The following is a 123325-nucleotide window of genomic DNA, read 5'->3' on the forward strand; positions in this document are numbered from 1 at the left end:
GTAGTATAAAAATGATTGTAAACAAGTTTAGAGCTTCTATTTCTAAAAAAAAAATCAAAAAAAAAAACAACCGAACAAGTAGAAGAAAAAGAGAAGTGAGAAGGGGGGATTTAGGGGAAGTGGTGGTGGTAGTTGAGGGTTTTTGTGTAATTTCAGTGTAAATTTAAGGTATTTTATAAATATGAAAATTATGTAGTTTCACTTCTCACCTACTAATCGCAAGTTCGTCACACTTCTATATTTTTATTTCGCTGGCATTCAGCTGCGCCAACTTATTTGGGCTTAGCGCACGAAGCCACCATTCGGCATTCGCACACAATTATTTTTTGTTTTCTTCTTTATTTTTGAGGGACATTATTATTATTATTATTATTATTATTATTACTACATCCGGTCTAAATTACTCGCAACTTTGGGGTATTATTTGTGAGACATAAAATATTTTAAAATTGCGAGTAATTTGGGCTGGAGGTAGTATTATTTTTTTATCTATTTGTAAGACAAGAAAAGGGGCTATACTTTGAAGTTTCAAGTGAGTCCTATGAGATTTGATCCTGTATTTCAGAATATAAAATTGAAGGCTAGAAGCAATATGTACATATTTCTAATCCACCTCAATCATTCTATACTTTTTATTTGTATTAAGGGAAAAACAAAGTTTTAATTGCGTTATGTATGTTAGTTATTTGATTAGTGTAATTGTACATTTTTAATTTTATAATCGGATTAATATGGACAAATAAAGTTATGGAGTACACTACTTCCCTCAAGGCCCCAACCCAATCGTATAATATATATACAATCTATTATTATTTTCATAGTTAAATTTTAATATAGTTGACCACAAATTGTTACTCCGTATTATATATATGTATAAAAATTTAAACATAGTTTTGTGAGATATCATATAAATATCAAAAATCGAATACCTTCCTTTAGTCTTAATCACTACATTAATTTTCTATATAAATAAAGAGACAAAATTTTGAAATAAATGGTGTAGTTATATTATACGTAGTATATATATTCAGCATAATAAAATTAGAGTCATGGCAGCTACAGTAGTAGTCAGGTATTATTGTTTCATTCATGAGTTGAGTTTTGAGGGACCAAATTTTATAATAAATACGTTTTTTTTTTTTTTTTTTTTTGAGGAAATATAATATAATAAATACGTATTCAATGTTAGTTTGGTTCAATAGTTGAATACCATAAAGAATTGGTTGCCTTCGACTACTATTTTAAAGATTTTTGACAAGGAGACTAATTGGAAAGGGTCAAACTAATATACGTACGTACATGCACGTTGCAAAACAAATGAAATTGTTTGCATGTACATACTGTATTTTATTTGTCACAATTTGGTGTAGATAGGGTAGGGTTTGATTATTCAATATAAAGAAGGAATGATCCTTAATTTTCATGGAAACTTTTATGGAATAAATCATCACATTTTCTTCTAATACACTGTACAAAAGAAGAAATAATTTGTAATTATTGGGGAAATTTCTTGGAAAAAATCATCACATTTTCTTCTGATATTTTACACAAGATATTTAATCTATTACAAAGAATAGAATTCTATCAGAAACTATACTCGTGTCTTTCCAAAAAAAAAAAAAAAAAAAAGAAACTATACTTGTGGACTTGTGGTATGACTGGGTATCCTTTACATGGAGATCAGAAGTCAATGAGTCATTTATTTGACCCTTATTCATATGAATTTATTGACTCCACTAGAAGTGAACATAAGTTATTAATTGGCCAATTTCTTGCACGTATCAATTGAAGTGTCTTAATTATTGAATAGAAATGATGATGATTTATGAATTTGATGTAGAACAAGCATATATAGCGCATGTCATTTGGTTGACACATATAAGTAAAGTTTTCTAAACAACCTAGCTTAGTTATGACTTAATTACATTGTTGTATGATGGATAAAAAAAAAAAAAAATAATAAGAGAAAGATAATCCTGATCTCGCCGCTTGATTGCCTTAAATTAAATAAATGAATAAATTCGGATGGAAGATGTGCCTAATGGTATTGTAATTAGCTATTTTGATGATTATTGTAATCATCAAATAAGCAAAAAATAATAATACTCTTAAATGCATCATATATGCATCTGGGTGTATAGTAATTTGTATGACGATATGATAGCCACCTTTTCATGACATTTTATAAACAATATTAAAAAAAAAAAAAAAAAAAAAACCCTATGTTTAATTAAAATGTGAGAGATTAACTCACATGTTGGAAAGTATAGTAATATAGTTTTCTATATTATGAATACCCAATATAAGTATAACACCACCCGAATATATATTACTGTATTTTGTACCAGATTGAGCAGACCAAATTTGGCAATTAGGCACACTGCCCACATGCCATATAAGTTGCATAGACTATTTCCTAAATTATATTTAATATTATCTATCTCAGAGATATATACCTACTTGTTTAAATTGTAAGTATGCTTTTCTGATATTGGATGCAATTGACTAAATAGCATAAGCAGCCCAATTATTTAGCCATTTTTAAAATGCAACATATCATAGAATAGAGGGTGTACTATTGGCTTATCTCTTTTATTACTACGTATATGCTCCCATTTTTTTATTGCCTCACATAGGCAAGCCTCATATAAGCAAATCAAATCCTACCTTGAGCTGTTTTTGAAGCAACACAACCAAGTTTGACCAGATTTTAAGTTAAGTCCAATCTAAAATTTGCACAATCAAAAAATAGATAACATGGTAATAATCATATACGATTTGATTGACTCGTCAGACCGATCACTCGATATGACTTGAGCTAATTTGAATGGGTTCAAATAATATAATATACTGTATATGTCTTCTACTTTTATAGATAAATAAATGAAAAACAAATAAGAGGTAAACAATTCATTTAAGTCATGGTACAACGTATAAGCTTGTCGAATGGAAAAAACATGTAGATTAGTGACATTAGAGTAATACTATAATAATGAGATATACATAATAAACAAAGGAAAAAAATTCTACAATATTGTCAATGAGACCAAATACTTGATCTAGTATTCTTAGTACGTGTTAAGCTATATATGCACCCACTTTGTTGCCGATAATTTATTTCATGATGACATAGTTTAATAATAATATATAGCCACTTGTAATTAACTGATTACCTTAATTAATTAAGTAAATGACAATCATTGATAAGACTTTTAGGAGAAAGTCGACTGCCATGCCTCTGAAGTTGGTCAAGTAAATCATCCACCTAACTTCTTCACAAACTCATTTACAAGTTCAAAACTTTCAAATCTTACCAACCCTAATGAAAAGATGAGAGAAATGGAAAAAGGAAGGAAAATTCCACTATTTGTCCTAATCTCATCCTCTAATTACATTCCATATTCCAATTTATCTTAGGAAATAAGTTAGTTGTATAATGGCATATTAATTAGTATATTCCCTTTTTTTTAACTTTTTTTTTTTTTTAAGAAAAAAAGGTGGTAGTATTTTAATTTGGAATTTGTCGAAATGCACATACATAGGGCATCCAACTTATCATAAATAAATAAATAAATAATGAGGACATTTTATGATTATTATTAAGTAACATTGTATCACATCATAGATTCATATAGTAGTGTATCTTATCTTGATCTATCAAAATATGGAAAATTGCTTAGAGGTATCAGGAATATCTATATATTATATTGTCTTCATTATAACACGTATAGAAAAGAATTTCACATGTATACATCTTTATTATCCTTCTATCCCGACTCCTCTTGGTAAAAAAGAAAATTCTCTATGTCTTCTAAAACTCTAGATTACCCATCTAAATTTTAATGCAACGTTCATTTTGGCCTATATGAAAAAGAGTAGAAGAAAGACAATGGAAGAGGCATCTAACTACTAAGCAATTAGCCAATGAAAAAGAGTATTGAAAAAGATGAATGTAGTTTCACTGTAAAATTAACTAGTCGATTTGTAGTGTAATGGACCTAATAGTACTTTATTATATGTGTATAATGAATAATGATACTTCACATGATTACAAAGATACTCCAAATAATTGAATGTTACTTACGTGCCATAACTATTTATCTCTCTTTATATGCGTTTTTCAATTAGTCGTAGGTTTCTAATTCTAATTCACCATTATATTTCTCTAGATATCTTGTTTCCTCTAACATACACGGCTAGTTTTTTTGTTTTAATATAAAGTTGACGTATTCATATCCAATCATTTAAATTTTGATCGTGTTGAATTATTCAAAGACGCATAGCAGCAGTTAGCCAAAAAAGACCTCACTTGTTTGAGCATGTTTAAAACAACTTCCTTTATAGCATAGCGAGACCACAATCTGCCCAATGATGATCCGCATAACAATTTTTACCCAAATTGATCAATTGCTAGAATACAAGCAGGCTATGATTTAAGGGACATCGTTATTGGCTTGTGAGAACGACTCTTTAGTCTTTATGCAAACAAATCAACCCCGTACAAAACTCATCCTATGTAATTGTCGTGGAACTTAAACACAATCAATTTAAGCCCATCCTATGGTCTATTCCTTTTGGAGAGTCTTTATCAATTTTACAATGACTCACTGAAAGATTTGAAAATTGTACCTCTTAGTTAAATTTGATGCTAGAGACAAACTAGGTAATCCCCGAGTCAATTTCATTTTAACAATCAATTAATAACATTTTGGCTCGTGAAGTACTCTAGAAAAACGTGAGTGTGTAGTGTGTGTTTTTTTAATAGTAAAATTGACACTATTAGTCCCAGCTATAATACAATTTTAGAATATCTCAACTATTGATTAACTTAGGACGCTCTCAATTCTCAAGGCTCTTCCCTCATTTTATAATGACAGGGTAAATCCTATTAAGATATGTGGGGATTGCAATAAAATACTCCGCAATTGAATAAGTTGGCGATATTAGACATATGGAACCATGAGGGATCCAAAAAGAGGTTTCCAACAGGATGGTTCCGGTTTAGCCTGATTTGGAACACTCCATTTGGCAAGTAGGATATGTACTTCTATCAAATTTTGAGCCACCACCCTTGTTAACTACTTAACTAGACAAAATTTGAACACAATTAAAATTTAGACCTACTGACCTTTCAGTGATCGGCCCTATTCTGTTTCTTTGTGGGCCAGCTCCAATTTTCTTCATCAAGCACAGCTGCTCTTCACCTAGCCCAGTCATAAAGCCCAGCCCAATATAAACCAGGCCCATCACTAAAGGGGAAGAGGGAATAAAAATTCTAGTAAAATCTAATGCTCACAATTAAATGCACACACAAACAATAGTAGTGTACGCAAGATAGAGGCATAGCTCAAGTGGTTAGAGCTTCTCTCTCAATTTCAGGAGATCTTATGTTATTGTGAGTACAAAAGTTTATACAGGGTACTCATTGTGAGGTATGACTTGAATGTGATAGATAAAGTGGGAGTACGTCTTCGGGTTCTTTGAACATCCACTTACATCAACATATGAGTTATTTTACATAGAAGAAAGAATAAAGAAAAAACTACCTTATAAAGCTGAAGCGTTACTCCTTTTATCATCAACCAACGTCCAATGGGCTTATAAGTGGATCGTCCTTTTTTTGTTGTTGTCATGGTCGTCAATTGTCAATTTGGATTTGATTTATCTAAATTTAACAATTTTTGCCAAATACAGTATTAGTGTTTAAACAATTGACCACAATGTTAATGGTATGATTAACCGTGCATGAACAGCCTTACATGTAACAAATATTTAGCTCAATAAAATGTTGCCTTTATAGCCATATTCATAGCGAAGTACTGTTTCTTGCACGGTATCATAGTGTTGTGCCAAATCGTGTGGCATTAATCGTAATATATATGGAGTACTTATAAGTACGCATAATAATTGTGTTTGAAATACTACGTAGATAACTTGCAATTGTTTGTTCCCATTGCGTGTTTGAAATCCATCAATCCTAAGAAGTGTATTTATTAGATCAAGTAACAAGTTGATCCCTTATACAAGCAATACAAATTGAAATTAATTTCCTTACATCATTCATATTAAAGCATTTGACAATTCATATGAAAGCATCCTTCTAACAAACGCTTGGTTTGAGTACTTGTTCTAAAATGACAAGTCGACAATCCTTAAAACATAAAAAAAGAAAACAAGAATTGAATAATTTCAATTTATTTATTTTTTTAAGGTAAGAAAAAGGACCCTACTGAGTGAGGCTCGAACTCGTGACCTTAAAATTACAAGGTGAGTTTCCCACCAACTCCACCAAATTTTGCTTAGTATAATTTCAATGTAAATGACAAGAATAAAAATTCAATAAACAAGTATGTACAATACAAGTAACAAATAGTTCTAGCCAGCACCTATAATTGAAGCGCGCACAAAGAACATGTCTAATCTCCGCTTATAAAAAAACATAGGACGAGTCTCTACTCTCTAGTACTCTACTAGAGCACCCCGCAAAACTTTACCAGCTAAACAAAAACCTTATCGACTAAATAAAGACCTTATTAAAGGTTAGGTAGCTATGAATTCAATTAGGTTTAACTGGAGAACATGTGCAATAGCAGCAAGAAAAAAAAAAATCAGGGATTGACATAGTATAAAAATACAAACAGACATGAATAGTTTTCCAGTGTTCAAAGCACGCTTGAGTACAAGATCCAAAGTTACAGTCACATGAAATCATGTGGCCGCTGATTTCTTGTCTCTTCCATCTAACTAACCCACAAACTAAACACACTACTTGTATGAACATCCGACATTAATCTTTGGGTTTACAAAATATACACTAATTACAACCAAGATTTTTAAGTGTGTTGTTATTTGAGGTAATCACTTACGTAGTACATACCTTGTTTCGAATGATACATAGTAACCGGTTTTACAAGTTGCGTGGGTGAAGAAACAAACGTTACAAGTAATTTGAAACAGAGGAAGTAAATAATTGCCGACCTTGATCTTATTTATAATTAGTACTTACTATAGCAAAATCTCAAAACATGATTGTAGGGTAAATAGAACAAAAAACAGAATATAAGTGTACTCGGGACATGCAGGCCTACCACTACTTACCACACAGAAGACACAGGGAATCAATTAAATATAGACCCACCAAAATATGGTAAAAAGAAGAGCACATAAATTTGAACATGAATATCAATATCAACATCAACATCCATGCAATAATGTCAGGAATAATATCAAGGTATTTTAATTTTCAAGCCTCATAAATTAAATCTAAATATTTCACCAAATCCTTAAAAATACAGTAAGGCATACGTAGGAGGAGTATTCCTACAAATGAGATGCCGTATTAAGTTGGTAATGTATAAGTAATACGATAAAATCACGCATCATTTAGTGTATTCAATTTCACATGACATCAAAAACAAAACAAATGTCGGTCTGCAACATTTAATATACAAGAATAAAGTAAGTTTTTCAATATACCGATATATGAAGTATATAACAACTTAATTCTTTCCATGGTTTTCTTAGGTGAAACAATCAGAGATACATATACTCTAATATTTGAGATCAGGAAAGAAAAAAGAAACAAAGCATATACAAACTGCAATACTTCATTAACAATAAAGCGTCTATAGATTCACATAACGGGTGCCTATTTCTAGTGCAATGCAGAAGCTAAGCAGGAAAAACTAATACTTAAGGGGTAGACTCTTCACAAATTTCACAAGGAGTGAAATAACACCAAGTTCACAACATTGCAACTATGAACTATTCCGTACTAACTACTCGGGCTAGGGAGATGGAGGCCAGCCAAATTCATACATGTTACCAGGACCTTCATAAATCCTGAGCTCTATGTCTTCATCATCCCACATCCCATCAAAGCTTTCATCGTCGCTATAATCCATGTAATCATAATCCGAGAAGTCGGAGTCTGAGTAATAATCATCAAAATATGCTCTCCTTTCGAAAGCACCCATCACCACTTGAGGTCCAAGAACCTCCAACTTCGGGTGCCGCTTCTCAAGGACCTTTTTGTCTAGATGGACATCCCAACACCCTCGCAAGTCCAAGAATTCAAGGTCGGGGCACCCTGAAAGGATGTCAAGGACACATTCTGTGTTGATTCGAAGGTAAGCAAGCTCAAGTTGTTTAAGCTTAGGCATTGTTTTGGCAATAGCATGAGCTTCATCAACATGTGAAGGCTTGAAAGCCGAGCCTAAAGGGTGCATGTTCCAGCTTAATGAAGAGAGAAGCTTACAGTTTTTTCCAATGGCTTCTAAAGCACGAGTGCTAATCTGACAACAGTAGCTCAGGTCTAATGAAACAATTCTAGAGAACTTCCCAGCCAACTGCTCTACAATGGAATCACTGATATCGCATCTCCGCATTATAAGATTCTGAAGTGAGCCCGCACTGGCAAATGCAAAAGAAATAACACATCCACACCTCAAAATCACGAATTGAACAACCATTTTACATAATCATAATTAATAATTAACATAGCAACTATTAATCTAGTAGGCGGGCTCATCAGGTAACAAATCTATGATGCAAATTCAGGTTATATGCTGAGATCCTCTCTTCCTACAAACCTTCTTTTAAATAAAACTTCAACCCTTTAATCTTTAACTTCACACAAAATTAGCATTGAAGATGAAAACATATATCATGAGCATAATTACAGTGTTCGTTTTGTTTGGTTCATCGGTTGAAGTAGATACATCAAAGATTTGTTTGGGAAAGCAAGCCAACAAATTCACACAATGCCAAAATCATCCCTTGGAATCCACGGGCCTCATCACGAAAATGTGATTTTGAAGACATGGATTTGGCATTGGGTGGATATGAGACATTCCCCCCTATACTTTTTCCTCAAATGAATGCTCCCAGATCCACAAAACACCAAATCCATGAATATAATGCATGGTCCCAAATATTCTTTCCATTGTTTGCATAACAAACCATTATTGATCTTTCACATTAACTCATTGGTCCCCAAATGACACTTAACTCCTCACTAAATTATCTTCATAATCAATATGATAGGGAAGGCAATCCGAAGGACCGAAGGAACACGTTTTCCTCCCCTTCATTTTTGCCTTTCCCATTTGCCTAATGTCATACCAGAAACAAAGAACATTTACATTCAACAATCACAAAAACTAGCTATAAGCTAAAAATTGTAAACATAGGGATAGGATGCTTACTTTTCAGCAATGAAAGCGAAACTCTGATCATCATTGACACAAGAAACATGAAGCTTACGAAGCGAGCCAGCACTACGAGTAATAAGCAATCGGAGCATCCGGTCGAGTTTCTCCGGCTCGCAATGAACACTCCACTCATCAATATCTATCTCTTGCCAACAATAAGGCCCTTGAGCAGCTTTCCCCCATGCCTTGCAAACTCTAGGAATCACTGTTAAAATGTCCTCTAATGACAACTTCTTAAATATTAACCCTAATGCATCTGGAATTAACTCATCCCATTGTCGAAATTCACTTCCTTCTTCCATCTTACTCTCCCCCACCTTCAAATCAATATAATTCCCCACAAATTAGTTTTTTAAACCAAAGTTTAAAATTTTACAAGCTATAAGGTATAATTGATTTAATCATATAAAGCAGATCTTATGACAAATTGAACATAATATACTTCAACAAAAATCAGTATTGTAAGCTAATATGCCTTCAAATCAGTGTTTTTGTTCCAAAGTTTTAATCTTTTTCAAGGGGGTATCAAAAATCAAGCAAGGAAATTGAAATTTTCACACACACAAAGATAAATAATTAAAATTGCAGCTTTAAAACAGGATAAATGAGATAAATAATTCAAGAAACAGAGAAATACCTAAAATGTGAGCTTCAAATCAACATAGTACAAATTAATGGGAAATTTTCACCAATTTCTAAGCTTTAATCTAAAATTTGGAGGAGGATATATCAAGAAATAGGATGAATTTAATATCCCAACTACCCAAAACCCGAAAAAAATAAATGAAAAAGATAGATCAACAACAAGTTTATAGAGCAATAAATGAATTAAAGCAGGAGTTTCATGAAATAAAATAACCAGTAACAGATTCAAACAGAAATTAATATAGAATTAAGTGAGGTTTTTGGATAATATTTTAATAATTACAAGAATAAACATACCTAAATTAAGGAGGGAGAAAGATAAACTTGAAAGCTTCAACCTTTTCGCCCGAACATGAAGAGGGAACTCCGAATCATCCGCTAAAAGAAGAGAGAGAAAGTGAATTTGTGTGTGAGAATTAGAGAGAGAAAGTTGAAATGAATACAAATGTTTATGTTTTATCTCACTAGTGGAGTGGAGCTAACCAACGGATTCAAAACCACCGACAAGAAAAGTTGTAGCTCTAAAAGTTTTTTTATTTTAAGACCCCACAATATCACATTTTTGCTAAATTATAGGGAAGAAATGAACACATAAAAGGACTCTTGTTCACTAATCTAAACTTCAAAAGCACAAATTCTTTATTATCACATGTATTCCACGCTATTAGTTGATGGTGTCACGTGTTTAAATTGTGATAATGGCGTTTGATCGTATTGATAAAGATTGTGTAGAGTTGAGATTACTATGTGTATATGAAGTACTCGTATTTAAGGATAAGTAGGGAGGTTTGTGTTAATGCAAATATGGAGTTGTTGATATAATTTAAGTAGGAATAGTGGTAGTGATTTTGACTAAAGTGCTAAAAATATCTCAAAATCGATTGAGCATGTGTTGCGTGCACATAGAAGACAAATTGAATGTAATTATTTTGTGTGGAACTTGATAGGATTTAAAGATTGTTGTACTTATTTATGCAAATTCTTGTATTAGACAGCTTGTCTATCTCTTTGAATCCAAAACGTTACATGAAAAAAAGGGTTACACAAAAATAGAAATTAATTATAATATGTGATAAGCTACATGTTTTACAAAAAGAAGTGTTTGATCAAGCAATTTGACAAAAGAACTTCTATTGATTTAAAATGAATTAAAAAAACAATTTCATTTTTATTATTCGAGAGTTGCTAAACTACTCTTAACATATAATATTATAACACTTAATCAAATTTACATAAGATAAATGATTAACCAAACTTAATCTCGTATGTATGGTTCCTATTCAATCAATCATGCAATCCAATTTAACCCACTACTAAAAAAAAAAACAGCTATTAATAAAATGGGGTTGCTGGTGTAGCACATAAATTACCTTAAAACACCAATCACGTTCATAAAAAGACAATTATTAAGAGATACTATCACATTTACTACAAAAGATACCCACATTGAAATTATCTCAATTAAGACGATAAAAATAATAGGCGTTTTATTACTTTCACATTAAAAATTTATTTAGTTTATTACAAAGTATTATATTCTAAAAAATTGCACAGTAATGTAAAGAACGAGAAAGAAGAGTCATACCAAGACAGAATATAAATACAGATATAGGTACAATAATGCAATAGATAAATACTTGTAGAAAAATGAGGGAAAATAAATGGAATTTTGGAGTATTGTAGATGTAAAAATAAAAAATAGCGTGTGTGAAAATGAAATTATGCAAAATTACAGCTAAACCAATATATAGTGCAGGGCAACAGGGTTACACGCAAAATGTCAAATAAGTTTAACATTGCACGTCAAAGGTGGGAGAATAATGCCCGAGAATTGAAGTGGTATAAATTTCTGGTAGCTTTGGAATTATGCACTTTTGCTACGATTTTCTGCAGATATTGAACACTTTAGTCAACAAAGGAATATTAATTTTATACATAAAAAAGGTTGCAAAAATCAAGATGGTTGAATTTGGGGTGGTAAATTATTATTTCATCATCTTACGCTTTAGTAACGTAAGCATTGGGGTGGTAACTAAATTTGCATGTGAATATGTGGTTTTTATTTACTTATGCTTTTGGTATCATAGAAATACAAGTATATGCACTATTTATTTGATTATCCTAAGGATCTGTCCTCATTGACTGAACTCAGCTGAATTGAATTGAACTGAATTGAATTGAACTGAACTAAAATGAATATTTTATAAGAGAAGGAAATTAGGAGCTGAACTGAACTGAACTGAACTGAATTGAGCTGAGCTCAGCTGAACTGAACTGAACTGAATTTCAACGTAAGAGAACAGGCTCTAATTCCTTCAAAAAAAAAAAAATGATTATCCTAAGGTTATTCTTATGAACAAAACATATTAAAAAATTATCCTAAGGTTATACAAGTAGATTTTTATAACATAAAGCTTGATCATTTAAAGATAAATAATGTTTGTCCAAATTTGATTTATCCATGTCTTTTTTTTTTTTTTTCTCATGCGATCCAAATAAATAATCTAACCCAATTATCTTATTTTGCTTTGAAGAATTGACAATTTGACAAAGGATTAAAGGTTCATTAATAATCTTCTTTCAAAAAAAAAAAAAAAAAGTTCATTAATAATCAAATTAAAGGTTATCACTCCTTTTTACAAATTATTTTTTCAACTCTTAGCTTTTATTTACATTTCAATGGATGAGAGGTAGGACTATTATTTTCATTGAGATTTTAACTCGAAAAATAGTCAAACTTTCTCATTCTATTGTTGTATAGTCTTAATCTTGAAACCGTACTCTTGTAAATTTTGGCTTCTCTCATAAATTCAAATAATAATACAGAGTTAGAAAAAAAGTTTAGTTACTAATAAAATAATAGGTACTATAAAAAAATTATTTATTCAATTAAAATAGTTTTAATTTAATTTTAATAGTAAATTTTTTAGGAGAAAAATAAGTTGTGTTCAATAAAACTCAGGTAAAATTATATGAAATGATTATAGGCTTTAAAATAACAAGTTATTAGTGCGTACTATATAAATAAAAGTTCTTTTGCATACTTAGGGCCTGTTTTGATTGACTGAGCTGAACTGAACTTATTGGAGCTGAACTGAATTGAACTGAATATTTTATGAGAGAAGGAAATTAAGAACTGAACTGAACTTATTGGAGCTGAACTGAACTGAAATAATATGAAGAGAACAGGCCCTAATAATAAAGATCAAAGGAATGAATATGGCCTTATACTCAAATTGTCGTACATATATTAAACATATTTCATAATTTCAAGATATCCATCTTAAAATTAATGTAGTCAAATTTTTTTTATTTGTGCTAGATTGTGTAAATCCGATAATGGGATTAATGATGCTTTGGTTAGAATTGTTGATCTTATTAGTGGATTTTCCTTGGAAATTCAAAAGAGTAAAGAGCAATACTCTGTCTGAACATAGTCTACCAAATCTTTTGTAGTTCACACCAATCTTCTTAATAAATGACCATGGTTTACCAAACCATGAAAATGGTAAAAAATTAATTGCTACGGATATTTCGTACAATAAGAATATATAGAAGAGGAATAATGAAAATTAAATAAATAATAAAAATAATAAAAGATGAAAGTAACACCACTACCCTACTACTACTAGAGTAATCAGTGAAGCATGATGATCACGCAACAAATCGGGAGAGACATAAAGAGTTGTCTCTAGTACGTTCTTCTACCATCACTTGGTCCACTTCATGCAATTTAAATGGACTAATCATAGAACACAAATTCGATAAATGTTGGTTGATCGTATATCGGATCAACGCGTTTACACGCTTGTCTTTTTCCGGGCTTTTCACTCTTTTGAGGATGTAACAAGTCCTTCTTTCCACTCCGCTAGCAGTCCATGTCTAACAGTCTTCGAAGCCGTATCAGGGCCAATTCCCTTTCTTTGAGATTAAGACTCGGGTGAGAGGGAAGGAATTAGGTTGCAAAATACCAAATTTGGTTTTGGATTTGGTTTTATTTATTAGTGGATTTCATTAATTGCTTCTTGGCCCAATTTTATATATCTTGGGCCCGCCCACAATTAGTACTGTATTTGCTTAGGCTAAGCTATTAGCCCAATCTTATAAGGCTACATTCACTCTATTTATGAGAGGAAATCAAGGCAAATTGGCAATGAAAGTCTACAAGGAGTTTGAATTGGGCTAATTTGTGATATTTAATCCAAATAAAAGCTCTCTAGTATTGTCAACAATAAACGATTATGATAAAATGTGTCACTTATTTCTATATAGGTCTATGTCAAGTGTCTACCGTTATTAATTTTTTTTTTTATCTACAACGTCGTCCATCTCACAAGAATAAACTACCATGTTATCCTTTTCTTTTTTATCTTCAAATTTCATCATTCTGAGAGTTCGTTTATAGTAAGTTTTATGAGTTCATCGACCATCTTAATGTACAAGTATATGACTTTAAGATGTGATTTAGTTGCCGAATCGTCACCATGGACATTTATTTATTAAACAAAAAGTATAAAAGAAAATTAAATAACGTAACAATATCGACTTATTTTTCGACGATTTTACCAACAAAATTCTTCTAGATTGGGCCTTGCCATTCTTGCCATACACAGCTACACATTCTTCATCAAAAGTCAAATTAAATTATGAAAACAATCTTTTCTTCTACGTTGGATATAGTAGAATTAGAAAGCATATAGTAAAATTATTACTTGTAGAAAGCCTATAGTATTCAAAATTTTGGAAAAAGAACATCTTTATTTAAAGGAGAACTTCATATAAGACCATTTTGCATTTTCTTCGTAATCACTTCCATAGCAATAAGTCATGCATAACTCATACACTCTCATTAGTACATATATGTGCATTACTCTATCTCAAATTTTAAAAACAAAATTACGTACTCATGTCATGTAAATTAGTAATTGACATCTTATTATGTGAACCAATAAAATTAACATACATAGTACAATATAGTATAGTCAATAGTGGTACAACATACTGGACTTGCATGGCATAACTAGGAGCATGCATGCATGCATCTACTATATGAACCTATTTCTACTAATTTCATCCATTACACGCATAAAACTGCACCCAAGCTAAGCACACGCTGCTCAGACAACGTATGTAATAATATCTCTGATTATAATGTCAAATGAAAAAAAACAATAATCAATGAGTGAAGTTGAAGAGCATTATCACTTTAGCTCTAATTTAATTAGCTTAAACTAAAGTAACATGACACTACCTTTAACACATTAATCATTTAGATAATACAAAATTCGAATTAATTAAGACAAATTTGTTTCTTCATAATTACTTAAACAATAATCAATGTAATACAAATAGAGACATACAAGTAGATGGTACAACATACAACTCTACATGCTTAAAATCTCTTTAAGAATAAGCGTATATTTACACACTTTTTTTTCATCTTCTTTTTGTTTTTTGCAAAAGATACTAGTGTACCCAAAGTGCTAGGCAAGGCGCCTCACACAAGAGTTTTACAAGCCGAAGTTTTCGGGTCCCACATTGCTGGAACCAAATACTTACGCCCGTGGGCCCCATATGCATTATAACTTGCCCCGGTAGTTTGGTCAATTAGGAGCTTACCCGGATAACCCGAGTATGAACCCGACCCGAATATACCCGTACAAGCCGAAACAGCTTCTAACCCGCCATCAGCCGGACCTTGAAAATACCCGTTATCAAACGGGTTTGTAACCGCTCCGGCTAACACGGTAGCCAAGTTCATGATCATACCATCAACCCCAACATCGTTGTTCGGCGCGACAAGTGGTGGGGTTTGTGGACCGTACATGGGCTGATGGAAGGGCCATGCACACTGACCCGGACATTGTTTTTCCGGGTTACCCACCCATGCATAAGCAAACTTGATTTTCTTATGTTTTCCCGCTAAACCTGACCCATGTGCACCGCACGTGCTCATGCAAAACTCGTAAGGTGTAACATCAGCCGACGTTAAAACAACGTTTATTGAGTTCCTATGAGGGAGTTTAGAGGCTAAAGCGAGGATTTGAGCCGGGGTTAGGACTTTTCCTAGGGAGTGACTTTGGTCGAAGAATTGTTTCCCTAAGGTAAGGGTGGAAGGTCCTCCCCTATACCTCTCGGTTATCTGCCACCATGATGAAACCGACGGTTGTGGTGTACGTGCTGAGGTGGTAGACAGTGATTGTATGAAGTCAACGATTATGGAACGTTGGATAGGAGTGAACTTGCCATACCAAATAAGGTTTACGAATAAATTACCTTTAAGAAGGGGGCCGTTGTGGTATTTGAGTATAAGAGGCTCAGGTTGTACAAGAGCTAGCTTGCGAGGGGCCGTAGCCGAGCAAGGTAGCAAGAAGCAAGAAACTACTAGAAGAGTGGCTATTGTTAAGAAATGAGAATTACTATAAGCCATGTTAACGAAAATATATATTTTTTAATGTTTGAATAATAGAGAGAAAGGTTTAAGTTTGATGAGAGTAATGAAAAGAGGGAAGGAGTATTTATACTAAGGAAAAGTAAGGAATTGTCCAGCTAAGAATTGGGTAATGCAATGATAAAAGATGAAGAGAAAGACAAAGGAAGTAGCTAGCTAACAAAAAAAAAACGTAGAAAATAAGAAAAATAATAATATAAAATACTAAAAATTAAAAAATAATTAAAGGGAAAATAAGAGGATGAAGTTTGAATGAAGATTGGAGGGTTTTGGGTTGTTTTAGAATAGGGAGAAAAAGAGGGGTTGCCCAAGAAATAAGGGGCAGTATTAGCCAAAGGCGCCAGCTGTGGAATTGATCTTGATCTTATAGAGTAGACCCAATTCTTTTTGGACGGCATGGAAAGAGAATAGTGTTTGTTTTAATTAAAGAAAAGACGTTTTCAAGTGATTTAGGGAGGTATGGGCGTATGAATTGAGCCTCCTATTGTTTTGTTTTGTAGTTCTAATTCTTCTCTTATCTAGATTTGTTAATTACTTTGACGGTCTGTCTATGTCTATTTATGTTATTAAAAATCTTCACACGAGAGTTGAAATTGTTCTATAAGACAAAGGATGACGTATGAATTTAACAATTACTCTATAGTTTGTAGGGTGAAATATTGTTAGGCAAATAAGTGGCCAGTCTCTCTACGTACTAATGTTGTTAGATTGTGTATAACTCAATGAAGATTTTGAATTAAAATAGAAAGTGTGTGTTTAGTTGGTTGGAAGATATTTTCTCGAAAATGATTTTTTTTACACGAAATGCTATATGAAAGGAGAAAAATTTAGAAGAAAATTGTTCTTTGGTTGAATGTTTATATTGAAAAACCAATTTCAGCTAAACATGTATTTCCTTCAGAATAAACGACTTAATTAAATATAAAGTACGTTTCATAAATTCCATACAATTATTGTCAAGACTAAGGGTCTGTTCTCTTACGTTGAAATTCAGTTCAGTTCAGCTGAGATCAGTTCAGTTCAATTCAGTTCAGTTCAGTTCAGCTCCTAATTTCCTTCTCTTATAAACTATTCATTTCAGTTCAGTTCAGTTCAGTTCAGCTGAGTTCAGTCAATGAGAACAGGCCCTAACTTGGATCTGTACTTTTTTTAATTACAAATTGGATACATCCCATGTTAATACATGAGTTCACTCCAATTGACCAGTTGTTATGATTAGACAATTCTTTTTGTTCAAAAAAATAAAAAATATAAAATGGATTAATGCATAACGCCTAACGTTTAACCACAAATGACCTAATCGATTGGTTTTAAAATGTGAGAAAAAAAAAACATAGCGCTTTAAAGCTGGGAACAACATGGCACATAGATCAGCTATTTTAATTTATGTAATTGGGCGTATTTTTTTTTAATAATACTAATTTAATTTGGTCACTAAGCTAGTTGTGACAGCTAAGTAACTTTGCTACTCCCGTCATAATCATGGCTTAGAAGTTAATTAATACGAGTATTATCAAAATTAATTAAAATTATGAGTCGGATCCTCTCCTCTTTACATGGATCTTGTAAAGAAAAGATCACTACATGACTTCAAGAGAGTAGCTTTTGAACATTCTCTCATAATTAGTCCTTAAGATAATACAAATAATTAGTAGGTGAGTATATTTGTCATCAAGTGAGATGATCCGGAAACTTTATTGCTAATTGGATAATGACATAATATATATTAAATTATTACATGGACTCGTTGCCTGGAAACCAGGGGAGGAAAACCTAGCTGCTTAATTGGTTCCACTCCGGTTAAAAACGATGCGTCCTCAAAATTAATTTGTGTAAATTTTATTATGTTGAATAAAAAAATCAGACTGTTACGAAATAATTTCCGTAGTTTCATTAGAGTGTAGAGTAGAGTATTTATACAAGAGATTAGGGCTCAAGAAATAGGCCCGTTAACTATACAATATAAACACTAATTATAGGCCCTAACACCCCCCCTCAAGTTGGAGCATATAAATCACAAATGCCCAACTTGCCAAGTAAATACATGAATTGACTTTTACTCAAAGCCTTGGTGAAAATATCCGCTAATTGGTCCGTTGTCTTCACATAAGACGGACTAATGATACCATCCTGAATCGCATCACGAAGATAATAACAATCAACCTCAATGTGTTTGGTACGCTCATGGAAAACCGGATTCTTCGCAATATACAAAGCAGATTGATTATCACAAAACAAACTCATAACACGAGGATGGGAGACACCCAAGCTCAGAAGAAGGGCCTTTAACCATTTCAACTCATCAGTGGTTTTAGACATTGAGCGAAATTCGGCCTCTGAAGAAGACTTGGCCACAGTGTCCTGTTTCTTAGTCTTCCAAGATATAGGAGAAGCACCAAGAAACACCAACCAGCCAGAGATAGAATGGCGCGACAAGGGAGAACCTGCCCAATCAGAATCACACCAACCTGTAATATGTAAATCACAATCTAGACTCAAAAGGATTCCCTGACCCGGACATCCCTTCAAGTACCGCACAGTACGAAGAGTTGCTTCCCAATGGTCCTGTCGCGGTTGTTGCATAAATTGAGACAAAATATGCACCGCGTATGCCAAATCCGGTCTAGTAAAAGACAAATAAATCAAACGGCCCACAAGCCGTCGATACTGCTCTGGATCAGAAAAGAAAGAGGACTCTGATTTCGCTAGAGTATGATTCTGCTCAATAGGAGTACCTGCCGGACGAGCACCTAGCAAACCAGACTCTGCAATAATGTCAAGTGTATATTTCCGTTGACATAAAAATATGCCTTCCGAACTACGAGCAACCTCAACACCAAGAAAATACTTCAAAACACCCAAATCTTTCATATGAAAACAGTCACTCAAGTATGACTTGAATGCTGAAATCGCAGAAGAATCATTACTAGAAATTATCAAATCATCAACATACACCAGAACACTCAGTTGTATAGACCCAGATTGCAGAGTAAAAAGAGAATAGTCAGAGTACGATTGCACAAATCCGTACCTTTTCAGAGAGGCGGCCAATTTAGAATACCAACAACGAGGTGCTTGTCGAAGACCATACAACGACTTCAGAAGACGACACACCATACCAGGTTAAGAGCCATGAAATCCAGGGGGAAGCTTCATATAAACTTCTTCATCAAGATCACCATGTAGAAATGCATTGTGGACATCCATTTGATGCAATTCTGAATTCTTTGCAGCAGCTACAGCAAGAAAAGCACGAACAGTGACCATTTTAGCAACGGGAGCAAAAGTCTCATTGTAATCAATACCCTCAACCTGATGATTACCAAAGATAACCAGATGAGCCTTCAATCTCTCGAGTGTGCCATCAGAATTAAGTTTGACCTTGTAAACCCATCGACACCCAAGAGCTTTCTTACCCGGAGGCAATTTTTCCATTACCCAAGTGCCATTTTTTTTTCTAATACATCAATTTCTGTTTTCATAGCCGCTTTCCACCCCTCATCTTGCATTGCCTCCTTGAAATTACGAGGCTCAACCATTGTATCAACAGCTGCAATAAATACACGGTGTCGCACAGAAAATTTATCACAATTTACAAAATGTGCTAAAGGATAGGGAGCACCTGAGGAGCATGGAGTAGACGGTGAACCAGGAATGATAGATGGACTCGGAACAGAAATAGTATATGCAACATAATCCCGATGCCAACCCGGAGGATGTCTATGTCGTTGTCCACGATCAAGATCAAGAGATGATTCAGAGGAGAGACTCAGATCAGCAGCCTCCGAGGCAGAAGCAGTAGTAGAGGGCACAGAAGGTGCAGTAGTGTGAGGAGCATGGGGGGTAGCACATGTAGTGGTAGCGGCATCACAAGCGGTGGCAGGGGTGCTCGGTGCGTGTGGTGACTCGAGGTCTATAGAGGATTCACCAACCTCCAACACATTTTCCAAATCATCCAAAAAATCATGATCAACTACCACATTGTCATGTGACACACCCTCGGTACCCACATTAGCATCAAGAGAGTCACTAGTAAACACAAAGGGGAATTCATTCTCATAGAACTTGACATCACGTGAGACAAAAATTTCACCAGTTTCCAAATCATACAACTTCCAACCCTTCTTGCCATGAGGATAACCCACAAACACACACTTCCTACTCCTAGGTGCAAATTTGTCACCCTTAGCTTTTTGGTTATGAGCAAAGCAAAGACAACCAAACACCCTCAAAGCATCAAAATCAGGTTCTTTGTCAAAGAGAATTTCATATGGGGTCTTATTGGCTAGCAAAGTAGAAGGAGTACGATTAATCAAATAAACCGCCCCAAGGACACACTCACCCCAAAAAGTGATCGGCAAATTACCTTGAAACATCAAAGCACGACTCACATTCAATATATGTTGGTGTTTACGCTCTACCCGACCATTTTGTTGAGGTGTGCCAACACAAGAGGTTTGGAAAAGAATGCCATTTTCAGTAAAATATGGGATCATGGGTTTAAACTCTGTGCCATTGTCACTCCGCACACACTTAACATTGACATCAAATTGACACTTAACCATAGCAAAGAAAGAGCAAAAAGAAGAATAAACTTCGGTTTTGTCATTCAATAAATAAACCCAAACACCACGTGAAAAATCATCAACAATTGTCAAGAAATAATGAGCACCACAAGTAGAAGTCGTGTTATATGGTCCCCACAAATCACAATGTATCATTTCAAGAATACGACTAGCACGACTATCACTATCAGGAAAACTGGCTCGGGTCTGTTTAGCAAGAGGACAAATTTCACAAGATTTATGTAAACACTTAGTAACAGTAGTACCTCGAATAGCAGGAAGCAATTTGACAATTTTTTCCGACGGGTGCCCCAAACGACGATGCCACAACTCAAATGTAGAAATCTCCGGACCCGGGAGTGCACATACTTTTGGGAGACACCGGAAATAATATAGTCCATCTATCCATTCACCGCCTCCAATTAAGCTCCCCGAGGATTGATCCTGTATAGCACAAAGATAATTAGTGAATCGGACAAAGCAATTAGAATCATCAATCAACTTAGACACCGAAATTAAATTGCAATTTAATTTCGGGACATATAAGACATGTTCAAGAGTAATCCCGTCCGCTAGAAAGACACGGCCCTCCTTTGTAGCGATTGCTTGAGCTCCATCGGGAAGACCAACTGGGCATGGTAGAATAATTTGAACATCAAAAAGAGAGGACTCATCACCCGTCACGTGATGAGAAGCACCCGTGTCAATAATCCAAGAAAAAGAGAAATAATCACCACACCGATTGTTTGACAAACATTCAGTGGTAAGAGTAGTTGCCGCTATCGCATGAGCAAGAATAGCAGGAGGCTTGTTAGAAGCGTGGAGCAGCGAGTGTGTAGAAGAGGAAGTAGCACAAGTGTGCGGCGTAGCCGAAACCTGATGGGCAGCAAGGTCCGCGGCTAGGTCGCGGCTGGAGGCAGTAGCCCGCGGCCTGGTCGCGGACTGTTCTGGTTGCAGCAAAGGAGGCTGCCCAGCAGCAGGAAGAAGAGGCGCAGCATTAGGGAAAGGAAGAGTAGTAGCAGGCAGGGCAATAGGAGGCAGAGAAGCAGCGGAGCGTCCATATGTGTTCAGCCACCATTCGGGTAGGCCATGAACAAGAAAGCAATTATCAAAAACGTGACCCGTTCGATAGCAATGAGTGCAATACAAATTTAATTTGCGTCGTTGCTTGTGTATAGAAGTAGAGGGCAGAGCATCAGTGTATGCGATAGAAGTAGAGGAAGACATCATCTTATTGTCAATTGCCATGATTGAACAAGAAGAAGCAGTAGAACAGCAAAGAGAAATCAAATTGGGGAAAACCCAAAATTTCAGAAATTGATTGGGGAACAATCTGATGGATCGATCAAATTGATTGGAAAATTTTTTTTTCAGAAATTGATTGTAGAGATTATAATAGAAATTAATTTAGGGATTAGAGTTTAGAAAATAGAAATTAATTTTAGGGATTAGAATGATTTTGGCTCCGATACCATGTCACGAAATAATTTCCGTAGTTTCATTAGAGTGTAGAGTAGAGTATTTATACAAGAGATTAGGGCTCAAGAAATAGGCCCGTTAACTATACAATATAAACACTAATTATAGGCCCTAACACAGACATACTCCATATTGTACTAATCGTTAAAATAGTACATTTAAAACTATGAAAAAAAATCAAAATATTGTAGTTTATTTATGGAATCTCATAAGTTATTATAATTGTTAATCAGTAGTAACCACGTATACACAACAATATAAAAGTAGACAAGATAATTATATTTTTCCTTAATTGACTGCATTTATATTAAAACTTAGGTTTACACTTTACATACATCATAAATATATGTGAAGTATGAACCAGCTTGATAAATGCAACCTCTACTAATCACATATTACACAACACTTATGCCATCCCAAAAGTATTAGTGTAAGCCCTTAATTAAATACATACAAACAACACATATTCTCAAAGTAAATATCAATTACTTAGTTTTGATTAAAGATTGATAAATAATTAATTATACATAACACACAAGAATGTAAAGATTAAATTGTGTTTACATTTCTTGCCTTTATAACTCCCTAGTTGTAAGAAACATTCAAACATCTAATCCCCATCACAAGTCATACAAATTCTTAAATGAACCTGATTCACACTAATTTATTGTGGACCACTAACATTAGAGAAACTATAGTTGTTTTATTAAAAAAAAAAAATCACTATAATAAAATGAAGGTTACTATGTTGAAAATCAAAGTCATTTTGGTAATATATAGACTATAAGTGGTTAATTTTTTTAATGAAATATTTTATAAGGTCAATATTAATAATAAAGGTCACTATGTTAAAATTAAGGTCATAACGTCGTACTTCAAGTTCACAATAGTATTAAACGTTATACAACTTTTAATAAAGGTTACTATGTTAAAAATAAGGTCACAATGTTAAAAATAAAGGTCACTATGTTCAATATAATGTCAGTTGCGTGTGTATAAACCTCGGGTCCACAATAATATTATTGTGAACCAGGTCCACGTAAGTATTTCTGTACAAGTCATGCAACTTAAATTGATTGGGACAATATTTAACTGGATAGCGTCGTTGGTACATGTCCGAAAGAATAGCTTTCGGCCAATTATGTCAACAAATTTGACATTTTCTTACACGTGTGACAAGGAACCCTTCGTTCGTATTGGTGAAGATTCGCACGTGCAGGGTTAGGAGGAGGTTCATTTCACCTGAGGAAGGCTCCCATCATCCTATGGTTAGGCTCCAGAATTAATGTGATACAGCTGCATCTAGCTAACTAGCTAGGTTAATTATAGTATTACTTTAATTATAGTACTTTGGTAATTAATTGGAAGCATCTTGATAAGATCGACTGACTCTACAATTCAGCAAAAGCCAAAACTAATGTTAATGATGATTTAACCATATAATTGCGTTACTAATAATGATGGAGGTACCACAATTTGCACAACCAAATTGGACCTTTAAACTACTTTGTTTTTATTGCTTTACCCATGGAAATCATGCATGGACACTATCATTTTTTTATGGGTTGTTTAAATTATGTCAAAGTTTTGCTTTTTATGAGTGTATTGTACGGATTTCAATTTTGTTTCATGGGTGTTTAAGTTTTCTTTCCATGATAATAATATTGAGTTTAAGGTTCCTACAATAGATGATGGTTATGAACAAGTTACATAGTGTTATATGTCATACAAAATATTTTTGGAAAATTTCTTCCTAAAGGACGTATGGTTCCCGTAAAATAAAAAAATGACGCATGGTAGATAGGATTCGATCCTTGACCTTACATCTAAAAGTCAGTTAGAGAAATAGCCAACTGTACTTCCTCTTTTATCTCAAAATAACAATTAATTTGGATAGCTTTATTATAAACTTAACAGAAATAATGCATAAAAGAAGTATAGATCTAGTATTTAAAAGCTTTCCAACATACAAAGTATAAATATACTCTAGTAATGGTAAGTGCTAGCATACAGAGTATGTGATTTTAAAAATTATTTTAACCAAACGTTGTCTAAATTACCAATTAAGTCTAAATTTACTTTTTGATTTTAATATTTTTAAGAATTCGACTTGGAAGATTTGGTTTAATTATAATCTGGGATTGGATAGAAAGTGGAAGCTAATTTTTGGTACTGCCTTGTGGCACCTCTGGTTACATAGAAACAATACTATTTTCGAAAATAAACAAATTGGTCCGATTTCTCTGTTTACTAAATTCTATTTTGATTATAAAATTTCTATCTCTTTGTTACAGGGGAATAACAAAAGGAAGAGCACTGGTTCAAGTTCTTCAGTCACAGTTTGGGAAGCTCCTAGGGATGGATATTTTAAAATCAATACAGATGGTGCTTGGCTTAACTCGGCTGTTTCTTCTGGAGGGGGTGTTATTAGAAGGTCTGATGGTTCTTGGTATGTTGGTTTTTCCTGCAAATATGATGCTATTTCTCCCCTTCTTACCGAGTTGTATGCTTTGAATGATGGTCTTTCGATTGCTGAGGATTTAATGGTTAAGAAAGTGATTGTGGAAACTGATGCCAAGGTGCTTAGAGATATGCTCATGACAGCAGGGCCTAATCCTCATCACGAGTTAGCTGCAGCAATATGTGATGTTGCTACTGTCTTATCCAAGTTTGAAGTGGCTGTGGTGACTCATATTCCAAGGGAGGCAAATGAATTAGCTCATCGACTTGCTGTGTTTGGAAGAGAAATGGCAGTTGGGTACAAGACTCACCACTTGGTTCCTGATTGTGTTTCAGATCTGTATGAGGCAGAAAAGGAGCGTGTTGCAGCAGCAGCTACTCACTAGTCATGTGGATGCTCTTCTCTTAGTGTTGGATGTCTATAACTTTTGGTTTGGGGTAGATTTATGGCTGTATATTGCTGTTAACTTAGCCTCTAGGTGGCAGGAAGCTTTTGTGTTTTTCGCTGTTGTACATATAGCTCAGTGTATGAGCTTTAATTGGGATGTATTTAGTGCCTATTGTTTAGGCTTTTTTTGCAGCAACCTTGGTCTTGATTGTAATCTTTATGGGATGCTCTTTGTAAATATTAAGGCTATGGCCTTTTAATCTATATATCTCCTGTTTATGTTAAAAAAAGTCTAAATTTACTTTCAATATACTCGTAAGTCGTAACAACAAATTTTCATACTGTACCTCAACTCTCACGGTTTTTTTGATCCAGTATTTGCGGGTTAGACACTTTGAGAGTGAAGGATAAGGGTAAAGGATCCCCACTCACAAAGTGTCCCTAGTGGGGATTGAATCCTCAAAGCTAAGGTTGGAAGGTGACAATCTTACCACTAGATCAAGCTTAGCTTGGTAAAATTATTGTTTGGAAAAGTATATACTATGTACTTGCTCCGTAATACGGAGTACAAGTATTTTGTCCATTTTATTTCATACTCCGAGCAGTTTCTTATACCACGGAAATACTTCGTTCCGCATTAAACCATGCTTGAGTGCTTACAGTCAAAACCTTAGATTGTCCTCATTTTATCTGACCTTACTTCTTCCCTCGCAACAAGGTAACTCACTGAGTGAACTCAGCACCACCACATTGCCATCCTGCAATGCAACAGCCATTGCTGCCACGTGGCGGAATTCCATTGGAACATACCACCGTCATGCAATTCCCTAGCAACTCAAGCAAACCATTGACCAGGAATTGTCCGGCTGCCTTTAAAGAGCGGTCAACAAGTCAGCAAAGTCAACATTGTGTTGACTTATTAAGCCATGACACTTTGACAGCTTCTGTAAGAGTTGGGCTTAAATAATCAGCAAAGTCAACAGAGTCACGGGTCATCTTATATTTCCAAAAATACCCCTTTAATAGTCAGAAATTCACCAACAATTATTTAGTTGGGCTGGCAATTTGGACACTAATGGCCCGGGTACTTGCCCCTAACGGCCCTAAGTTTAAAATCATTCCGTTCACGGCTCATAAAGACCACCATTTACTAACTAGGCATGTCGATCACGAGTTAGGTCAAAAGAGTGTCATATTTTATAGGGCTAATACGAGTCTTGGATCAATAAACGAACAAAGAAAAGGAATGGAGAGCTGACTACTTTTTACTGGTGTATAAAAAAAAACACATATTCTTATACAATACTACGTATATTGTTGAATAAGTCAAAATTGTTTACGGGGAAAGAAGGACCCTAATGACCAGACCAGGCTCTTAAAAAAGTGAGGGAATAGTGCCAAAAATCATCACCTCTAACTACCACAATTGAAAAGATTCGATCTTGTAACCACAAGATACAAAAAATCTCCAACCAAATACACCAATCCTTGCTTGCTTGGTACCATTACAAGTCTTATATTGTATAACTCATACCCATTTAACTCAATCACTAAAAACAAATCCTAGCTAGTATATGCTCATTCTAAAATTGAATATTACTGTATTATACAAAATAATATCCAAATAATTAAATAATCCCTAATCATTAAATTCTTCCACCCTTTGAAGATTTTTGTTTTTCTGGAATACAGCATGCCATTTGTTAGATAGGTGCTGCCTACCTAGAAAGGCTAAAATTGTCCAATTCGATTAGTGTCTCAATGATTAGTCTATATTTGTTAAGACTGATCGAACATTATCTTCCATGGGCCACCGAGATCGTTATCTCCATTCTACATACAGAGCATTGGAAGAAATTTCGACTAACTCTACCAGATGACGATGAAGTTGTTCGTCCGTCACTTTTGTTCTACGACCTCAATAGACTTGTCGATTGCATTAAACTGATCATGATATACCCATCAATTCTAACAACTTATATTATATGAAAAATCCGTCAAACTTAATCTCTATTTATCAGGTTGGCGAATTCATAGCCAACCCATTTTAATAAAGAACTATACAGTAATTAATTGATTGATCGATTACTCTCATACACATTATATCTATTACAAAATACTAGTAAGACAATTTTACAAAATACTACTATATATGTTAGGATAAATGGAGTAGAATTATGTAACGAATGACTAAAATGGTGACATAAACAGTGCTCCTCAAAAGTGGTACACAAAGTACAATAGGAATATAAAATTGTGAATAGTTTGGTCATGTTATCGGAAAAGGAACAGTGACGACTTATACCGTGGCATAACAAGTTTGACATTGGTGTTGCACGTGGATCATCTCTTTTGATAATTGAAGTTTCATTCGTGTGGAATTATGGATTTTCATGATTCATGAGAAGCTTCATTAGCCGTGGTCAATGCTTCATTAATTAGATTCTCCAACCAGCTAATAAGCTTTGTGTTAGTTCATGAATAGCCTCTAAGATAATCTATTAAATAAAATGCATATAATTGTCACTTTAAATTGAACTAAACTAATTTAATAGGCTATAATAATGCAATGGTGTATTCTACTTTTATGTCATCAATTTTGTTTTTAGCAAAATGTACGAGTATGTAGTTTGTACTACCAAAAAGAAGGTAGGGTATGTAGTATGAGAAGGGGATTAAGACAAGGTAGCATAATAGATGATTTTGTTCATTTGTGATCTTAATAGGCATCTGTGTGTAAAACTTGTCTAGTGAAAAAACATTAAGTCCAAGGAATATAGCATGCCATGACTTGAGAATACTATCTTTATTGTTAGAACTTAGAACCTTGAGTACCATCTTCCATCCGTATAGTTTGTTGTATTTACTTTAGACTCGATGAATGGAGTAACTTATCAAATCTACCACATACTTGTAATCTTGTATAAATACTAAGCAAAGCTTGGTGCAGTTGGTGGAGAACTCACCTTATGACTTCGAGGTCATGAATTCGAGCCTCACCAACTACATTTGCTTAGAAGTAGGGGATTCCCTTATCTCCCCCCTCTACTCTCAAGCATGAGAGATGCTGGTTCAGTAGAGCCATTCATCTTACCTTATTAAAAAAACAATATAATTGTGTAAGTAAAGCCTTTGGGTGGCAAGTTTCACACCTAATTGAGACAATTTTTTTTTTTTGTTATTCTTTAGACTTAATATTTTTATTTTTAATCATCTTAACAATATCCTCGGAACATTTATTAACTTTTGTCGTACACTAATACTACTGGATAGTAAAAGATCAGAATTGATTCTATAACAAAGAGTCATCGAAATCAAGAATCTGTGGAACAGGTAAGCACAGTACGTAGTAAACCCTTTCGCTAGAAGCATGCACAAACTTATCTCCTTAATTTATGACAGCAAGCACACTGGCAGCTCCATTTTGACCTTTTCTAAGCTACCTGCCTCTTTCAGCTGATCTCATGCTTCATTCTTATCTACTTGAGAGTATCACAGATTCCTTCCTCCCACCATATTAACACCCAATCTTTAATACTTTTATTTATTAGGCTCAATTTAATTCTCCTAACTCCCATCCAAAATCATCATAATAATTACATTTGATTTTATATGGCTACTTTATATAATAAGCTTTGCCATTAGTTAGTCTTTGTTTTTACGTTATATGACACTTATATCTTATTTCAACGCTTAGTTATTCATCATTTGTCCACTTCTTCCTAACACTTTCCTATCCTATAGGCTTTAGTACGTACTTCACTCTCCTATATATATACCCTCTTCTTTTTATTGTTATCTTCATCCAAAACATTTTATTCTCTTTCTTACTAAACAACCTACGTTACTAAACCATGGCATCCCCTACCAAGGTCCTATACCTTGCTCTTTTTCTTTCTCTCTTTAGCTTTTCCCTAGCGGCGAGGCAACTACTTGAGTCGCCTCAGCCGATGACCTTCCAATACCATAAGGGTCCTCTTCTTAATGGGAAGATTACAATCAACCTTATTTGGTACGGTCATTTTAAACCGGCTCAACGTGCTATTATCTCTGACTTTATTACCTCCTTATCATCTACCAATAATCAAGCCAAACCCTCCGTTGCCACGTGGTGGAACTCCATTGGCAAGTATCACCGCCTCGCTAATCCCAAGAAACTCACCACTACCACTGCCACTTCACTCATCACGCTCTCGTTAGGCAAGCAACTCATTGATGAGAAGTATCCTCTTGGGAAGTCACTCACCAACAAGCACCTTGTCCAGCTGGCATCCAAAGGTGGTCAACAAGTCAACGCAGTCAACATTGTGTTGACTTCATCCGACGTGGTAGTTGACGGTTTTTGTAGGAGCCGGTGTGGGACCCACGGTTCATCCCAAGTGTCAAAAAGTACCACTCAAAAGTTCACCTATATTTGGGTAGGTAACTCCGAGACCCAATGTCCGGGTCAATGTGCCTGGCCCTTCCACCAGCCCATTTACGGCCCACAAAGCCCACCATTGGTTGCACCCAACAACGATGTGGGCCTTGATGGTATGGTTATAAATTTGGCTAGCCTATTGGCTGGGACCGTGACGAACCCGTATGGAAATGGGTACTACCAAGGCCCAAAAGAGGCTCCACTTGAGGCTGCAACAGCTTGTCCAGGGATATATGGGAAAGGTGCTTACCCGGGGTATGCTGGTAATTTACTCATGGACTCATCTACTGGTGCAAGTTATAATGCGAATGGTATTAACAAAAGGAAATATTTGGTGCCTGCTCTATATGATCCTAGTACCTCATCTTGCTCAACTTTAGTGTGACAAATTGAGAATTTTGAAAGTTGTACAGAGTATATAATACAAAGTAGTACTGATATGACTTCCGAGCTAAATTTGTTATCTACTAAAAAAATTGTATAATAAGATGTATTAAGTATGTACGTGTGTAATTTGGTTTTTTTTTTTTTAATGAGAAGTGTGAATATAAATAAAATTAATAAATTAAAATCCAAACTTCAGTCTCAATTTCCATAAAGAGTACTAGTACAATTTATGCCCAATCAATTACTCATTCCATGATGAGATCATGTACTCAAAACTTTTATCTTATAAAATTCCCTCAATATATATTATCGCATTTAGCTATATGAAAGCTAGTTTGATTTCTTAATGTGTATTTTAAAAATACTATTTTGATATGTTTGTATAATTTTATTTTATTTCGACCCTATCATGAGTCTTAAGTAATGCCCAATGACTTCCTTGCCTCTTTGGATAATTGGTTAACTGCTTTCTTTCTATAGTGATACATAATTTAAGAATTCATAGTAAAAAAATATACAAAGAAAACAATGAAAAAGCTACTACGTAATCAAGAGAGTATTAATATGTCGCCCGTTGCAAATTGGCACCATCTTCTGAATGAGTCAAAGATAAAATCACAACACGATGGTGAATTTAAAGCAAACCTTAATAATAATATATTAATTTATACGTAGACACTAAATTTTATACGTATTGAGCTCTTTACAAAGCTAACACCAATAATTAATAATGTTTAAGGGCCTGTTCCCTATCAAAAAAAACAAAAAAAAAAAACAAAAAAAAAACAAAGTTTAAGGGCCTGTTCTGTTCAGCTTTATTTCAATCCAGTTTCTAATTTCCTTTTCTCATAAACAAATCATTTCAACTCTATTCAGTTCAGTCCAAATCAGCTCAGTTCAATCGGAACAGACCTAAGTATTACTTGTCGTCAAAGTAGAACTATGTGTAAAACTTTGGGACATATAATGAATTTTCTTTTGTAAATAAACATTCTTATTTTAAGTTGACATAAGATAACTTAGAAAACTGATTTTGACAACTTTATTATTTATATTGGCACACCTTTATATGAGAGGAGCATACAAATTATGCTCTCACAATGTGCGTGCCTAAATCGCTTTTTAAGGTGCCAAAATTATTTTCGTAGCCCTGTACTCCATAACACAAATTAAATAATTAGTTTTATATTTTTAACCAGAGGTTGAACAAATTTTAGCCCTGTACGTTTTTGTTCAAGATCCGATCATAGTGCACTACATTGTGCATTTGTGCATACATGAAAGATGACGCACGTGTCATATGTGCCATATTTAGGTAATTAGTGAGGTGTACACGTGCCATTCAAATACACCTTCAAGTGTAGTGAAGAATTTACACTGGCAACAACAAAAAAAAAGGATGTACGTGGAAGAATGAATATGAGTTGGTGGTCTAGCTGCCGTTGTAATTGCTTAGTGTCACCTTAAAATTATGAATTTGGATAAGTTAAGAAGGGACAACCATTTATCCCGGTGGCACATACAGTTTGACCTAGTTTCCCCACGTGGACCTCTCTATTCATGAACTCAATAACCTGGGAAGGATCAACCACGGGAAGGCTCATTCTCATCCCTATGGTCAACGCCTGCTTACTTAGCTTATCCTACCATTTTTTTATAAAAAAAAAATTAATTTTTTTTTCTTTTTTGAAGACTTGTAATTTTTTTTTTTTTTTTTTTGAAGGATGAAGACTTGTAATTAAGGCTTAGGTTCATATAATAAGCAATTTATCATAGTCATAATTGGAAGAAAAATTAAAACATTAGAAAATCCTCATCAGAAAGAGTTGAATTATGTATTAATAGTGGAATTTTGTTAAGAAATCCTTGTAAAGTTCTTAGGAAGAAGTGGACGTTGGTAAATAAGTACTTTGTATGAGCGTCAATATAAAGTTTTAGAATACCAACTTCTTTATATATTTTACTAATATTTAAGGTCAAAATTAGTACTTTGAGATACATACTACTCTGTAAGTTTAATTGTGTCAAATATTAATGATTAAAGTTGTGTATTATAGTATCATATACTCGTATGTGACAGTCAAAGTATTGTGATTATCATGAATCGAAATAGGGGGAAGTATGAACAAAACAAACACTTAATTTGTAGACGAAAAGTAACCATCAAAGCTGTCATGTAGATATACTCGTATTAAAGTAAGCCATTTATAATGGCATACTGGAATAGCAGGATCCAGACTGCTGCTAACCCATTAACTTGTATGAAACGTTTACCTCACCACCTACTAGCTAACCAGCTAAGCATATTGGCAGCATGAAACCATCCTTAAAAAAACCTTTTACCAGCTGCATTAGAGCTGCTCCAGCTGGCCTTTTTTCTTCAACTGATCTCATCCCTTTTTTTCTTTTTAATTTGGTCCATGTCACTTTCACTACTTCAAAACCATTAAAAAAAACACGGTATTACTTTATTACAGTAGTTATGCCCACTAGTTGGTACTACTACTACTACACTATTAGTAGTATTACGTTATTTCTTCACTTCTTTCTTCCTAGCAACTTCCTTTCCTAATATTCCTATTCTTAACACACCTATATATATACCATCCTCCTTTACCATATTCTTCATCCCTCAACTCTCTCATTCTACCTTACTATCTTACCAAAAACATTTTATTCAAAAAGTGACATTTTGTAGTATTATATCCATGGCATCCTTACACTTCAAAACTTTGTACCTTGCTCTTTTTCTTTCCCTCCTTGGCTTTTCCTTGGCGGCAAGGCGGCTCAGTGACTCGACTGAGCCGATGACCTTCCAATACCATAAGGGTCCCCTCCTTAATGGTAAAATTACGATCAACCTTATATGGTATGGTCAATTTAAACCCGCTCAACGTGCTATAATCTCTGACTTTATCGCCTCCCTATCATCCTCCCAACATGAAGCCCAACCCTCAGTTGCCACGTGGTGGAATTCCATTGGCAAGTATCATCGCCTCGCCGATCCCAAGAAACCTACTTCCACTCTCTCCCTTTCCCTAGGCAAGCAAGTCATAGATGAGGCATACCCCCTAGGCAAGTCCCTAACTAACAAGCACCTTGTAGAGCTTGCCACCAAAGCTGGTCAACAAGTCAACGCAGTCAACATAATATTAACCGCATCCGACGTGGCAGTAGAAGGGTTCTGTAGGAGCCGATGTGGAACCCACGGATCATCCCACATTTCCAAAAATACCTCCCAAAAGTCCACCTACATTTGGGTTGGCAACTCGGAAACCCAATGCCCGGGCCAATGCGCTTGGCCCTTCCACCAGCCCATCTACGGCCCGCAAAGCCCGCCACTGGTTGCACCCAACAACGATGTCGGGCTCGACGGTATGGTGATCAACTTAGCCTCATTATTGGCCGGGACCGTGACGAACCCGTATGGAAACGGGTACTTCCAAGGCCCAAAGGAAGCCCCACTTGAGGCTGCTTCGGCTTGCCCCGGTGTATATGGTAAAGGGGCGTACCCGGGTTATGCCGGGTCCCTTTTGGTGAACCCGACTACTGGTGCTAGCTATAATGCTAATGGAGTCAACAAGAGGCAGTTTTTGCTTCCTGCTTTATATGATCCTTCAACTTCATCTTGCTCTACTTTGGTGTGAGAAGTTAATGTAAAGTATTAGATGAAAGAAAATTATGACAAGTTTTTCATAGTGTAAAGATACTAGACTTAATAGAATATCTTTAGTTCGGTAATGGTGTATATTTTTTATTCAATTTGTAAAAGTTAGTTTTGTTGAGAATTACTTCGTATAAATTTATATAATGCACGAGTTTTGAATATGCCCGATTAATTTTGTAAAGTGTATTTTTTTTTTGTGAAATTGCAAATTATGTAAAGATTCTATGGTAGTCATCCTTATACTAATTTTAAAGGTTCAATTCTTATCACCTATGGAATAAGATATGATGATCATATTCTGTTTCGCCAAAAAAAAAGTTATTGAGTTATGATTCCCTTGTCTCGTCTCACCGCTAGCACTAGGCTAATACATTTCTAAATGCAAAAAAAAAAAAAAAAAAAAAAAAAAATTAAAAATGGAGTAATGTACAACAAATGACCCTACTTTCCCCGTTCTATTTAGGGTAATGCTATATGTAGTCCTAAGGCCTATATATAAGCATTGAATATACTTTTGGAAATTGTATAAATTTAGGAATTTATGACAAAAACACGTGTAAATCAGTGTAATTAGTGTTTATATTTTTATGATTTTTTTAAATTTTTACGATTTTCAAGTGTAAATTTTATACTTATATGTAGCCCTAAGGGCTATATATAGCATTTTCCATTATTTTAATATACTGTCAATATTTACAACATAACAAAATCTTGTTTGGTCTTGTTTGGTTTGTATCAATCAGTGGATTAATATTCAATTTAATCAATCAACACCTTAATCCTATATGTGGGATCGGGTACATGAATCAAAATGATTATTTCATGTAGTCATCGACAACTGTTATGTTTTTTTTTATTTTTTTATTTTATATTATTATTATTATTATTATTATATAGTATTGGGCAAGTGCAACAGTGCAACTAATAATATTTGTAGTCAAAGTAATGTATTGACAAATATGCATGGTCAAAATAGAAAGAACATTTAGTAACAAAGGGAGTATCAAGTATCTCCATCTCACCAAACTTTAAAAAGAGAGAGTAAACATGTGTCAAGGATTCAAAGATTATCTTAGCTACCCATATCCATAAAAAAAAATACTACTGCCGCTAAAATTATGTAACTCACTTATTTCATTATTTGGTCAACACATCTCCAATATCAACATTCTAGATAGTTGCTCAAACAATTCTAGGGAGTAAATTCAGACAAAGAATAAGTGCAATTCCACCCTAGTTCATTAAAATTATACAGGTAGCGTGCACTCTGCACATAAGTTAGTATAAAGAGGTGGAAATATTAGTATAAATCAACATTAATTACATCATAATTTGGTCATAAATTCCATCCTAAATTAATAGATTTAATACTCCATACCAAGTAATCATTTTTAGTTTTTAGGATTGGATATATCATAATCGAAAACTTCTTACGGAAAATGTGTTGTAAAAGAGAATAATATGATTACGTAAATATTAAAATTCCTTCGAAAATAATTAAGCATGAAAACGATACCGCCTTAAAATTAATCATGTCCAATGGTCCATTTATCATTATAATCACCAAACGAGTGATCATTGTGAACACATACAGCCACTTACATATCTCATTATCTATGAACTACTACGCAGAATTCCCACCTTTGGCCACATTTAATTGTGTGCATAAATAGTCTTGAAAACCTATCGTACGATTAGCAAAAATATCAAAGTTCGGTATAAGGTAGGGTAGCAATAGCAAACAATACACAAAATTAAATGGTACAAATAATAATGTATTTGGTACATATTAATTATGGATCCTCTGAATTAACAAGTAAAAGGACATACAACTTCAATAATTATGAGCAACGCAAGTTTGACATTGATTCTTCTAATTCTAGAATATCCAAAGAAACAGCCAAAGAAGATAAGTTCATAATAATACGAGTACTTTAATTTTTTCCCAATCTTTAGGGATATGCTTTAAGTTAGTTAGACCGTGCAATTAGGGTTGTACTTTGTGTCTTTGTTTAGGGTAGGTCTTAGAATAGTACAAGTACAAAGTATAACGCTGGCATGTTTGGGATCTATAAATTTGTATTGCTCGTGAAGAGCCCACGAGTGGATAAGAGATATAGCCGATTGGATTGACTAATTTGCCTCTAATTAATGTCATCAACCAAGTCAAGTCTGCTGCTTGCTTAGTTCATTGGATTTATCCCAAATAATCTCTGATCAGGGAACTGATTCAAATAGAAGCGAAGAAAATAGACATGTTACAAAAGATATTTTAATATTAGACCCGAATTCAAATCCTACATAGAATCACCTGATGAGAGTGAACCAAGTGGTTAAGGCTCTCTCCCGGTTCCAGGAGATCCTAGGATCGATTCTCACCCTTATCCTTGTGGCTCTCTAAACAAAAAAAAAAAAAAAAAAAAAAAAAAAAAAAAAAAAAAAAAAAAAAACATAGAATTACCTGATTAACCAAATTATATTAATCCAGCCTCATACAAAAGAATATAGTTCGCAACTAATATTGATTAATACATCACCATGTAATTTACAATAGCTCTAAAAAGACTTAAAATTCAGAACAATGAATCATCATCTAACTATGATTCAAATGATCTATTTCCCACCTCTAATCGGGACAAATGCATTAATATCTACATCACCTGCTTAGGTGCTACTCTAATACACTATTAGCTGAATAATCAAATGAGTAAACTACTCGTATATTCTATAGACAACAACACGAAGTATCCACATTTTCAAGGTCCAGCTATTATCATGACCATGCATGCGTACTCCTTGTAATATTCTTGAACTATTAAGTTGACCCTTAGCTGCTGCAAGGCTGGCATCCATATAATCCCATAACAAGCCTACATCTTAGATTCTTCCTCAATATTTTTAGGTCCAACAACTTGCTAAAAGCTACCTTTATCACAAAATTCTGTTCCCTACTCAATATACACTCACTCTTTTAAACATCTTACTTCAACTTTCTATTAGTCAAAATATTCATACATTAGCATATTGTTCATTGCATGGGGTTTTCCCACTATTTCCTACCACTTTCCTTATGCTCCCTTCTTATTGTTGGTATATATATGCCACAAACTTCCCTTATTTTTCTCATCCTCAGCTTAACAACTTCCTAAACAAAAAAATACCAATTATCGAGTATAATGGCGATAACATTTGCCTCGAAACACTTCCTCTTGCCTCTCGCTCTCCTTTTTCTTGTAAATGTTAGTGTTGCATCGAGGATGCTCGTAGAGTCCTCGACTCAGACTATGACTTTCCAATACCACAACGGACCCCTTCTTAGTGGCCGGTATTCCATCAACCTCATTTGGTATGGTAACTTCAAGCCTACCCAAAGGGCTATCATCTCTGATTTTGTTACCTCCCTATTACCTTCACGGCCTGAGAGCCAACCATCCGTGTCCATGTGGTGGAGTTCCATTGGCAAATACTACCACCTTGCTAATGCCAAGAAACCAACTTCACTCTCCCTTTCTATGGGCAAGCAAGTCATCGACGACACTTATTCCCTTGGTAAAACCCTCACCTCCAAGCAGGTTGAAGCCTTGGCTGCAAAGGGTCCACAGCAACCCAATGTCATCAACGTAGTGTTGACTGCGGCTGATGTGGTAGTAGAAGGTTTCTGCACAAGCAGGTGCGGGACCCACCGCGTCTCCGAAGAAGCCACTCAGAAGGTCCCATACATCTGGGTGGGTAACTCGGAGACACAGTGCCCTGGTCAATGTGCCTGGCCATTCCACCAGCCCATCTACGGCCCACAAAGCCCACCATTGATTGCACCCAACAACGATGTTGGCTTGGATGGCATGGTCATTAACTTGGCTAGCCTTTTGGCAGGGACTGTGACCAACCCCTATGGAAACGGGTACTTCCAAGGCCCAAAGGATGCACCTCTTGAGGCTGCATCAGCCTGTCCAGGAATCTACGGAAAGGGAGCCTACCCCGGTTATGCCGGCAACCTTTTGGTAGATGCCACAACCGGTGCTAGCTACAACGCTAACGGAATCAACAAGAGGAAGTATCTGCTTCCTGCATTGTATGATCCCAAGACCTCATCTTGCTCAACTCTTGTTTGAGAAGTTCAGAAACCAACCGCAATTCTATAATAATATGTATAGATAGAACTATAGGAGTGTAAAATTGTATGCGGAGTACTACTAGCGTGAAGAAACAAATAGAAATTACATAGTATATTAGCATGTAGTATATTTATTTTTTAACAATAGTCATGTATTTGTTGGTTTACACATACTGCAATAAAAGGTTACTTTGTCTAGCTACATACATGCATTCCTAAAACGATTCACTTGTGAGCTAAGATGAACAAACGACCTTATTCAAGCTCTAATTTGAAAATGAATAAATAGCTATGACCCGCAGTTTAATCCCAGCATTATCTACTCTGTTAATCCTATGCATTTGAAGGGAGGCCATTATCACTGAACAAAATTGTTTTGTTTTTTAGTGACGATGTCTGGACGGATGTCGTTTCATTCTTCTAATTCATACCCTTATACAATTAACAAAAATAGACTATAAAGTCTATAATTGTTTCAGACTCACTAAACCAAAATTTCCCTCATTGCTTTTTAAACTAAAAGCTCAATAATAGTGGTTTGCTACAAAAATTTGCAAAAATAGACTGTAAAGTCGTAAAGCAACTGCTGGTAAAGAGATGGATTGGTGAATCGAAAGATTTTTATTTTCTCATTTATTGGTTTATTTTTGTTCTTGATTGTTTTACTGGACTCTCTGTTTATATTCATAGCAGAGGAATATGTTAAATTTGTATGCATCCAGCATGTAACTAGAGAACTTTAAGTGTCAATAAGACAAAATAAAAGCTTAAATCATGAATATTAAATAGGACATACTCTCGTCATATAGATTAACTTGTATGTAACAAAGAAACAATAAAAACTAATAACTAAGGGTTTGTTTGGCATCATTTTTGGTTTTCAGTTTTCTGTTTTGTTTCAAAACTAAAAACCAAAAACAGGAAACAAGAAAAAGGTGTTTCCACTTTTTTGTTGCCAGTTTTCAAAAATATTATGATTTTAATAAGTTTATTTAATTTTTGATTCATTATGTGGCATATATCATATACTTTCATATAACAAAAAACCAAAAAACAGAAAACCACAGCAATGCCAAACGAACCCTAATTTGTTAGCTTAAAAAAATGAATGTCTAAAACATTCACAAGAAACCAGAGGACATTTCTTTGAGAGATTTTTATGCAATAAATAAAGACTAACATCTATTGATCCTTTGGAAATTGTTTCAATATTACTACAGAGTAGAATGGAGGAAGTAATTTTTAAGAATACTCGATGTCAATATGTTAATTTCCAAAAAGATGGTAGCTAACCCAAATTTTCTCTTTTTCTTCACATAGAATTTTAGTTTTTTACCACTTAAGAGTTTAAGGATGAATAGCCTATCAGGTGACAATAAATGTTGATTTAAAAAAAAAAAGTTTATGGATGAATTGCCTTAATATGATTTATAAATAGTAACATATTACTTGGTTAAATTACACTTAAGATATTTATAACTAGCTATCAAACACCAAAAAATATGCCAAATTAGCATATCACAAATATAAAGTACCCTTAAGATATCATCAATGACGTAAAAAAGGGGATAAACTAGTACTAAAAAAGTTCATTCAAATGATTTAACAATGAAATTACTATTCGGGTTTTGGGTTTATTACAAATTTCGTTCCGGGTTAAATCCGGTGTACTTAGTTTCAAATTACACGTAATGAATCACAGCTTAAACTTGACCTTGGCAACAAGCGTGTTCACAGCAGCATCCTAAAGTTGACCTTTATCTAACTGCATTGAAGCTACCTTTAAACTTAATCTAGAGAACCCATCATTATATATATTGTCCCACAGCTCCAAACATAATAACACGGTATTACTTTATTGAGTTCACTGTTTAGCTTAGCCGCTGTGTTAGTTGGTAGTATTAGCATTATACAATTCTCCAATTCCTAATTTCAACGCTTTACTCGTGTATCCTTCTTCCTAGTAATTTCCTTTACCATACTTCAGCACACTATAAATATCCTACACTCCCATTCTATTTTCTCATCACTCAACATTTTCATCTCATAACACTTCTTAATCAAGTACCTCTTTTCTGAAATACATAATCAAGTCATTCTTTCCTCAATTCTATACTCCTTTTTTTTGTAGTATTAAGACTATTAACAATCCATCAATGGCATCCTCACCTAATATTCTATGCCTTGCCCTTTTTCTCACCCTCTTCGGCTTTTCCATAGCGTCGAGGCCACTCACTGAATCGTCTCAGCCTATGACCTTCCAATACCACAAGGGTCCCCTGCTTAATGGGAAGATTACAATCAACCTTATTTGGTATGGCCACTTCAAGCCTGCCCAACGTGCCATCGTCTCTGACTTTATTACTTCCCTTTCATCCTCCCAACACGAAGCCCAACCATCTGTTTCTACGTGGTGGAATTCCATTGGAAAGTATCACCACCTTGCAAATCCCAAGGCATCCACCACCACTCTTTCCCTTTCTTTAGGCAAGCAAGTCATAGATGAGACATACCCCCTTGGCAAGTCCCTCACCAACAAGCACCTTGTAGAGCTAGCCTCCAAAGCCGGTCAACAAGTCAATGCAGTCAACGTAATATTGACTGCATCCGACGTGGTAGTTGACGGGTTCTGCAGGAGTCGATGTGGAACTCACGGATCATCCTACATTTCCAAAAGTACCTCTCAAAAGTTCACCTACATTTGGGCTGGCAATTCAGAGACCCAGTGTCCAGGTCAATGTGCATGGCCCTTCCACCAGCCCATCTACGGCCCACAAAGCCCACCCTTGGTTGCACCTAACAACGATGTGGGCCTCGACGGAATGGTGATCAGCTTGGCATCCCTTTTGGCCGGAACTGTGACCAACCCCTATGGAAATGGGTACTACCAAGGCCCTAAGGAAGCCCCACTTGAGGCTGCTTCAGCTTGCCCTGGTATCTATGCAAAAGGTGCTTACCCTGGTTATGCAGGGAACCTCTTGGTAAACCCAACCAGCGGTGCCAGCTACAATGCAAATGGAATCAACAAGAGGCAGTATTTGCTCCCAGCTTTATATGATCCTACCACTTCTTCTTGCTCAACTTTAGTCTGAAAAATACTTCATCTAAGATAATTTTTTTTTTTCATGATGTAAAGATACTAGCACTGTTAGAGATCTCCACTCGTTTAAGATGCTGTATAATTAAATTATTCATTGTATAGTGGGTTTTGCTAAGAAAATAAGAAATTCGTGTGTTTGTGCCAGCTTAATTGCTAAGAATTGTTTGCTCACTTTTTGCTGACATAAAACTTTATAGAATAACAAATAAATTTGGGTGCAAAAGGCCAAAAAGTTAGAGGGATTAATGGGATTACAGTAGACCTGGCAAATGGGTCATTTGGGTTGGGTCTGAGTCGGGTCATTTCGGGTCAGCTAACACCCGGGTCGAATATGGGTCAAATATCTCAAAGATCAGGAACTTTTAAATTTTGGGTCAGGCTTGTTGGGGGGTAGATACTGATTAGTTCCTGATCTTTGAGATATTTAAATAACTTCAAGGCTTGTTGGGGGTTTCGAAAATTGTCACAATAAATTGGGAGTAAATTTTTAGTAATAACCAAGTTTCTGTGCAAGATATATTACATAGATTTACAAGGATGGAAATTTTAAAGCATTTGGGAGACCCAAGTAACCAAACTTGACCATCTTATACATTCAATTTATACAATTATACGCAAGTGTATGTTAAATTCAACTTATTTTCACTTATTATTTTTAGAAAAATTTGCTATAACTTCAAAGTTTAGACAAGTTAAAAAAGGGTAGGCAATACATGTTCAAAGTTACTTCAAACAAGTCAAATTCAGATGTATTGAACACATCCCTTAGAAAACAAAATAAAAAGCTTGCAAAACTTAGCCTTCCAGGTTGTTAATAGTATTTACGTAATTAAATTGTAAAATTGGTATAAACCACCTTTTTTGTCCAACTTTTTTGAAAAAACCACCTTTTAAGTTTTTTTTTTTAACTAAACCACCTTTTAAGTACCTAAATTTTTTATTGCACCACCCCTATTTCAAATCTAACATATTGTATCTCAACCATCCACTTCCAAATCATCAACCATAGCAAATCTTTCCCTTCCATCTCAACCATCCACTTCAATTACCTCAATTTAGGTTTTGAGAATAAACAAATACTACAATTTAATTTTTGTAGCAAAATTAAGTTTGGTTTTTTAGAGCTTTACTCAATTTAGTCATGCATATATATAAAGGGGAGGGTCAAATGTTTTTGAAGGTGAAAAAAATACATGATTTAGGAGCGAAAGTCACAAGTTGTGGGCCCCTTTGACGTTTTAGTTAATTTTTTCGTCATAATTTGAAATAGGGGTGGTGCAATTAAAAATTTAGATACTTAGAAGGTGGTTTAATTAAAAAAAAAAAACATAAAAGGTGGTTTTTTCAAAAAAAGTTGAACATAAAAGGTGGTTTTTACCAATTTTACCTAATTAAATTTATAACTTAACCAACCTAATAGGATAATACCTAACCGAGCACAGGTGACACAATTTTAACTCTAACCAATGTGTCCGACTTGAATTGATGGAGCTCAAAATTATATATGGTTAAAGTTAATAGTATTTACGTAATTAAATTTATGATAGAACCAAAGAAGGTCTAATAACCAAATTACTAAACCAATCTTGATCTAAATGTCACCATGTGACACCACTACTTAAGAAGCAAAACATTCATGGAAGAGTCTAAAACTCATAAGTTGCGCAAAAAGATGTGTCCACTACCTTATAAAAACTTACAAAATATTTGGTTCACGTAGAAATTAAATTCCAGTGAGAATTTATATTTAGTGGGATTTACATTCCTAATAAAATTCCTACGAAATGGCTGAGTGTGAAAAAATTCCCAACTCGGCTATTTTGTGAAAAAATTCTGTGATTAGAACTAAAATAAAGTGTCCAAGTGTCATACCCAAGTCTGAGTTTCGAGGGTCCGACACGGATACTTAAGGTAAAATTAAGAGTCCGAGTAACATAGGCTATAACATGTTTGAATAATACCAGTGTTTTGTAATCTGATCTCAAGATGAAACTATTCGATCAGAAATTAATAAACCAGTCAATACAAAAATCTTAAGACTAATCATTGGGAACTCATCCACTTGCCTTAGATGAATTGTTTCTTTTGAATCTTTGGCAGAATAGTCATGTTTATTCATTAAGAGGGACAAACTAGCTACTTCATTAATGACAAGCAAAGAAAGTTTGACATTGATTCATCAAGAAAGCGCCAAAAAGGAGATAAGGTTCATAAATCATAATACTATTTTAAGTCATTTTCCCTGTCTTTAGGGATATGTATTAGGTCAGCTAGACCGTGCAATTTGGTACAAATTTGATCATTATACAATGTTTAAGGGTAGATCTACTTATCATTGGCAAGTTTGGAGGGTCTATATGACTGTTGAAGAGCCCACCAGTGGATGATTATGGCCGATGAGTTTGACTGCTTTTGCCCTAATTAATTCAATGAAGAAAATTTAGTGTAAGTAAATATTCAACAATTGCTCCTAGCTTAGTTCACTTGATTTAATCCAGATCTCAAAGATCGGGAATTAATCAGTATCTACCCCCAACAAGCTTTGAAGTTGCAAAGCATAAAAAGTTCCAATCCCGTCGTTTAAATATTACTCGTATCTCTTTCAAAAAAAATATATATAGCTCAATCAATGTATAACGCGTATTGAGATATCTATTAATAGACACGATGCGACAATCAATCAAGGTTTCCACTATGACTAGAACAAATTCACCTATAAGCCTTTTTCACAACTAATTAATGTAGCAAAAACAGAGGAAGTGCCATCTAATTTTAAAACTATGCTTAACAGTATTAGCTAATCACTAATCAAATTAGCTTTAACCACAAAAGTCATAGAAACCATGCACATTCTAGAGACAATAATAAACTATACAGTACAGAGTCACTCACTAGTGAGTCAAGCATGAAGTTTCCACATACTTAGGTCCAGCTATTATCTTGCCCACGGCCACGGTACGCTTATAATATTGTATTCTTGATGTACTTTGTTGACCCTGCGCTGCTACAAGGCCGGCCTCCAATTTGTCCAAAGCAAGCCGTCTTACCAACATTCTTCACAATTATTTTGGCTTAGCAACTTCCAAAGCTAACTATAGCAGCAAATTTTGTCCCTACTTATTTAACACTCAACAGTATCCTTCACTAAATTATCAGTCAATGTGCCTGGCCATGCCACCAACCCGTCTACGGCCCACAAAGCCAACCATTGACCACACCTAATGACAATATTGGCTTGTTTAGAATGATCAATATATTGGGAAGCCTTTTGGCGGGGACTGTGACCAGCCCATATGGGAATGGGTACTTCTAAGGCACGAAGGATACCCCAGCTGAGGCTGCATCAGTCTCTACAGGAGTCTACGTAAAGGGGGCCTATCCTGGCTATGCCGGAAACCTCTCAGTATACCCACAACCTAGCTACAATGCTAACAGAATCAACAAGAGGAAGTATTTGCTCCCTGCATTGTATGATCCCAGTATCCCACCACCTCATCTTGCTCAACTCTAGTTTGAGAAGTTTCAGAAGCCACCTGCAATATTATGTATAGAGATAACTAGATAAGAGAGCATAAAAATATAAATCAGGGTGAATAAGAAAGTAGAAATTAGTAGTTTATATTTTCTCAATTGTCACGTATTAATCACTGATTACACATGTTGCAATAAAAAGTTACTAATTTCTACAATCAAACATTCATTTTCTAGAAAGTTATTTTTACTCATAGGACTGTTTACAGCTTTAAGTTGGGAATGGATCCATCACTCCGTACTGTAACGCAAATTAACTATCCATTTTTTGGAATCTAAGAAGTACTCCAGGAACAACATAATTAAGTGAGCCTAAACTCTGCTATAGTCAATCCTTTGCAAATGATGAGAAGCTATGACCAGTAAACAAACTTATGCTGCGTTGGCATGAGATAGAATGCTTAGGCCTTAGGACCAACATACCCATATGTATTGGATTATTAAAATAAGGATTCGGACTCAAAGAAAATAATCTTTACATCCCTTCAGAGTATTTCTGTATGTTATTGCTGTTCATATGGTAATGGTATAGCTTACTGCCCACAAAATTAGCAATTCTAAACACAGATTTGTAGTACGAATTACCATTTTACCAACGTAAGGAATTAAGTTGGGTTGGGTAAGATATTAGCAGATAAATGTTGAGGCGAGTCTTTAAAATTATAACTAGTATTTTGATCTTATCTAAAAAAAATTAGCTGAAATGAGGGACAGGAAAGAACAAGGAGAATGTACATCAACGAGCTTTATTGTGTTCCAATTCAAAGAAAATCCTCTTTTCCCTGCATTGTTCTATTAAGATACCAATATTCTCAATAGTTAACTGCTTCATAGAACATAATCCTCTGTTCATATATGGTTGAAAGCCTCATCTATAGCTGAAGAACTTAGTTTCTTTACAACTACACAAGTCACAGACCATCTATTTAGATTACATGTAACTGTTGCCCAAAGATTATACTCCTATGGCCAAATAACTTCGTTAAGAACGGCATGTACATCACTACTTCATTAATAACGAAAAATTAAGCAAAGCAAGTTTGACATAGTTCTAAAAATCTGCTGAAGCAACAACCGAAGAAGCAAGGTTCGTGTATATTTTTCATTACTTTCATACTCGTACAGTCGTACTACTACTATATGTCCTTTTCATATGATTAAGTATTGGATTTATAATGATCTAGGTGGCTTCTACCAAAAGTTTGGAGCTTATACACTGATTTCAACCGGACAAGTGCATTTACCCCTCCTAAAATGAATGGTGAAAATTGCATACTTTAGCATTTCCTTTCCCCTCCCTATCACGTTAATTTTCACATGTCATTAGAGACACTTTAAAGGTAGAGGTTCTCCTAACCCTTCCTGTCTACCCCTCTCACTTCTAAAGGTCCTAACTTATTTAGGCTGGATTACTTATGTGAGGTTCCAGTCCGATATGACACTTCTCTTTACCATAATACATAAAAATGGTAAAACAGAAATTATGCACAAGTCAATAAAAAATTGTTTGTTATAATAATCGTATTTGATAAACAATACCTTGAAATTGTAGAATATAAAAATCCGCTTTGCAAGCAAACTTAAGCCAAACGTGAACTTTCCACATAATCATGGTTCAGCTTTTCTAGAAGTTCAATGTTGACTTGAGCTGCTGCAAGGCTGGTCTTCCTTTTGTCCAAACAATATATATCTTACTTAGATTTCTCTTCAATTATTGTTCACTGTCCAGCCACTTGCAAAGCCATGAGTAGCAACGGAATTTGTTCTCTACTTAATCAACAATCTAACATCAGACTTGACACTTTTCTCAGTCAAAGATTTAACACTGAACGCTCACTACAGAGCTTTTTTTTGGCTTTTCACATGACTTCCTACAACTTTCCTTCTGCGCCCTTCTTCACCAGGGTATAAAAACCCACATTCTGTCCTTACTATCTCATCCTCAGTTTTCCATCTTCCCTTCCATAACATCCTAACATACAAATTCACTAGTTATAATCAAATTGAGTTTCTAACCCTTGCAAAAAGAGAGTAATGGCATCAATATACATATACTCGCTCGTATCTCTTACTCTCCTTTCTCTTATGATCAATTCAACCCAAGCAACAAGGACGCTCACGGAGTCCTCCACTCAGCCTATGGCTTTCCAATATCATAATGGTCCCCTTCTACATGGCCGATTCTCCATCAACCTTGTTTGGTATGGCAAGTTCAAGCCAACCCAAAGGGCTATTATCTCTGATTTTGTTACCTCCCTGACGCCTTCACAGATTGAAAGCCAACCATCTGTTGGCATGTGGTGGAACTCCATTGGCAAGTACTACCACCTAGCCAATCCCAAACAGCAAACTTTGCTCACACTCTCCATGGGCAAGCAAGTCATCGATGAGACTTACTCCCTAGGCAAAAGTCTCACCACCAAGCAGGTTACAGCCTTGGCTGTAAAGGGCCCACAAGAGCCTAACTCCATCAACGTAGTTTTGACTGCAGCTGATGTGGCAGTAGAAGGTTTCTGCATGAGCAGGTGTGGTACCCATGGGTCCATCACCATTTCCAAACAAGGCCTACAGAAGTTCACCTACATCTGGGTTGGTAACTCGGAGACACAGTGCCCAGGTCAATGTGCATGGCCATTCCACCAGCCTATCTACGGCCCACAAAGCCAACCATTGACAGCACCCAACAATGATGTTGGCTTAGATGGCATGGTCATTAACTTAGCTAGCCTTCTGGCAGGGACTGTGACCAACCCATACGGAAATGGGTACTTCCAAGGCCCAAAGGAGGCCCCACTTGAAGCTGCTTCAGCCTGCCCAGGAGTCTACGGAAAGGGGGCCTATCCTGGTTATGCCGGAGACCTCTTGGTGGATCCCACAACTGGTGCTAGCTACAATGCTAACGGAATCAACAAGAGGAAGTATCTACTTCCTGCATTGTACGATCCCACAACCTCATCCTGCTCAACTCTAGTTTGAGAACTTACAAAAGCTACCTACAAGATTCTGTATTTATGTATAGATGGGACTATGGGAGAGTATAAACATGTATAGGGTGAAGAAGCAAAGTAGCAAATAAAGATTATATGTTTTTCTCAGTCATGTATCCATTAAGTTATAACATGTTGCAATAAATTTTGCCATTGTCTACCTTGAATCATCACTCCATCCAAAACTTTGTAACTTCATCTACTTGTCTATTCAAATTTACACAGTACTCCAGGTAATGGTACATAGTTATTTGGTGAGCCTAAACTCTTGTTTATCTACTCAATTAATCCTTCGTGTATGATGACTGATGAGATAGTACAATTACTAAAGTTCTAGTTTCTCAACGTCAACAATTTACTTCTAGTTAGGAGACACGGTGGAAAAATAAAATGCTTTTGTATTATCAAATTCAATCATTGCTTCCCTAAAGCCTGTATTCATATTCATGTATGCTTCAAAGCGTCCTCTTCGGTAAATACTTTCTCCCAAAGTCCCACTGTTTTAACATTCATTATCCATTCACATATACTTTGTATTAATACCAAATTTAGGATACAAAGGACACTACCCCCTGCAAGTCAGACAAATCAAATAGCTAGACAAAAGCAGCCCAATTTTAAACTTGGAACAGAGTCATGTTTTTCGGCACATCACTCATTGTAATGACTACCCACTTTTTCATTGCAGCTTTCTTCTAATCATATAATCCTACTCTCAAAAGTGTTTTTCATGGCATTCGACCATTCGTTTTGAATTTCAAGTGTACAATCCATTCACTAACTTTCACTAACTCAAGGAATATCCATTTCACTTGATAGTATAAAAAATGATTTTATCCACAAATTAAAATGTAAATACCTTCTGTGTCTTTTTTAGTCTTCAATGTAACTAGAGCAAAATCCTAGCCACAAAACTAATCTTTTCCTCCTCCGAGCCATATCTCCTCTTCTTCTCCAACTCACATCTACTCACTACCATCCACTCCACCATGTTCATACTCTCAAATTCTCCATTTATTTTTCACCCTTACCATCTATCTCCAATATTAAAAATTAAGTTCCTATTGATCACCTTGCTTAACCTTTATCACATACTCACATGGACTAATGGACTCTTCATTGTCAAGTATAACCCCAATGTTGTTCCAATATTTTATATTATCAGCAACTTTTTCTTTAAGTAATTTAATGCTCCAAAGGAAAGTTATATCTATAGCTTCGGAGATAACATCAAACTTAAACTAGTGATCTTAAAAAAATATATGCAAATCACAATTATCTGGAGTTGTGTTTAAATTGACTACATAACTATTTTTTCTACAAACAATATGGTTCAATTTGACAATTCTATTTGTCATTGCCCTCCAAATACTACACGTGTGAGCATGATGTGTATCATGCTTTAAATAAACATACATTTCAAAATAAAGGAACAAATTATTACAAGTACAAATAAAAATTAAAAATAAAAACAAAATCCATATTCAACTTTCATGTTCTTTAAATCTTTAGTCACATGTCATGTTCTTTTACACACTTCCATGTTTTATTATTTTTCCTTATTTTGAATTGTAAAAACTATGTTATTTTAGGTGTATGATACGCATCATGTTCTCGAGTGTATGATCCGAGCATTATTGAATACGTGAATTACAATTTCACAAATGAATTCCGCCATTTGGGAAAAAAAAAAACAAGTTCCCAAGCATACTCTTGATCAATTACAAATTACAATTATCATAAGTTCATAAGTCTCATAAAATTAACCATATTTCGAATTTCGAGGCCTTTATATTGAATAGTTTTACACTTTACTCCAAACCATTGCTCCCTACTCCCATCTAATCCCTTTTAATCTAAAACTCTTCCATTCCGCAAAAATTAAAAAAAAAAAAATTAAATTAAATTTAAAAAAAAAAAAAAAAAATTAACCAATTTCTCATAAATGTGGTAGTGTAATTTACTGTTGCAACTTCAAAATTCTACTTAAAACTTGTCCCCGAAAATCAAACAGTGTCAATTACTTGAAATTAAATCAAATTTAGTGAAACAGGCATCAAATTGCTATAATGCTATGCAATAACCAAAATCATTACTTCATACTTGTATTATTTCAGAGTCAGAATAACCAAAATTATGCAGTAAAGAATTTTAGATAGCATAATTCTACAGTTTTTTCACTGTTGTATCAACAATTAGGGTTTATATTCGTAAAATCTGCAACCTTCATCCCAGAGACAGATTAAGGAAAATCAAAGATTAAAATCATGGTGTAATCAGCAAAAGATGATAATGGAGTTACCTGAAAAAGGTGAATTGAGGTCATGAAGATGAATCAAAACGAGGAATTGTTTGTGCGAAAAACTACGCATAACCCACTCTTCCGGCATTCCAGGATAGTCATCTTCTTCTGTTTCAACGCTTCGGAGATAAACACCTTTGGGCTCGTCATTATTCTCATAAACCTCTCACAACATATTATGGACTTTTTTTTTTTTTTTTTTTTTTTTTTTTTGGGTGAAAAGTTCAAAACACTCCCCAAAATCGGTCATTTTCTTTTACCAATTTGATTTATTGGCACTTTCTTTTTGGGATAGTTTTACTTACTAGAGCTAGGCTGGCTAAATATTTTATGGGGAGTCAAAATTTCAATAAATTTCATTTTCACCCTCTTATTTGGATGACACAAAAAAGTGAAATGAGTGCAATGAAAAATTCATGGGAATTTTGACTTCCCACAAAACATGGGAATTCACTTACCTTACCTCCCCTTAGTAAGTTGAAATTCACATGGGAATTTACTTCCTCCATTCTTAACCAAACAAATTTGTTGAATTCCCATTATATTGATGATGGAATTTATTTCCCACAAATTGAAATTTCATGGGAATTTACACTTCCCTAATGAACCAAACGACCCCCTAGACATGTCTCATGTCTTAGAATCTATTTCAAGTTAGTTAGTTAGTTTTTTTTTTTTTTTTTTTTTTTTTTTTTTTTTTTTTTTGCTGCTGAAGAGGAGCAATTCCCAATTTCACGTTAGTTTTATGTTGCAACTTAATTTTTGGTAGCATAAATGAGGGAAAATAGGTAAATAAATTAAATTTAGAGTGTAAATATCCGCACATATTTTTAAGAATTCAATAAATTGGTCAACTAACATTAAATAAGTATGTGTATAATCATTGTTCGTAAAATAATCTCAAGCTTCGAAGAAAAGGGAAAAAAAAACACTACACCACACATGTGGTAAAACAGTAAAAAAAATAAAAAAATAAATAATAGGAAAAATAAAAAGAAAAAAATGTCACACATGTAATTTGCATGCGTAAATGGGGTATACAAGTATATATGTAAATAGATATTTGTAGGGATATAACTGATATAATACTATTCATAAATCATAATGTTTGGTTAAACTTTTAATAAGGTAGGGATTCCAGTACTCTATCTCTTTTTTTATTTTTTCTCTTTGCAATATAGTTTTTAGGGTCGAATTTTAAAAACTTGGGACTACTTATCCTTACTAATATGAAATAATATATTCAAGAGGGATTATGTTAAACTCATTACAAACTTACAATGTCTACTTTGAAAATATCAAATTTCATATTTTTACACGTACACAAATTAGAGATGTTGTTTAAGGCGTATATTAGGGGTGCAAATACTCAAACAGGGCAAAAATAAGTATAATCATTTTGGTAAAACAGATGTACTTAAAGAGTGCTTGCTTAAGCCAACTATCTATGAGTTTCACTTTCTGCCCTCAATAATCCTATCTTTATTTTTTTACTTGATTAGTATAAATACTAGTACATCGAAAATGTTTATGGCTATACATAAGATGTTAAAAATGAAAAGAAAAAAAAATAATGAAAGTATAACATTAATTACACTAATTTGCGCGTGATTTTGTCATGTATTACTAAATTATTACCAATTAAGAAAAGTTATTAAATGTTAATTCGTTGCCCTAAGGGGCTAAGGGTTACATATATCATTACTGTAAATACATTTAGTAAAATCAATCCATTTTATAATGACTAGTTTATATTGGCTAATATACTAATAATCTAATATACTATCCATTTAATTTCCATAAGGCTTTCAAACTTTCTTTTTAAAGTTAGTTAAATAAAAGCAGTGTGTGGTTCCTACAGGCGTGGGTACCTTGCATGGTACAGACATTTCAAGAAAAGAACATATTATATAAATGTAGAGAACATATAGTTATAGTGAAAAGAACATACTATTAAAATGTACTGAACATATACCTAAGGTAAAAGAACATATTTGCACCAAAAAAAAGTGAAAAGAACATATGTCCATGTTCTTTAATTATCAGTATAATGTACTTTTATTTATGATATAATATTCATTACTTATTGTGAATTGTTCTTTAAATTTTGTCTTAAAATTATGATGGGTATATACAAGTAATGTTCATTAAATAGTAATATCATGTTCTTAATTAATATTACAGATGTTCTTTAGATATAAAAAAAACATAAAATTGAATGTTCTTTAACAAAACTGTTATATGTTCTTTACAAAAAAAAACTGCATGTTCTTTACAAAACAGCTACATGTTCTTTCCGCATTTATTTGTCTGTACCTAGCAAGGTACAGGCTGCTGACCTAAAAATTTTCATACTACTTAAGTCTTTTCGACAACAGTACTAACTCTATACGTACTAACTCAAGCGGAGCCTCTTTCGGACCTTGGTAATACTTTATCAGTAAGGGCGTGGGTGTTTGACTGTTTGGGGATGTGAAATGAAGAATGTAGTAAAATTAGGTGGAGGAGTAAGTGATGAGTAAAAAAAAAAGGAGGATGGGGTTTATATAGGGGTGTAATTTTGAGGGAGTAATAAAGGAGGTAGCATGGAATATGGTAGTGACGCGTTTGGTGATGAATGTAGTATGCTGGAATATTTGCTTCAAATTGTTAGTGGTAGTTAACTCCTAATGTTAGTGGAGTCATAATAGTAGTGGGTTAGTTTAGTGGGGGTTAATGCCAGCATGATCAATGATCATGAGATTATGTTCTTTATTTTTAGTTATATTTTGCACTATATATATGTTGCAATGTAGTACAATTTTAAATGGATTGAATACAACTTTTATTATTCTTTCCCTTCTCTCATCTCTATTTTATTATTTCAACATGGTATCAAGAGCTTCAGGTTAGATACGGGATAAGAGGAAGAAAAAAAAAGGGGGGGGGGGGGGGGGGAAGGAAAAGAGATGAAGAAAAAGAAGAAAAAAGAGAGAGAGAGATAAAGAGTATTAAAAAAAAATATCGAGTAAGGAGACAAGCAACGCAGCTTGATCTCATTGTTTGAGAGCAATATTTTTTTCGAGTGAAATATTTTTGTGAGTATTTTTTTGTGTGTTTAACCATGGAAGTAATGGTTAGTGTGGTGTGTTGATGGGTTCCCTTTTAGCCCATAAGGCGTGGAGGTCGTAATCAATGCAGAGATGGTTTCCAAGATAATACCAAAGATGTTTGGTATGATGCAAGGTGACATGGTCAATTGGAGGACAATGTCAAAGAGAATTAATGGAGAGATGTGCTCCATTGAATGTAAGTTGATGATAATGTGCATCAACAAGATCAGGTAATTGATGAGAAGTGCATCAATAAAAAAATGTCGAGGATTAGTTGTGTGGAGAGAAGTGCTCCGAGAATATCATGTTGGTGATAATGTGCACCATCAAAATCGTGTGGGTGATGAGATGTGCATCACAAAATACTGTAAAAGCAAAAGAAAATTTCGTCGAGATCAAGCATGAAAATCGAATAGTCATTGTAATCCAATTTGAAGTAAGGGGGTGTGTTGGAATATTTGCTTCAAATTGTTAGTGGTTAGTTAACTCCTAATGTTAGTGGAGTCATAATAGTAGTGGGTTAGTTTAGTGGGGGTTAATGTTAGCATGATCAATGTTCATGGGATTATGTTCCTTATTTTTAGTTATATTTTGCACTATATATATGTTGCAATGTAGTACAATTTTAAATGGATTGAATACAACTTTTATTATTCTTTCCCTTCTCTCATCTCTATTTTATTATTTCAACATAGTAGAGTTGGTCACAGTTGGAAAAAAAATGTTTTTTTGAATTGAATAACGACATAGCGTGATAGCATAGTAAGGAGAAGATACAGCGGCGGAACAACTAAGGGAGGTAACTAGAGGAGACAAATGAAATGCGGCAGATAACGGACCCTGAGATGGGGACAATTTCTGGAGTCCACATCAGTTTTTTGGTGGCTTTTTGAAGTTTTTAAGTTTTGCATAATCTCTCCATTTTTCAGGTTAATGAAAATAATACTTTGTAATACGAAATTGATTTAAGCACACCCTTAATTGATTTTGGCACACCCCTATGTGAGAGCACAGTTTTGCCTTTGTAATACCATAATTTTTTTTGACGGGAAATTTGTGATACCATAACTTAGAACACTAATATTTTCAATTATGTATGGTACTTTGCAGCGGCGGACTTACATACAACTAAGTGGGGGTCAAGGGACCCCACTTGAGCATAGAAGAATGAAATTTTTTCCTCTAAAATTAAGCATTTTTCCTAAAAAATAAAGTGTTTTTCAATAAAAAATTATTCACTTGACCCCATTAAAATTTGTGAAATATTATTTGACCCCGTTAAATATTTTTTCTGGATCCGCCACTGGTACTCTGTATGTATATTGATTGTTCATATTCGACCATACTTTTCTTTCTAGCTAAGGAGTAATATTTTACTTACTCGTAGTATTTAAAATGTAGAGATCTTTCAAAAAAAAAAAAAAAAAAAATTAATAATTTAAGGACAAATAGAACAATTTACATGGATACAAAAGTGACTTGGCAAGATTGCCAACATTCCAAAATCCAAATAGATCCATGCTAAAAAAATTTAACATATATAAAAACATTCCAAATAATTGATTAGCCGTTGCATGTCTTGATGTCTATAACAGTGTGGAGAATCTTAAGGAAGAAGGAGCGTTAGGGAATAGTAATACTTTCGGTGGATGCATGAACATAATGGCCACAAAACGGGATGTATGTTGGAGCTTATTAATATCTCTAGATGTCACTACCTAATCTAACCACATGACCAAATTGACCATTGTATTGTCCAAGCTCATCTTTCTTGAGGAAAATAAGAAATGCTCATGTATAGGAGGTGAATTTATGTATGTTTGGTTTCATGCCTTTGCAAAGAGTTGATTGCTTATTGTATCCATGATATTGAAATTTTGAAATATGTATTTCCAAAGAAGGACGTGTTCTCTTCACCTGAAACAAGTAAACCTGGTCTGGTTTTGATAAGGTCTGATCAGAATTTTTATTATCTGATCTGGTCTGATTTGATTTAATAAATTGATTAAATTTTGACCATATTTTAATACTAATCTATAACAAAAAAAACATTATCAAAATGGATCTTTTTAGATTCGTCTTATTATGAACTTTTCAAATGTGTAATTTTCATAATTTTTTGCAATATGTAATTAACAAAATTTAGCAATAAGTAAATGATAATTAAAAGTTCTGATCTGGTCTGATCTGAATGTTTCTTGTCTAATCTGATATGAATTTATTAAGGAGGAGTAAGTAATAAGTACCTGAAATAAGTTAAAGAGAACATGTCTGAAGTCTTTTAGTTATACTTCGTACCTAATACTACCTCCGGTCCAATTTACTCGCAACAAAGAGTATTATTTGTGAGACATAAAATATTCCTCTGTTGCGAGTAAATTGGACCGGAGGTAGTACTATAGTAAATAAAACTCCCACTACAAGGAAACAGGCAAATAGCGACGAAATCGTTCCGACGGAACTGAAAATCCGTCGCAAAACTCGATATTTCCGACGGATTTTTATTCCGTCGGAATAATTGGACATTCCGACGGAAATTTCCGTCGCAACATGTAATTTATAAAAAAAAGGAAATGCAAAATATATATTTAATTCTAACCTTAAACACACAACTCCTTTCCGCCCCCTTTTTTCCCCTTACTTCTGTTTCCTCTTCTTTCTCTCTCCTCAACCTTCCTCCTTTCCTTTCTTCTCTTTCTCTCTGTCATCCCCTCCGTCCTCCCCTTCTCTCGTCTTCTCTTTCCTCTCTTTCTCTCTCCTCCTCCCTCCTTTCCTCTTTCACCCCCTACCACCATCAATAACAACAACACCATAATCACCGTCGCAACTCCTCTTTCACCCCCTACCATCATCAACAACAACACCATAACCACCGTCACAACATACAACGACGACTACAACAACACCAGCGACCAGCCGACCACAACAACAACGGCGACCAAAAGAAGGACTACCACATGCGCATAGATCTAGTTAATTTTCTATGTAATTGTAATTTTAATTTATAAATTTTATTAGATGATTGTATAATTATATATTTCCTTTAATTTTTGTGGTTTAATTATCGTTTTTTTTAATTTTCTTTATGAAATTCGTGCTAAATTTGTAGATCTATTGGTTTTGATTTATTTGTGTGGTGTTTTTCGATTTTATTGTCTCAATTTTCGTATTTTTGGGTTGATTTTCGATTATGGGTTATTTTCGGTTTTTTTTTTGCTAAATTTTGTGTTTTTTGGGGTTTATTTTTGGAGTGGTGGTGTTTGAAGGTGGGAAGGGGCTAGGGTGGGTGTCGGCGGTGGTGTTTGAAGGTGGATTGGTGGCTGGTGTGGGTGTCGGTGGTGGTGTTTGAAGGTGGGAAAACGGTTGCTGTGGGTGTTGGTGGTGATGTTTGAAGGTGGGAAAATGGTGTGCAGTGGGGTCTGGCCGTCTGGTGGTGCAGGGTGGTTGCTGGTGATGTGGGCTGGTGGTGGGGTGGTGCGAGGCGTTTTTTTTTTGTTTTTTTAAAATAATTTTCCGACGGAAATTCCGTCGCAACATACCGACAGAACTCAGTCCGTCGGAAACTTGCGACGGACTTTCTCGGGCCTGGAATATTTTCCGGCGGACTGAATTCCGTCGGAAAACGCGTTTCCGACGGAAATTCCGTCGGAAAAAGCCCATTTTCCTACGAACAGTTTTCCGACAACTATTTCCGACGGAATTCCGTCGGAAACGCGTTTTCCGACGGAAAACAGGGTGTTTCCGACGGAAAATTTCCGTCGTTATTTAGCTGTTTTCTAGCAGTGTCCGTAAGTCCATAATATATAAAATAATTACTTTGTTCTGAAATATCATTAGCATAAGCATTAACATAAGCTCAAACTTCTATTCAGTAGCCGATTATACAAATTGGAATGAAGAAGCATAACTTTACACCACTTTTTGAGCTAATTGGTGAACATTTCTATTTTGAGGTATAACTTTCTGTGTTTAAACACACATTATACATGAGATATGTGCGATCTTTACCAAAATTCAAATGACCTTTATGTTACCAATTAAGGGCATGTTCTCTTACGTTGAAATTCAGTTCAGTTCAGTTCAGTTCAGCTGAGTTCAGTTCAGTTCAGTTCATCTCCTAATTTCCTACTCTTATAAAATATTCATTTCGATTTAGTTTAGTTCTGTTCAATTTAACTGAGTTCAGTCAATAAAACAGGCCCTAAATAATCATATCCATTCATTTCACCTCCACTTGAAAAATTTACACTTACAAATACACATTTTTGTTACTTTTGTTTTTAATCATGACTTGATCAATTCAATGTCCATACTTTTATCATTCATTCCAAACTCCAAAGTAAAGCTGGCAAACCAGTGGCGTTTTTACCGACTTCTCAGTCCTCACAATTAATTAAGTACCAACAACTAAAAAAAAAAAAAAAAAAAAATACCAGGACAAAATAAAACGGACAAATTTCTTTCGTGTAACAGCAAATTAAACCATTTGCTAGTAAAATATTATTAATTTAATCGCAAATGCGAAACAAATTAACAAAATGAATCAATGAATTAATAATTCTACTACCTCACTACTCTCAATATTACATTTTTCTTTTTCTTTTTTTTTTTTTTTCTACCTTAATTATTTCTACACCAAAGTAGAGCAAGTAGAAGTAGCAGGATCATACAAGGCAGGCAACAAATACTTCCTTCCATTAACCCCATTTGCATTATAACTCGCACCACTTGTTTTATCCACTAGTAAATTACCAGCATACCCCGGGTAAGCTCCCTTTCCATAAACCCCAGGACAAGCTGATGCAACCTCAAGTGGAGCTTCTTTCGGGCCTTGGTAAAACCCGTTTCCAAACGGGTTAGTCACGGTTGCAGCCATCAACGAGGCGAGGTTGATTATCATTCCATCTAGACCCACATCGTTGTTGGGCGCAACCAATGGGCTACTTTGTGGGCCGTAAATGGGCTGGTGGAATGGCCAAGCGCAGTGACCCGGGCATTGGGTCTCTGAGTTTCCGACCCAGATGTAGGCAAATTTGGTGTGGGTTCGGCCCATTTTGGAGCTGGCTGAGCCGTGGGTCCCGCACCTGCTTGAGCAGAACCCGGCGACTGCCACGTCGGATGAAGTCAACACTACGTTGACTGCGTTGGATTGCGCGCCTTTTGAAGCGAGTTCGGTTAGGTGTTTGTTGGTTAGGGATTTTCCTAGTGAGTAGGATTCGTCGTTGATTTGTTTGCCTAAAGTGAGGGAAAGTGATGAGGTTTTTTTGTTGGCTAAGTGGTAGTATTTGCCAATGGAGTTCCACCACGTGGCAACGGATGGGTTGGTGCTGGTTTTATGGTTTTTGGTGGAAGATAAGGAAGTGATGAAATCGGCTACAATGGCTTTTTGAGAAGGGGTGAATTTACCGTACCAGATTAGGTTGACGGAGATTTTACCGGATAGGAGTGGGCCGCGGTGGTATTGGAGGAGCATCGTGTTTGACGGGTCATCAACTATTGATTGTTGCTCGTGAATGGTGTTTCTTGCGGCGGAGATGATGTGGAGGAGTGAGAAAATGACGATGATTGGAAGGAATTTTTGAGTAGTTGAGGCCATTTCTTTAAATTTATGAAATTGTTTGTTAAGTTTGGTTGTTTCTTTTTTTTTAAAGTGTTTGAAAATGGGAAGTGAGAAGTGGGATGAGTGGGATGAGTGAAATGAGAAAGGAGTGAAGGGGGTTTATATAGGTCGATTATGGATGAGATAAAAGAAGGGAGGTGAGAAAAAGACACAAAAAAAAAGGAGGGTTTAATAAATTAAAAGCGTTGGAGTATGGAAAAGGACGAAATTACATAAGGTTACAGCTTCATAGATACGCGTCGTGGGTCCCCATGGTTGTATTGGCTGGCAACGGAAATCTCCATGCTGCCCTTGGAAAAGGGGAAGTGTGTAGAACAAGAGAGTGTGAGAGAATTTTTAAATTTAAATGATAAAAGTATGTATTGCCAATAAACATAAAAAGGCTAGAAGTAAAAGTAATGGTGGAAATTTGGAAAATGTGAAATAAGTAGATATGATAAAATTTATGCTGTATACTTTCTTGTGTTCTTCAAATTGCAATTTGTGACTTTTATATTTTCTTGTGGATAAGTACTACTTCTTCCGTTCCTAAATTACACCTCTTTCTAGCATTTATTCCTCACATAATAGAGAGAAAGAGGAATATAATTTAGGGACGGAGGGAGTATTTTTATTATGAATTACGGAGTATTATCGTAGATATACTACGGAGTACTAATATACTTTTAATCGTACTCTTTGAAATTTTACATTTTTACAATCCTCTTTGATTTATCTTTTATAATTTATATGTAACGAAAAAATACTCGTGTGAGATTATTAATTGATAGAAAATCAGGCAGAGTCGGACATTAACAAGAAACGTCATAAGTAACCTTTTTCATGCCGTGAATTTTTTAGGCTTGTTCAAACTCTCATAATTTTAGTATTTTACTCTCTGATTAGACCATTGTTGATCACCTCGAAGCTGTAGAAGAGTTTTAGGAATAACGCATTTAATAAAGTCACGTTTTAGGAATTACAACTGAGGTCACGAAGGGAACACACCGAGAAAAAAAAAAAAAAAAACTGAGGTCACGAAAAATACAAAATTCAAAGTAAACCAATAAGAACGAAAGGGCAAAAAAGGAAAAAAAAAAAAAAAGATACGTTGAGAAAGAAAGAGAGAAAGAAGAGTATGGTAATAGACAGGCTGTTAAGGGAAGGTAACCGTAAGTAAATGGAGTTTTATATGGGGAAGAGCGAGTAGTCCAACTGGCAAATACCAAGCAAAGAAAAGAAATACTGGCTTGGCTAGGCTTTGAATAGGATAATGACGTGTATGGGCTTTATGGATGAGATGGATTATTGGTGGGTCCCACTATTCACAATACATGTCAAGAATTGGAGCCTCACATACACACACCTCACCTGGCCCTTCACTTCACCGGCCTTCACCTTCACGGCAATTTTGTGAACTTGAGGAGTACGTTACACTTTCTGTCTTTTTGCTCTTTGTTCTACAACTTGACCATGCATCCTCCATTTTTTTCAGGAGTTTTGGATTTTTTTTCATTTTTTTATTTTAGATTTATTTATCATCACTATTATTTCATTTTTTATTTGATAGCCAGATGGACAAAGGATGTTGATTGTATAAAAATACTCGTGATATGGAGTACTTCTTTCGTTTAATAATATAGTTTAGTGTTGATTTTAAACGTATATTTTACTTTGATATTTTTAATTATCCATTAGTATGAAATTTAAAAAATTCTAATTAGCTATATTTAGTACATATAAGAATGAGAATTTACGGTCAAAACTAAGTTTTTAAATATTAAATAATATAATGAAAATAAAAATAAACATTATCTTATGAGATGGAGGTAGTACAACTATAAGTTACTCAATTGTATGTAAGATTACTTATTATCTCATCTTTACTTGTTATTTTTTGATTAGCATGAGATCCATAACCTCTCAGTTTATCTACTATACATGATGAATTGAAAAACAAAGTTATCTATTCATATAATACAACACTTAGAGCCTGTTCTCATACGGCAATTTTCAGTTCTTATCTTAATTTCATTCTCTCATAAATATTCAGTTCAATTCAGCTCTAATAAGTTCAGTTCAGTTCAGTTTAGCTCAATTCAGTCAATGAGAACAGACCCTTAATAAGGTGTAAGTTCTAAGGGTCTGTTCCGATTTACTGAACTGAACTGAATAGAGATGAAATGAATTGTTTATGAGAGAAGGATATTAAGAATTGAACTGAACAACTGAACTGATTGGAGCTGAACTGAATAGAGCTGAAATGAATTGTTTATGAAATAAAGAAATTAACAACTGAATTGAAATTAAGTTGAACAGAACAGACCCTCAGAGTGAGACCCTATTTAAGGGACATAAGGATCAATATGTTATTTTTAAATCATTTTTAGAAAGAGGATATCATTTAGGATTACTAACAAATGACGAAGTATAATCTTAACATTATTTAATAAGGAAAGAATAATAAAAGTTACAGATTACTCAAGTCTACAAACTAAGCAAAGTTTAGACAATGTATCAGTGTTCAGTGATGACATTGAAACACACATTAGCGACTTGTTTTAATTAAATATGTTAACGACTAGCGTGGATGAAGGGTGTTAGCAATTTAGTTTAAGAATATAAAGATAGATTGCAGTATTATACAAGTATTATACGGAGTATTTATTTAATTAATTACACAATATTCTCCTAGGGTACTTAAATATGGTCTTCATAAGTTGCACGGAGATATCACGCACTCTGCAAAAACCCAACTACTAATTTGTCATCGATTATATGAAGGGATCTTATTAGTGTGTAGCTGGTCCTAGCAACTCATTAGCTGTACATGCTATTTGTTTTATATATTCGGTACAAGTATGATATTTGTAGCACTAATCACCAATTATAATAAGAATTAATCATAAAAGTAGTACTCTTATTTATATACTATGAAATTGTGACACAATTATATGTGTGGGTTTATGCTACTTCGTATTATGTTTGATTATTGTTTAATATTTCTAATATTTAATTTATGATTCTTTTGACATATTTATGTTTAATTGGTTTGTAAGTACTCCATAGTATTCAATATATTAAGATGAAGTTATTTAAAGGTAATCCCTTATTTCTTTTTACTTATTCTATTTTCTTTCTTAGAATGTCTTATTGAAAACAAATGCCTTTACTTTACTGATACGAGTCTTACATACACCAATTTACTTACCTATACAAATGACTACTCGTAAAGAAACAAAAACGAAACAGATAGAATACTATGTACAATGAGGTATTGTTAATATGTTATCACAGCCCAAACACTAATCAAGTGTAATTTTGGTCTAAAAGGTGATGCCAACTGCCAAATAATTAACCGTACTTCATTCTTTAAGATGCAGGCCAAATATGAAAGTGCTTCCTTCTTAAATAAGTGTTGACTTGTGCCACACTCCCACTACGCACTAGTTTTGACTTACACGAATTTTCTTGGTTTACAGCTTACTATAGCTAGGAACAGGATGTAGCCCCTTAACAAGTCAACTTCACAACTCACTTTCATTTAAAACAGGATAGGAACAGGATATAGCTAGTTTTGACTTTCATGTTGTAAAAAATCTCTATTATTTCTAATAATAGTATATGTTTTCTTATTGTGAGTTTTTCTTTCAAATTTGCTTACTAGTGATGCACTTAATCTTCTTTTAGTTTCTTTTTTAAGGAGCTTCATTGATACCAAACATGAAACTATACATTAATCTTGCTCAAGTATTTGGATTAGTTTTGGGAGGTCATTGCTTAATGTTGTTGAATTAGGTATTTAGGTATATATATATATAAAGGTCTACATTAATTGACTATAAACAAATTAAAGGTGTATGCCCCTTTTTCAGCGGTCAACACACATAAATAATTTAGAGACTAATTTTCGAGTAATATTAATTCATAATAAATACCATAACTATTGCTCTAAGCCTAAAGTTTTACACTTCAACTATACCATTGTACAATTTTTCCTAATCTCTCTTAGTTATGACCGGTTCAATAGTACCGTGTCGAGGATAACATAACTAAGAAAATACTAAACTTAACTAGCTTAAGCCGATTATCATTAACGATAATGGAATGCTTTAATCTCAATATAAAATCACTACCACTAGGAATTGAAATATCTCAAAAATGGTTGAGTAATAAGGCACATTCATGTACCCTAGGATCTACAAAGAAGCAGACAAGCATGGTACGGGTATGTGAATTTAGTACATAGACTACTAACAATGGGGGACCTAACTAGGTCTGCTATTCTGGGTATACCCATCATCATGCTCCAAATACATTGCATATGCCCATTTCACTCAAATGGGGCTAAACAAGTATGGATCATATACTCTATACCATATATAGCTCTTTATGTGGTCCCTTTTTTGTTCCTAATACATTAACAAATGCATAAATAATTCTTATTAATCTAATTAATTAAGGTCTGAAAATATTATAATCTTACATTATGATGAAATTTTCTTGAAATTTAGCATTTTTACCTAGGAAAACTCTAATGACACATGCTAAGCGTAGCTCCTATTCTTACTCATGATATCTTTTTTCCCAACAACTCTAAACCTTTATCAAGTTAATCTCTAAGTTCTCAAAACCTTCCTCTGTTTTCCCACTTTGTAGCTTGAAAACCAATGCATTAACGTCATCACTTCCCTAACCTTACTTATCAAATCCTTTAAAGAAAAAAGTTTTATTCTCAATCTTATCAGCCGAAAATAATAGTCACATATACGAGTGCAATTTTCAGATGTATCAAAGTTCATATTGTAACATTTTATACAAAAGACTCTATGCTCGGTCTATTCATCCACAAATAATAATTACATATACAATTTTTAGATGTATAAAAGATCATAGTGTCGCATTTTATATACTAAACTTTCCTGCGGTGAGTTTTCAGTTACTATAAGGGCTTGTTCTCTTCAGCTTAAGCTCAGATGAGTTCAGTTCTTAATCTCCTGCTCTAATAAAATATTCAGTTCAGTTTAGTTCATTTCAGACATTTTTAGCTCAATTCAGTAAATCAGAACATGCCCTAAGTCAGTATATAGATTAGGGGTGGCAATATCATCCAAACCCGATGGATAACCATCCACCCGATCTAAATATATGGATGAAAACCCGAACTTAAGCGGATGACGGATGGATGATGGATGGGTTGGGTGACGGATCGGGTCGGATACGGATGATGATACATCCAACCCATCACCCGATCCATCACCCGACCCATCCATCCACCCGTTAAATTTATATATAAAAAAATAAAAATAAATATTTTTTTTAATAAATTAATGTCTATTGTAGTGTTAGGATTGACATTTGTTTTTAATTTAGTAAATAGGAACGAGTATTAGAAGGATGTATAAAAGTTTTAATTAATTGATCATTTTTTTTTCAAATCTCAATTTTAATTATTAAAGTGCAAAGTTGTATTTATATATATATTTCACCCGAATTATCACCCGATCCACCCGATTCATCCATGGATGACGGATGGATCGGATGTGGATGAAGGAAAATTAGGTGATGGATGGGTCGGGTGATGGATGGATTTTTGGCGGATGGAGGCGAATGAAGCATCACCCGACCCATCTCCGATCCATTGCCATCCCTAATATAGATATAACAATGTCTATCCCGTAAAATAAGTAGATTAATTGATGATTTATAATCCAAATGATTAGCTGTCATCTTTCTCGTGATTCCCTATTCCCTGACAACTCAAGTAATTTACTCATCAAAACTTAACAAATAAACCCACTCTTCTTTGCTAGCTACATGCACCAAATCCCACTATATATACTCACTTGCATACATTACACTCTCATCATTCTCCATACCAAAAACACTATTACAAATCAAATCCAAAATTATTTCACTTAAAATATAAAAAATGCCTTCCTTCTTAGCTCTTATAATATTCATATTAGCAACTAATTATTTTCAATTTAGTGTAGGAGTGAAAAAATTGGCTTCACTCTATGAAGCACAACCTATGCCCTTAAAATACCATAATGGGCCTTTACTTGAAGGGCAGCTGCCCATTTACGTCCTTTGGTACGGAAAATTCTCTCCTTCTCAAAAAACAATTGTCTCTGACTTCTTTCTCTCTCTTGACCGACCTGCCCGAAAACACGACGGTGTTGTGGGCCCAACAGTGGGCCTATGGTGGCATACGGTGCAAACTAATTACATGAAGAAGGCGGGTAAAGGTGGACTACATGTTGTTTTGTCAAAGCAACATGTTGATGAGGAATGTTCCCTAGGGAAAAACTTAAAAAAGTCTCAACTCGCTGAGCTAGCCCGGCGAGTGAATTCTAAACCCGTTGGGCTAACCCTTATCCTCACAGGTAATGATGTAGCCGTGGAGGGGTTTTGTGTGAGTAGTTGTGGGTCACATGGGTCTGATCATAAGACAAAGTCAATGTATATATGGGTGGGTAATTCAATAAGTCAATGTCCGGGTCAATGTGCTTGGCCCTTCCATCAGCCCATTTATGGCCCACAAGACACACCATTGGTGGCCCCCAATGCTGACGTGGGAGTTGATGGCATGGTGGTAAATATTGCCAAGCTTTTGGCTAATACCGTGACAAACCCATTTGGTAACGGGTATTACCAAGGTGAAGCAGAAGCTCCGCTTGAGGCAGCTTCTGCTTGCACCGGGGTGTATGGAAAAGGAGCTTACCCGGGCCATGCGGGTGAGCTCCTAATAGATTCGAGTTCGGGTGCAAGTTATAATGCCAATGGACTAAATGGGCGGAAATACCTTTTGCCCGCTTTGTTTGATCCATCTACCTCTACGTGTTGGACCCTTGTGTGAAAGTTGGTCGATTAATTAATTAAAGGCAATGGAACTATTAATTGACGCCATCCAATAAGGAATGAAAGTAATAACAATGATGCATGAATGCATGATCATAGATTGGGATGGTTAATTAGTGTAGTACATAATGTTTTTGTAATTAGACATGTATATTCAAATTTCTAGAATTTTTAATGAGTTTGTTTATCTCTTTCCACAACATGAGATGTACGCTGTAATTGAATTTAAATGAATGAATGCAATGATTTTTAAATTTTAACTTGATCTTAACTCATATTGGACATCAGTGTTGAGTTACTACTATTCACTAAACTTCCTAAGTTATGGCTCCAATAAGTAGAGTTGATATATACGTAGATGGATTACATATAGGGCCTATTCATATTTACTGAACTGAACTGATTGGAGCTGAACTGAACTGAACTGAACTGATTGGAGTTGAACTGAACTGAACTGAATTGAGCTGAAATGAATATTTTATGTGAGAGGGAAATTAAGAGCTGAACTGAACTGAACTGATTGGAGCTGAACTGAACTGAACTGAAATTAAGTAAATGTGAACAGGCCCATAGTTGATTAATGATTACAAGTTGATTTTTAGCCTTGAAATATAATAATATATATATGTAGTACAATATACATAAAAGAAAAAAAAAAAAAAAAAAAGGTGCATTGCAAATATATACAATGTAATTTTTTTAATGATAAATCAGCAAAATTGGTCAAATCGAGTACATATCAGTTCAGGTTGTTTCAAATCAAAAGTACATATCAATTCAGGTTTAGAGTTCTCTCCATAAGCCAGTTGAGATCCTCAGTTCTGTAGTATCATGTTGATCTAGATTACGTAGTACATAGTCACATTATCACATTGAAGCCCAGCTAAACTACAAGTCTACAACCTAGTAGGCTATACATAGATGGGCTTGAATAGAAAATTTGGGCTTTTAATATCAATTAACGTCCCAGTGTACAATCTTTGTGGGCCTTTTATTGCGCCGTATGTGATTAATTTATGCAATAGGCGTTGCTAATGCCTAAAAGAGTAAAATGGTGACAGTACAGAATACAGATGGCAGTCTCATCAGCAATAAGGTCAATAACCAAATGGTACAAAGTCTTATATGTGGCTGGTCATACCGTGTGACCAGTCATTATAAGGGTTACTTCACTAGTGTAATGGGGGTTACTTGGTCATAGGGGTTACTTCATCAATGTTATAAAGTTACTCGGTCAGTGTTATAGGGGTTACTCGATCGGTATTATAGGGGTTACTTAATCAATGTTATATAGGTTACTTTAAGTGGTCACACGTTGTAGCCGGCCGCACACAAGACGGCTGAATCAATGGAGTATTTAGGAGACTAGGATTGACTGTAAAGTCTTCGAGATGAAAACTGTTTTTGTTTATCGACTTTCTTTACAAATTCACACAAACAAAATATTGATCATTAATTTTCTTTTTAGATAAAAAAAAGATTAACACAAGTTTTTATATTTGTTTTGTCACTTATCATATGATGTGACCATTTCACCAATAATTAATTGGTTGATGAGGGTTGTGACGTGAAACAAATAGATAGGCTTATCAAATGGATAATCATAAGAGTTATGGCTTGTTTAATTCAAAAAAAAAAAAAAAAAATCAAGTTGAATCTTGTTAGATTTCGTAGTAATATGTATTTTATTAATATGTAATTTTCATAATTTTTTCATTATGAAATAGAACTAAAAATAAGGTGAACTAAATATGACCTTACTGAAATAAATAAAAATAAATAAAGGTACTTTTACAAACAAGTTAAGTTAAGTTAATTATTAATATATAATTAACAAAAAAATGGAGAACTTGAGTGAAATTGATATGTCTGTATTGCAAATTATTATTTTTTTATTTTTTTATTTTTTTATTTTTATTTATTTTGTTTTGTTAAACTTTTTTTTAATTCTTACAACTGTTGTAGGATACTCTTAGGCTCTGTTCTCTTACGTTGAAATTCAGTTCAGTTCAGTTCAGTTCAGCTCAACTCCTAATTTCCTTCTCTTATAAATATTCATTTCAGTTCAGTTTAGTTCAACTCAGTTCAGTTCAGTTCAGTTCAGCTGAGTTCAGTCAATGAGTAGGCCCTTAGTTAACATCTTTAATGTCGTATGGTAGTTTCTGTTGAGAAATTCTCAGCCTCTAATAATTTGAGTCATGAATAATTCTAATAATACAACGTTGGTATTACATTGTGTTTAGATGGTGAGTATAAACCAACAAGAAATTATTTTGATACCAACAAAATATTTTTGTATTCGTTAGTACTAAGTATTTTAGTATCATGAATCATGATAATACCATCTAAATTTTAATTTAATATCAACGTGTATTATTAGAGTTATTCATAACTCAGATTATTATAGTCATTCCTCACTCCTCAGCTTCAATATATGCGGAAACATATTGAATTGACTTAAAGTTAACTGTCCCTTTTATGCATATCCTTTTGACTTAGCTAACCTAATAGTACAATTGTTCCAAACGACAGGGAAGAGAATTAGAGAATTATCATATTCAAAACACGAGCTGTAACTCTTACACAACGACTCAACGAGTTATTGACACCAAACAAATGAACCCATAAGCATTAAATACATGTATTATCTTTCAAAAAATAACATACGGAGTAAAAAATATGCTCGTAGTAGTACATGTATTAGACCGACATGGCGACATATATACACGTAATTTGATGTAATTATGTTTAGTTATACTCAACGGTAATGCGTAGATAAGTAAACTCTTTATTTAAACATTAAAAATATTCTTGAAAATTGTATAAAATTAGGAATTTATGACAAAAACACACGCGTAGATCAAATTAATGTACATTGTGTGTTTTTGTCATGATTTTCTATATTTAAAAAATTTTCAAAAGTATTTTTAATGTCTATATGTAGCCCTAAGGGCTATGTTATGTACTGTATAGCATTTTCAAATGTACTAATTTTTGCTTAGCGCATTTTGTATACGTCTAACCACACCATATGACCACTTGTAAAACAGTATAAGAACAAAGTAACCCTTATAACACTGATCGAGTAACCCTTGTAATACTGAATAACCTCTATATTAATTGAGTAACTCCTATAACGCTGACGAAGTAACCCCTAAAACACTGATTGAGTAACCCTTATAATACCAACAAATTAACCTTCACATGGTATGACCAGTCACATATAAAAATTTGTGATTTTTGCTAAGGTAGCTACGAGTAATTTATGTGCTTTCTTTTAAAAAAAAAATACACCTTTAATTTTTTTAATAGGGGAGATATACAGTCTAAGCAATGTAAAAGATAATTTTAGACTATTGGTCATAATGTCTTATTCTTTTTTTTATATATATAAAAAATTATTGCTCTTATCCTAAGCAATATTATACAATAAATTATTGAGTGAAACATTTAGTGGTGTTTGGAGGAAGTTGGCAAGCTACCTAATTTATTTGCATTATTGCTTTCACAATATGTTAAAATTTAAACGAGGACATGAATAATTTTAGTTTCAAATTAATTGTAACACTTTAATGTATAAAAAGTATAATTTTCTTATATTAGAGTGTATCCGTGCTAACGCACGAGATATACATATGATTATATGTAGTATGATTTACAAAGAAAAAAAAATAGTAGTAGTGGAGATTATAGATAAGGTTTTTATTTATTTTATTATTATTATTATTATTATTATTATTATTTTTTTTTTTTTTTTTTTTGAGAAGCGGAAGTTATTATTTAAAGGTATTGCAAAAAAAATAAAAAATAAAAAATAAAGTGCTTAGCTTTTGAGAATTGGGTAGCATATACTTTAAAGAGTGTCACGTAATATCGTTTATTCCTTTAAAATTAACGCCTTTTAATACAAAGTAAATATAGATGTGTGGATTGCAGATATTGAAAGGAATGATTGTAATAAGATTGTATTATTCTTGATAATTTTTATTTGTAGTATATAAATAGCAATAATCGGTCAAATTAAAAACTTCTCAAATGTGAATAGTATAAATGTATTACTCCCTCCTTTTTTTTTAAATGCATCTCTTGGACAATTGCACTATTCATATACCATAGTTGACTTAATTTTTTTTACCTCTATAAATCAAATATGATAGTAAAAAAGGCAAAAGCTAACGTATGCCCCCGGGACGTTGGATAAGCTAGCTAAAATTATAAAGATTAAATCAAAATTTACATTAATTACACCGATTAAAGTGTAATTTTGTCATGCTGTCCCAAATTAATACCACTTTAAATAATATTTCAAATGCTTATTATCCAACACCTCGGGAGCGTTCGTTAGCAAGATCTTTTAAATGAATTTGGCCAATTGATTACTTCTATGGGCTCCAGGCGACCTCCCTCCTTTTCACGATTTTTATTTAAATTATTCTCTCTCTTAGTTCTATATGAATTTGATTGTGTCACCAACCTGTAAGTTCACGTTAAATTAAAAGATTTTGTGGTTGAGATATTAAAAAAAAATGTATTAGATGTGAAAGTGAATTATTAGTCTTATGTTCAAATTAATGTTTAAAAAAAAAAAAAACTTGTAGGGGTGTTTAAAGAAAGTTGGCAAATTGCCTACTTTATTTGCATAATTGCTTAGGTCACATATTATATTGTATAGTCTCTAGTTTTTTGCACCGACGTAAATTTTCTTCTGTAGGTGATCCATAACATTCTCCGATTCAATGGATGCTCTCTTCTATCACCCTACTCATGAATGTCTTCTTACTTCGGTTAGAGATATTAAATACAGTCAATATTAGAAAACATATTTTTTGTGATATTGATTGTAATCTCACATTTATACTAATCTCTTTATTTGAAAGATGAGCTTTTTTTTTTTTTTTTTGAAAACATTTGCAAGATGAGCTTTGAATCTAATTGAATGTAATTTTAAGAGAATTTGTGGGTGAGATAAAAAATACAGAGTAAAAGTTTTAATATACACCTGGATGCAAAGGTGCACCCAATAAAAAAAACCCTTAGGTGCACTTATCTCTATGTACACCTAAATATATACAAAAAATATTGCATAAAATAATATTATAATGTAATTGCAGGCAAATGAGATGTGTAAAGTTGCATGGAGTATAATATTACAAATCTACAATATAAATAAAGAGAATTGTGGTTTAAGAAAAAAGAATACAGTATTATACAAGTAATGTAAAAAGTGATGCATAAATAGTGTATGAAAATTAGTACTCCCTATTAATGTATTGTGATGGGATAGTAAATTGCGACTTTGTCATATCTTCATGTTTCCAAAAGATTGTCCTATACTTAAATTATATACTTGTATAATTATACATGAGTAGTATCATTGATAAAATTTCCATCACTTGGGTAACCCCTATCCTCTATGTATTTGTTTGTTGTGAAATTTAAAACAATATTGCGTCCACCCATCACCCATGTGTTTTTATTTTTTTTAATTTTTTTTAATGATTATTTATTATTTTTTTTTATATTATTATATTTTATTTTCGATTAATATGAAGTTCTCATATATATATTTCTTTTTAATTATTAGAAAAATAAAGATTGGTCAAAGTTCATATATATTGGCAAGCGTACTAGTTAAAATATACACTAACATTTATGTTTAAATATAGTGCATTTCAAATAAATTCGGAATTAATTTTTACTTGCATCACGCACATAAAGTTTCATGCTTATCAGCGCAATATATTGGTCACAAATGTCTTTTTATAATTTCTTTGTAAAATATGTAAACATATAAAGAGTTGATCTATTAATTGTTCTAATCAATTAAAACCTACAACATTCTGTTCCCCAACATATATTACAAAAAGTTGTTAAGAAAAGTGTACAAATAGTGTAAAATTGAAATATTACAAGTAAAAATGATTCTGTTGAGTCCATGAATTACCCAACATGTGAGCATTTTCTTGTCTCACAGTAAAAAGACTAAAGGGGGGAATATAGTGGTAAAGGGGGAGTGTAGTGGAACCCCATATTGAAAAATTCAAGAGTTATCACCGTTATATAAGGCTAAGGGAGTACTCCCCTCATTGTCATATGGTTTTGAGGTGGAACCTCTTTGGTGTTGTAAAGTGGTGGACTTGCACTCTTTAGTGACGGGTGTGGTCCAGACCCATATTTGACAGATTTTATGAAGTATATAGGTTGCTCAACATTAAATTTTGGGAAGCTAATTAATAGCTTAGTGCAACAACCGATTAAAGTATGTGATATTCAATCATTGCATACATCAAGATATTGACCCTTTAGTAGGTGATAAATATTTTTTATTTAATTTTTTTTTTCTTTTTTAAAAAAGTGAAGAATCAAGTAGTCAAACTAATGGACTTTGCAATAATCTTGAACATGCTTTGTTTAAGCTAAGAAGTGAAAAGTAAATAATATTTATGCTAATTATAAAAATATAATCGTCTTCCCAAAATCTCAATCCATAAGAAAGATAAAGACGACTCCATTCATCTTGCAGACTTTATTGACTGCATCTGAACTCTTCCACCGAACTATCTCGTTCAAGGATCCTTGTGTTATTGTGCATATGGACATATGATGGTACACTCCGTCCTAATATATAATTATATATTAGATCTTCTTAGCTTTGTTATGTCAAATTGTCAATTATATGCTAGGTTGATTTAATTACGCTATTATATCACTATAATAATATCCACACTAATGATATATTCTTCCTTCATTTCGAAATAAGTGTTAAGATTAGATTTTTATGTAAACTAACTAATATGAAGTTGCACATAATAATTAATGGAGGTAGTATAAAAATGTAATCGTAATCAAATTGAACTTTGTTACAATTGCGTCAATGCATGCAGCATGTATTCAACTTATTGAAAATTTTAATTTTTTTTTTAAATCAGCAAGTAATGAAAGATTTTAGTTGTATTAGTTAAAGCGAATCATGCAAATTACATTGTCAAATATTGTAATCAAGTTGTAAAGAGGAAAGTGCTTCAAAATATTAAAATAATAAATGATGTGACCGAATTTTGTCTAAATTATTATGCATTTAAATTAGCTAGCCAATTTGGGCGAATTATGGCAATTATGGGTTGCATATGTGAATGCGTCACGCACTCGTGCTATACATTTACTACGGCTCAATTACTACTATAAAAGTCGGACCATTTTCATCGTAACATAACATATCTCAACCTCTAAATTTAAGTCTTAATATTATAAGTTAATCACATCAAAATTTTATAAAAAAAATAATGGGTTCATTATCAGAAATTAAGATGCAAAAACCACATGCTGTGTGTATCCCTTATCCTGCACAAGGTCACATAAATCCCATGTTACAATTAGCCAAACTCCTTCATTCTAAAGGCTTTCATATTACCTTTGTAAACACTGAGTACAATCATAGCCGGTTGATTCGCACCCGTGGTCCATCAGCCGTTGCTGATCGCCCATCTTTCCGGTTCGAAACAATTCCCGATGGGCTGCCCCCGAGTGATGATGTTGATTCTACTCAGGATGTACCATCACTTTGTGTTTCTGTTGAGACTAATTGTCTCGGTCCGTTTAAGAGTGTACTCGCCCGTCTCAATGAGACGGACGATGTGCCTCCTGTGAGCTGTGTAGTGTCGGATGGTGCTATGTATTTTACGATTGATGCGGCTCAAGAGTTGGGTGCACCAATTGCGTTGCTTTGGACTGCTAGTGTTTGTGGGTTCTTGGGTTATGTTCAGTATGAAAAGCTTGTGGAGTTGGGACAAATTCCCTTTAAAGGTAATTTTATTAAGTTGTGAAGCATCTTCTATTATATATAGCATTCCTCATAAATTTTTTGTATAACAAATGTCTAATCTGGAATATTTTTTTGGATAGTCTGGTAACATAATACTTGTATGGCCGTATATAATTTAAAAAAACAAACGATAAGGTACTAATTACGTATGTTTCTTTAAAAAACACGAATTACAGTATTATTGTATGAATAATTAGGAAATTATGATAGAACATGCCTTTTTTTTTATTATTATTTTTTAAAAATAATTGATATAGTAGTATTTAAGCTTTTATACGTAGTCCATGTTAAATATTTATAAAAATATCACAATTTTTTTAGTTATATTGGCTGAAAGTTGATGCAATATAGAAATACAATAGTTGTATTTTATACGTTACTGCCTACTGCAACGCCTATCAGTAATACACCAAGCTAATATGTGGGACTACATACTACGAGTAAAAGATAAAATATACTAGTATACTTTATATATATTTGTACTTTACAATACTAACAAGTTAGAACAACTTAGTGACATTAATAAGGTAATGGGCCGGGAATTTGTAGATATGATATATTTGTGTACTTTACAATAGTAACAAGTTATTATTAGTGACAATACTAGCTACGGAGTAGTGTTTAAACACACGCGTTTTATGTAGGGTATTTCATACACATAACTATATAATCTTTTTTTTTTTTTTGTTTTTGTTTTTGTTTTTTTTTTTTTTTTTTGGTTGAGGATAACATAACTAATACTCGTATTATCTTATAAAAAGTAATGGGAATTTGTAAATATAACATAATACTAGCTCCTACTAAGTATTTTCAAATTGTTATTAGACATTATACATTTGACACATGCTTTTGTTATTTATTAAAATAACAAAATTTGACAAAAAATTGGATAAAGATAATTGGGAAAGTTTTAAAATTAAACATAACAAAGTCCTAAAAAATTGACTTATATTAGTAGAAATATACTACTTTATATTCTTACATTCAACGTTTTTCTAACCTCAACTACTTCTCAATAAAATAAATAAAAATAAATGTCAAATATGATTCAACATTATTGTTATATCTTTATTTGATTGCGGAATATATTTAGTAAACGTTTCGTGACGTTAGAAAACATCATTAGAAAAAGTAATTGCCAAATTATTAGTAATTTTGTCAATTAATCACTAAGAATAATATCTATTTGTTAGAGAACTTGTTTAGTAGCACGGAAAAGAATGAATATTTTTTAGAACTGTGCAAAATTTTCACTGTCATTATGTTGACCTGTGCTTAACTAGTCGCATAAAGTTCCATCTAAAGTTCCTCTCACTTTCAACAAGTTGGACGTGTAACATATTAATCATTCGATGTTTGAAATTGACGTTAATCATATCATTGTGTAATTGTGTTACATTAATTATGCAGATGCAAACTTTTCCACAAATGGTGACCTTGAACAAGTTCTAGATTTTGTACCCGGCATGAAGGACATTCGACTACGTGACATACCAAGTTTTATCAGGACCACGGACCCTAACGATCTTATGCTCAATTACATACAACGATTAATCCATAATACAAAAAGAGCTACCGCGATTCTCTACAATTCCTTTGATGCGTTGGAGCACGAAGCTCTCCAATCTTTCTCTTCCGATTTCCCTCCATTTTACGCGCTTGGACCCTTCCAGCTCTTACTCGATTCTATAGAGGCCGCCAAAAGCGAAGAAATTGAGTCACTAAGTACAAGTCTATGGAAGGAAGATCCACATTGCGTAGAATGGCTTGATTCCTATGAGCCTAACTCTGTTGTTTACGTTAATTTTGGGAGTATTACTGTTATGACTAATGATCAATTGATAGAATTTGCATGGGGACTTGCTAATAGTAACCAAACCTTCCTTTGGATTACTCGGCCTGATTTAGTCACAGGGGATTCGGCTGTTCTCCCACCGGAGTTTTTGGAAGAGACGAAAGGCAGGGGACTCATAGCTAGTTGGTGTGATCAAGAGAAAGTTTTAGCACACCCCGCTATAGGAGGGTTTCTAACACATTGTGGTTGGAACTCGACAATAGAGAGTTTAATCAATGGGGTTCCTATCATATGTTGGCCTTTCTTTGCCGAGCAACAGACTAATTGTTGGTATTCTTGCACCAAGTGGGGGGTTGGAATGGAGATAGATACGAATGTGAAGAGGAGTGAAGTTGAGAGGCAAGTGAGGGAGTTAATGGCAGGAGAAAAAGGAAAGGACATGAAAAGAAATGCTATTGAATGGAAAAGATTGGCTAATGAGGCTGTTGCTACTCCAAATGGGTCATCTTACAACAATTTGGACAAGGTCATTAAAGTGCTAGGGTCCCTTGAATAAAAATTTGATCATGTTTTGATTTATAGTTAAATATCTAGCCGGATGTGATTTGTGCGGTTCATATATATATCTCTAGATATTTCCCCCTCAAATTTGTGACTTTTCATGTTTGATATCAAGTATTTTGTGAGAATCTTGGGTTATGTTGTTTAATTGATTATTGAAAAATGTAATTTTTATATACCGCTCCATAATTGATAGTCATATTCATGATTGAAATAATTTGTTCATGGTTATGTAGTGTAGTGCCTTTTATCTTACCTACAATTGGCTACACATATAGTCCAAGCATTATAATAGAATTAATAGTATAGCATGAAATAACAGTGGTTATGCTAGGAAGATTTCGGGTCTGTTCACATTTACTGAACTAAGCTGAACTGAACTGAACTGATTGGAGCTAAACTAAACTGAACTGAACTGAAATTAAGTATTTAATATGAACAGGCCCTTCATCATGCCCTATTAAAGTACTAATGAGACTGGTGGGAGCTGCCTACTCAATATTAGTCTCTCCGTCACTTTTTAATCTCTACATTCGAAATCTTTTGTGAATAGATAAATGGTCATATCGCAATTTTTAAAAAGTGGCAGAGGGAATATTTCGTTTTCATTACTCAAACTTACAACATGAACTGACCATTTAACATTAATTCCTCTATATTTTTTTGTTTAGTTCGTTAGTACCAATTTACTTTTTGTACATTTTCAATGAACAAATTTGAGACCAAAAATATAAAATCAGTGTTGGAAAAAATTAATTTAATTAACAAGTTGAGACGGTTCTAATAAGATCTTACACAATTTGTCTTATTTAACATAAATCGGTGGACGATCACAAAAAAAAATTATATAATTAATCAATAATCATCAATCAATAACTTTATACTAAAAGCGAACCTAAAGTGACACATGTCGTCTCTAGGTTAAAAATTTTCCCTCCATTTAATAATTTCCTTTTTTGCTACATCTTAATTTATTTGTAACTTAAAATATTAGCCTTCCATTTTAAAAATTATATTTCCAAATACACTTAAATATAATGATATATTTGAGTAGTACATTTTCAAAAATTTAATATATTTTTATTTTTTTTGTAAATTATTATTGTTGAATTAACATTAGTAAAAATCTTGTACAAATAAAAATGGAGAAAGTGTTATTCTAAAATCATGGGCTGGGCCAAGCCCAGGTAGGAGACATCTACAGAGCTTAAGTTGGGTTGCAAACTTTGACTTTTGTTTGGATTTCTCTGACTTCTTTATTCTTTTGAAGTCACTGGCGGAGAGGTAATTTTACTCATGACAATCACTGCATACAATTTTTGGTTCGTTTACGAAAAACAGGATTGTTTGTTACTCCATTTGTCCCTTATTTACATGCCTATTTCTCTTTATTATATGAGTAATAAATATTAGAAATAGGTAGATAAATAAGGGGCGGAGAGAGTATATGATTATATCGATATCGTTGATATAAATGAATATCTCAATGAAGAATTGCATTAATCATGACACAACATGACAATAAAGTGTTTAATAACTAGTGAGTAGCCCGGATGTTGCCCCGGGTTGCTATTGTCAAAGAAGATTATATATACTGTTGGATTGATTCAAAGTATTCCTAAAGTTTAGGATAAGAACATGCTATTTATTTGTTAGTGGTCTTTTGTTAGTTAGGAATCCTATAATCCATTTTCTAAGTATTAGCATAGCAGTTTGTTTCGTGGACCATGATCCCATTAGTGTTTCCTTTATTTTAGCTAGAGTTGGTTTGTTTGTTGCCTATATAAGGCTTTCATTGTATGGTTTGATTAAATATGAGGATTTAATATAACTTTTGTTATTATTCTTTCCCTTCTCTCATCTTTATTTATTATTTCAACATATACCTGTATATACATATATATATACATGTATATACACACACACACACACACACACACACACACACACATATATATATATATATATATATATATATATATATATTATTAACACAGTAGATAGTTAGCTAGACATAATGATTAAGATTGTTTGAGTGATAATGTGGCGTGATAAGATGTTTTGGAAAGATGACATGGCTCAATACAACAGAAAATACGTGGCACATTGACGTTTTTAGAAACGCCTTTTAATATAATAATAGGTTTTGTTGGGCTTAGACTCACCAGGCACCTTGTAGTGCCACACGCACTCCTTTACTCAACATTAATTCCTCCGTTTTTTAAATACTTCATCTGTTACATATTATTTGCAACGATTGGACATTTTTCCTCTCTACTTTATGTCAAATCGTTGCAAATAATGTGCAATGGAGATAGTATTAAAAGAACGGAAGAAATAATATTGTCCACTTTAGAACTAACCGCACCGAATTTGTTTTTAAACTCCTTTTCAAAAAGCTTAATATTGTCCACTTTATGGATTGTGTTCTTACACTTTCTTATTCTTAATTTTGAATTTTTCATATGAGACTTGGATTGCCTACCCTAACAAATTGTGCCAGGCAACTTTTTAAAAAGTTGTGATGAAAGTGTTGAATGTAGTGGATGAGTTGGATAATATGGTCTGAATTTGTCAACCCCAAGATTGGTGAATTTAACACATGTTATTATGATATGCTTAGAGTATTTTCCTAACCTTTGAGTATAGAGCTCAGACATGAAAGTATTTTCAAAACAATCAAAGATATTTACATATTCGATCATCTTAATTATTGTGAATAATATGTGTACGTAAAATTATTGTAATTATTCTAAAATGAGTGAAGTAAGTGCCAAAAAAACAATGATATTGTAAATCTTATGGTAGCTAAATAGCATGAAACGTTACTATCCTAAAAAAAAAAAAAAAAAAAAAAACACACGAAATGCAACTCCATGATTAGAGATTTGACCTCTAGATATTCCTTTGGATGTTGTGAACAATCTCTAGAAACCGTGTATTTAATTTGCTGTACCCAGCCACATTATTCGTATTATTAAGGGGTGGACCACAACTAATAGTAGTAAATTTGTACAGGTAATAAAATTAGTAAGAATAAACAAATTTGTTTACTCGTACACTCACTACTCACTACTCGCAACATGTAACAGTTTGAATGATACACACATCAATATAAAAATTTAATAATTCATCTAGTTTTGTGTATAGCTAGTCGTATAGCGTGGGCACGTTTATACAGAATTAGCCATTTGACCCGTGCAATGCACAAGCAGTTGAAAGTTGGTTGAGGATGTGTGGTGTTGACAGAATGTTAGTTGAAGATGTGTGGTGTTTTGACGAAATGGTAATTGAAGATGTGGGTATTTTTTTTTTAATTGGAATGAAAGATGTGTGTTATGTTTAATTCTTCATATACAAAAAGATATAAAAAATATAGTAATGTAGTGTATTTTCAAAGTGTATTAATGTCATATCGTTGCACAGTAATGAGTATTTGATGAACCTGAACTTCTCATTCTTCTCTCAAATAATAAGCATGTATCATTAATTTGTTAGGAACCCAATTGTAAGTTCACACATTTTTTATGCACAATATGCATAATTTATAACCCGTATATATTAAATGGACCAAACATCATATATATAGGCCTTATATAAGCTTTTATGAATGTAAAAAATATCATATATTAAAGAATAGATGGAGTAATAATAATCAATCATAATTGACATGAATAAAAGCAGATCCATATTAATTAGCCAAATCAATACATACATACATACATACTAGTATACTATCTCTTCTAAATAAGTTATTTTCACACAGACTTTAATTAGATGATATTTGGCAAAAATAGCGATAGCAGGTAGCTTTTAACGGTTAATTAACGGGTAGTTGTTAAGGTAGTGAGTAGCTGTTAAGATAGCGAGTAGCTATCAATTAACATAAAACACTACCACTTGCCATGACCAGTTGTGTATTTATAAACGATTGGATCCTTAGCTTATTATCTTAACGGCTGGCCAATAAAATAATTCATCACGTGCTCATTGCATGATGACCCCTTCAAATCCTATAAAAGGCAAGGACTTAACGTTTGATATCTCCAACCAACAATTAAGCTTAAACCTAAAGAAAAAAACACATAAAAATGGGTTCAATATCAGCAGCTAATGGCCAAAAACCACATGCTGTATGCATCCCTTTCCCAATGCAAGGCCACATAAACCCCATGCTACAACTAGCCAAAACCCTCCACTCTAAAGGCTTTCACATCACCTTCGTAAACACCGAGTATAATCACAAACGTCTACTACGAGCCCAGGGGCCAGGTGCTGTGGTTGACAGCCCATCCTTCCGGTTTAAGACCATACCGGATGGGCTGCCACCTACTGATGCCGACTCTACACAGGATTTGGCTACGCTTTGCGAATCCACTGATAATAAATGCCTCCAACCCTTTAAGGAGCTCATCGCTTGCCTTAATGAGGCAGACGATGTGCCTCCTGTACGTTGTGTGGTTTCTGATGCTCTAATGTCTTTTACTGTTGATGCAGCTAAGGAGTTTGGTGTTCCTGTGGTTTTGTTTTGGACTGCTAGTGCTTGTGGTCTTTTGGGTTATGCTCAGTACCATAAGCTTATTGAGTTGGGAATCGTTCCTTTTAAAGGTAATACAATGGCGTGCCTTTATTTTTTTGGCTTCAATTCATAATCTTGACCATGATTTTATCTCATTTAAATACTTGTACTAGTAACATAAATCTTAACAACACATCTTGTGTTCGGCTGATTACACCATGTAGCTGCACGATTATTATAAGAGGACAAAGTAACTCCTATGTCACTAACCGAGTATCTCCTGTAACACTTATCAAATAATCCCTATCTATAACAATAACGAAGTCAACACATATAAGAATTTGTAAAATCGTAATTATTCATATCCAAATATTAAATTATAAAATAATAATATTAATATAAGAAAAATGAGATGTAACCTATAATTATATAGGGTGTTAATATGAATAAGCGGTAAGATTTAGGACATTTTTTTAAAATTTTTTTTCCTTTCATAAACTACCTAATAAAACCTAAAATTTGTGAGAAACTATCTATTAGTATAATGTTGTAAGAAACTACATAGCAAAAGAAATGTTGTATAAAACTACTCATTTAAAGGTAAAATGTTGTAATATTAATTGCTACCTCTGTCAGATTTCCACCATTGACCTACCTTAAAACACCCCCGAAACCATCACTTTTATTCCCAAAACCATCATAACTTGCTTGAAATTACCTCCACCATGCCATAATAGCTCTTCAACCCCGAAATCACCACCTCTAACCCCAAAAACCAACATTCTGAATCACAAAACTACCTTCTCCAACTTAGAATATCGATCCTTCAACCATCCCGAAAATTACTTTACCACCTTGAAAACCAACCCCCGTGGTGGTTTCAAGTGTTTTTTGAGGGGATCAACGGCTCAATGTCATAAAATTAGATCAATGGTAGAAATTCAGCCATGCTTGTTTTTTTACATGCTTGTCAAAAAAAAAAAAAATAATAAAAAAAATGAAGGGTCACACATGCTTGTCAAAATAAAGAAAAAAGGTCACCCATGAATAGTGCCAAATCTCAAAAATAGCATTAAATTAAATGGAGTATTCTGAAAGTACCCTAAGCAAAGAATAATATCTCCAACATTTCATCACCATTAACTGATTGTAAAATTTAGTACGTAGTAAATTGCTTTTTGTTCGTCTTGTCAAAAAAAAAAAAAAAAAAAAAAAAATTGCTTTTTGTTTAGTTGAGTAGAAAAATAGAGAAAATAAATTAGTTAAGAAATGATAAATCTAAATTGAGAGAAAGTGATACATCTTTAAAAAAACGGAGGAAGTAATTTATTTTTCCTTATGAATACACATCTGAACATATTCGAGCAAAGATCAAATTTGTGATAGGATAGATGAGATGATAATTTTTTTTTGATGTTCTACCCAGTTCACCCTTTGGGCTAATCCGGATTTGGGGATCAGTTTTGGGTGGTTAGGTTTTAGTCCCCTCTCAATTGTTGTTGCGGGGGATCGAACACGGGTCCTCCCCTACCAAATGTAGTCTCAATCACCACTACATTAACAACCAATTGTAGATGAGATGATAATGATAGTGTATAAACATATTCTTGAGTCTCAACTATCGATCCGCTTAATCTTTTGGTAAGTTGGTGCTTTAACAGACAATTATTTTGCTATTTAAGTAAAACCACTATTTATTCTGTTTTTGGAGTGTTGCCAAAAATGTGTTACGACAAATAAATATTGTCTACTATACTCTAAATGGCCTTTCTCGACGGTTTATCTTTAACTTCCGTGGACCAAATTGTATTTGGTCCAGCCTGATCTTGGTTTGATAAAGTATGTTCCACAAAATCATTGTTTCATTATATAGTTTTTTTTTTTTTTTTTTTTTTAATTTATTTATTTATTATTTATTTATTTTTTATTTATTAGTAATAAAGATAGGCTTTATATTCTATCCCTATCAAGATTCGATTGAACGTCCTCATGAGAGTTCAAATCTAAGTGGCCTGGGTCACTTATGTTATTTGCCTAAGCATAAAAACTTGTACACCATTCATTCTTAAATATTTATCTTACATATTTGGTCAATTTCTAAATATTTGTCTCAACTCATCATTTGATTCATGTGAAATCCAGCCAATAATTATTTTACTCTCACTCTCACTCACTTTCTTCTAATATTATGTGGGGTCCTCTATTAAACTATGCCTTAACTTTAGGCAAAATTTTTAAAAAATCTAGGTATACTATAAATATCGTATACGGCTTGTAATTTACTCTAAATGTTATCCTTATGAAACTAACGGTAAAGAAAAAGAAGTAATTAAAGTTATCTGTTTTTTTATCGATAAAATTACTTATTTAAAAGAAGAATCAAGTCCCATTGTATAATTCCTCCAAAAAATCCCATTGTATAAAGGTAATAAAATGTTATCCTCCCCGTCAAAAAAAAAAAAAAAATATTATCCTGGCGTTATGAAACTTTTACTTCATACATGTTTTTTTAATCCTATCATGTGTGGTGGAACAAACAATTTTAAACACATTATGTGCGATTGTGCATAGACTAGTGTATATATTGAGCAAATCTAACAAGTTCATGCAAAATTAATAAGCTGGCTTTTAATTTTCCTAAAAGTACATAAGTATGATTGTATGAACTCAAATATCAATCAATTCGATTCTTCGAATCTCACCATCTCTACACATATATATTACTCGAATGGTATCAATTCTAAGTGGATTCTTACAATAACTTTTTTTTTTGGTCGAGGTAATTTTGAACATATTTTTGTAAGCAATGTCAAGATCTTAACATGGTTGGGCTGAGCCCACTTTCTCACCAAAAAAAGTTCTTAACATGGTATTATGAATAAACTGACTTTTGATGATATTATAAGGCATATTACATTAATATTATGTAATTTATGTCTACGAATAGTCACAATTTTTAGGGTGCATTAGCAAAACAGACCCTTACTTTTGATATTGTGATATTATCTCTTGTCAAATACGGGTTTGGATCGCACCCGCAAATCAAGAGAGGTTCCATCCCATAACCATATGACAATAGGAGGAGTGGCCCCTTCCTTATAAAGTGTTTAACTCTCTCTTCTTCAAACAATGTAGGATACTTACGTGTGGTGATACTTGGGAGGTTTATTGTTCAACATGTCTAGATTATATTAATTTTCTCATAAACTTTCTAAATTGCTGATGGCGTATAATTATATATGAAGATGCAAATTTCACTACAAATGGTGACCTTAACACGGTCGTAGATTGGGTCCCTGCAATGAAGGGCAGTTGCAAATTGAAGGACATCCCAACTTTCATAAGAACCACTAATCCTGATGATTTTCTGCTCAATTATGTGCAACGAATGGTCCTCAATTTGAAACAAGCCTCAGCGATCCTCTTAAACTCTTTCGATGCCTTGGAGCACGATGTCCTCGTAGCTCTTTCCTCTGATTTCCCACCTCTTTACGCTCTCGGCCCGTTGCAGCTCCTACATGATTCCATACAAGGTGTAAACAACGAGGAAGTTAAAATGATTAGCACGAGTTTATGGAAAGAGGACACACGTTGCCTCGAATGGCTTGATTCTTATGAGCCTAACTCTGTTGTTTATGTTAACTTTGGAAGCATTACTGTTATTACTAATGATCAATTGATGGAATTTGCATGGGGACTTGCTAATAGTAACCAACCCTTTCTCTGGATTGCACGACCTGATTTAGTCACCGGTGATTCGGTTAGTCTTTCACCGGAGTTTCTAGAGGAGACAAAAGGAAGAGGACTTATTGCTAGTTGGTGTAACCAAAAGCAAGTGTTGGCTCATCCTGCAGTTGGAGGGTTTTTGACACATTGTGGTTGGAACTCGACAATTGAGACTTTGATTAGTGGGGTGTCTATTATTTGTTGGCCTTTCTTCGCGGAGCAACAAACTAATTGTTGGTTTTCTTGTCACAAGTGGGGGATTGGGATGGAGATCGATGCGAATGTGAAGAGGAGTGAAGTTGAGAGGCAAGTGAGAGAGTTATTGGCAGGAGAGAAAGGGAAGGACATGAAGAGAAATGCTATTGAATGGAAAAGGTTGGCTAATGAGGCTGTTGCTACTCCAAATGGGTCTTCTTACAACAATTTGGACAAGGTCATCAAAGTGCTAGAGTCCTAGGAAAATTGGATCTAAGATCTAGTTAAGTGGGCTGTTGGACGAAGTGATTTGTGTGATACTTTGATTCAAATGGCTCTCAAGAATGCAAATATATACTTCGTATGTTATATTTCTGCACCAATTTGTGACCTTATTTTTAATTAGTTCGTAGTATTTTTTTTTCCTACCAATTGTTTAATCAACTTTGTGCGTTTAAGTTGTTATTTAAATGAATTTGTAAAATATTGTTATTTTTCTTGTCCCTAATAAGAAATGTTGTCAATACTTCATTTTAATATATTTCCACCAGTGTCATCCACAAGAATTATACTTGGAATACTTGTATATAGCCAATCTAGTTTAATTTTAGAAATCACGTTATATGCTTGGGCTCCACTTTAGAGAGGAACTCTGAATTCTCTGCAAGAAAGAAATGAATTGAACCTCTAGCCACTAACGAACTCTGATTTCACTAATCATCAAGCTCGACCATTCTAAGCCCCTTTTGTTAACAATATAGCAAAGGAAGTGGGAGCTTGATAGTGTTTTTATACTAAACCACCCTTCTATTTTGGGATAATAAGTCCCACATTGACAGAATACGAGAAATTTAGCCTGTTTTAATTTGTGAGATATAAATAATGTTCGACGTGCACCTAAAAGTGGTTTGGGCTAAAGGGCCATCCATACATACATGATAGAGGTTCAAATTGGAGGAAAAACTAAAGTAAGTATCCAAAATTTATGAACAGCATACAAACCACTCGTTGGGCATCTTGTGCATAAACAATTGCACCCTTTACTTTATCATTGTGGCCAATTGCTCGAATTGATTCCTCATGTGTTCATTGCTAGACCCCCTCAAATTCTATAAAGGCAAGGTTCCAATTTATTAAGCTTAAACATAAGGAAAACCCACAAAATGGGCTCAATTTCAGTAGCTAATGGGCATAAATCCCATGCTATATGCATCCCATATCCGATGCAGGGCCACATAAACCCCATGCTTCAACTAGCCAAAATCCTCCACACTAGAGGCTTCCACATTACCTTTGTAAACACCGAGTATAATCACAATCGCCTGCTACGAGTCCGGGGGCCAGATGCCGTGGTTGACAGCCCATCTTTTAGGTTTAAAACCATACCGGATGGGCTGCCCCCTACTGATGCCGACTCCTCACAGGACGTTTCCTTGCTTACTGAATCCATTGAGAAGAATTGTGTCGAACCCTTTAAGGAGCTCATCGCCTGCCTTAACAATGAGGCAGGCGAGGTGCCTCCTGTGAGTTGTATTGTTTCAGATGGTGCCATGTTTTTTACGATTGATGCAGCTCTAGAGTTTGGTGTTCCTGAGGTTTTGTTTTGGACTGCTAGTGCTTGTGGTCTTATGGGTTATGCTCAGTGCCAAAAGCTTGTTGACATGGGAATTATTCCTTTCAAAGGTAGTATAAAGTCACGTGCTTTATCTTTTAAATTTTATTCATGCTTGTTAATGTACAACTTAGTCATGAATGCTTATAATTTCGTATTGTCTTTAAGATGACAATTATAAAAATTTAATATGGTCGAAATGACAAAATATACCGATATGAATCCAACCATACCAAATCCAACATGACTAAACAGCTTTAGAGCTCCCCCCCCCCCCCCCCCCCCCACCCCCCACCACCCCCCACCCCCCTATTTTTGAGCCTTTTAAGCTCTCATGGAAACAACATTACAAGCGTATATAGTCGTAGATTGGTTAGATTCGTACTAGTAAACACTGCACCTTTAAAATTATCATAGAGTACAAATTAAACTTAAGATATTGAACCTGCTGGAAATATAAAATCATATGGTTGTTATTATTTTGAATTAAAAAAAAAAAATCTTACAATTAATAGGATTCTCAATAAGATGAATTTTAGAAATGGTGTAAAGGAGGTATATAGTCGAATATATGATTATATACGATTTTTATGTACAACTTACATAGTTAAAGAGTATGGCCTAGTTATGTGAATATGTGATCAAATAAATACAAAAATAATATTCTATTATTCTAAGCAAAAGGTCAAAGAATAATATTTATGGACAACTAGCAACGAATATGTGCTAATAAATATACTACATACCTATATATAATTGTATGAAATATATGTTAGGCAGTTAGGATATGAATTGTTGGAGTTATTTTAACATATACTTTTAAAAGTGTTAATTGGCTCTAATACCATGTCAACGGACCATCTCAACCAAAAGCTTATGCTGATGGTTGAGGCCCAAGAATATGTTTTATACTTTATCATTAATCATATTGATAAGTATATATATATATATATATATATATATATATATATATATATATATATATATATATATATATATATAGTACAAAAATAGAACATTGAACATATAGTACAAAAATAGAACATTGAACACACCAAACTGTGATTAGGTACAATATATGACTAGGTACGTTACCTAATTATATGTAAAATAGTTTGACAATCATAGTCAATGAGTAAAAGGGATTTACATAAACTAAACATTAACTAAAATGATACTCCTTAATGATGATTTATTCGTCATTATACTATACACATTGATGATTAATTTGTACATTAGTGTACTGTGTCTAAATGATGCAAGTAATCTGTGAGAAAAAGAGAACTCTATTCTATTTGAATAAATACTTTTGTTGATATAATTAGCTTAAATGATCGTTTAAATAATGTCAATAAGATTATAACACGATTTGGCATGATAAACTTCTATGTCTTACAACTATATATTCTGTTATGTGTATTTATTATTGGATAATTTTGCAGATACAAACTTCACTACAAATGGTGACCTTAACACGGTCGTAGATTGGGTCCCTGCAATGAAGGGTTGTTGCCAACTAAAGGACCTCCCAAGAACCATAAGAACCTCTGATCCTAACGACATTCTACTCAACTTTGCCCTAAAACTAACCCACAACATGAAGAAAGCATCGGCGATTCTCTTTAACTCTTTCGATGCCTTGGAGCACGATGTCCTCGAAGCTCTTGCTTTCGATTTCCCTCCTCTTTACACTCTCGGACCATTGCAACTCCTACTCAATTCCATAGAAGGCGGCAATAACGAAGAAATTAAAACAATTAGTACAAGTTTGTGGAAAGAGGACATACGTTGCCTCGAATGGCTTGATTCTTATGAGGCTAACTCCGTTGTTTATGTTAATTTTGGAAGTGTTACTGTTATGACTAATGATCAATTAGTAGAATTTGCATGGGGCCTTGCTAATAGTGACTGTCCCTTTCTTTGGATCACCCGGCCTGATTTAGTCACTGGTGATTCGGTTAGTCTCCCACCGGAGTTTCTAGAGGAGACGAAAGGAAGAGGACTTATTGCTAGTTGGTGTAACCAAGAGCAAGTATTGGCCCACCCCGCGGTTGGAGGGTTTTTGACTCATTGTGGTTGGAACTCGACAATAGAGACTTTGATTAGTGGGGTGCCTATTATTTGTTGGCCTTTCTTCGCGGAGCAACAAACTAATTGTTGGTTTTCTTGCCACGAGTGGGGGATTGGGATGGAGATCGATACGAATGTGAAGAGGAGTGAAGTTGAGAGGCAAGTAAGAGAGTTAATGGAAGGAGAGAAAGGGAAGGAGATGAAGAAAATGGCAATGGAGTGGAGGAAGTTGGCTTATGAAGCAACTGCTCCAAATGGGTCTTCTTACAACAATTTGGACAAGGTTATCGAAGTGCTTGGCTTTATTAAAATTGTATGAGTGATTTTTTTTGGTTGCACTAATTCAGTGGTGAGGCTCATGCATTGATGGGTTGTTACCATTGTACCGATTATTTTTTTTTTTTTTTTGTTAAATGTTGTTAAATTCATCCATGGATTTTAGATGATATTAATACTTTCCAGTTTCCAATATGGGATGATACTAATACTTAGTCTGTCTTAGATTATGCACATTCTATTTTCAAAAAAAAAAAAAAAAAAACTATAGGCACATCACATTGAATTTACAAAAGATATGTCTTAGACAGCCGAATTGACAATTCTACGTAAATGCATGTTTAGGCCCATGTAAAGTTGGTCTTCATTTATGAGACCAATAGCATGCAACTCAAAAAGAGGGTTGAAATAGATTAGAAGCTGCTAGAACTAAAGCTGTCAAAAGCTGACCCGATTCGTAATACCGACCCTAACCCAACCTATTAACCGACCCGTCTGAACCCGAAAAAAATGGTGACCCGAACCCGACCTAACCCGACTTGAAACCAACCCTAGACCCGAGTTGACCCGAGTATTTGAGACCCGAACATTAACCAACCTAGAGACGACCCGACCCGAATGTAACCCATAAATTATTGACTTGAACCGAACCCGACTTGAACTGATATTGACCCAAACCCATTTTAACCCGTCAAAACCCGAATTCAACCCGACCTGTTCCTAACCTGACCCGAATTCAACTCGACCTGTTCCTAACCCGACCCGAATTTGACCCGACTTGCTACAAACCTGACTCAAATTTCAACCCGACCTGTTACAAACCCGACCCGAATCAACCTGACTTGTTATTGACCCGACCCAAATTCAACCCGACTTGTTATTGAATCAATATGTACAGGTCATTATCTCATGTTGGTATTGGAACGGAAATTGAATCCTAACTCCATTCCTTCAATATTTCACTTTGAATTTTAAGAAGTTAGTTTCACAACATGTTTAGGGACGAATTTCAGGGACGAAACATGTTTTTCGCAAATTATTGACTTGAACAGAACCCGACTCAAACTCGAGAATGACCCCACTTGGAAATGACCCGACCTGATTATAACCCGTAAATAATTGACTTGAACCGAACCCGACTCTAACCCGAGAATGACCCTAACTCGTTTAAACCCGTAAAAACCCGAATTTAACCCGACCTATTTTTCACTCGAACCGAATGTAACCCGACCTTTTACTAACCCGACCTAAACCTGACCCAAACTCGATAAGATGTGTCACCTGATGTGACCCGACTCAAGTATGACCCAACCTGAACCGACCCGCATATGTTAAGACATTAACCCGTATTGACCCGACTCACACTAACCCGACTCAAATCCGACCCGTTTACCTGAATTGACAGCTCTAGCTAGAACACAGCAAGAGAAACCCACTCCATAGAAGCTGTTTGGTTTTACCATCCGATTGAGACCCGCATCGAAGCCGATTAATACTAAAGTTTGACACATTGTTCATGCCATCCCATGCTAGCTATGTACGACTAAAATAACGTTTTGTGCTCCAGCCAAATGTAGTTGGTAATCAATATTTAACTCTAATTTCCCCATAGTTGAATTTATCCACTTGTTGTGATATATATTGGGGATGGTTTTCCTTCAAAAAAAAAATAATAATAAAATAAAAAAAAAATAAAAAAAAAAATATTGAGAATGATTTGGACTTAACCTGTTGTTTGATATTGTAGAACCTCTAACATTGTTTATAGGAGGATAATTTAGTGTAAACCACTAATTATTATGTATCGATTAATTGGGGGGGGGGGGGGGTCTTGGTGCCGACTTATGACTTCGTGGCACACATGAATTGTTTTTACCAGATTTGATTTCCATGTCTATTTTGATGTGCTCTATTTTTACTATCAACTTTGATAGTGTTTTTTCATTCAGCCATTCTACAACGCATTAGGGAAAATGAATTCATTGTGCTTTCGCTTGTAATTGTGTATTAAGTGTGCATCTTTTATTATATACATGGCCCCATAAAGTTGTATTACTCCTATAGTTTATTATTATTATTATTATTATTTTTTTTTTTTTTAAGAAAGACTCCTATAATTTATTATATATGTGCTGTTTACTATTTGCAATAATTCAATGTAATACGAAGTACTTGATTAATTAATACTCCGCAATTTCTTAATCAAGCAAAAGTAGTACTTCGTAATTATTAAATCGGAAATATTATTAATTAGCTAAAAAATCTCTTATACTTTTTAGTTTACAACAATATTTTCATCTTCAGACTAAATAATATATTAATGTCAAGCATATATATAACCTCGTGTAACCATCTTTTGTAGTTCATATATAAGAAAATCATGTTCAATCATGTTTTATTGTATAATTTGTCTCGTTATAGACATTCGTACAAAAAACCAAAATTTCATTATTTCAATCAAATTTCTGACCTGTTCTCATTAGCTTAAATTCAGTTCAGTTCCTAATTTTCTTCTCTCATAAAATATTCAATTTAATTCAATTCAATTCAGTTAAGCTCAGTTCAGAAAATTAGAATAGGCCCTTCATAGATATTGATATTCATTTTTATAAGTTTAATTAATTTTGTAAAAGTCAACCTGTATACTCCTCCATATAAGACAAGCACATTGTAAAAGAAGGATCAATCACCGAATAAAAAATTTCAGATAAAGTAAAAGAAATTTGAAACGTTAATTGGTGTCAAGCTGTCAACCAAATGAGAAGACAATCAATGAGAAGACAATCATTGATTAGAAAAATACTTCGTAAACTATACTGTAATAAATAAATAAATATGGATTAGAATGAAGTCATTCATGTAAATTTGTGAAAGACGACTTTTTTTTTTTTTTTTTCTCTATAAAACAAAATTATGCAATAGATCGATGATAGACGACTTCAACATAATGTTACAGGAAAGCACATTGGAGTTGGAATTGGATCAGCCATATATTATATGGTACATAGTTGTATTATGATTTATGAATCTATCTCACATATGACATATGTTAAAACATAGATACATAAATAACTCCGTCCATATATTAAATTAAAGCCTCAATGGGATGAGTAAAAAAATAAAGTCTATATCTCAAGAAAAATCCACATATGAGTGTCACGTGTCATATAAAATTGTTTTAAAATGTCTTTTTTTTAAAAAGCATATACTGTATAAATTATATTGTTAAAAAATCTTTGTAAACAAATATAATAAAAATTGAAAACAATATATAGGCTAATGAAAAAAATAAACAACTTCAAATCAAAGAAAATATATATTTGCTGAGTATGAAACATAATCAAACCAATAATTAAGATGATACCCAAATAAATACAAAGTATCTTAGTTGGGTATGCAACTATGCATTTCTTATTGGTGTCTACAAACCTTTTTAATGTCGTTAAAAATAAGGTCATCATAATTGATTTAGCTTGTTAAGAAATGTCCAAAACTTAGTTAATTAAATTATATGTTTGTTGGAAATGTTTGCATTTAACAGTTAAATTATTCGTTTGTTGGAAAGGTTTGCATCTAACAATTAAGAAGCTATAAGATCAAATTTAAATTAGAGTTTCAAATATGACCCCACCTTCTCTTTACCTATAAAAAATTTAAAAAAAAAAAAAAAAAACCATTAAATCAATATTGATGAGTATGATGACGCCTTCATGCTCACAACATACATACGTACACTTAACATAAAAAACTTTACAATAATATATCTTCACCCATATAACTCCTATAAAAGGAGAAAGATCAAACGTAACAAAATTGCCTAATCTTCTTCAATTGATATAATATAAGCTTAAAATATATAACTATGGCTTTAATATCAGGAGTTGATGGACAAAAGCCCCATGCTGTATGCATCCCATACCCGCTTCAGGGTCACATTAACCCCATGCTACAGCTAACCAAAATCCTCCACTTTAAAGGCTTCCACATTACATTCGTAAACACCGAATATAATCACAATCGCCTATTGCGATCCCAGGGACCTGAGTCCCTGGCTGATCTCCCATCATTTCGTTTTAGAACCATACCGGATGGTCTGCCCCCTACTGATGCTGACTCCTCTCAGGATGTCCCTGCGCTGTGCGCCTCCACTGAGAAGAACTGCCTCGAACCCTTCAAGGAGCTCATCGCCGGCCTTAATGAGGCCGGTGATGTGCCTCCTGTGAGCTGCATTATATCAGATGGAGCCATGTTTTTTACGGTTGATGCAGCTATTGAGTTTGGTATTCCAGATGTTTTGTTTTGGACTGCTAGTGCTTGTGGTCTTTTGGGCTATACTCAGTACGAAAAGCTTATTGACTTGGAACTTACTCCTTTCAAAGGTAATGTTAGGAATTTCTTGATTCACTTAATTCTCATCTTTGTTTGTTTGTTTTTTTAAGTAACTATATATGTAGTTCATCAATGCAGCTATTGAGTTTTGGATTTTTTTTTTATGGCAAAAGCTAACCGAGGATAAGATAGCTAAAAGTAGAAAAATTAGTCTAAAACAAACATTAATTACACTGATAATCGATGCGTGATTTTGGCACGTATTCCCAAATTAATACCACTTTAGGAAATATTTTTTATGCTTAATAATCTAATGTTCTGGGGGCGTTCGTTAGCTAGATCATTTTTTAATTAATGCACTGGTATTCATAGTGTTAAATTAGGTGTATATATATGTGTTGTTGCCCCGTTGGATTTTCGTATGTACATTATTTATACAGTGTATAGGAATGGGCTACTCATAACTATACTAGTTAATGGGGTACATCAATTTGTCCCTGCACATATAACATGCATATAGATCTACTTATTCCATATAGCTTATTAATTCAAATCTATCTATACTTATATATTAAAAAACGTTCCTAAAAATGTCAATGTGTCACGTGTATCTCATTCTTGCACTAGTATAATGCCACATCATCATTCAATACGCCACGTGTACTTCTAGCATATTTTTGTTTCATGTCGTGGTTAACCAAAAATGCATACAATAAGGTTTGAACACAAGACCTCTGACAAATTAGAGAGAAATAGAATATAATGGCTTTTGTATTGCTTGTTTATTATTCATCAATAGGTTGAGTATTTATACAAAACCTAAGAACATAAGATAGGAAACAATCTTCCTAAAAGATATACTTAAATAATATCTTAACATATAATAAACCTAAATATATTATTCTCCTAATAAGATCAATACGGAAAATATATCACGCATATATTTTCCGATATTATCTCTAACACCCTCCCGCAATCGTAACGGCAGTAACACGAACGTTGCGATTGGAAATTGTTCAAATTGTTGAAGCCGAGATGCACACTCTTGTGATGTCGCCTTCAATTTTTTTTCTTCTTCAATGATGAGAACGTTCATCTTTTCGAACTCATCTGTTATCAATCAAACAGGAACGTCATTCTTTTCGAACCTGCAAATATAACAATTTTTGGTTTTTCCAGAGCAAAATCGAGCTCCAATCAAATATTGGTTTTTCAGAGTAAACCACACTCAAATTTCTTATTGGTCTTTTAGAGTAAACCACACTCAAATCTCTTATTGGTTTTTCAGAGTAAACCACACTCAAATTTCTTATTGGTCTTTCATAGTAAAGCACACTCAAATCTCTTATTGGTTTTTTAGAGTAAAACCAAACTCATATCCAAAGGAGCAAAATATCCAAAGGAGCAAAATCATGCTCGAATGAACTCACAAAAAAGAAAAAAAAAAATTGCACAGCAGAATTTTTGGGTAAAATTTATGAATCCCGCCGGTGAGTTTAATTTTCTAACCCACCGGCAGGGGGAAATTTTTGTGAATGGCCCCAAGATTTAACTTGCTCTTGATACCATGACAAATTAGAGAGAAATAGAATATAATGGCTTTTGTATTGCATGTTTATTATTCATCAATAGGTTGAGTATTTATACAAAACCTAAGAACATAAGATAGGAAACAATCTTCCTAAAAGATATACTTAAATAATATCTTAACATATAATAAACCTAAATATATTATTAACATATAACAACCTCATTGAATGAAGACCAACTTATTACCATCCAAGCTATAAGCTAATGTTATTCTTTCTATGCACATAAATATATAAATACATATTAGAAATAAAAGCACAAATTATTCAAAACCATTTATTATTGTTATTGTAATATTAAAATTTTCGACAATAAAAAAATTCTTTCAATGGCTCTTTAATAATAATAATAATAATAATAATAATAATAATAATAATAATAATAATAATAATAATGCCCGTCAAAAATAATAATAATAATAATAATGATAAAAATACTCAAAGTAATACCCGGAACAACGCCTGGGCCGAACACTAGTCATAATATAAAAAGTCATGCTCACATCTTCTATTGTTTAGTCTCTCATGTAAAGCAAGATGATAATTTCTTAGCTCACCATATTGCAAGGTTAGTGTCGTTTGGTTTTTGAACAATGTTGGGAAAATCACGCTACTAGTTGATATGTTAGTCGATTACTATGGAATAAAATGCATTAAACTTCTTTCAAAAAATTGAATTCATAAGGAAAATTAGTTTATATAGGCTATATCAAATTAGATCAAATAATTTATATTCAAAAGGTTGATTTATACGTCAAGAAGTACTATTATCATTAATATAACTATGAGATCGAATACGGTATAATTAACTTGATTGATTACAATTTTTCTCCCAGTTTTAATTTTTCGACAATTATATTAACTAATAATAGTAATTATGTAATTTTTAGGGCTAAAAAAAAAAAAAAAGTTACATTTTTAGATTTAGATTTAGATTTGAGTGAAAATTTCTAATCAATCTGGATCCACTACTTGTAGAAAATGAATTTGGACTAGATCTGGTCCAACCCATTGTTAACTCTAGTCATTGTAGTCAATAAGTGATGAAATGATAATTATGAAACATAATTTAAATAACGCATGGGTGTGATGTCGTGCGTCGTGGTAGTAGCGATATTTAGAATGTTAAAGTATGTCTTGTAGTGGTACATTTAGTCGTTATAATAGTTGTCAATATAATTTGTCAAACTATAGCCTATAGGGTGTTGAATTCCTCGCTCAATATCTAAATTATATATTTGTGTTGACATTAAATTTGATTAGTTACCTAGGGTCGGATCTTTTTTTTTTTTATTATAATTTTTTTTGTCAGAACATATCATGCATGGATTGTTAGATGGCCTAATTAATTTTGAATTTTTGATAGAATACAACACATATTCTTGAGCTTCAATTATCATTTTATGTTTTAGTTTTTTATACTCTATAACGTTCTCTTATATGAGTGCTCGTTGAATTTGAAGTGTGGATGCAGCATGAGCCCTTATCATACCCAACCTTTAATGTTCCACTTTAAAGTGGAGGTTGAATGAGATTTGAATGAACTTGTGGCCTTAATGTTTCGCTAGTTCTGATACCATGTTAAAAGATCATATCAACCAAAAGTTTAACCCGATGGTTGAGATCTATGAATATGTTTTATAATCTGTAAAATTTATTATATTGTTGGATGGAAAATTAATTAATTACTTTAATTTGTGTGTATGTATGTCTAATTTGTATCTACAATGAAACATTATGTAGACGAAAACTTTGCTACAAATGGAGACCTCCAAACAATCATAGATTGGGTGCCTGCAATGAAGGACATCCGAATGCAAGACCTTCCAAGTTTCGTAAGAAGTGCTGATCCTAATGACTTTATGGTTGGTTATATTCCACGACTAGTTAACGGGATGAAAAGAGGAACCGCGATCATCTTTAACTCTTATGATGTGTTGGAACACGATGTCCTTGAAGCTCTCTCCGCCGATAACCCTCCCCTTTACACCGTCGGTCCATTGCAACTCCTTCTCGAAAACATTGAAAGTTGCAATGAAGATGAAACTAAAACAATATGTACAAGTTTATGGAAAGAGGACACACGTTGCCTCGAATGGCTTGACTCTTATGAGCCTAACTCCGTTGTTTATGTTAATTTTGGAAGTGTTACTGTTATGACTAATGATCAATTAATTGAATTTGCATGGGGACTTGCTAATAGTGACAAACCCTTCCTTTGGATTACTCGGCCTGATTTAGTCATCGGAGATTCAGCTGTTCTACCACCGGAGTTTCTAGAAAAGACGAAAGATAAGGGACTTATTACAAGTTGGTGTGATCAAAAGCAAGTCATGACTCACCCCGCGATTGGAGGGTTTTTGACTCATTGTGGATGGAACTCGACAATAGAGACTTTAATCAATGGGGTGCCTATTGTTTGTTGGCCATTCTTCGCGGAGCAACAGACTAATTGTTGGTTTTCATGCAACGGATGGGGGATCGGGATGGAGATCGATGTGAATGTGAAGAGGAGTGAAGTTGAGGGACAAGTGAGAGAATTGATGGATGGAGAGAAAGGTAAGGAGATGAAGGAAAAGGCGATGGAGTGGAAAAGGCTAGCACATGAGGCTGTTACTGCTCCAAATGGGTCTTCTTACAACAATTTGGACAAGGTTATCGATGTGCTTCAATCTTCACAGTAGAAACCTGATTGAATTCTACTTTTTTTTGAGAAAGATTGAATTCTACTTGTTAAAGGACTTTTTTACTTGAAGTGTCTTGAAGAATTTGAATTACTAGCATTTAATTTGTTTGTATTTCTGTCTAGTGTGTATTGATTACATAACATACATACAATTTGAAGTGTTCATTGCTAAATGAAATATTACAATACCTTTGTTTTATAAGCTGTTCATGCAAAATTTTGTTTTATTACTCCCTTCGTGTTTAAATGAATGAAACATTTTGACTTTTTGCAATATTCATTTAATTCACTTTGACTAATGATGTTTGTGATCTATACATAAGAATAAATATAGTCATATGAGTACTTGTTTAAATCATTTTAATTAATAGTTTATTAATGTTCAATTATTTTAATTTTTACTTACTAATAACTAACGATATTTCGAGTCAAAATTGTCATACTTGAACAAGAAAAACTGATAGGCGTGTCGCGTACCTAACAAAAATAACCTAACAAGACCACTACTATGTAGACGGGCAAGTAAGGGTCGGATCCCAAGAGACTATAGTTCAACTAATTAATTAGACTCAAGTAACTACTAAGCAAGTAACCAAACAAAATTGAGGAATCTATACTAAAGCAATATTAACTAATAAGCAATGAATAATAATACTATGGAATTAATCAAGAACTAAAAACATCTAAGATTAAGTATCCCCACTAATATGAATCAATGTAATAGAACAATTCCTTTCCTTCAATTAAATCAATAAATATTCCACATGACAGATGCTCCCTAAAACAATACTAAGAGTTTCTTTCGATCAACTAATAGCTTCCCTAACGCACATGCAATCATACCTATTTTCATGGAATCATACATAGTAAAGACATTGAGAACGGCATCCTATAAGTCCTAGCAAGAACAATTAGCTATTTTCATGCATAAAAGCTCTTACTTTTAATTAGGGTTCTAAAATCAATTAAGAATCAACTTTCGTTGTAAACCTAATCACATTCAACAATACTATTTCTAGTTAATCATTGATAATAAAACCAACCCTAACAAAGAGGAATTATAAATTAATTAAATTGGAAATTGGGAATCAAATAACACATCAATTCATATTAGGGTTCAACCTAACCCTAGATTATGAAACTACTCACACATGATAATAGAAATAGCAAGACAAATAATTAAAGAAAATATAATAACAATAGAAAATTATAGAGATTAAAGATGAAAGAGAAATACTTGAAATTGAATTAAGATGAATGCTTCAATGGAGTTCTATCTGTTCTCTCCAAAACAACGTAGAATTGAAAAGGCTATAATAAAAAATTAGATGTTTTAAAATAGGGTTAAAACCCCTATTTATACTTTCCTAAAAATAAACATAAAATAATAAAGAAAATAAATCTTCTGCGCACACGTACACGGCCGTGTGCTGATGGGTACATGACCGTGTAGCTGTCCTATACTTGATCTTCAAATTTCATCATATACGTACACGGTCGTGTAGTTGAGAGGTACATGACCGTGTAGGCGGACTTCATACGGAGATGTAATCACACGACCGTGTAGCAAACACTCGAACTTGGAACTATCGCATGACCGTGTAGTTAAGGGTACACGGCCATGTAGCATGTAAGCGTGGATGGAAGAATCACACGACCATGTAGCTTATGGTACACGGCCATGTAGCATTACCATCAATCATCATCTAACACTCCAATACACTTCAAAATGTCATGGCATCCTCATCATCACTCCAAATGCTCCATTTCATCCTGAAATCACAATATAACAACCAAACAACCAGAACAGAAGAAATCGAGTCCAACTTGGATAAAACATACAAAAACACGAACTATAAGTTGAAATTATATAGTAAACGCATTCCAAATAACCCAAGAATAACGGTATAATATCGACTTATCAAACTCCCCTAAGCTAGACCAATGCTTGTCCTCAAGCATTGAAAAATGAAACACAAGAAGAGTAAGATAGCCCCTCAAGCAAGAATATATGTGCCAATGAATTAAAACCAAGTGAAAAACAAGAAATGTAAGTCATTGATTCTAAAAAAAACACCATAAACTTCAAGCTCTTGAAATTGACAACCAATCTTTCCACACATCTCCCCTAACCAACTCAGTCATATATGAATAGCTTCTCACTTTAGTTGTGCAAAATAAAACAAACAAGCCACTCATGTGTTTACAAGGGGTAGAATAAGAAATCACTCATCCTAATCGCAATTATGCACGTCGACTTCATGCAATTGTCCTCTTTAGATTTGCTAATAGATTTTCTCCACTTGTAAAGCGATGATGCAGATACGAAAGTCATGAGATCCTAAATAAGGGTAGGCTTGGTTATATGGGGTTAGACGACGTCATTTGGGAATGTGGTGCTCAAAAATAACAAAAATCCTAATCCCACTACATACATAGCCAAATGTCGGGTTCAAACCAACCTTATATCCTCCGCACAACATACAAGCATGCCCTTATTCTCACTTTTCTTCACAAGACAACATAGATTTCCATGACAAATATTGTCTTTCTTTCTTCTTCATGGATTTCAATCTCCAATTCTCATGTCATTTTCTCATTTTCTTTCTTTTTTCTTTCATTTTTTTTTCTTTGAAACTTAGAGCATACACAAACTTATTTTTCTAATTTTTTTTTTCATTTTTGCTCTTTTTCTTTTTTCTAACTTCTTTTTTTTCTTCTTTCTCTTTTATTTTCCAAACACAACTCAACAGGGCATAAATTAATACATTGATTCTCCATCAAATAAACCTACAAATAACCTCTAAGGCATAAAATGTAAGGCGTCAAAGAAGGGAAATCATGGCTCAAATTGGTTCATCCTAAGAGTTAATGTAAAATTAAAAAAAAAAAAAAAAATAGAATAAGCATCAAACACCTAAGAAGTTTTGGCTCTAATTATTTAAGAGTAACTTCAATCACTCTTCCACATTGCATCATAAGTCTCAAATAATCGCAAAGCAAATCCAAGAATCAAATTACATGAAGGAAAATCTAACACCCGAAAAGAATGACTGAAATAAGATGTACCAGTCAATAATGGCTCAAAAGTCTCACATAGGTACTCAAGCTATCCATATTGGTCGAGCGGGGAGACCATTCTAGCCACAAACAAGTTCAATCCCAAGCCAGTTAGTGAATGGGTTTTCAAAAATAGGTTTTTCAATTTTTAAAATCACACATATATTACATATCATCATTGAGGCATAGTCGTATATATACAACCCAAAGCAAAAAGTAATCTCTCCCCCAAGCTAAACTTCACATTGTCCTCAATGTGAACATATATCGAATAAGAACAAGCAAGAGAAAGAGAAAACTAGGCCCTACTGGCAGAGGAGGGATCATACCTAAGGGCAGAGCTGGGACCGCCCTAAAAAAACGTCGCATCATATCCCCAAGACACTAAAAAAACAAAAACAAGAAAAAGAAAATAAAGGGAAAATAAAACAAAAAAAAAAAAAAGGAATGGGTTGCCTCCCATTTAGCTCGACCTCCTTTTGTAGCTCAACCTGGGTCACCACCATGTAGAGAAGATACTCTACGATCTTGTTTGTAAATATGTCCACCTTTATAGGACTCCTTCACATTAGAGTTGATATGAATTGGATCCGAACTCATTTTGATGCAGCTAAATCCATCATGTGGTGGAATATAGTCATTTTTGCTCACAAGATGTCTATTAGAAACACACTTATCAACCAAAGGGTTAGTAGCATCTATTCTCAAACAAGTACCACCATCAAAAGTAAAATTATGGTCATCGAAAAGCTTAAACACAACTTGTTTATCCTGAGTTCTAATGGTCACTTGTCCTTTAGGTACATCTATTAAAGCTTGACTTGTAGCAAGAAAAGGGCGACCAAAGATAAGTGGAATCTTATGGTCTTCTTTCATATCCACTACAACAAAGTCAACAGGAAAGACAAGTTTCACCAATTTCAACTAATACATCTTCAACTACACCCTTAGGAAGTCTAACAGTTCTATCAGCCATCTGAAGAGATACGGGGGAAGGTTTAAGGTTTTTCAAACCTAATTTGTCATACACCGAAGAAGGCATTAAGTTAACACTAGCACCTAGATCACACAAAACCCTATCAAAATATGTTTCGTTTATCATACAAGGGATAGTAAAACTACCAGGATCATGCAATTTAGGTGGTAAGCTATCATGTAAAAGATCAGGACATTTCTCCTTTACTATCCAACTTTCTAATTTCTTATCATTATGATCATGATCTAGAATTCCTTTCACAAAATTTGCAAATTGAGGCATTTGAATTACAAGATCAGAAAAAGGAATGGTAGCATATACCTTCTTAAGAGTCTCAGAATACTTCCCAAAATGCTTATCGAGCACGACTTTTGATAACCTTTGCGGGACAGGCATCGGCTCCTCATATGCTTGTGGAGCGACATATTTGGGACCTTCTTTCTCATTCTTCTCTGTTCTTGACTCCACATTGCACGCTTTCTCTTCTAATCCTCCTGTAGTCAATTCATCACTCTTCCCGAAAATTGCATTGCATTGTTTCGTCTGGACTTTTTCTTGATCTTGAAGAGTTGTTAGATGACTCACTTATTGTGAAAGTTGATAAAGATGAGTCTCTATCCTCTTATTTTGAGCGGTGAGCAATTGGATCGAGTTTTCAAAGTATTCATTTTGCTTTGCTTGTAGCTCAAATTGCCTTGATATAAGCTCTTGTTGTTGAATTTGGGAGGTAGTAAAAGCCTTCCTAATTGATTCAAGATCAAATGTTGAGGTCTGGGGTGGTGGTTGTGTGGATTGATGATTGAAAGGTGCCCTTGCTTGAAAAGCAGATGGTGGTGGAGGATTCACTATAGCTTGAGTGTTCTTGTATGAGAACCCTTGATGATTTCTCCACCCTTCATCAAATGGCCTTGTGGAGGTCGTGGTATAAAAAGCGTTAGCTTGCTCAATTGTCATTCCATCATAATTGGGTTGACACTCCCGCGCAGTATGGCCTTGCAATCCACACATTTGACAAGTTTCCATCGAGGGTCGAGGGGACTCTGTAGGAGTTTATAGGTACTACGCAGTGGAAATAAACATGAATCATATTCATACAGTACCTAATCCAAGGATCTAATGCATAACACATAAAGAACAAATAATTGTACCTTTGAAGCGTGATTCCACGTGCGATCGAGCAAGAACAAAGGGAGATAAAGAACCCCAAGCGTGATTCCTCTGCTTGGTCCACGGGCACAAGTTAAACCTCCACTAATGCTAGTTAGTCATGATTGAACGCTTCGATCAACCTTCAACGGAGAAGAGAGACATAAGCTAACCATGAACCACCACGACGAACACCACGAGACACCATGAGGGGCACCGCACGTACGGACGTGAAGGGGAGAGAAGAGGGCCGTGAGTGAGGAGAGTGTTTTAGGGTTTTGGGATTGGTTGCCTTGATGTCAAAATTCACAGTGTGTGAATTATGACTGCTTACTGCAAACCCTAGGCATGGATCTTATTTATAGATCTCATCTCTAAATAAGAGCCCATGTCAAAAGCCCAAAACCCTTATCCAAAACACACTACTCTAGCCCAACACTCTACATGGTATGTCATAATCTCACGAGGCCCATTAATGGGCCTCTTACTTGTTTAACCCAATACCCTTGTTGTGTGACCTCATAGGATCCATTCTATAAGGCTTTGGGCTATTTAACTAACCCAAAGATCAATTATCATATCTAGCACCAGATATTGACGACCCTATAGAATGAACTTATTATCTCCATAATAGTGATCCTTGATATATCTAGTAATTGCACTTATCGAAGACATAACTCCTTCAGACTCAGCTTGGAGTAGATTGACTTTATGAGTTAGTGCCTGCACAGAACTATTCAACATGGTTAGAGCATCAACATCATGTTTATTACCTATGTTGATAGTATTTCGTCCCCTTGGATGGTAATTATCATTAGCCGCCATCTTCTCAATCAAATCCTTCGCATCGGTTGGGTTCTTCGTCATGATAGAACCTCCGGACACAGCGTCAATGTATATGCGAAACTCATGGGTCAAACCATTATAGAACGTTTGGATCAACATCCACTCTGGAATACCATGGTGAGGGCATTGTCTTTGCAATCGCTTAAATCTTCTCCATGCCTCATATAGGGATTCTTCATTAGATTGATGGAAAGTAGATAGCTCGTTCCTTAATTTTGCGGTTTTCTCTTGCCCCAAGAATTTGACTAGAAAGGCCTTGGCAAGCTTGTCCCACGTATCAAAAGAACCAATACCTTCATATCGTAACCACTCCCTGGCTCTATCCCGTAGTGAAAAAGGGAAAAGGTGTAGTCTAATAGCATCATCAGTGACACCATTGAGCTTCATGGTGTCACACTTTTCCAAGAAATTATCAATGTGACTCACAGGGCAATCATTAGGCAGGTGAGCTCGTAAAAGAATCATTGGAGATGAACTGTATGAATTGGGGCTTCAACTCAAAACTCTGAGCGGTGACAGGTGGTCTAACAATACTAGAGAGGAATCCGGTTGTTGTATCCGGAATACCATACTCCAAAAGAGATTTTGTTCCTGGATCAACCATGTCTCTTGTATTTCGATTTTTCCTCCTTTTACCTCTTCGTCTTCTTGCAGTAGCTTCGATCTCAGAATCAAAAGGTGTTAAATCATCTGAACCTGAACTTCGAGTTTGCATGCAACAAAGAAACTAAAACGGAAGATCAAAGACACAAGGAACAATAGCCGAAACAACAAAATAAATGCTTAGTAAAAACGAATCACGAATAACTAGAATGAAACCGTTAGTCCCCGGCAACGGCGCCAAAATTTGATAGACGTGTCGCGTACCTAACAAAAATAACCTAACAAGACCACTACTATGTAGACGGGCAAGTAAGGGTCGGATCCCAAGAGACTATAGTTCAACTAATTAATTAGACTCAAGTAACTACTAAGCAAGTAACCAAACAAAATTGAGGAATCTATACTAGAGCAATATTAACTAATAAGCAATGAATAATAATACTATGGAATTAATCAAGAACTAAAAACATCTAAGATTAAGTATCCCCACTAATATGAATCAATGTAATAGAACAATCCCTTTCCCTCAATTAACTCAATAAACATTCCACAGGACATATGCTCCCTAAAACAATACTAAGAGTTTCTTTCGATCAACTAATAGCTTCCCTAACATGCAATCATACCTATTTTCATGGAATCATACATATTAAAGACATTGAGAACGACATTCTATAAGTCCTAGCAAGAACAATTAGCTATTTTCATGCATAAAAGCTCCAACTTTTAATTAGGGTTCTAAAATCAATTAAGAATCAACTTTCGTTGTAAACCTAATCACATTCAACAATACTATTTCTAGTTAATCATTGATAATAAAACCAACCCTAACAAAGAGGAATTATAAATTAATTAAATTGGAAATTGGGAATCAAATAACACATCAATTCATATTAGGGTTCAACCTAACCCTAGATTATGAAACTACTCACACATGATAATAGAAATAGCAAGACAAATAATTAAAGAAAACATAATAACAATAGAAAATTATAGAGATTAAAGATGAAAGAGAAATACTTGAAATTGAAATAAGATGAATGCTTCAATGGAGTTCTATGTGTTCTCTCCAAAACAACGTAGAATTGAAAAGGCTATAATAAAAAATTAGATGTTTTAAAATAGGGTTAAAACCCCTATTTATACTTTCCTAAAAATAAACATAAAATAATAAAGAAAATAAATCTTCTGCGCACACGTACACGGCCGTGTGCTGATGGGTACATGACCGTGTAGCTGTCCTATACTTGATCTTCAAATTTCATCATATACGTACACGGTCGTGTAGTTGAGAGGTACATGACCGTGTAGGCGGACTTCATACGGAGATGGAATCACACGACCGTGTAGCTCGTGGTAAACGACCGTATAGCAAACACTCGAACTTGGAACTATCGCATGACCGTGTAGTTAAGGGTACACGGCCATGTAGCATGTAAGCGTGGATGGAAGAATCACACGACCATGTAGCTTATGGTACACGGCCATGTAGCATTATCATCAATCATCATCTAACACTCCAATACACTTCAAAATGTCATGGCATCCTCATCATCACTCCAAATGCTCCATTTCATCCTGAAATCACAATATAACAACCAAACAACCAGAATAGAAGAAATCGAGTCCAACTTGGATAAAACATACAAAAACACGAACTATAAGTTGAAATTATATAGTAAACGCATTCCAAATAACCCAAGAATAACGGTATAATATCGACTTATCAAAAACGTTTCATTTATTTAAAGTAGTATGGTGTGTATATTTCGAAACAAATTTTTTTATTTGGATAACAAATTTTTTAAGTGACTTATGAGAGCTTTGGGCCTGCCAACATTGCCCAAAGCTCTGAATACGAGGATGCAAAAGCCCAATTTGGAATCAGTCCAATGCTTAATCAATTAATCCGATCCCCAATTCGTTTTATTTGACTAATCCACGTAAATTTCAGCATAGATAATGTTTTTCGATTTTATTTATCTTGTTGTTAGGAAAAGGACGATAAACTAAATCTCATCCTCAAATAAGAGGGAGGTCCAATTGGTAGTTTTATTTGTTTGTAACTTCGATACTAACCTTTACAATATGCAATGTCGTAGGGTCAATAAACTCTTACTTCTATTGATTTTTTTTTTTTTTGTTTTTTTGTTTTTTTTTTTTAGACATCCATATCAAATTATCAATTGCATCAATTGCAATTTGCACGTATGTAATCCCATGGACCCATCATCACACTAGTTTTGCTCCATTTTTTTTAAATTATTCCATTAACTTTGCCTAATATTCCCTGTCAATTACTTCTATTATTGATTTTTTTTTTCTTTTTTTTTTTTGGTAAGAAAAAGTCCTTTACGAGTAGAGGTAAAATCAATAAAATGATCCCTATTGAAAGAAATGTAAATCATACGTCTCTCACATGGGTGAAAGGAGAGCTTTCAACTACTACACCAATCTTGATTCCTATCGATTGATAGAAATCGAGTGGCATTAATTGACGTCGTAGTTGCTTGAGCAAGTATCTAGATTACGTTCATAATAGTCAATGGAAGCTAGTTATCCATATTAATAGCCACAACTTTTGCAGAGGTGATGTCTAAAGGAGATGGCACCATACTGCCGGTCCATTCAATTTAGCAAAGTACTAGGCGTTAAGATTTTTATGGCTAAGACATTAAACAGTGTAGAAGAGATCAAGAGACAAGAGTCACAAGACACATACAATAGATATTTTTGTTAGAAAATACACAGTACAAGCCTACAAGGGATTTTTTTTTTTGTTTTTTTTTTTTTATTTTTCTTATAAATCTACGGAGTAATTTAAAAACTAGTCAATTTATACTCTAGTACAATTACCCTACACAACCATTCCCATCATTCCTTTTAACCTCTTCATATAATCCTCTATTATTCCATTTAATTCTAAACTGATGTTTGAATTATAAATAATTCAAAGTTCACGTAATTAATTATAGCTAAATGAATTTGGATGGGATGTAAAATAGAGATGGATTTTCCTACTCCCTGTATGGTTGAGTTTTTATTTTACATGACTTAGGCCCTGTTCTTTTGAGATTCTGGGCAGAGCAGAGTAGAGCAGAGCACATTTCAGAATAGCATAGCAGAGCCGAGCAGAGCAGAGCATATTTCAACATTATTATTAATACTTTTATTAATGTTATTATTATTAATGTTATTATTATTAATGTTGTTGTTGTTGTTGTTATTGTTATTGTTATTGTTATTGTATTATTATTATTATTATTATTAGTACAAAGATAAAAGACAACGGTTTACTTATATTTATTTCACAAAATTTTAAAATATATTGATTTAATGAGTAATAATGATTTTACTTATAAATTTGTCCTAATCATATATTTTGAACCCTAAAATAATAATAATATACAAAGTACTACTTGAAAACAACATCTTTTTTTTAATTCTTACATTGTATGGAAAGATTTGAAAATTAATTCAACTCTATGAACTAACAATCAATACCCACGTAAAATATTTCTACATATTGTGATTCTAATATCAAATGTATATAAAAGAAATTGTTATTAATTGTCATTATTATTATTATTATTATTATTATTATTATTTATTTGAAAGAATTGTTATAATTATTAGAAATTATTAATTAATAATATCATTAAATATTAATTCTTAATAGTTTGAATTATTAAATATTATTACTGATAATTATATTTATTAATAATTATTATGATTAATAAATATATATTATTATTAATATTAATAATTATTAAAAATATTTTTAATATTAATAATTATTATAATTATTCAAAATAATATATTATTATCATCAATACAATATTAATTATTATTATTGAATATTAATTATTATTGTCGTTATTATTAATTATTATTTGAAAATAGAGCCGAGTAGAGCAGAGCATAGCAGAGCCGAGCAGAGCAGATTTCTTTTAAGCAGAGCAGAGCAGAGGAGATTTAATTTAAGCAGAGCAGAGCAGGGCAGGGCTCAGCAGAGCAAAGCAGAGCAGCTCTAAAGAACGGGGCCTTAATATAACATTTAAATCTTGCACCAATTCAAAGAAAAAATAAAAATAAAAATAAAATATAAAAACATTTAAATCTATTGCATATTTGCATACATATATTATGTTGAAAATATATGAGTATTCTAAAATTTGTAACAAATTGATTGACCTTATGCTCTGTTTGGATACCTGAATTTCATTTGAAATTCCGGAATTGGGTTAATTCTAGTGTTTGGATGAGTTGGAATTTGAAATCTGAATTTAGCCCAAATTCTGAAATAGTTATGAAAACTTTATAAAACTAAGAATTTGAAATAATAAGTCAAACCATGTCATCTGAAATTCCCAACCTAACCCAGCCCCAATACTCAAACACCTATCGTATATACTTAATCGTAGTTCATCCCTTTCATCAAAATCCTTTCCTTCATCATGATGATAATATTTATGTTCGTCAAACATTTATCGCATTATCATCAACTTTCTTTCTCTCTCCTCCATTGCGCAGTCTCTTTCCTCCACAACCTTCACCTTTAATGACGGCGGCTTCGACGACGGGTAATGAAATCGTCAGATCCTATGTATAGCACTGGGTTTGGGGCTACAAAATCTCAAGTCTGGATATGATTAACCATTTTTTGGATAAGATGTGAGTAGAAGATCTTTGGAATTGATGATGATGAAGGTTATTGTTTTGGTTATTGAAAAATTGATGATTTTTATACACTGATTATTAGTTAAATTAATTAATTTGTTATTAAAATTCTAAAGTATTGCCAAACACAATGGATACTTTGAAATTCTGGTTTTAAAATTATTGTTTTCCCAAACAAGTAATTTGGAATTGAAAGCAAGGATTTCAATTTCCAGAATTGAAATGTAGAATTTGAAATGAAATTATTGTTTCCAAACACTGCCTTATTTCTTTAAATTTGAATATAAATTATATGGGGGGTATTATAGTCCAAAAATTACATACCCAAAAAAAAAAAAAAAAAGGTATATTTATCGAGATTTTATAATTAGAAATTTCCTTTATAAGTCAATTATGGTTCAATTGGAAATTTCCTAAGTCGATTATTAATAGTCATGTAAGTAATACTATTGCTAAATTAACCATTTACGTAAAAGGGTTATCAACAAACATACAAATACAGTACGTTCTCGGTTAATTCATTCAATACAAGTGGGGTATATAAACAGTGCATGCAACTTCTATATAAATGGACTTTGTTGCATCAACTAGTACATCATAACACCCACCAATTGCTAGTATATAACTTTCCCTAGTGAAAGTGCCTAATTAAACTACTCAAACCAAAAAATGGGCTCATTAATTGAAGTACAAGAGGCTAAGATTCATGTAGTTTGTGTCCCATTTCCCGCACAAGGTCACATAAGCCCCATGCTAAACCTAGCCAAATTACTCCATACCAAAGGCTTCCATATAACCTTTGTCAATACCGAGTTTAACCATCGACGGTTTTTAAGGTCTAGGGGTCCTGACTTCCTAGATGACCTCCCATCGTCCTTTCGATTCGAGGCCATCCCGGATGGCTTACCACCCTCGGATCCTGATGCAACCCAAGATGTCCCTTCCATGTTTCATGCTGTTTTAAATAATTGTCTTGAGCCTTTCAAGAAACTTCTCGTAAGGCTTAATGATGAAGAAGGTTCACCTCGTGTCACGTATATTTTATCGGATAGTATCATGCCTTTCACTCAAGATGCTGCACGAGAGGTTGGGGACTTGCCCGTGGTTCTTTTATGGACTGCTAGCGCTTGTGGGTTCTTGGGTTATGCTCAATATCGACCTCTTCTTGAGAAGGGCATTGTGCCTTTCAAAGGTTTATTTCCTTGCTCTTTAATTTATATACTATAAATTCGATTTAATAGCTTGTTTACTAATTTATAAATTCGATTTAATAGCTTGTTTACTAATTCAATTTAATTTATTTGATTTTTTTTAATTTATAAATTCGATTTAATAGCTTGTTTACTAATTACTGTTATTAGAAACTTATATACTATAAATTTACTAATTTCATTTAGCAAGTATTAATTCGTAAGTTATTAGAAACTTAGATAACTTAAAATCAAGAGCTGCCCCAAATACCTTTTTCATTTTGACATAAAAGCATTGTTTTCAGCTGGCTAAAAACATATTCACTAAACAGTTTTTTTTTTTTTTTTCTCGCTATTTGACTAAATGAAAAGGCTAAAGCCAAAACTAGTGAAAAGTCACTACCAAAACAAGACCATATACTACCTCTGTTACTTTTAAATGCAACAAAGGAGTTATTTTTGTGAGACATAAAAAAAAAAATTATTGCAACTAAAAAATAACAAAATTAGTATAATATTGAGATACTTTCTACTTAATATTGTATGTTTGGTGTTTTATGCGTTTGTTAAAGAAAATAAGATAGCAATGATTAAAGTCATCACCAATAGGAAATAGGAATGTTTATGTTGGGAGTTGGTAAATTTTTTTTTGTAAAAGTCATCTATATATACTGTATGTATTTTGGGCTTGTTCTGATTTACTGAACTGAACTGATTGGAGCTGAACTGAATAAAGCTGAAATGAATAGTTTATGAGAAAAAAAAATTAGGAATTAAACTGATTGGAGCTCATGAACTGAATTGAAATTAAGTTGAAGAGAACAGGCTCTTCGTCTGCTGTCCCATAGTGTCACTAATTTATTAAGTTTTGCAGATCCTAATTACCTAACAAACGGCTGCTTGGACGCGATCGTTGATTGGGTCCCTAGCATGGAAGGCATACGGTTAAAAGATATCCCAAGCTTCATTAGAACCATGGAAGAAGATGACATATTGCTTTATCTCTTGATGATCTCTGTTGAAAAATCTTGCAAATCTTCATCACCAGTAATTTTCAATACGTTTGATGCATTGGAACAAGATGTCCTCAACGACATATCCAAATTAATGAGTGGTCCTATTTACACCATTGGACCGTTACATTTCCAATTAAAACAAAACATGAATGAACATGAAAATAATGGTGATTGTGGGATCAATTCTCTAAGGTCTAATCTTTGGAAAGAGGACAAGCATTGCCTTCAATGGCTCGATTCGATGAAGCCAAATTCCGTGTTATATGTAAGTTTTGGGAGCATCACAACCATGACAAATGAAAATCTAGTAGAATTCGCGTGGGGGCTTGCAAATAGCAAACACCCGTTTCTATGGATAGTTAGACCGGATATTGTCACAGGTGATTCCGCGATTCTTCCATCAGATTTTTTAGTTGAAACGAAAGATAGGGGTATGTTAGCTAGTTGGTGTGATCAAGAAAAGGTGTTAAACCACCAAGCCACGGGTGCCTTCTTAACACATTGTGGATGGAACTCGACTCTTGATACAATATGTGGAGGAAAGCCTGTGCTTTGTTGGCCATTTTTCGCCGAGCAACAAACTAATTGTTGGTATTTTTGCAACAAATGGGACACGGGCATGGAGATAGACAAAGATGTTAAGAGGGATGAGGTTGAAAGGCAAGTGATTGAGTTAATGGAAGGTAAAAAGGGTGAAGAAATGCGTAAGAATGCATTGAAGTGGAAAAAATTAGCTGAAGAATCAACAATGCCTACTGGATCATCACGCTTGAATATGGAACAGTTGATGAATCAAGTGTTCATTCCACTGAAAAAATGATCATCAATAAATGTATAAGATTATTGCTTCTAGTTATTATTACGATAATGTATTAAGGTATGTTTGAATTAGAGGTAATGAATCGTGTGTTTGTGTGGTAGTGGGTCAAGTCATATGCATAACAAGCAAGTAGGCCTAATATGTTTGGTGAATAATGGGCTTGTTGGGCTTTTGCAGCAATTTTTTTTTTCTTAAAAAAAAAAATTTGTGAATGATCACAAAGCAACATAATTAATAACAAGAAAAACTTAAAATTATTGATGGAGAAATCATGAACCCTAAGCAATTTGGTGGAGAAATCGAGAAGAGAACTAAGGTTGGTCATTTTTAGTACCTCAAATTCATAGTTGAATAATTAATGCAAAACAACATGGGACGACTAATGTTAACTATTAATAGAAGAAAGGGGAGATTCTGAGTTAAATGCAGGTTTAGGGTTAATGGGTAACAACATTACCTACATTTAGACATTAAGAGCATATCATTATGGATGCATTCATGTATCAATTAGTACTTATGAAAACTCCCAAGTACATGATCGTTTTGGAAAACATTGAATAAAAAGTCAAAGGTGGAAAAAAAAAATGGTACTCCGCAGCATATTGTTGAAAGGTGATTGTAATAAAATTGATTAAAATGATTTATTCACAGGTAGAACAATATTGCTTTATCAATAGGTAAATTTATGTAAAGTTAATAACTTGTCAAAGAATTGTTAATTAATTTGCATCACAAGTTAGCATTTCTTTGGATTTGCCACCGAGGGCCTGTTCTCTTCAGTTAAGTTCATTTCCTGATTTCCTTCTCTTATAAAATATTCATTTCAGCTTAACTCAGTTTAGTTCAGTTCAGCTCATATCAGTCCAGCTCAGTTCAGCTCACTTCAGTAAATGAGAATAGGCACTGAAACTACAACTGCTGGCTACCGTTTACGAAGTATGACAATAATTAAGAACCTGGCCAAATCACGTTACAATATAAAATAAAACATGGGCTATTCACAGTTTCACACAAAGTTGACCAAAGTTTAATAGCAAATCACCATGTTTAATTTATTAATCAGGAGCAGATATGCAAATTATTGCAAAATCATTGTGAATCACATATTCGCATGGGTTTCAGTTAAATATAGTATGTCCTTTTTGTTTATTCTCTTTATAATTCGGGCCCAAGATCTTCCAAGATACCCCATTCGGAGCTTAATCTCCTTGTCTTAGGGAATATGTATGGCTAATTTCAATTGATTATTGATACTTATTAATTATGAAGTATATGATTATTAAAAATACTCCATAATAATTATTTGGTCACTTAATGTAGCAACGGCCTAAAGGTGTTAAAAACTTATTCAACTTGATCTAAAAAGTAGCCCAATGATTTAGCATGATTAGACGCAATCACTCAATCGAACTAAACTTAGTCGTCCAAATTGACAGCTCTAAATGTAACATATTTTAATCTTGATGTATATAGACCTACAACACTTCTCAAAAAACTCAAGGAGAAAAAATTATTAACTTCTAAAATATACTACTTTATACACCTGGAAGGGTAGGTTAAATGGTTTTTTTTTTTTTTTTTTTTTTGAAAAAAGGGTAGGTTAAATGGTTGAAGATACCCAAATTCATGCACCAACAAAAATTATTGAAAATACTCAAAGACAAAAAAATAAATCAGTAAATAAAAAATAAATAATTGAATCATACTATTCCTGGTTATTGAGTGTTCCGTATATCTCAATTATTTTATATGGTATACAATGAACCATGTGATATATACATACTTTGTATATTTTTTAGTAAAAAATTATAATCTTTCTTTGTGAGCACCAAGCTAATTAAGCTACTATATATAGCCATAACTCCTTAATTAAAATCATAGTCCAATCATAAAAATCTTCTTACAAACTCTTCCACTTATTTCAAAGTCTCTAAAAAACCCCCAAAAATATGGGTAGTTTTGAAGGAGAGAAACAAGGTAAGATACACATACTATGCATACCATATCCAGCACAAGGCCATATAAGTCCTATGCTAAAACTAGCCAAACTCCTCCATTCTAAAGGCAACCACATTACCTTTGTCAACACCGAGTACAACCATCGTCGTCTACTCCGTGCTAGGGGACCTAACTCCCTTGAAGTTGTTTCGTCCTTTCGATTCGAGGCCATTCCTGATGGTCTCCCTCCCTCTGATGCCGATGCTACCCAAGACATCCCTACCCTATGTCATGCCGTTATGAACTACTTCCTTGAGCCCTTTAAGGAGCTCGTTTCGAGACTTATTAATGATCCTTCCCCGGGTTCTCCCCCAGTTACTTTGATCATATCGGATTGTGTCATGCCTTTTACTCTTGATGCTGCACAACAACTTGGTGGTATCCCGTTGGTATGGTTGTGGACTGCTAGTGCAAATGGTTTTTTGGGATATTCTCAGTATGGTACACTTATCGATAAGGGAATCGTGCCCTTTAAAGGTACGAGTTATTTTACATTACCCCTTTGTTACAATTATATTAGTGTTATTTGGTACTAAACTACTAATTAATCTCTCCACTTCATAATTCGTATATATATATAGTATAATCTAGGATGTGTTATCGTATTAGTTATTGCATAAAGTGTAAAAATTCACAAGGAATAGTCATTAATAACGCATTATTGCTTAGCTACTTTAAGTATCAAATTATGTACAGGTATGAAATAAGAGAAGTTTTAAGAAGAAAAATAGAAAGCAACGGAGGAAGTGAATATTCGATCGAATATATTAACGAATACATACAAGCAATTTAATTAAGTAATTCATCCCTTCAAAAAAAAAAAAAAAAAAAAAAAAAAAAAAAAAAAAGTAATTCATAGTATAAAGAAAAAAAAAAAAAAAACAACGTCAAGCACAATATGAAATTAGAGGCTAAACACCAAAAAACAATACTCCTAATGTATGTTAATATGTAATGATTCTAGAGATCTACAAATAATATTTATTATACCACTACAAGTCGAATGTAAAGAGGAAGAGTAAGAGTTGTCACGAGGCAATGTCCTAACAATCAATACCTCCACTAAATTTATCTACTAAAATAATTAACATCCACATAAGAGATATTTTTTTAATTAATTTTATATATTAAAATAGCACAATATCCTCTTTTTGTTTCTTATGATGCACCACATGGCAATCTTCTCCATTTGTTTCTTATTGCATGCATTTAATTATTAATTTATTATAAAATAAAAAATTATCAACAAGATTCAAACATGCAACCTCGCTCTACCTTTAAAACTAAGTACTTTACCACCAAGTTATGCCACATTTTATCTTCTTTATTGAATATGAATAAAATTTAGTAGATGAACGAACATATGAATTGAAAAAAAAATTAAATTTTAAAAAGTTAATATCATTAATTTAAATATATATTAATACTCATCAACCACATGTATCTAACCCGGAACATTATATTGCTTGGGCTAAAATTATAGTTTATATATTAAAAATAGCATTATTAAATTAAAGCTCAAGTAGGGTTTCTATAGATGTTTAAAAAGTTATTTAACCAAATATACAATATTTATGATAAATTGATATTTAATTACAAACTTAGACATCAAAATTAAAGTAAAGCACTACTATGTGAATGTGAGAAAAGGGCAGATTAGTTATGTCGATTGTGATTTGTTAATAATACGTATAAAATTGCAAACTTTGACATAAATCGATGGATAGGGGGAAAGCATGTGCAATTTTTTGTCATTTGCGACATTAAGTTCCAAATTAAAATACAGTAAAAAGTTCAATTAATTCAAGCTAGGACCAGTACGTGTACTGTATATTGAAAGCAAAAATAAAATACTCATATTGCTAATGGCCCGTGTTTGAAGTGGGAAGGTTTTGTCATTGTTAGTCAAGCTTGGTGGCAAATTAAAATACTAAACTACTAATGTACTTTATTATGTTGAAAGGTTTGTCAATTGTTACTCAAGCTTGGTGGCAAATTCAAGTATTATATATTAATTATGTTATAGGATAGGAAGATTTGAATTAATGGAAAAGGAAGAAAGATAAGTGTTGATTGATTTAATATCTCATGGGGCGAGGAAGGATGAAAACTATTTTTAAAAAAATGATTCATACATATATATATACTTAATGCATGTTGCATCACACGGAGTAAAAATTTATAAACAAAACATATATATAATACGAAGTATATATATTTTTTTTATTATTATTGATATTGAATTTATTTAGGGTTGAATGGATAAAACAAGTGTTGATCAATGATTCAATGTAAACAATTTTTTAATAAATCTATTATTAATTGATGTCATTATATGTCCTTGCTAATATTCTATTGTTTGGAGGCAAATCACCCCAAATGAGGACACCAATAAAATTAATTACAATATTGATGAGTAATACTTTGTATTAGAGTTAAGAAGTATATAAATTTTATTAGTTGATCCTAATTATGCTTTTTCTTTAAAGCAGATTCAAATTTCGCAACCGATGGCTCCTTAGACATGGTCGTGGATTGGGTACCTAGCATGAAAGGTATACAATTGAAATATATTCCAACCTTTATCCGAACCACAGACAAAGATGACATTATGTTAAATTTCCTAAAATTCACAACTGAAAGAGCTGCTAAATCTACACTACCAATTATTTTTAACTCTTTTGATGCATTGGAGCATGATGTTCTTGAGGATATATCGAAAATAGTAGTTGGTCCGATATACAACATCGGACCTATGCAATTGCAGCTAAATAATGTGACTGATGATGCCGCGGTCAAGTCCTTAGGGTCTAACCTATGGAAGGAAGATTCGACATGTTTTGAATGGCTTGACTCAAAGAAGCCAAAATCTGTTGTCTATGTGAGTTTCGGGAGCATCACAACTATGACAAATGAAAATCTTATTGAATTTGCGTGGGGGCTTGCTAATAGTAAGCACCCCTTTTTGTGGATTCTTAGACCTGATATTGTAACTGGAGATTCCGCTGTTATACCACCTGAATTCCTAGCTGAAACAAAAGATCGAGGTCTAGTGACTAGTTGGTGTGACCAAGAAAAAATCTTATACCATCCATCAATTGGCTCATTTCTGACACATTGTGGGTGGAACTCGACACTAGATACTATATGTAGCGGGGTGCCAATTATGTGTTGGCCTTTCTTTGCAGAACAACAAACTAATTGTTGGTTTAGTTTCGAAAAGTGGGGAATAGGCATGGAGATTGACAACGATGTAAGGAGAAGTGAAGTTGAGAGACAAGTGAGAGAGCTTATGGAGGACAAAAAGGGGGAAGAAATGGCAAGTAAAGCATTGGAGTGGAAAAAATTAGCTGAAGAAGCATTAGCAACTCCAAGTGGTTCATCCTACTTAGACTTTGAAAAATTAGTCAACCAAGAGGTTCTTTCTCTCAAAAAAGTCAAGTAGCAATCATAAAATTGAGCAATCAAGCTCATTTGCCTAGTTAATCATTGGGTGAATTGATTGCATAAATTATGTTTTTGTAATCTTTGATACAGCTATTTCTTTGGAGGTAATTTTGTGCTAATAGTTTGTTTTATTTCCAAAAAGAATCAAGTGAGATTTGTTCACAAAGTTTCTCTTTTAATTTCTATTATGTTTCTAAATAATATATAAAGTTGGTGGTGATATTGGAGTTGTAATCTTTGATCTGAAATTATTTTAAGCTATTATGTGGTCCAAATTATGAACTTATACACTTCCTTCTGATTAAGTATTGTTTTTAATATACTAATAGTTTATACTTACATTGGTAAGTATGCAACTTAATTTTATTCACCTTCTTTATGCATTTTTGTGCATCCTTGGCAAACAAAGCCCAAATTATTCCCATCTCTATGAATCTATGATCCCTTGCACTATTTGCTCCTACGTGGACAAATATGCTACTCTTATCCTACGGGCTACGGTCGCCCAAAAGATGATTTGTGTTCAAATCCGAACACCAACACAAATCAAAACTAATACAAGTACTCCATATCATACCTCATCGTTTCTTAACACTTTGACTTTTACATTATGATCTAATCTGACCATTTATGATGACTTATTGAGACGAAATACCAGTAATTAAAATTGTACATTGACAAACTTAAATTTAAAAGTATTACTCCGTAATTATTATAACACAGAGAAAGGAAATAATAGAACTACTCATGAAATGAATCGTGTTTAAAAATTATGGATGGACGTATATTGAAGTTAATATTTTGTCTATCATTATATCGATTTGTAGTACAATAACCAAGACTTTAACCAACATGTCACATGAAGATCCATTACAATCTTAGCCACCATCATTTTTTACCAATCACATTGTTTAACAAAGCAAACACTATCACTATAAAATCAACTATAATCTATAGTAGCTGAATGGTATCAAAGGAAGGAGGGAAAGGAGCATGGCCAGACCCAAAAGCGCGAATGTGATCCTTAAGTGACCTTTTATGCTTAAAGTCGGAACCACAAAGGCAAAGCCAACGCTTGCCACAATTTTTCTCATGTGTGCGCCAATCGCCTTTGACGGCCAACGATTTGCCACACTTGCGGCAGCTGAAAGGCTTGTGGCCGTGCTTGCGCTTGTAGTGTGTTTGTAGTGTGCGGAAGTCCTTCAAAGGCTTAGATTTTGGGTGGTTAATGTTGTTTTTGCACCCTTCTTCGCAGCAATAGCATGGCACACTTAGTATGGCTCGTGGTTGGGCTCCTTTTAAAGAGTCTGGGCCTTTTCGGTACTGTGATCCGTGGCCCCACATGTGCATCTGAGGTCCAATAAATTAATGAAAAAATGTAAGTTTGGATACTATAGAGCCCAAAGAGTGAAGCTTCAGAATTAAGCCCAACCTTTTTTTTATTCTTTTTTTTTTTTTTTATTTTGAAACCGAATTAAGCCCAACTTTGATATTATGGTTTCGGTACCTTTTTTTTTTTGGTACAACAAAGTTTCATTGACTCCAATCAGTCAACAAATATACTGAATTTTTTTTAGCTTATTAAATAATATAAAATCCCTAAAATTAATTTTTAAAAAAGGTCATTTCATCATATTAATGTGTAAATTAAAACTAATGTTGCGGTATAAAATCAATTCAACATAGTTTCAATAGGATTACATTTGTATAATACGATTATATGAAGTATTAAATGTTGCTATACAATATGAATGCAATTTTAACAAAATTTAACTAACTTCTTAAAATGTGTGAAAATTGGTACTTCGTACAATGATAGCTTAACAACTACCCAGAATCTATGTTTGATAATGATAGGTCAATTTTTTTTTTTTCCGAAAAATAAAAGAAAGGAGCAAGTTTTAAGAATACATACTCTATCGTGTAAAAGTACATTAATCAAACAAAGTGACCAGGAAGTTCCCAAGCTCGGAGCCACATTAAGGCAATGAAAATATGAAACCAATGTTTTAATTATTCAGTGATTAAATCCTAATAGTAGGAGTTAAAATCCAATATGTGTAATTAGAAAACAAGTAAACATTGCATGCTACAATTTTATAAAGCAAACCATGGAACAAGCTTTTTATATGCACAAAAATGCAATTAAGAATAAGGAATATAAATAATACACGAAAAAGGAACTATTACCTGAAGATTATTGTAACGGTTGAAGGTCTTACTACAAAGGTGGCAAGAAAAATGGGTGAACCCTACTAGAATTTGAACTGCACTTGGTATCCAATAATTGTTAGACATTCTTAGGTGATTATTATTATTATTATCACCAACATCATTTCCATTTCCATTTCCATTTTCCTTCCTTACCAAGCTATCATGATTAGGTAACCCAATGTGCAAGGCAACTGTAACACCGTCGTTATTATCCTCTTCTCCTTCTCCTCCTCCTTTGTTGTTAAGCTTCTTTGCGTTGTTGAAATCCTTAACACTCAAGAAGCTCTCGGCTTTGTCCGGAAAAAGATTGAGAGGTTCAATTCTCTTATTAACATCTTTGTTACTAAAACTACCTAATGAAGAAGTGCATGAGAATGTCGTAAATGGTTTCATGAATCTATAAAGGAATTCTAGGCTATACTCTATATGTCTATAGCATCAAGATTTGAATTAATAGATTTGTACGTAGAGCCCTACTACCATAATTTATATACTCCCTTTGTATAGCTAGAATTAGCAATTTTAGGGTAAATGGTCCCAAGTCTCAACTTTATGTAATTCTAGATATAAAAAGTTTTTACCAAATAATCCATTATACTCATAATAGGTATACACTTTTTACCATCCCCTGTACCTAAGGACTTAACCTTGTGCTTTGATATTAAAAAGTGGAGCAAATGGTAAAAAAATAAATAAATAAATAATTACAATAACTTTAATTACAAAGCACACCCTGTTCTTTTTAATTGCACCAATTTGAATGGTACATTTGTCATACTTTATTAACTAATTATATCTCTTTCATTATCAATAAATATACTTGTTTACTATAATAAATATGTTGATATTATGTTCAAAATTAAAAGTTTACATTAACAATACCTATATACGGATCAACTATATATGTTAATTTAATCTTATCTATAAGCACCAATATTGGTCAAAATGATGTATGTGAATACTACATACAAAATTTAAATTGAGACACGTAAAAAAAATAAGGGGCACATGGACTTGTAAATTAAAAATCTACTTTGATTAGTAAGAATAAGGTACTATACAAGAGGAATCCAATTAATAAATTGCATTATTGATTTAATTTGAATTTTATTATTCACTCACTTTTCCTACTCTTATATATGTCACCATGTAACCTTAGCTTAGCAAGGATATGTTGAAAAATGAAAAGTTCAATCTAAAACCACAACTTATTTGAAAATCTAATATTTTGAAACTTGTACAACTTTTTCGTATATCTTAAAGCAACATATATAAACGACAATGAGTTCCAAACAGAGATAGTATATATACTATAAATTTCGGACTAGGGGAGATTTGTAAGTACCTAAGAGTCAGTGGCGGATTGAGGGGCATTTAGTGGGGTCCCTTGACCCCACTTGAATATTAAAAAAAAAAAAAATCCTTTTAATTTTTTTTTATATATATAAAAATTACCTATATTTTTAACCGAAGGACCCCATAAATATTTATCAAATGCATTTTGACCCCGTTAAATATTAATTCTGGATCCGCCACTGCTAAGAGTTGGGAAATTTGTTATACCATCATGAATGTTAACGGTAAAATTAAATACAAAGAAGACTTTTAAGGTGGTATAATATTAGGTAGGCAGCTGGAGTATGAATCTTGTTGAATAAAACAACCATCTTTAGGAATTATTAATTTATTAATGGGTTTTTAATTTATATCTTAATGTAGGTGTGCACTTTTAATCTCTTCTGTGTGTTCTCATTTCCTGGTATTGGATTCGAAAACGAAATGAATTAATTTTGGTGGCCCTAAGTTGTGTAATTTTAGCAAATTTTCATTGCAGAAAGCTTGATTATGTAAAGCAATATAAAGGGTTTTTGTGCACTATACCTAGTAAAATTTGGTGAAAGAAAATGAGTGCAGTCCAAATTTTTATTTTATTTGTTTTTGTTTTTTCATCTTGTAATGCTTTTATTTTATTTTTATACATGATCAAAAGAATGTTATTGATTTTTTGTATATTTGAGTTGTTGTTGGACCTACCTTATTGATGTGTATGTTAGAGGTAATAAATTGAATTAGATGCATGAAGTAAATTCCTTCAATTCCTTGATGAATCCACAAGCAACTGCAGCATATGATAACACACGCAAATGCAGATTATGGCCTCTATTTTTTTGGGTTACTGCAATGTTGCAGGAATAAATCTGGCATTCGACGCCCTTTTTATTTTATTTTGCACTCATACTTTTGTATATTACAAGTACTACATATTTAAATAGGTACATTTTCTGTAAGTTAAGATTTATAGAGTACAAGTACCAGGTTTGGTTTTTTGAAGTATCACCTTTAAGGCTCTAAATAGTAATTACGGTACAGATGGCAACGGGTCGGACTCGGAGCGGATTATGCTAAATCCGACTCCAACCCTACAGGAAGTTGGAGGCTAAATCCGACTCCGACATTCAACTCCGAGACTCTGACTTCAATATTTGACTCCTGACTCGATTTCGAGTTTTTTTTTTTTTTGTTATTCAATATACTTTGAGAGTTTGAGAATTTGGCTATTTGGGCCTTTAAACCTACACCCAATGACACCATGACCCACACCAAAATCCACGATCTACCGGAGTCGGAAGGATAATCCGTCAGAGTCGGACATTTGTCGGATTTTTTTCTCGGATTTTTTGTAGGATCTAACTCCGACCTTCCTCCGACTCAGTCGGATTATTTTAACTGAGTCGAACTCGGATATTTTTTTCTTGGACTCGGAGCGGGTTTTGTACTTCGGATCGGGACGGAGTATGGTCGGATCTGGAGTGGATTGCCATCCTAGATTACGGTAACTCCTAACCCGGCGTATAGATAATCCCATTTGGTCATCATTATTGTAACTTTCATTACTCAATTAAATGTTTGTATGTAAAGTGATCACACCATCAACTAATAGCACGATTGGCCACATAGAATTTGTATTCTTCCTATAAGAGATTCAAAACGTTTATGACTGTAGCAATCCAACATATGAATACATGATCACATGCATAACGGATAAGTTTTTCGTTGCATGAAGAGGTATATAGGCAATAATTTCACATGGGAATAGTAGTTCTTGTTCTTCCTATAATAAAAAAGTCGAGCTATAAAATATATTTATCCAAGACTTCTCTAAACAGACAACTTGACTCTGGCCAATAAGTTTGAAGATAATGTAACTCATCTGTTACTGTACTAAGTAGAGTAAGGGACAAGGTTCATATGTGTTTAAAATATCTTATATCTAGCTATTTTAATATAATCTAAGCTATCACTTTCATAATCTAATTGAACAAACTATACTTTTATCTTGTTCATATTAATTGTAATTACAGATCTCTAATTTCACCAAATTAAAACTTTAAAAAAAAAAAAAAAATTGTACCATGCATCTATCATAATGAAAAGGTAAATATAAACTTTTTTATTATTACACAATTAGAAAATTACAATTAAACGTATATATTTCAATTCAATTATCTAAAAAGATCGTGTGTCAAATTATTGATTGTGACCTGTTATTTAGGATGAAAAGATCACACATATGCTCTCAATTTTCTAATTAAATCATCAAGACTCAATCAAGAAGATCACAAGCACATATGCTCTCAATTTTTCAAGACTCAAGAAAATCACACATATGCTCTAGAGTCTAATACAAAAACATAGAATCTAAGAAGTCTCAAGAGCCAATTACATACTTGATATTTAAAAAATTAGTTGAGCGTATATTAATATATTATCAAAGAATTGAATAAATTGAAATTGATGTATTAACATAAATTGATTATTCAAAAGGGTCCTTTTTCTCATACATTAGTAAATTGTTAAGCTTTTGCGCTTAGTAGTCAACAACATAGTAAATTGACAAGATATGAGAAAAAGAGGTAAAAAAGAAAAGAATAATTCACAAAGAATTATTTTCAAGGGGAAAAAAAAAAGAATAAGTGAGTTTTGCATAAAGTAAAATATAGTAATAATAATAATAATATTGGTCAGTCTATAGCTTGCGCCATTGCCATGAGATATGTCTCTCTTTCTTTGTTGAAAATCCATTTGTCGACCCGAATGTAGCAGCTTAGGACCCGGAAAAATTATACTTATAGATTTGTTTGTTATGTAGGGTAAAAAAATAAAATGAGAAAATTTTCAGGAGCATGAATTTTTTTTTGTTAAAAGATTATACAATTGTGAACATTTATGGATCCTTTCTCAATTGCTTGGACCCTCAGAATGGATCACTGCAGTATCCGTCTCTACAGAGCTGCTTTGTTGAGCTTGTGATTCCTCTGTTGATTAAAAGAGTTGCATTTAATAGGCAAACTTAGATATAAACATCTAAAAACCATGCAAAACTACAATTATGTATATTAGCAAGACAATCACAAGTATGACAAAATCAATCATATGTTGTGTGTTTATACCAATAAACAGAATATACATCATATAAAACATAATCGATTCTTAGTTTAACTGATCATTTCTAGATAGTAATTACTCCGTGTATGTATAACATAAACATTAATTACATAATCATACAAATTAACATGTTTATATTTAGAGATAGATATATAAGAGGCGTTTTTTTTTAATATTTCTTGTAAGGGTAGAGATTTCGAACTTGATACAATTTGTTTGGGAATGGAAGGAGCTTTCAAGTTAGCTACCATAATAATGCTTAGCTTGAATTGGCATGTTATGTTACAAAGACACAAGTTACTCTTTTTTCAATAATATTTACTAGCCATTTGGACCCCAAATGGTGCTACCTCCACTCTATAAATAATAGCCCACATGTTTCTTTTTTGGGCATTGAAAAAACCCACTTTTCAATCATCATAAATCATCTTAAGATCCTT

At 33.6% G+C, this 123325-nt stretch overlaps 15 protein-coding genes, 1 non-coding gene and 3 pseudogenes across 16 annotated transcripts in view; 13 read left to right on the plus strand and 6 right to left on the minus strand.

Moving 5' to 3' along the window:
• Positions 1-7446: 7446 nt before the first annotated feature.
• LOC145615133 (F-box protein FBW2-like) lies at positions 7447-10337 on the minus strand. The gene is made up of 3 exons (XM_081670208.1): positions 10155-10337; positions 9207-9529; positions 7447-8412 (listed from the first exon to the last, which is right to left on the minus strand). Exons 2-3 carry the CDS (start codon positions 9512-9514, stop codon positions 7788-7790), a joined length of 933 nt encoding a protein of 310 aa, XP_081526334.1. The 5' UTR covers positions 9515-9529; positions 10155-10337; the 3' UTR covers positions 7447-7787.
• A 4788-nt stretch (positions 10338-15125) lies between these two features.
• LOC145614397 (protein EXORDIUM-like 2 pseudogene) lies at positions 15126-16328 on the minus strand (annotated as a pseudogene).
• Positions 16329-28986: 12658 nt separating this feature from the next.
• On the plus strand, positions 28987-30197 carry LOC145613367 (protein PHOSPHATE-INDUCED 1-like). The gene has a single exon (XM_081668464.1). It carries the CDS (start codon positions 29055-29057, stop codon positions 30003-30005), a length of 951 nt encoding a protein of 316 aa, XP_081524590.1. The 5' UTR covers positions 28987-29054; the 3' UTR covers positions 30006-30197.
• Positions 30198-32584: 2387 nt separating this feature from the next.
• On the plus strand, positions 32585-33846 carry LOC145613475 (protein EXORDIUM-like). Its single transcript, XM_081668589.1, has one exon. It carries the CDS (start codon positions 32716-32718, stop codon positions 33652-33654), a length of 939 nt encoding a protein of 312 aa, XP_081524715.1. The 5' UTR covers positions 32585-32715; the 3' UTR covers positions 33655-33846.
• A 2943-nt stretch (positions 33847-36789) lies between these two features.
• On the plus strand, positions 36790-37990 carry LOC145613391 (protein PHOSPHATE-INDUCED 1-like). The gene has a single exon (XM_081668489.1). The coding sequence runs from the start codon at positions 36851-36853 to the stop codon at positions 37784-37786; it is 936 nt and encodes a 311-aa protein (XP_081524615.1). The 5' UTR covers positions 36790-36850; the 3' UTR covers positions 37787-37990.
• Positions 37991-39830: 1840 nt separating this feature from the next.
• LOC145614274 (protein PHOSPHATE-INDUCED 1-like) lies at positions 39831-41032 on the plus strand. Its single transcript, XM_081669300.1, has one exon. It carries the CDS (start codon positions 39945-39947, stop codon positions 40878-40880), a length of 936 nt encoding a protein of 311 aa, XP_081525426.1. The 5' UTR covers positions 39831-39944; the 3' UTR covers positions 40881-41032.
• Positions 41033-46238: 5206 nt separating this feature from the next.
• Positions 46239-47826, plus strand: LOC145614588 (protein EXORDIUM-like). The gene has a single exon (XM_081669645.1). The coding sequence runs from the start codon at positions 46454-46456 to the stop codon at positions 47393-47395; it is 942 nt and encodes a 313-aa protein (XP_081525771.1). The 5' UTR covers positions 46239-46453; the 3' UTR covers positions 47396-47826.
• Positions 47827-57277: 9451 nt separating this feature from the next.
• Positions 57278-58500, minus strand: LOC145614574 (protein PHOSPHATE-INDUCED 1-like). The gene has a single exon (XM_081669631.1). It carries the CDS (start codon positions 58394-58396, stop codon positions 57431-57433), a length of 966 nt encoding a protein of 321 aa, XP_081525757.1. The 5' UTR covers positions 58397-58500; the 3' UTR covers positions 57278-57430.
• Positions 58501-64288: 5788 nt separating this feature from the next.
• On the plus strand, positions 64289-65471 carry LOC145615081 (protein PHOSPHATE-INDUCED 1-like). Its single transcript, XM_081670154.1, has one exon. The coding sequence runs from the start codon at positions 64332-64334 to the stop codon at positions 65259-65261; it is 930 nt and encodes a 309-aa protein (XP_081526280.1). The 5' UTR covers positions 64289-64331; the 3' UTR covers positions 65262-65471.
• A 7075-nt stretch (positions 65472-72546) lies between these two features.
• LOC145613628 (7-deoxyloganetin glucosyltransferase-like) lies at positions 72547-75436 on the plus strand. The gene is made up of 2 exons (XM_081668725.1): positions 72547-73066; positions 74496-75436. The coding sequence occupies exons 1-2, from the start codon at positions 72547-72549 to the stop codon at positions 75434-75436; spliced, it is 1461 nt and encodes a 486-aa protein (XP_081524851.1).
• A 4089-nt stretch (positions 75437-79525) lies between these two features.
• On the plus strand, positions 79526-84143 carry LOC145614350 (7-deoxyloganetin glucosyltransferase-like). The gene is made up of 2 exons (XM_081669398.1): positions 79526-80049; positions 83206-84143. The coding sequence occupies exons 1-2, from the start codon at positions 79533-79535 to the stop codon at positions 84141-84143; spliced, it is 1455 nt and encodes a 484-aa protein (XP_081525524.1). The 5' UTR covers positions 79526-79532.
• An 895-nt stretch (positions 84144-85038) lies between these two features.
• LOC145614139 (7-deoxyloganetin glucosyltransferase-like) lies at positions 85039-88078 on the plus strand. The gene is made up of 2 exons (XM_081669139.1): positions 85039-85564; positions 86936-88078. The coding sequence occupies exons 1-2, from the start codon at positions 85045-85047 to the stop codon at positions 87880-87882; spliced, it is 1467 nt and encodes a 488-aa protein (XP_081525265.1). The 5' UTR covers positions 85039-85044; the 3' UTR covers positions 87883-88078.
• Positions 88079-91701: 3623 nt separating this feature from the next.
• Positions 91702-96441, plus strand: LOC145613629 (7-deoxyloganetin glucosyltransferase pseudogene; annotated as a pseudogene).
• Positions 96442-99989: 3548 nt separating this feature from the next.
• Positions 99990-102858, minus strand: LOC145613630 (uncharacterized). Its single transcript, XM_081668726.1, has 3 exons — positions 102399-102858; positions 100419-100973; positions 99990-100201 (listed from the first exon to the last, which is right to left on the minus strand). Exons 1-3 carry the CDS (start codon positions 102856-102858, stop codon positions 99990-99992), a joined length of 1227 nt encoding a protein of 408 aa, XP_081524852.1.
• Positions 102581-102687, plus strand: LOC145615752 (small nucleolar RNA R71). The gene has a single exon (XR_014107345.1). It is a non-coding gene; the product is annotated as a small nucleolar RNA R71 (small nucleolar RNA).
• A 5356-nt stretch (positions 102859-108214) lies between the features above and the next one.
• Positions 108215-110889, plus strand: LOC145615063 (7-deoxyloganetin glucosyltransferase-like). Its single transcript, XM_081670141.1, has 2 exons — positions 108215-108946; positions 109819-110889. The coding sequence occupies exons 1-2, from the start codon at positions 108424-108426 to the stop codon at positions 110778-110780; spliced, it is 1485 nt and encodes a 494-aa protein (XP_081526267.1). The 5' UTR covers positions 108215-108423; the 3' UTR covers positions 110781-110889.
• A 1825-nt stretch (positions 110890-112714) lies between these two features.
• Positions 112715-116300, plus strand: LOC145614503 (7-deoxyloganetin glucosyltransferase-like). Its single transcript, XM_081669559.1, has 2 exons — positions 112715-113255; positions 115271-116300. The coding sequence occupies exons 1-2, from the start codon at positions 112730-112732 to the stop codon at positions 116221-116223; spliced, it is 1479 nt and encodes a 492-aa protein (XP_081525685.1). The 5' UTR covers positions 112715-112729; the 3' UTR covers positions 116224-116300.
• An 876-nt stretch (positions 116301-117176) lies between these two features.
• On the minus strand, positions 117177-118832 carry LOC145613633 (protein TRANSPARENT TESTA 1 pseudogene; annotated as a pseudogene).
• A 3401-nt stretch (positions 118833-122233) lies between these two features.
• Positions 122234-123325, minus strand: part of LOC145615238 (uncharacterized) — an 8842-nt gene continuing 7750 nt past the window's right edge. Inside the window, exon 6 of the mRNA XM_081670304.1 lies at positions 122234-122755. Within this exon, the coding sequence (XP_081526430.1) occupies positions 122679-122755 (77 nt within the window). The 3' untranslated portion in view covers positions 122234-122678. The remainder of the gene's footprint in view (positions 122756-123325) is intronic.

The sequence above is a fragment of the Chenopodium album genome, chromosome 25 (assembly GCF_948465745.1).
Source record: "Chenopodium album chromosome 25, dcCheAlbu1.1, whole genome shotgun sequence".
Classification (NCBI taxonomy): domain Eukaryota; kingdom Viridiplantae; phylum Streptophyta; class Magnoliopsida; order Caryophyllales; family Amaranthaceae; genus Chenopodium; species Chenopodium album.

Bases quoted from the DNA above. Each gene is read 5' to 3' on its own strand.
- LOC145615133 (XM_081670208.1), bottom strand. From the start codon at position 9,514: ATGGAAGAAGGAAGTGAATTTCGACAATGGGATGAGTTAATTCCAGAT. The intron at 8,413-9,206 runs GTAAGCATCCTA...TGCATTTGCCAG, and splicing joins TTCGCTTTCATTGCTGAAAA to TGCGGGCTCACTTCAGAATC.
- LOC145613367 (XM_081668464.1), top strand. From the start codon at position 29,055: ATGGCATCCCCTACCAAGGTCCTATACCTTGCTCTTTTTCTTTCTCTC.
- LOC145613475 (XM_081668589.1), top strand. From the start codon at position 32,716: ATGGCATCCTTACACTTCAAAACTTTGTACCTTGCTCTTTTTCTTTCC.
- LOC145613391 (XM_081668489.1), top strand. From the start codon at position 36,851: ATGGCGATAACATTTGCCTCGAAACACTTCCTCTTGCCTCTCGCTCTC.
- LOC145614274 (XM_081669300.1), top strand. From the start codon at position 39,945: ATGGCATCCTCACCTAATATTCTATGCCTTGCCCTTTTTCTCACCCTC.
- LOC145614588 (XM_081669645.1), top strand. From the start codon at position 46,454: ATGGCATCAATATACATATACTCGCTCGTATCTCTTACTCTCCTTTCT.
- LOC145614574 (XM_081669631.1), bottom strand. From the start codon at position 58,396: ATGGCCTCAACTACTCAAAAATTCCTTCCAATCATCGTCATTTTCTCA.
- LOC145615081 (XM_081670154.1), top strand. From the start codon at position 64,332: ATGCCTTCCTTCTTAGCTCTTATAATATTCATATTAGCAACTAATTAT.
- LOC145613628 (XM_081668725.1), top strand. From the start codon at position 72,547: ATGGGTTCATTATCAGAAATTAAGATGCAAAAACCACATGCTGTGTGT. The intron at 73,067-74,495 runs GTAATTTTATTA...TTAATTATGCAG, and splicing joins GGGACAAATTCCCTTTAAAG to ATGCAAACTTTTCCACAAAT.
- LOC145614350 (XM_081669398.1), top strand. From the start codon at position 79,533: ATGGGTTCAATATCAGCAGCTAATGGCCAAAAACCACATGCTGTATGC. The intron at 80,050-83,205 runs GTAATACAATGG...TTATATATGAAG, and splicing joins GGGAATCGTTCCTTTTAAAG to ATGCAAATTTCACTACAAAT.
- LOC145614139 (XM_081669139.1), top strand. From the start codon at position 85,045: ATGGGCTCAATTTCAGTAGCTAATGGGCATAAATCCCATGCTATATGC. The intron at 85,565-86,935 runs GTAGTATAAAGT...ATAATTTTGCAG, and splicing joins GGGAATTATTCCTTTCAAAG to ATACAAACTTCACTACAAAT.
- LOC145613630 (XM_081668726.1), bottom strand. From the start codon at position 102,858: ATGAAGCTCAATGGTGTCACTGATGATGCTATTAGACTACACCTTTTC. The intron at 100,974-102,398 runs GTAATAAACATG...AATTGACTACAG, and splicing joins ACGAAATACTATCAACATAG to GAGGATTAGAAGAGAAAGCG. The intron at 100,202-100,418 runs GTGAAACTTGTC...GTTTGAGAATAG, and splicing joins AGATGTATTAGTTGAAATTG to ATGCTACTAACCCTTTGGTT.
- LOC145615063 (XM_081670141.1), top strand. From the start codon at position 108,424: ATGGGCTCATTAATTGAAGTACAAGAGGCTAAGATTCATGTAGTTTGT. The intron at 108,947-109,818 runs GTTTATTTCCTT...TAAGTTTTGCAG, and splicing joins GGGCATTGTGCCTTTCAAAG to ATCCTAATTACCTAACAAAC.
- LOC145614503 (XM_081669559.1), top strand. From the start codon at position 112,730: ATGGGTAGTTTTGAAGGAGAGAAACAAGGTAAGATACACATACTATGC. The intron at 113,256-115,270 runs GTACGAGTTATT...TCTTTAAAGCAG, and splicing joins GGGAATCGTGCCCTTTAAAG to ATTCAAATTTCGCAACCGAT.